General features: G+C 46.9%; 2 protein-coding genes across 2 annotated transcripts; both read right to left on the bottom strand.

The window, feature by feature from the left end:
* Positions 1-76,952: 76,952 nt before the first annotated feature.
* On the bottom strand, positions 76,953-81,052 carry LOC144484379 (protein mono-ADP-ribosyltransferase TIPARP-like). Its single transcript, XM_078202900.1, has 4 exons — positions 80,990-81,052; positions 80,683-80,870; positions 80,070-80,336; positions 76,953-77,427 (listed from the first exon to the last, which is right to left on the bottom strand). Exons 1-4 carry the CDS (start codon positions 81,050-81,052, stop codon positions 76,953-76,955), a joined length of 993 nt encoding a protein of 330 aa, XP_078059026.1.
* Positions 81,053-85,604: 4,552 nt separating this feature from the next.
* LOC144484378 (NACHT, LRR and PYD domains-containing protein 3-like) lies at positions 85,605-140,621 on the bottom strand. The gene is made up of 11 exons (XM_078202899.1): positions 140,448-140,621; positions 135,710-135,872; positions 129,443-129,537; positions 126,734-126,897; positions 121,996-122,167; positions 121,841-121,906; positions 115,047-116,784; positions 109,346-109,432; positions 98,929-99,099; positions 91,162-91,329; positions 85,605-85,836 (listed from the first exon to the last, which is right to left on the bottom strand). Exons 3-11 carry the CDS (start codon positions 129,504-129,506, stop codon positions 85,749-85,751), a joined length of 2,718 nt encoding a protein of 905 aa, XP_078059025.1. The 5' UTR covers positions 129,507-129,537; positions 135,710-135,872; positions 140,448-140,621; the 3' UTR covers positions 85,605-85,748.
* Between the last annotated feature and the right edge of the window lie 548 nt (positions 140,622-141,169).

Below are 141,169 nucleotides of genomic sequence, written 5' to 3'. Positions count from 1 at the left end.
CCAGGGACAAGGTGGAGCAGTGGGACTGGCTCGATTGCTCTAGCAGAGAGTCGACACCAGCTGAATGGGCTGAATGGCCTCCTTCATTCTGTGGCTATTCTTTGGTTGACACACAATAGATAGTCAATATCTTTTCCCAAAGGGGAGTCTAAAACTAGAGGGCATGGGTTTAAGGTGAGAGGGGAGAGATACAAAAGTGTCCAGAGGGGCAATCTTTTCACACAGAGAGTGATGAGTGTCTGGAACAAGCTGCCAGAGGTAGTAGTAGAGAGGGGCACAATTTTACCTTTTAAAAAACATTTAGACAGTTACATGGGTAAGATAGATGTAGAGGGATATGGGCCAAATGTGGGGAATTGGGACTAGCTTAGGGGTTAAAAGAAAAAGGGCAGCATGACAAGTTGGGCCAAAGGGCTTGTTTCCATGCTGTAAACAGCTATGACACTATGACAACTTGTCATTTGGGTCTCAACTTCAAGTTTCTAGGTGTCCAGATCACCAACAACCTGTCCTGGTCCCCCCATGCCGACACTATAATTGAGAAAGCCCACCAACAAGTCTACTTTCTCAGGAGGCTAAGGAAATTGGGCATGTCAGCTACGACTCTCACCAACTTCTACAGATGCACCATAGAAAGCATCCTTTCTGTGTCACGGCTTGGTCTGGTTTCTGCTCTGTCCAAGACTGCAAGAAATTACAAAAGGTCGTGAATGTAGCCCCGTCCATCACGCAGACGAGCCTCCCATTCATTGACTCTGTCTACACTTCCCGCGGCCTTAGAAAAGCAGCCGGCATAATTAAGGACCTCATGCACACATTCTCTCTTCCACCTTCTTCCGTCAGGAAAAAGATACAAAGTCTGAGATCACGTACCGACCGACTCAAGAACTTCCCTGCTGCCCTCAGACTTTTGAATGGACCTGCTACATATTAGATTTATCTTTCTCTACACCCTACCTATGACTGCAACACTACATTCTGCACCCTCTCTTTTACTCCTCCCCGATGTACTCTATGAACGGTATGTTTTGTCTGTACAGCATACAAGAAACAATACTTTTCACTGTATCCCAATACACGCGACAATAATAAATCAAATCAAAATCCTCCCAACTCTTTCCTCCATGATAGATCGCAGCATTTAAAGAACACGCCCAGGGCCCAGTGCTGAGTCTGAGGGTATCTGACTACAGTAAGGTGAGTGATACAGGAGGGTCTCACTGTCTGAGGGAGGTGAGTCTTAGCCGGGGGTGCGTGAGTGACCCAGGTTAATCTGACACTCCAGGGACAGTTGGAATGGAGCTTTCCCCCGGGCTGTCCCCTCCCCGTGTCTGCGTGGGTTTCCTCCGGGTGCTCCGGTTTCCTCCCACAGTCTGAAAGACGTGCTGGTTAGGGTGCATTGGCCGTGCTAAATTCTCCCTCAGTGTAACCCGAACAGGCGCCGGAGTGTGGGCGACTAGGGGATTCTCACAGTAACTTCATTGCAGTGTTAATGTAAGCCTACTTCTGACACTAATAAATAAACTGAAACTGAAGGTCAAGGTGCTGCTGTGACAATGCACTCTTGTTTAAACACTCTGCAATGCTGAGACTGGGAGAAGTGACCAACAGGGGGCAGCATTGCAGCTTCTGTCCCCCTATTGAAACTGGGATTGTTGCTCCATCTGCTGCACAATCCCAACCCCATCCACTGGGGGCAACCTGGACAATGGCTGCAGACAGACCTCACTGCGCAAGCGCCGCAATGACACCCCCACCGCCGGCGGCCATTTTGCGTTGCCAAGGGAGACGGCCACCGGCCATATTCCCTTGCCAAGGGAGGCGGCGGCGGCGGCCATCTTGCGGTTGCCAGGGGAGACGGCATCAATGCGGCGGCGTCCCGCGCGCTGACCTCTGGGAGCATTCCCGCCCCGCACATGCGCACAGGCAGCCCCCGGGAGCGTTACAGCGACGCCTGGTGGCCGGGAAGGGCAATAGCAGCAGCACAGTCTCTGCCCAAAGGCTTCCCCAGTTCAGCTGCTCAGAGACACTGGGAATGTCTTCAAGTGGAAACTTCAGCTTCTCACATTCACCCCCTGTGTTCAGTCATTGTTTCCTAGGCAACCTCTGTAGTCACATCACAAACAACCTGTTCACATTGAAGGCCATGGCAATCTGGACCATTCGGCTTCAAAGCCATTGAGCTTTGAAATTTCAATTGAAATGTTGGAGATGAGAGTTTATCGATGCAAGTCATGTTGCATGTGGAACGCTCATGATGCCACAATTAGAGCGGTGCAGACATCTCACAGGGTTGTGTGACTGGAGGAGATGTCAGAGACGGGCTGGTTAAATATAGAGGGACACGGTCTGAAGCTAAGTTTTGGGTAAAAGATGGCAGTAATGTTGTGACATTAATTTAGCTTCAGGTAGTTGCTGGGGAGGGGGGATAGAGAGGCTGGGGAGTGAGGTTTGTATTGGACCAAATAGTTTGCTTTTATCACGAGACGGCGATTTCATGGTCATTATTCCGGAACCTACGTTGTGTAAGGTGACCATGAAACTGTCGTCTGGTGTCATGAACCTCGGCTAACACTCGGCAAAATACAGACTATTCCGCATTCCCCACCATATCGATGAACATGTGTGTCAAGCTGCAGCGGGAGGGAGTGAACTCCCAGGCGGAGTTGCATGTCTCACATCACAGGTTGAGTAAATCTAACAACTCAAATGAAAGGGATTGAATTGTGAAATTCCATTGGGAATTTAGGTCGGCAATTGTTGAAATATAGACTGATTTAATAAAACTTCACGAGAAAACACACATGAATCTGATTATTAACTGGCTTTAACAGCACTTAATTGTGAATAAATACAGTTATACAGGTTGTAAAATGAGGAATATTCGCACCAATTACTGAGCAGCAGGATTAACCTTTTATTTACAAGACTCAATCGCATATAAAACACGTCACATGTGGAACAGATTTCACTTAAAACTAGCGCAGACCAGACAACAGAATCAAGCTAATTGTAAATGAAAATCACAGATAATACGAATGTAACTCCCCTCCCTCCTGTATTTTGTAGTTTGTGTCCAGCTCCTCTCCCCTCCACCCCCTCCACCACCCCCCGGGGGTCACTGTCCCCCGAGTCTTCAATCTCCAACAGTGCTCTTGCTCTCTTGCCGCCAGTTGTGGACATTTGCCTTCACTTGTCCTTTTCCTGGGGCACAAACACCTTGGTGGAGCGGGACAGCAGCTTCTGGCCACTGCTGCCATCCGGCCGCTGATCTTTCCCATGACTCCTTCAGCAATTGGAGCAAACTCCTCAAGACCAGAGAGATTGCGTCTGCGTTGACAGTGGAGACAAAGAACCAGGAGCTCCTCTTCCAGCGGATCACTTGTTTCTGCAACAACTTCCTTCTCATAAACTCTGTCAGCAAAGAGCCAGCCAAGATCTAGAAGCTCCTCTGGTGGATGGTCAGCGTATGTTTCTGTGTCTTCATTATCTCTGTTCCAGCCCGTCTGAGAAAGGAAGGTGAGAAACCTGCAATCTCCTCCTCTGGTCCAGTGGTTACCGGCTGCTCCAACCTTCTTGTGTAGAGCCAGGTTCAGTTATTTTCTCACTCAACGGGCCGATGAACAGATATTGGAAAGAAAAAGATTGGCACAACATTAAACATGTGTTCAAAAATAAAGCTCAGATATAAACAGAAACATCTTGCTGAGCAATGAACACAATTTTGAAGCAATAAATTGATAATGTTAAAACATGAGTAATAAATAATGATGACCATTCGGGGGAGAGTGTGTGTCTGTCCGTCTCACTCCCAATATCAGCAGGTGTGAGTGTGTGTTGGTGTGTGGCAATGAGGGTGGATGTGAACCCTCAGAGTGAGAGTTATCCAAAACATTATCACTCACTCACAAACACCTCCAACTTCCTCACATGTAAACACACACAAACACACTCTTACATTTCCACATACACAGAGATACACACGCAAACATACTTCTCTCTCTTACACACACACTCCTATTTCTTGCACACACACGGTCTCCCTCACACACTCTCTCACACACACACACACACAGACACACACACTCTTTCACACACATTCTCTCTGACACTCTCTCACACTCTCTCTCTCACGCACACATCTCTCCTATACTCACACTCTCTCTCTCACACTCTCTCTCACGCACACATCTCTCCTACACACACTCTCTCGCACACACGCTCTCTCGCACACACGCTCTCTCGCACACACACACGCTCTCTTGCACACACACACACTCTCTCGCACACACACACTCTCACACTCACATACTCTCACACTCACATACCCTCTCACACACACGATCTCTGGCACACACTCTCTCTCGCATAGTCTTGCACACACCCTCTGTCGCACACACTCTCTCTCACACACACTCTCACTCACACACTCTCGCACACACTCTCTCTCACACAGTCTTGCACACACCCTCTGTCGCACACACTCTCTCTCTCTCACACTCTCACACACACTCTCACTCACACACTCTCTCACACACACCCTCTGTTGCACACACTCTCTCTCTCACACTCTCACACACACTCTCACTCACACACTCTCGCACACACTCTCTCTCGCACACACTCTCTCTCGCACACACACTCACTCTCTCTCGCACACACACTCACTCTCTCTCGCACACACACTCACTCTCTCTCACACACACACTCTCACACACACTCTCTCTCGCACACACTCTCTCTCGCACACACACTCACTCTCTCTCACACACACTCTCTCACACACACTCTCTCTCGCACACTCTCTCTCTCGCACACACTCTCGCACACACAGACACACTGTCAGACATGCACACACTCTGTCACATGCACACACATCACTTTCACACACACATGCTCACCCTCACATACCCTCATCATCACACACGCTCGCCCTCACACACGCTCTCCCTCACACACGCACTCCCTCTCACACGCACTCCCTCTCACATGCACTCCCTCTCACACGCACTCCCTCTCACACGCACTCCCTCTCACACGCACTCCCTCTCACACGCACGCCCTCTCACACGCACGCCCTCTCACACGCACGCCCTCTCACACGCACTCCCTCTCAACGCACTCCCTCTCACACGCACGCCCTCTCACACGCACTCCCTCTCACATGCACTCCCTCTCACACGCACTCCCTCTCACATGCACTCCCTCTCACACGCACTCCCTCTCACACGCACTCCCTCTCACACGCACGCCCTCTCACACGCGCGCCCTCTCACACGCACTCCCTCTCACATGCACTCCCTCTCACACGCACTCCCTCTCACACGCACGCCCTCTCACACGCACTCCCTCTCACACTCACACATGCACGCTCACACGCACTCCCTCTCACACGCACTCCCTCTCACACGCACTCCCTCTCACACATGCACACTCACACACACACAATCAAGCACACTCTCAGGCACACACTCTCTTACGCCCACACTGTCACACACACACACTCTCTCCCACACACTCTTTCAGACAATCTCACACTCACTCTCACATGCACACACACTCTCTCACACGCACACACACTCTCTCAGACACACTCTCGCACACTCTCTCGCGCACACACTCTCTCGCGCACACACTCTCTCGCGCACACTCTCTCTCGCGCACACGCACACACTCTCTGTCATACGCACACACACTCTCTCACACACACATACACTCTCTCACACGCTCTACCTCACACGCACACTCTTTCTCAGACACACTCTCTCTCACACACACACTCTCTCTCACACTGACTCCAGTCCCTCAACTCTCTCTCTCCCAGACGCAAACATACCAGCTCTCTCTCACACACACACCCTCCTCTTTCTCTCTCACACAAATATGCACGCATGCGCAGACACAGACACACACACTTCCCTCCCTATCTTACATTTACACACACATGCCAAAAATTGACACAGTACTCTCTCTCACACACACACACTCCACACTATCTCTCTCTCTCTCACACATACACTCCTCTTTCATTCTTTCACACACACACACACATCTTGTTTCGCTCACACATACAGGCTCACACACAGACTCCTCTCTCACACACACAAACACACCGCTCCATACTGTCTCTCACACACCACACTCTCCTCTTACACACACAAACTGTGAATGTGTGTGTGAGAGAGACAAGAGTTGCAATGTGTGTGAGCGAGAGTGTGAAAGGAGAGTGTGTGTGTGAGAGACAGAGTAGAGCTGATATCTCTGTGTGTGAGAGAGGAGAGAGAGATTGGAATCAGTGTGTGAGCGTACATGTGTGAGAGAAACAAAGTGTGTGGGTGTGATAGAGAGTTGAGTGCTTCCATGTGTGAGTCAGAATGATGGGTGTGAGTGAGAGAGGGGGAGAGATTCTGTGTATAGGGGTGTGTGTGTGATATAAAGAAAGACTCTCCTCCTTGCTCACACACAAACAGACACACACTAACAAGCTGATCCCCAGTGTCCCTACCCAACCCGGCGCGCAGCACGGACTGGCCCCCCCACACTCACTCTGTCATCTCTCTCTCACACAGACACACCTCTTTCTTTATTCCACACACACACACACACAGCCATACACACTGAATCCCTCTCACTCACATCCCTCATTCTGACACATACATGCGCTCACCTCTCTATCACACACACACACACAGTGTTTCTCTCACACATGTCTGCTCACAAACTGATCCCAATCTCACTCCTCTCTCCCACACAGACACACACATAAAGATAGCAGCTCTCCTCTATCTCACACACATTCACACTCTCACTCTCACACACATTGCAACTCTTGTCTCTCTCTCACACACAGACATTCACACTGACTCCACTCTATCTCACAGACACACACACTCTGACAATTTCTCTATTTCACACACACTGACTCCAGTCCCTCACCTCCCTCTCTCACACATGCAAACATACCAGCTCTCTCACACACACACACAGCCTCCTCTTTCTCTCTCACACACACACACACACAGCCTCCTCTTTCTCTCTCACACACACACAGCCTCCTCTTTCTCTCTCACACACACACACAGCCTCCTCTTTCTCTCTCACACACACACACAGCCTCCTCTTTCTCTCTCACACACACACAGCCTCCTCTTTCTCTCTCACACACACACACACAGCCTCCTCTTTCTCTCTCTCACACACACACAGCCTCCTCTTTCTCTCTCACACACACACACAGCCTCCTCTTTCTCTCTCTCTCACACACACACACACAGCCTCCTCTTTCTCTCTCTCACACACACACACACACACACACAGATTGAGCTGGCCGAGCGCTAAAGGACACAGAGTGTCTGTGGCAAGTGAAGGAAACAACAAGAGGGAAAACATACAAGACCCCTTCCTCACCAACCTGCCTGCCACAAATACATCTCTCCATGACAGCAGTGGTAGGAGTGACCATTGCACACTCCTTGTGTAGATAAAGTCCCACCTTCACAGTGAGTGCTGTGTGGCACTATCACCGTGCTGTATTGGATAGATTTGGGGTTTAGGATTGAAGTAAAAGTTCAGAATCTTGTTGTAAACTAATTTCTGATGAGAGTTACAGAATGATGGGGAAAGATCACAGACAGTGCTTCTTAAAGGGACTCTGTACTAGTTGGAGTCATACCTGACACATGGGAAGATGGTTGTGGTTGTGGGTCTCAGTCATCTCAGCTCCAAGACATCACTGCAGGAGTTCCTCAGGGTAGTGTCCCAGGCCCAACTATTATGTTTGCATCTAATTATAAACAATAAAAAGACAACCATTTAGGTCAGTATAATTAAAACAAGGAACAGTTTACTTAACGTCTTCATAGTTGCATAGTCATTCTAATACTGCTTCCCCAGCTTGTTCCCTGGGTCACCTATCCCGGTCTCTTAAAGGGGCATAACACCCCAAACTACATATATTACACTCCTCCCCTTTAATTTCAAAAACTCTCAGTAACAACATATGTACACAATTTTAAACATTATGCAGGCATTGGAGCAAACATATAAACATGGTAAGAACTGCTTACAGGAAAACATGGAAACACATGGAAAACAACCACCCTCCACCTTAAGCATCATATCCAATCATTGGAGGACTTTGACATAACTGAAACAAGGTCTCTCAGCATCATAGGGCAGGGTGGGTGTTACTTGTTTCTTCGATTGTAAAGACCAATTCAAAGTATCTGTTCAATTCGCACGTCATATCCTTATTTCCCATTATTAATTCTACAGGCTCACTTTCTGTGGACAAACACTCACTTTCAGTCATTTCTGTTTAAAAATATCTGTGGAAACTCTCAACATCTGTCTTCAGATTTGTGGCGAGCTTTCTACTGAACTCTAAACTTCCCCTCCTTGTTCATCTTTCAGTCATTCTTTACTATTTTTGATAATCTGCCAAATCTTCTGATCTGTCACTCAAATATGTTTTATCTTTAACTTTGATACTGTCTTTATCTGTTCTAACTAACCACAGAGGGTCATATTAGATTTATCAATTCCTCACCTAGGCTATCTTTTTCCGTCTGATTTTTGTCTTTATCTAGATTAAAATCCGGAATGATAATCCCACAAGAGATTGACAGGCCCCTAAACAGTAACCACACAGGAGGAACAAGGTATAAAGGAGTTTGTCAGAAAGAGATGGCGATTATCATTCCCGGGAATTTATCATTCTTGTTTGAATAGATCGAGTCTGTGGATTGTGAAATATTAAACTTATTTCAGTTTCGAATATTAGACTCAGATCCTCCCTCAAAATGAATGCTAAATTCCATCACATTCTGATGGCTGTTATCTCAGGGTGCCTCCACTATCAGGTCATTAATTAATCCTTATTTGTGTACTTTCCCAGGTCTAGTATAGGCTGCTCTCTCGTAGGTGGCAGAACATGTTGTTCTAATAAACTATCCTGAAAATATTTATCAATTCCTCACCTAGGCTATCTTTTTCCGTCTGATTTTTGTCTTTATCTAGATTAAAATCCGGAATGATAATCGCCATCTCTTTCTGACAAACTCCTTTATACCTTGTTCCTCCTGTGTGGTTACTGTTTAGGGGCCTGTCAATCCCACAAGAGACTTCTTCCCTTTATCGTTTCTCATAAATTTCTTCCTGAACCGTTTCTCCATCCAGGTTTCCTGAGCTCAGTCCATCCCTCTCTATTGTGTTAACACCATCATTAATTAATAGAGCTAATCCTCCTCCACCTTTTCCTCATTCCCTGTCCTTCCCAAACATCTTGTACCCTTCAATATTCCGGTCCCAATCTATGTCATCCTGCAGCACAAAACAGCTCAGATTATATTCATTTATTTCCATTTTTGTATTAAAAACAATTTTTTTAAAAAAAGCTAACTAACCAAAAACTGATGCTACTTCACAGTCTCACATTCACTCACTAACTCACTCTAGAAAGGTTACAGGAGTAAAAAGGGAAATGTTCCCACACCACTTCTCTGCTGTAATCTGATGATCGAAGTTGCAGTCCTGATGAGAGATCTCCTTTAGTGAAGGATCAGTGAAGGGGTTTTGACAGCCGGGGTAGAAGATGTTTGTTGGGATCCTCTTGAAGGGATGAAGTTGGTTTTCTGGTCGTTTCTTCAATCGATGAACAGTCAGTTCCTGTGTGGGTTGAGGTTCAGGGAGAGATTCGTCTGCTCCTTGGTTTGTCACCAGAATGGACGGATTCTTCTTGTGGTGTCCTGAGGCTTCAGAGACTGTGGCCAGAAAAGCAGTTTAATGTTTTTCCTGATGTGTCGTGTCTGGATCTCTTCCCTGGCTGTAGTCAGAATGAGTTTAATTGTTTTTACTCAAACCAATAACTAACCTCAAACCAGCAGTGGTTGTGCTCAGATTTCTCCAGAATCTGCTGCTTCGCTCGGGCTGCTGTCACCGACAGTCACAATCCCTTCTCTTTGTGAGGCAGTGACTCAGTTCCCTGACTGGGTCCTGGGATCCACACAGCAGTGTCACCTGATGGTCAGAGGCAGCTTTGTGAACGCAGTGACCTCCTTTCTAACCTAACATTTTGACAGTCTCTCTGTGCAATGTCCACACTGAATAAGATCCATATTCTAACTGATGTGTGCCATGCCTTACATGGCAGCATCCTCTGTAGCTGGCATCAGACCAGCCCTGAAACCCAACCTCCCAGAGTGACCCCCAAACTGATTGGCCGTAACCAGGGGTGATGACCTGTCTCCAGGTGACATCACAAAGCAGCCAGCAGCCAATCACACGGCGGCCTGCAATGATGTCCCCAAGCGGCTGCAGTGGCCAGTTTGAATGGACGGGGAGTTTGTGACCGCTCCCAGCTCCAGGCACTGGACCCTTCAACAATCTCAACACCATCAACAACTCAATGCAGCAAGAGACCCCTCACCCCTGACATTACTGGGGCTGAGTGATGGTGTGTTTCAGAGGTTGCATCATCTCATTCGCTGTTCCAAAAGGAAGAAAAATAAATTAAAATGGATTGAATTAAATTGAAAATTGAGTACAGCCACACAAAAAGCAGCACTCGTCAGCTTTTGATGGCCTCCCTCACAACGGCGCGTAGAGCTCTTGATAGTTTGCTTTCAGAACAACTCAAAGGCCATTGTGAGGGAGTCCATCAAAAGCTGCTGAGTGCTGCTTTTTGTGTCGCTGTACTCAATTTTCAATATCTAATATCTGTACTATGTTATCGATATAGATAATAATATCTATATTATCCATAGGATAAAAACTGAGATCATAAACCCAGACCAAACTAGTAGAACAGGGCATTACTCTGGGGACAATCTCCACAGGCTCCTTTACATCATGACTCATGCCCAAGGTCGTGGAGTTGAGGCCATGGTCTTATCTTTCGATGCTGGAAAGGCCTTTGACCAGGAATCATGGGTGTTCCTATTTCAGACTTCAGACGGCATGGGGTTTGGGCCCAACTTTGTAAGATGGGTCCAGATCCTTTATTCAATTCCACAGGCCTCTGTCAGAGCGAATGGTCAAATTTCTGAAGTCTTTGGACTCAAGAGGAGGACAAGACAGGATTGTCCTCTGTCCCCCCTTCTGTTCACTATATGCATAGAATCCTGAGCACAAATGGTGAGAGACAGTCAGGACATAAAAGGTGTTCTAGCTGGAGAAGAAGAGCACAAATTGACATATTCTGATGACATCCTGCTATATTTATCAGATCCTACAACATCCATATTCTTTCTGAAAAGAGAATATTATAAAGTTTGGCGATGACTCAGGTTACAAAGTTAATGTTGATAAAACTGAAGAAATGGAAATAACTTCCCTGAAATGAGTTCCTTGCTTTTGGAATCTGTGCCACAATTGATAACTTCCTCTGTAAATTTAGAAACCCGACAGTGCTGAAGGAGGCCATTCGGCCCATTGTGCCGGCACCGACAACAATCCCACCCAGGCCCTATTCCTGTAACCCCACATATTTACCCTGCTAATCCCCCTGACACTAAGGGGCAATTTACCATGGCGAATCAACCTAAACTGCACATCTTTGGACTGTGGGAGGAAACTGGAGCACCCGGAGGAAACCCACCCAGACACGGGGATAATTCTCTCTGGACACTCAGTCCAGGTCTAAATAGTGTTTGATATAGCTCAAGCAGAACCTGCCCTGCTCTGGTAGTCTATACATCAGCCAGTAAAGGAAAGTATTCCGTCTGCCGGTCGAAACCACCTTATCGAGCTGTCCTGTTACCCTCAGGAATCACTGGACACTCACTCTAAGATCCCTCTATTCACACACACAGGGAGATCGTATTAGAGAGAGGGGGGGATTGTTATGGGAGATGTAAAGGCCCAATGTGTCATATGGTCTCAATCTGCTGTCTCTCTGCCTTAGAATTATTAAATACCAGCTCGGAGTGTGAGCATCACCAGAATCAAACACACGCCGCTGTTCGTAACATCCAACTCTGTAGCTCGGCCTGGTGTCCCCTTTGCCACATCAGGGTGTGGTGTGAGTTTGGATCTCTCCATCAAACCCATGTTCCTGGTGCTGTGAGGCAGCAGTGATAACCACTGTGCGACCGTGCCGCCCCCGTCTCGAGTTCAGATCCCAGTACTTTTTAGTTGGAGCATTGAGGAGTCAAAAAAACGGAATAAATGTGTGTGAGCGTCGGTGCGCTTATGTTTCTGTATTTCTGTGTGTCTGTGTGAGAGAGTTTCCAACTGTGTGCATGTGTTTGTGTGTGTGTGAGCGTGTGTGTGTATTTCAATGTGTTTCTGTGTGTGTCTGTATCTGTGTGTGTATTTATGTGTGCACGTGTGTGTGAATGTGTGTCTGCGCGTGAGTGAATGTATATCACTGTGAGTGTGTGTGTGTGTGTTTATTACTGTGGGTGTCTCTGTGAATGAGTGTGTGTGTGTCCGTGAGTGTGCATCTGTGAATGTGTGTCTGTGAGTGTGTGTCTGTGTGTATGTGTGTCTGTGAATGTGTGTCTGAGTGTGTGTGTGTGAGTGTCTGTCTCTGTGTGTTTATGTCTGTGTGTGAGTGGTGGAGCAGGCTCGATGGGTTAAATGGCCTACACATATTTGAGATTTAAATATATTGATACAGATGCATGCTGTCACCCCCCCTCCCTCCCCACCCAGCCACAGAAAGATATCTGCAGTTTTGTCATATTTTCTGAACCATTTAATGTGACAGAATACGAAACATCCTGGCCAATGACACAAACAATGATCCAGCATCGTCAGCAGCATCGCTGGAAACATCAAATTGCAAAGTTATTCATATTTTGTAAATTGACAAAACTGATGGAGAGGTTTGAGTTCAGGGAAATGTAAACCGACACAACTTAGATTGAAAAGGGCTGGAACAATGTACTTTAATAAATGATGAAAAGTGGAAGCTCAAAATGTTCCGATATTTCACAGCTGGATTCACACAATACACAGAGCAATGTCTCTGATACTCTGGAATTGCTGCAAATGTGGTTAATCTCAGTACGGAGGCTGCTTTCATGATACAATGTTAATCTGATCACTCTCATCAAAACAGGGTCAACATTTCTGTACAATGTGAGGGATTCGTAAGTTAATATAGTTCAGTTTCAATGTTTAAAATAACCAGTCACTTTTCTGTGGCTGCTTTGGGAATGTCAGTGGAATGTAGTTCACAGTAAAGTGTGAACAATTGTATTGGGAAATAATTGGATTCAGTTTCCATTGAGAGCTTCCTGCATTCTGGAAATGTGTGTGATCTATTCAGAGATTGGAAATGACGGATGAATAAAGATACAGTTTGTTGTTAGTTTCATGACATTGTCTGCCTTGAAGGTTCACCAGTTCCATGTGCTGAGAGAAAGGAATGATTAAACAATGTCTATAATTCAAATCCTTCAGACAAGTGAAAAAGCAGGAGAACAACTGAATCCACAAACGCTGCCACAGACAGTATTCGAAGCTTCAACTTCATGTTTGAATGTGAAGGGCTGATTGAAATAAACAGGAGGCCACACTGGGATGCTGAGCAATTTGATTCCTGTTTTTCCTAAACTAATAAAAACCTGTGATGAAACATTCCTTGGACAGAGCAGAGGGAATTTTACTCTGTATTTAGGCCATTACAGTATTTGTGTTGGGAACATTTGATGAACAGTGCAGATTAAACATTATTCTTAACCGCTGGAATTTAAATTAGGGCCTGATTTAATCAAACATTTAAAATAATGAGGTAAAGGGAGAGGCTGATAAAGAACAAGTTTTTCTGCTGGCTGGGAACTCCAGGATTTGGGGACATTTGGATGTAGCCTCAGTTTAGGATTTTAGAAATGTGGGAATGAAATCATTGCCAGATGTGGTGTGGAGTTAGTTTGAAACAATCTTCTGCAAATGGCTATTGATGCTCAGTCACTTGTTATTATTTTTAATCTGGGGTTGATAGATTTCCCTTAGTCCAAGGGGTAAAGAGGTAGAGAGTTAGATCACAGATCAGCCATCATCTTATTGAATACTGGAACAGGATTTCAGGAAAATTATTCCAGATTCCAAGCAGCCTCTCGGTGAAGTGATTTTACTCACTTCACTTCTGATCCATTTCCCCATCATTAAGAATCTGTGCCCTCTAGTTCATGACCATCTCTTGAGAGGGAAGATTTTCTCACTCTTTAACCAGTCCATACCTCTGAGGATCTTGAATCTCTCTATCAAGTCTCCTCTCAGCCTTGTTTTCTCTGGGGTGCGGGGAGAAAACATTCATTTCCACATCCTTCCCATTATTAAACTCTGACCAAAGGGGAACAGATTTCAAAATGAAATGAAGGTGCAAATGCCTGGTGACTGTCCCAGTATTAAATTAATTAAACACATCAAAACATTTTTGGTGGGGGGAGTGGGTGGGGGCTTTACTCCAGAGGCTGGGCAGTAAAGAAACAAGGGAGGCTCCCCACTCCCCCATCCCTTCCCTGATCTGTGTCTCTCCCTCTGCGTTTAACCCCCACCTCCAGCTGTGTTTCTGACTCATTTTACAAACCACACCAACACTGAGAATCTCCCTCATTTGATATCAATACATTCAATCTCAGCAATGAAGCTTCTATCACCCCCGCCCCCCTCTCTGTCTCTTTCACTCTCCCCCCAGATCGAGACCTATCCAATACACAATCTCTGCACCCCTCCCTCTCCTGCTCTGGATAATCTGTCCTGATCTCTGCTCTGTTTCTCTATCTCAGCGTGAATCTGGAATGAAGTGCTCTCTCTGATAAGTTGCTGTCTGACCGTTTAAAATAATGATGTACGCCGTGCATCATGTTTTAAAGCTCAGAATGAGAAGAGAACAGTGGGAGGGGGAGCAGGAAAATCCACAATCCCACCCTGAAGTGGCTGCTGCACATTTTATTGAACCATTGAATTCAGCCACTTCAACCCTGTTCGGGAATTAAGGGAATGCAAAGGTGCCCCTGAGAATAGGCCTTGAATTGAGGCCTAGCCACACAGGCCTTGAATTGAGGCCCAGTCACACAGGCCTTGAATTGAGGCCTAGTCACACAGCCCTTGAATTGAGGCCTAGTCACAAAGCCTTGAATTGAGGCCTAGTCACACAGGCCTTGAATTGAGGCCTACTCACACAGGCCATGAATTGAGGCCTAGTCACACAGGCCATGAATTGAGGCCTAGTCACACAGGCCTTGAATTGAGGCCGAGTCACACAGGCCTTGAATTGAGGCCTAGTCACACAGGCCTTGAATTGAGGCCCAGTGAAACAGAACAATCCTTTCCATCCACAAATCCCAGTGCCCTGTCTAAAAACACAAGGAGGACTCTGGGATGGAGAACAAGCCTTTCCTCAGGCTCAGGAATGTGAATTTCAGCTCCCTCTCCCTCCCGAGTGCTTCACAGTGAGAGAGGGAGACTGAGAATGTTACAAAGAGAAACTCAGTAAAAGTAGATTGAAGCGCTGCCCTGGGCTCTCACACAGCACCGTGACATTACTGAGAGTAAAACACAGGCACTGTCCAATTGGCCAATTAAACCGGGTCCCAATCGCAGCCTTTTTCATTCCAAGCCCCTGTGAGAACTCGATCGAAACGCCCTCTCTGCAGCTCTGCCTTACCCTGTTCCTCTCCATATCCCACCCTCCTTTCCCTCAATCTTTTATGTTTCAACTGTGGACACTGATACAGTGTGAGGAATATGGGGCAGGGAGGAGGCACCGAGCATGAGTGCACAGCAAGATCCCACACAGTCTGAACATGGCCAGATACAATGTGATATTTAAGTGAGGATTGAGGTGAAGTCAGTGGGAATGAGGGACCACACCTCTCCCTCTCTCCGCCCCTCTTCCTAACAACGTGACCGTTCCTTTCCTATTTCTAACCTCAGCCCATATTACCTCAGTGTGCAGATCCCCCTCGAAGTGCCTTTCCGCAGCCGTTCAACTATCCTTGATTAACAATGCCACTCCTCCACCTCTTTTACCAGCTTCCCTACACTGAGTGAAACATCTATACCCCGGAACTTCATTCCAGTTCAAAAATAAATCTTCTACCGACACTCTGAAAGTGAATTATTAAATAAGACTAACTCATTGGGACAAACACTGGAAAATTAAATTCCCAATTCAACATTGCAATCACCTGTGGAATCTTTGAAAGTTTGCTATCAAATATTTTTTTTTTCACACTGGTCGCCATAAGCTGCATCCACAAAGTATTTTCAGTTGAGGTACAGAACGGGGGTGAGATAGAAAATAATGCTTATTCAGTACTCTCCCCAGAAAACACACTAAGGACGATATAGCACCGGGCTAGATATAGTTTAAAGCTGTTTCTACACTATGCGAATCAAGCACCCTGACGGCATCTGCAGCAGAGATTAAAAATACAGTAAATCGCTCTCCAAATTGGCCTCCCAAAGATTTGCAGACCAGTGGTTCCTCACAGAACGCTGACATCTCAGAGGCCATTTGGTTCACTGTGTCTACACCGACTGAAAAGACTAACCAACATGCCCAATCCCAATTTCCTCTGCAAGCCTGCTGCCAAGAAGCTCTAAATAAACGTCCGTCAAACTCCTAAACGACTTGTGCGTTTCTGCCTCTGCTGAAATTTCAGACACTGAGTTCCACGCAATACAACCCTCTGGTGAAAAAAACAGAGACATTTGTGTATCTCTTTTAAAATTCCGACCAATCGCATTAAGTGTTTGCCACCAGTCACTGATCACCATCCTAATAAAAATGGCGTTTGCAATTTACGTTATCGAGGTCCCTCACAACGTCATCCCTTGCCATCTAAAGTCCCCTTGCCTTCAATGACCCGACGAGGACAGGACCAGCGAATCCAATTGTTCCTCATAGCTGCAATTTTCCAGACCTGGCAACACCCTTTTATGCATCCTCGACACCCTTTCCAATGAAATGTCAGTCATTGTGGATTCGATTACAGTAACTACAAACAGTGCTGAAAGTTTTGTCTAATTAATAAGAACAAAGAACAGTACAGCACAGGAAACAGGCCCTTCGGCCCTCCAAGCCTGTGCCGCTCCTTGGTCCAACTAGACCAATCGTTTGTATCCCTCCATTCCCAGGCTGCTCATGTGGCTATCCAGGTAAGTCTTAAACGATGTCAGCGTGCCTGCGTCCACCACCCTACTTGGCAGCGCATTCCAGGCCCCCACCACCCTCTGTGTAAAAAACGTCCCTCTGATGTCTGAGTTATACTTCGCCCCTCTCAGCTTGAGCCCGTGACCCCTCGTGATCATCACCTCCGACCTGGGAAAAAGCTTCCCACCGTTCACCCTATCTATACCCTTCATAATGTTGTATACCTCTATTAGATCTCCCCTCATTCTCCGTCTTTCCAGGGAGAACAACCCCAGTTTACCCAATCTCTCCTCATAGCTAAGACCCTCCATACCAAGCAACATCCTGGTAAACCTTCTCTGCACTCTCTCTAACGCCTCCACGTCCTTCTGGTAGTGCGGCAACCAGAACTGGACGCAGTACTCCAAACGTGGCCTAACCAGCGTTCTATACAGCTGCATCATCAGACTCCAGCTTTTATACTCTATACCCCGTCCTATAAAGGCAAGCATACCATATGCCTTCTTCACCACCTTCTCCACCTGTGTTGCCACCTTCAAGGATTTGTGGACTTGCACACCAAGGTCCCTCTGTGTTTCTATACTCCTGATGACTCTGCCATTTATTGTATAACTCCTCCCTACATTATTTCCTCCAAAATGCATCACTTCGCATTTATCCGGATTAAACTCCATCTGCCACCTCTCCGCCCAATTTTCCAGCCTATCTATATCCTGCTGTATTGCCCGACAATGTTTCATGAAGTTTTATTTCATCTCCATTTTCTTATATTCTCTGACTTGGGTAATAAATTAAAGGATTCGGAAATAGTTCTTCATCACCCCTTCAATTTTGATTTTGTTTTGTCCTGTTTTATTAAGAGACCTTCACATCGTTACTTCGAATCTCGCTCGCTGCTCCCACTGCTCTCCTGTTCTTCCAATTATTGTGTATCATGTTGCTTCGTTTCACCTCCCCAACATGCATCTGCTTAGAGTTCTGTGCGTGTGTTTAGTTACATGGGCAATTGTTCTGCTCAGTGAATAAGTCCACTGCTACCTCTGGAAGTCTGGAACAATCTTCCATTCTACCTACCACAGGACTAATTTTTCTGTCGTCTGCAAACTTCTAGACTATTCCTGCTGCATTTCGGAGCACTGCTCCTTCGTCAGGTGAGTGGGAGTTCTGTTCACAAACAGGGCATATAGAGACACAAACTCAATTTACAAAATAATGGTTGGAATGCGAGTCTTTACAGGTAATGAAGTCTCAAAGGTACAGACAATGTGAGTGGAGAGAGCGTTAAGCACAGGTTAAAGAGATGTGTATTGTCTCCAGATAGGACAGTTAGTGAGATTTTGCAAGCCCAGGCAAGTCGTGGGGGTTACAGATAATGTTACATCAACCCAAGATCCCAGCCGTCATATGTGTGCGGAACTTGGCTATCAGTCTCTGCTTAGCAACTCTGCGCTGTCGTGTGTCGTGAAGGCCGCCTTGGAGAACGCTTACCCGAAGATCAGAGGCCGAATGCCCGTGACCGCTGAAGTGCTCCCCGACTGGAAGAGAACACTCTTGCCTGGTGATTGTCGAGCGGTGTTCATTCATCCGTTGTCGTAGCGTCTGCATGGTTTCCCCAATGTAGACAAAACTGGTGGAGGTTTGAGTGCACGGAAATGTAAACTGACACAACTTATATTGAAAAGGGATGGAACAAAGTTCTTTAATAAATGATGAAAAGTGGAAGCTCGAAATGTTCCGATATTTCACAGCTCGATTCACACAATACACAGAGCAATGTCTCTGATATTCTGGAATTGCTGCAAATGTAAGAATCAGCCATCATCTTATTGAATACTGGAACAGGATTTCAGGAAGATTATTCCAGATTTCAAGCAGCCTCTCGGTGAAGTGATTTTACTCACTTCACTTCTGATCCATTTCCCCATCATTAAGAATCTGTGCCCTCTAGTTCCTGACCATCTCTTGAGAGGGAAGAGTTTCTCACTCTTTAACCAGTCCATACCTCTTAGGATCTTGAATCTCTCTATCAAGTCTCCTCTCAGCCTTGTTTTCTCTGGGGTGCGGGGAGAAAACATTCATTTCCACATCCTTCCCATTATTAAACTCTGACCAAAGGGGAACAGATTTCAAAATGAAATGAAGGTGACTGTCCCAGTATTAAATTAATTAAACACATCAAAGCATTTTCAAAGCACATCAAACACATCCAAGGCTGCTCAGGGAGACGAGAGATGAAATCGCTGGGCCTCTGACGCAAATCTTTGTCTCGTCACTGGACACAGGTGAGGTCCCAGAGGACTGGAGGATAGCTAATGTGGTCCCAGTATTTAAGAAGGGTAGGAAGGATAACCCGGGTAATTATAGGCCGGTGAGCTTGACGTCCGTGGTGGGGAAGTCGTTGGAGAAGATTCTCAGAGATAGGATGTATGCGCATTTAGAAAGGAATAAACTCATTAACGATAGTCAGCATGGTTTTGTGAGAGGGAGGTTATGCCTCACTAACCTGGTGGAGCTTTTTGAAGAAGTGACCAGAATGGTTGACGAGGGAAGGGCCGTGGATGTCGTCTATATGGACTTTAGTAAAGCGTTTGACAAAGTCCCTCATGGTAGGCTGGTGAAAAAGGTTGGATCTCATGGGATAAAGGGGGAGGTGGCTAGATGGGTGGAGAACTGGCTTGGTCACAGAAGACAGAGGGTGGTAGTGGAAGGGTCTTTTTCCGGCTGGAGGCCTGTGACTAGTGGTGTTCCGCAAGGCTCTGTATTGGGATCTCTGCTGTTTGTGATTTATATAAACGATCTGGAAGAAGGTGTAACTGGGGTGATCAGTAAGTTTGCGGACGACACAAAATTGGCAGGACTTGCAGATAGTGAGGAGCATTATCAGAAGCTACAGAAGGATATAGATAGGCTGGAAATTTGGGCAAAGAAATGGCAGATGGAGTTCAATCCTGATGAATGCGAAGTGATGCATTTTGGTAGAAATAATGTAGGGAGGAGCTATACGATAAATGGCAGAACCATAAAGGGTGTAGATACGCAGAGGGACCTGGGTGTGCAAGTCCACAGATCCTTGAAGGTGACGTCACAGGTGAAGGTGGTGGTGAAGGCGGCATATGGCATGCTTGCCTTTATAGGACGGGGCATAGAGTATAAAAGTTGGGGTCTGATGTTGCAGATGTATAGAACGTTGGTTCGGCCGCATTTGGAATACTGCGTCCAGTTCTGGTCGCCACACTACCAGAAGGACGTGGAGGCTTTGGAGAGAGTACAGGTTTACCAGGATGTTGCCTGGTATGGAGGGGCTTAGTTATGAGGCGAGATTGGGTAAACTGGGGTTGTTCTCCCTGGAAAGACGGAGGATGAGGGGAGACTTATTAGAGGTGTATAAAATTATGAAAGGCATAGATAGGGTGAACGGTGGGAAGCTTTTCCCCAGGTCGGTGGTGACGTTCACGAGGGGTCATAGGTTCAAGGTGAAGGGGGGAGGTTTAACACAGATATCAGAAGGACATATTTTACACAGAGGGTGGTGGGGGCCTGGAATGCGCTGCCAGGCAAGGTGGTGGAGGCGGACACACTGGGAACGTTTAAGACTTATCTAGACAGCCATATGAACGGAGTGGGAATGGAGGGATACAAAAGAATAGTCTAGTTTGGACCAGGGAGCGGCGCGGGCTTGGAGGGCCGAAGGGCCTGTTCCTGTGCTGTATTGTTCTTTGTTCTTGTTCATTTTTGGTGGGGGGAGTGGGTGGGGGCTTTACTCCAGAGGTTGGGCTGTAAAGCAACAGGGGAGGCTCCCCATTCCCCCATCCCTTCCCTGATCTGTGTCTCTCCCTCTGCGTTTAACCCCCACCTCCAGCTGTCCTTCTGACTCATTTTACAAACCGCACCAACACTGAGAATCTCCCTCATTCGATATCAATACATTCAATCTCAGCAATGAAGCTTCTATCACCCCCGCCCCCCTCTCTGTCTCTTTCACTCTCCCCCCAGATCGAGACCTATCCAATACACAATCTCTGCACCCCTCCCTCTCCTGCTCTGGATAATCTGTCCTGATCTCTGCTCTGTTTCTCTATCTCAGTGTGAATCTGGATGAAGTGCTCTCTCTGATAAGTTGCTGTCTGACCGTTTAAAATAATGATGTGCGCTGTGCATCATGTTTTAAAGCTCAGAATGAGAAGAGAACAGTGGGAGGGGGAGCAGGAAAATCCACAATCCCACCCTGAAGTGGCTGCTGCACATTTTATGTCTGACCATTTTAAATCATGTCACCCTGTGACCTCTGTTCATGTTGATCACTCATTCACATTGAGAAATGAGGCTGGGGGCAGTGGTGGGAGATGGGAGCAATCACAGTCAGTTGTCAGTACACTGAATTTGGGGAACGGAACCACAGTCTCCCAGCAGGATAGGCTGCAGGGAAAATACACACAGCAAGATCCCACAAGAAAACTGCTCTGTTACCCTCCTGTTTCCCCTCTCTCTCACTGTTACCCTCCATTTGCCATTTCTCTGTCTCTCTCTCATAATAACTCACAATCAGAGGAGAACGATGGGAGACAGAGAGAGAGAGAGCAGGAAAACCCACAATCACATCCTGAATTAAATGGATTTTTTTGTTTTTAACCATCGAGTTCTCCCACTTCAGCACTGACACTGTTCGGGAATGAAGCAAATACAAAAGGACATTCTGAGGGCCCTCTGAGATTAGGCCTTGAATTGAGGCCTAGTCCCAGAGGCTGCATTAAACCTCGGGGACAGAGAACAGTTCCCCCTGGAAGGAATGAGGGGGAAAAGGGAACCAGTGATCCCCAGACCCTGCCCCTTCCACCCTCCCCCCACCATTAAAACAACAAATCACGTTGGAATTTCCCTCGACATTATTACAAGATTCAACACAAAAGCAAATGGAGGGAGCAGCGGGGAAGGACTGCAGGAAAGTGAGTGAATAATGAGACCCACACCGTTCTCCCTCGTCCACTCTCCCACACACTCCCCTCTCCTGCACTCTCTCTCCCTCTCTCTTCCCCTCCCTCTCCCTCCTCCTCCACCTCATTCTCTCCCCCGACTCTTGCCCTCTCTCGCTCCCCACATTCTCGAACCTTCGATCTCTCCCCCCCTCACCCTCCATTCCCCTCATTTTTCCACTCTCTCTCCCACTGATTCTCTTCCCCTCACACTCTCTCCTCCTCACTCCCTCCCCCAGTCTCGTCCCCCTCATGCCCTCCCAGTCACGTTCCTCCTCACTTAAGTTCTCCCTTCCCCTCACTCCCTCCCTCAATTTCTTCCCCCTCAGTCTCCTGCCTCACACTCTCCCCTTTACTATCCCTTCCTTAGTCTCTCTCCCCTCACACTTCCCCTCTCGCCCTCCCTTCTCACTCTCTCATCTTCACTCTCTCCCTTCCCCCTCACTGTCTTCCTCATCACACTATCTCACCTCAGTCCCTCCACTCTCTTCCCCCTCAGTCTTTCCCATCACACTATCCCACCTGGAACACTCCCCTTTACTCTCCATCCCATCAGCCTCTCTCCCACTCATGCTCTCCCCTCACTCGCCCTTCACTTACTCTCCCCGTCAGTTCCTCTCCCCTTGCTCTCTCCCTGTCCCTCTCCCTCCTCTCTCTCCCTCATTCTTCACCTGCTCTCCCCCACTCCGTGCCTTTCTCCCCCTCACACACTCTCCCCCTCACTCGCCCTCTCATTCTCCCTCACTCTCTTCACCCTCTCTCCTCCTCACTTTCATCCTCCACTCTCCCCCCTCACTCCAGCCCCTCTATCTCTCCCCTTCACCCTTCCCCTCATTCTCCTCCCCCTGCCTCCCCCACACTCCCCTCTCATTCTCTTATCCCTCATGCGCTATCTTCCCGTCACTCTCCCACCCCTCCTCACAATCTCCCTCCCCCCTCACTCTCCCTCACAATCTCCCTCCCCCATTCTCTCCCTCACTTTTCACCTATTCTCTCCCTCATTCTATCTCCCATGGCGCTCTCCCCTCACACCATCTCCCCTCAACCTCACTCCCTCTCACTCGCTCTTCACCGACCCTCTCCCTCACTCTTTCTGCTCACTCACTCTCTCATTGAGTGTATTTAAGACAGAGATAGATATGTTCTTGATTGGTAAGGGGTTCAAATGTTATGGGGGAAAGGTGGGAGAATGGGGTTGGAAACTTATCAGCCATGATTAAATGGTGGAGGAGACTCGATGAGCAGAATAGCTGAATTCTGCTCCTGTATCTTATGGTCTTTTCAGTTTCACGCTCACTGTTAGCATTTACACTATTTACACTATTATTACACAATTATTTACACCAGTCCCCCGCTCTTTATTAGCTTGTGTACGTATTAGTTTCAGCATTCCAATGATTCACAATTAGCATTTAACTAATTAACCAATAAGCATTTAATTGTAAATAACTACAGTTATACATATTATAAAATTAGGAATATCCATTACAATTACAGAGCAGCAGCACTAACCCTTTCTCTTCCAAGACTCGATAACACAGATCATGTCACAAACTGAGCAGTATTCAGTTAAAACTAGCCCAGACCAGACAACACAAAGTTAGTTTAAATTGAAATAATAGATGATGCGAGGAGATTGTTCTGACGAAATGATACTAATTTGAAAGTGATTAATTCATAGTCTTTGAAAAATTTCCCCGATTCAATGTGATGCTTTTAATGGTGTAGAATATCTACCCACTTTTCAGCGCCGGCATCTGCAACTGTAGATGGATGAAAAACAACAATCCGACAAACACCAGGTAATATCTGTCATGGTAAAATAAACAGTTTGATAAATAATGGCAATATCTGACATCATGCATCTGTCCTGAGATTTTGGGGATAATCCAAAATAAATCATACATTCAGAAATTAAATAAAGCTGAGGTGGGTGTGCAGGAACAGAGTGAAATTGTGAATTCTACCTTTCTATGCTCTCGCTCTGCATCTGCTCAGTGAGATATAAGGAACAAGGAAAGAGGAAACTGCATTTCCGAGGCTCTGATCCTGTGCAATGCTGCTCCAGTGTTCCTGTGTTGCTTTCCTTCTCGGGATGTCGGTTTCAGAGGAAATGCTATCACTTTTGTCCAACTTAAATTTAATTTGGTTATGGGGTGCTGAGAAGTCATTAACCGCTGTCGTGCATGAGTTTATTGCTTGTAGTTTGTGATGTGTGTTTCTGTGGGTGGATGGGTGCGTGTTGTGTGTATTTAAGAGAGATTCTGTGTTTCTCTCTCTGTAAGTCTCTCTGTCTATCAGTACATGGGTAAGAGTGTGCAAGTGTCTGGGTGTGTGTGTTTGTGAGAGTGTGTTTCTCTATGCCTGTATGTGTGTGTGTGTTTGTGAGTATGTGGGTGTCAGTTTGTGCCTGTGTGTCTGGAAATAGGTGCAGTGTGTTATCTTGGAAACAGGAATTACAGAGTGCAGCAGAGTTTACCCACTCCCATTCTGAATGGGATTAGTGTCTGATAACTGCACCAAATGTACACATTACAGTCTGAGATCATCCCCAACTACAATCTCCAGACAATATCTCCCATAGGGAATGAGGGAACAGAGTTCATGTACAGTGTCTGGTGATAAAAGGGTTAATTCACCAGCCGGGGTTCCTGCTGCAAACTCCAATCCCTCTCAATATTGTTCAATATTCACGCTGCAGGAACCGGTTCCCAGATGCAGACATGGGACTTACTGAACTTGTCTGAGGCTCACAGAGAGCAGCGCCTGCAGTAGCTGTGAGCCGCCAGCAGATGGTGGCATTGTGTCACTTTAATCACCAGATAGTGAAAGAGGTTTTGAGGAGAGGCTGGTGGAGCCTTTAATTCATTCACAGAGACAGAGAGGAAACTCTGACAAAATTGACCAATCTGCCCCCTGCTGGGTACTGTCAGAATCACACACACACTGTTCTCTCTCTGGAGAATGATCTCTGCTGCTCCATTTTGAAAGGAGGTTGAAGACTCTGTTGCTGAGAACACTGACAACACATTGCTGCTTAAACAATGGTTTGCAGCAATCTTTCCTTCAATGTGGAGACTAAAACTACAACAGTTTTCCAGCTGGGAAACCAGGTAAGCAGAGAAATCAGTGCCAGGCTGGAGGGGCTGATGGAATAGGGAGGGAGAGGGGCAGGAATGAAGGGTTTGGAAGGAGCTGTCGAAGATCTTCACAATTCAGGATTTCTCTGTAACCGGTGGAGCAGCAATGTTTATAGATTGAAATGTTCACACGGACACTGTCAGTCCCGGTCTGGATCCCTGCAGCGGCTCCAGCTGGCTCTTCCCATTTGGACTGAAATCATTGCACTCCAGCCTGAAACAGATTAAAGATGAAACAGGAAATAAACAGATTGAACAACAGAGTAAATAACAGGAGACTGGAGTTAATGGGACAAATCTTCTGGTCTCTGGATCGCCAGAGACCAGACACACATCCGAAGATGAGCATCGGGACCCTGTGGATGTCCCAAATCTTCTGGTCTCTGGATCGCCAGAGACCAGACACACATCCGAAGATGAGCATCGGGACCCTGTGGATGTCCTGACGCACTGATCTACCTGGGAATTGTCCCAGAGGTATTAACTACTATTGGGGAACTCCCCTGCTGCAGTTAGAGTCAGATACTTGGGACAGATCCACAAAGTTTACCTGGATAGTTACTCAGGTAATGTTAGACAGCTCACCACCTGGGCTAATATCTGAATAGCACACCCGAGTCCCCCAATCACTTCCCACTGATCCCCATACTCCACCTCCCACAATCTGACTAGACCCACTCATAGAGTCTCAGAGGTTTACAGCATGGAAACAGGCCCTTTGGCCCAACTTGTCCATGCCACCCTTTTGTTTTTAAAACCCCTAAGCTAATCCCAATTGCCCGCATTTGGCCCATCCCCCTCTATACCCATGTAACTATCTAAATGCTTTTTAAAAGATAAAATTGTACCCGCCTCTACTACTACCTCTGGCAGCTTGTTCCAGACACTGAAAAAATTGCCCCTCTGGATACTTTTGTATCTCTCCCCTCTCACCTTAAACCTATGCCCTCTAGTTTTAGACTCCCCTACCTTTGGGAAAAGATATTGACTATCTTGCTGATCTAAGCCCCTCATTATTTTATAGACCTCTAGAAGGTCACCCCTCAAACTCCTTCGCTCCAAGGAAAAAAGTCCCAGTCTATTCAGCCTCTCCTTATAACTCAATCCATCAAGTCCCAGTAGCATCCGAGTAAATCTTTTCTGCATTCTTTCTAGTTTAATAATATCCTTTCTATAATAGGGTGACCAGAATTGCACACAGTATTCACTTGATCCCAGCTGCCTATGCACGTCATGTGCCTCTTTATTCCTCTTGACCAGGGCCTATCCCGAGTCATCCAGAGTTCCCGACTTCTGCCAGCCTTGCCCTTCACTCTGAGAGGAATGTGTTTACCCTGAACCCTGGTTAACACACTTTTGAAAGCCTCCCACTTACCAGACGTCCCTCTTCCTTCCCACAGACTCCCCCAATTAACGTTTGAAAGTTCCTGCCTGATACCAGCAAAATTGGCCTTGCCCCAATTTAGAATATTAACTTTTGGGACAGACCTATCATTCTCCATAGCTATCTTAAAACTAATAGAATTATGGTCACTGGTCCCAAAGTGATCCCTCACAAACACTTCTATCACCTGCCCTTCCTTATTTCCCAAGAGGAGGTCAAGTTTTGCCCCCTCTAGTCGGACCATCCACATACTGAATGAGAAATTCCTCCTGAATACACTCAACAAATTTCTCTCCATCCAACCCTCTAATACTATGGCTGTCCCAGTCAATGTTGGGAAAATTAAAATCTCCGACTATTACCGCCCTATTTTTCTTGGAGCGATCTGTAATCTCCTTACATATTTGCTCCTCAATTTCCTGCTGACTATTTGGGGGCCAACAGTACAACCCTATCAAAGTGATTTCCCCCTTCTTCTTTCTCAGTTCTACCCATATACACTCAGTGGCTGAACCCTCGGATATATCCCCTCTCAGTACGGCCGTGATGCTTTCCCTAATCAAAAGTGCAACTCCCCCTCCTCTCTTACCTCCTGTTCTATCTTTCCTGTAGCATCTGTATCCTGGAACATTGAGCTGCCAGTCCTGTCCCTCCCTTAGCCATGTTTCAGTAATTGCTATAATATCCCAGTCCCACATACCCATCAATGCCCTGAGTTCATCTGCCTTACCCGTCAGGCCTCTTGCATTGAAATAAATGCAGTTTAATCTGGAATTCCCTTGCTCTCTGTCTTGCTTCTGTCTGATGTGTCTGGTACTAGGATTACTGACACTGCCTTTACTAATTAATGTGCTCTCTTTAACTTCCGTGCTGTCCTCAAACTTCTCTTTTGTCTCCCTCCTGCTTTGGATCCCACCCCCCTGCCAACCTCGTTTAAACGCTCCCGAGCTGCTCGAGCAAATCTCCCCGCCAGGATGTTAGTCCCCCTCCAGTTCAAATGTAACCCATCCCTCGTGAACAGATTAGCCCTTCCCCGGAAAAGATCCCAATGATCCAAAAATCTAAATCCCTGCTCCCTGCACCAGCTCTCAAGCCAAGCATTCATCTGCCTAATCCTCCTATTCCTACTCTCACTAGCACGTGGTACCGGTAGTAGTCTTGAAATTACTACCTTCGAGGTCCTACACGTTAGCCTTCTGCCTAACTCTCTATATTCACATTTCAGGACCTCATCCCTTTTCCTACCTATGTCGTTGGTACCAATATGTACAACGACCTCTGGCTGCTCACCCTCCCCCTTAAGAATGTCCTGCAATCACTCAGAGACGTCCTTGACCCTGGCACCAGGGAGGCAACACACCATCCTGGAGTCTCGATTGCAGCCACAGAAACGCCTGTCTGTGCCTCTAACTAGCGAGTCCCCTATTACTACTGCTCGCTTGCTCTTTGCCCGACCCTGTCCCACAGCAGAACCAGCTGTGGTGTCACAGGCCTGGCTACTGCTGGTATCTCCCCCTGACAGGCTATCACTCCCGTAAATCATCTCTCCCTCCCCTCCAGCCCGACTACCTCCCACTAGCCCTTGAACAAATCTGACTAAACCTCCCAACTTGGCCTCATCCGTCCCAACCTCTCCTGACCTGACATAGAAACATGGAAGATAGGAGCAGGAGGCGGCCATTTGGCCCTTTAAGCCGACTCCACCATCCATCACAATCATGGCTGATCGTCCAACTCAAAAGCCTAATCCTGCTTTCTCCCCATAACCTTTGATCCTGTTCACCCCAAGTGCTATATCCAGCCGCCTCTTCAATACATTCTTGACTATCTCTCTGACTTAAACTGATTACTCAAGAACCAACCCCAACCCACTACTCTCCAAAGCTATTAACCAATCCCAACCCCCGACCACGCAACCAAATCTAACTAGACACCCAACATTACCAACTCCCAGCCACCATCCAAACTGCTGATTAACCCTCCAACCCAACACAATACAACTCGACCACCCTCCCGACACCCAGAACTAATCCTTGAACCTCTCCTCAGCTCCCTGACTAACCATTCATCCAGTGACACACCAACCCATTCACTCCCACAATCAACTAACACTTATGGAGCTCCCCGGGGTCACTGTGCTGTAAATAAGGTGTGCTCGCTCTACGTGACTCCACTCTGCTCTGATGGAGATCGCCTGGGTCACTGCTGTAAATAGGGTGCGTGCTCTCTCTTCCCCGACTCTACTCCGCTATGATGGAGTTCCCTGGGGTCACTGCTGTAAATAGGGTGTTTGCTCTCTCTTCCCTGACTCTGCTCTGCTGTGATGGAGCTCCCCGGGGTCACTGTGCTGTAAGTAGGGTGTGTGCTCTCTCTCTTCCAGGACTGTGCACTGATGGAGTTCCTTGGAGTCACTGTGCTGTAAATAGGGTGTGTGCTGTCTCTTCCCCGACTCTACTCTGGTGGAGTTCCCCGGGGTCACTGTGCTGTAAATAGGGTGTGTGCTGTTTCTTCCCCGACTCTCGTCTGCTCTGATGGAGCTCCCAGGGTCGCAGTACCGAAGATCCTGGGAGAAATATGCAGCAGTTTCAGTTTGGGGGAATTTTCACACATACCATTGCTGCTACTTGGAAGATTCAGGCCCATTTATACTTTAAATCGATTTATATTTTAATTGTTACACTAAAAATTCACACAAACACTCACTCGATCTCCTCCAGACTGCTGCAGGTCAGTATGAGGCGGCGGAGAGCAGGGACAGATTGATCTGTGAAGGAGTTTGATTCCAGGTACAGAATCCATTGATTAGTGAAAAGGGGGAGAGTGAGTGGATGACAGTAAATGGAGGAAAGGACACGCGGTGGAGCCTGTCTGTTAGTAACAGATGTCAGTACAATAGCGAGAGGTGAACTTAGTTCCAATGATCAAGATGCAGAATCAGTTTGGGTAGAGATAAGAATTTACAAGGTTAAAAGATCACTTGTGGGAATCATTTATAGGCTCCTAACAACAGTCACAATCTCCGACACAGTACACAGGAAAAATAACGGGGCCTTGTAAAAACATGCTGCAATAACCACGGGTGATTTTAATCTCCATATACAAAGAAGAACAAAGAAGCAAACAACACAGTAACAGGCCCTTCAACCCACCAAGCCTGACTCCTAATCCTTATTCAGACCCAGTACTTACTGCCCATTCGCAGTTTCTATTCCTCTGTTCGTCTCCTGTTCATGTGTCTATAAAGATGCATGTTGGACATTGGTAACATGCCTGCTCCAACACCTCCATTGGCAGTGCATTCCAGGCACCCACCACCCTCTGTGTGAAAAACTTACCCCACACGTCTCCCCTAAACTTTGCCCCTCTCACCTTCATCCTGTGCCCTCTTGTAGTTGACCATTCCACCCTGGAGAAAAGTCTCTGACTATCCACCATATTGATGCTTCTCATAATTGTGGACACCTCCATCAGGTCACCCCTCAGCCTCCCCTTTTTGTAGTGAAACAATCTGTGTTTATACAACGTCTCCTCATAACCTAACCCTCCTTGACCAGGCAAGATTCTGGTAAACCTTCCTTGCACCCTCTCCAAAGCATCCACATCATTCTGGTCGTGTCGCGAACGGAACTGCAAGCAATATTCAAATGTGGCCAACTAAAGTTTCATAAAGCTGTCACATAACTTGACAACTTTTATAATCGATGCCCCGGTCGATGAAGACAAGCATGTTGTCTGCCTTCTTGACCACCTCATCCACCTGTGTTGCCACTTTCAGGGATCTGTAGACTTGTACACACAGATCCCTCTGTAGGTCAATGCTCCTGTGGCTTCTTCCATTTACTGTATAAATCGCTCAGATTGTCAAACGTTGAAAAGAAGATTAGTTCACAGAATCTATTCGAGCAATTTCTTGGAGAAGCACGTTCCAGTGCCAATCACACAACAAGCTGTTTTAGACATGGTGATGTGCAAATGTGTGGCGTTTCCAACAAAACTAGATGCCTTTCATTTGGAGAAGAGCAGCAGAAGTGTTCCAGCCGTTGCTAATTCAAGGAGTGTATTAGATTAAGCGAAGATGTGGCACCGGGGTTGGCACTGCTGCCTCACAGCGTCAGGGTCCCGGAGTCATTCCAGCCTTGAGCGACTGTCTGTGGAGTTTTCACGTTCTCCCCGTGTCTGTGTGGGTTTCCTCCGGCTGCTCCTGTTTCCTCCCATAGTCCAAATAAACTGTGCAGGTTAGGTGGATTGGCCGTGCTAAATTGCCCGTTAGTGTCCAAGATGTGTAGGTTAGGGGGATTAGCGGCGTAAATATGTGGGGTTACGGGAACCCGGGCAACTGCAGATCTATTAGTCTGACATTGATGGTATGGAAATCCTATAATAATCTATAATAAAGGAAGTGATAACAGAACACTTTGAAATTAATGGCAGGATTAGACAGGGCCAACATGGATTTATGAAAGGCTGGCACGGTGACACAGTGGTTAACATTGTTGCATCACAGCCAGGGACCCGGGTTCAATTCCAGCCTTGGGTGACTGTGTGGAGTTTCCACATTCTCCCCGTGTCTGTGTGTGTTTCCTCTGGGTGCTCCGGTTTCCTCCCACACTCCAAAGATATGGATGGTCGATGGATTGGCCATGGTAAAATTGCCCTTAGTGTCCCAAGATGTGTAGGTTAGGTGGATTAGCCCGAGTAAATTAGTGAGTTTATGGGGAGCGGACCTTGGTAAGTTACTCTGTCAGTGTGTCTCGATGGGCCGAATGACGATTCCTACACGAGGGATTCTATAGTTGCATGATTCACACACAAGAGGTTATTAAATAAAATTGGAGCACGTGGGATTGGGAGGAATATACCAGCATGGATTGAGAACTGATCAATGGACAGAAACAAGGAGTTGGAATGAATGGGTTACTTTTGGGTTGACAGCCTCTAACTAGTGGAGTACGGCAGGGATCAGTGTTTGGGTCTCAGCTATTCAGAATCTACATGAATGATATGGATGTGGGGATCAAATATAATATTTCCAAATTTGCGAATAATGGAAAACTAGGTGAAAATCTGAATTGTGAGGAGGATGCAAAGATGTTTCAAGGGGATGTGGAGAGGCTCAGGGAGGCTCCACAACTGGAGTAATGTGTACAGTGTTGTGCTCTTTACTTAAAAAAGGATAGAATTGTATTGGAACCAGTTCAGAGAAAGTTCACTCGGCTGATTCCTGGGATGGAGAGGTTTATTTTACGAGGGAAATTTGAGCAGATTGGAGCAATATCTATGGAAGAGTGCAGAAGGTTAAAAGGTGATCGCATTGAGGGGATGAGACAGGGTGGTTGCTGAGAGGCTGTTTCTTCTTGAAAGAGAGACCAGAACAAGGGGACAGATTTTAAAATGTAATTGTCAGTCCCTTAAGACTGAGATGAGGAGAAATTTATATTTTTAGATGGTGGCTGGTCAGTGGAATTCTCTTCCCTGGAGACTAGTGGCGGCAGAGTCATTGAATATATTCAAGGCTGAGTTCAGAATGATTTTGGATTGAGAAGCGAATCAAGGGTTACGGGGAAAAGAGTTGAGACTACAATTAGATCAGCTGTGATGGAGTATGCTCGAGGGGCTGAATGACCTGCTGCTGCTCCGAGGTATTTTGTTCCTATCGCAATACGTCCTTCAGACTGCTCTCTGTGACCAGTGATGGATACACAAGCTCTATGTTTTGTCCTCACCAGACGCTCTCCTGTGCCCATTCATTAGGCCACCCACTCAACCCATCTCACCAGCAGTAATTACCCACTCTGCCCCCAGGCCTTCCTGATCCAGCACTTCATCTTCCATTGGCGTAAGGATGGCAAGACCTGGATGTCTCCACTCTTCTTCACTCATTCCCTGATGATGTTTGCTCTCTTTCCAAACACATAAATTGTTACTCACCCATCAAACACATGCAGTAGCCCAGGGTTGTCCAACGTGTGGACCAAGGGGCGAATGTGACCCTCGAAGCCCCTCAATGCGGCCCCCGGAGCGAGTTTCCAGAATCTCAGTCACACAGTTCAGTTTGAATGGAAGAATCTGCATGGAGCTGCTCCTCCAATCACATCCCGTTTCTTTCCCATGTTTGCTGCTGATAGGTTTTTGAGCCAATCTGCAGCAAATGTGGGAGAGAAACAATTTGTGATTGATGAGGATTAAACTCTAATAATCATCTTTATTTATTACTCATTATTGTGCTCAGCAAGTTGTTTCTTTTCATATCTCAGTTTAGTTTTTAATTGAAATTTCTGCGGTGCCAAACTTTATCATTCTGAAATTTACTCATCGGCCCCTTGAGTGAGAAAAACATTGACGTGTGTTTGCCCAGTGAATATGTTGGTCAGCCCTGCTCGAGCCTATGCTGGTGGCAGCCTAACGGACATGTCTCTGACAGTCAATGCTGCTGCCTTTGCATTGTAAGAGTTTTAACACCAGGTTAAAGTCCAACAGGTTTATTTGGTAGCAAATACCATTAGCTTTCGGAGCGCTGCTCCTTCGTCAGATGGAGTGGAAATCTGCTCTCAAACAGGACACAGAGACACAAAATCAAGTTACAGAATACTGATTAGAATGCGAATCCCTACAGCCAACCAGGTCTTAAAGAGACAGATAATGTGAGAGAAGGGAGCATTAAGCACAGGTTACAGAGATGTGTATTGTCTCCAGACAGGACAGCCAGTGACATTCTGCAAGTCCTTTGCATTGCCAGTGTCTGGGGGGAGATGTTGTTTCCACAATTTCCTCCTCATCCTTATTCACATATCAGGCTGTGCTGCACTCACCGTGGCAGAACACATCAGGACATTGATCCTTTTCCACTCTGTAACCACGTGTCTGAAACCTGCTCACCTCCCAGCAATCTCCATCCAGACTGGCTTGTACCGATGGGATAATCTCCTCCCATCCTGAGGGAACAGGACCTCCCTCCGAGCCTGAGCAGCCGGGAGGAGCCCCTCCGGGGGGGGTGGGGGGGCGGGGGCGCAAGCCTTGCTCTGCTGTCTGACATTTCAGTCCTTCATTCAGTAAGCAGAGCTCCCTCGCTGCTCCCTCCAGAGCTGCTGTGTTTGAAAGTCCTGCTGCCTTTGGAGATGGTGCCAGCATTGCCTGAACCGGGACTGCCCCGTGCCCGGGCTGCCTCAGTGGGCACCTCCCCCTGCCTGCCAGCCGTTAATTGTCCCCCTCTGACAATATCACCTTCATAACTCTGCCTATCCTGCCCACACGGACACACCACCCATTTCCAATCCCCATGCTGGCACTTCAGAGCTTCAGGTAAAATCACAGCCATTATCTTCAACCTCACCACAAACTGCATTCCCAAACCACTGACCATCCCATGTCCCTCCCGAGCCACTCCGAGTAAGGACATGGGGATCCTGTGATTGTGGTCCTGTCCCATCATCACTTTTATCATTTAATCACTCCTGTAATTCCAGTTTGTCCTTTCTTTGTTTCTTCCCCAGCCACCCACCGCTGTCACTTCAAACCTGTCAATTCACTGCCCGTTCCCAGTTCCAATGGAAGCTCAAACTTTACCCCTGTTTCTCTCTTCACATGTATTTAGCGAACCTGCTGAGCATTTCCAGTTTATTTATATTTCATTTTCAGCATTGAGTATTTCCTCATTCTACAGAAATGCAGGTTGTGTGTTTGGAATGTCTGATACAATACATTATTATTGTTATGAACAGTATTATTTAAAACACTGGGGATTGAGCCTGATTCCTGTTATTCCTCTCTCTGGTCTCCAGTCTCAGTGGTACCGCTCTCACAGATTCTTGTGCTGAGGATCTCGCCTCCGCTCTCAGTACAAACCAGACACTGAGGATTCTGAACCTGGAATCAAACTCCTTCACAGATCAATCTGTCCCTGCTCTCCGCCGCCTCATACTGACCTGCAGCAGTCTGGAGGAGATCGAGTGAGTGTTTGTGTGAATTTTTAGTGTAACAATTAAAATATAAATCGATTTAAAGTATAAATGGGCCTGAATCTTCCAAGCAGCAGCAATGGTATGTGTGAAAATTCCCCCAAACTGAAACTGCTGCATATTTCTCCCAGGATCTTCGGTACTGCGACCCTGGGAGCTCCATCAGAGCAGACAAGAGTCGGGGAAGAAACAGCACACACCCTATTTACAGCACAGTGACCCCGGGGAGCTCCATCAGAGTAGAGTCGAGGAAGAGAGAGCACGCACCCTATTTACAGCACAGTGACCCCGGGGAGCTCCATCAGAGTAGAGTCGAGGAAGAGAGAGCACACACCCTATTTACAGCACAGTGACCCCGGGGAGCTCCATCAGAGTAGAGTCGAGGAAGAGAGAGCACACACCCTATTTACAGCACAGTGACCCCGGGGAGCTCCATCAGAGCAGAGTCGGGGAAGAGACAGCACACACCCTATTTACAGCACAGTGACCCCGGGGAGCTCCATCAGAGTAGAGTCGGGGAAGAGAGAGCACGCACCCTATTTACAGCACAGTGACCCCGGGGAGCTCCATCAGAGTAGAGTCGGGGAAGAGACAGCACACACCCTATTTACAGCACAGTGACCCCGGGGAGCTCCATCAGAGCAGAGTCGGGGAAGAGACAGCACACACCCTATTTACAGCACAGTGACCCCGGGGAGCTCCATCAGAGTAGAGTCGGGGAAGAGACAGCACACACCCTATTTGCAGCACAGTGACCCCGGGGAGCTCCACCAGAGTAGAGTCGGGGAAGAGAGAGCACACACCCTATTTACAGCACAGTGACCCCGGGGAACTCCACCAGAGTAGAGTCGGGGAAGAGACAGCACACACCCTATTTACAGCACAGTGATCCCGTGGAACTCCATCAGAGCAGAGTTGGGGAACAGAGAGCACACACCCTATTTACAGCACAGTGACTCCAAGGAACTCCATCAGTGCACAGTCCTGGAAGAGAGAGAGCACACACCCTACTTACAGCACAGTGACCCCGGGGAGCTCCATCAGAGCAGAGTCAGGGAAGAGAGAGCAAACACCCTATTTACAGCACAGTGACCCCGGGGAGCTCCATCATAGCGGAGTAGAGTCGGGGAAGAGAGAGCACGCACCCTATTTACAGCAGTGACCCCGGGGAGCTCTATCAGAGCAGAGTGGAGTCACGTAGAGCGAGCACACCTTATTTACAGCACAGTGACCCCGGGGAGCTCCATAAGTGTTAGTTGATTGTGGGAGTGAATGGGTTGGTGTGTCGCTGGATGAGTGGTTAGTCACGGAGCTGAGGAGAGGTTCAAGGATTAGTTCTGGGTGTCGGGAGGGTGGTCGAGTTGTATTGTGTTGGGTTGGAGGGTTAATCAGCAGTTTGGATGGTGGCTGGGAGTTGGTAATGTTGTTGGGTGTCTAGTTAGATTTGGTTACGTGGTCGGAGGTTGGGATTGGTTTCTAGCTTTGGAGAGTAGTGGGTTGGGGTTGGTTCTTGAGTAATCAGTTTAAGTCAGAGAGATAGTCAAGAATGTATTCAAGAGGCGGCTGCATATAGCACTTGGGGCGAACAGGATCAAAGGTTATGGGGAGAAAGCAGGATTAGGCTTTTGAGTTGGACGATCAGCCATGATTGTGATGGATGGTGGAGTCGGCTTAAAGGGCCAAATGGCCGCCTCCTGCTCCTATCTTCCATGTTTCTGTGTCAGGTCAGGAGAAGTTGGGATGGATGAGGCCAAGTTGGGAGGTTTAGTCAGATTTGTTCAAGGGCTAGTGGGAGGTAGTCGGGCTGGAGGGGAGGTAGTGATGATTTAGGGGAGTGATAGCCTGTCAGGGAGAGATACCAGCAGCAGCCAGGCCTGTGACACCACAGCTGGTTCTGCTGTGGGACAGGGTCGGGCAAAGAGCAAGCGAGCAGTAGTAATCGGGGACTCGCTAGTTAGAGGCACAGACAGGCGTTTCTGTGGCTGCAATCGAGACTCCAGGATGGTATGTTGCCTCCCTGGTGCCAGGGTCAAGGACGTCTCTGAGCGATTGCAGGACATTCTTAAGGGGGAGGGTGAGCAGCCAGAGGTCGTTGTACATATTGGTACCAACGACATAGGTAGGAAAAGGGATGAGGTCCTGAAATGTGAATGCAGAGAGTTAGGCAGAAGGCTAACGTGTAGGACCTCGAAGGTAGTAATTTCAGGACTACTATCGGTACCACGTGCTAGTGAGAGTAGGAATAGGAGGATTAGGCAGATGAATGACTGGCTTGAGAGCTGGTGCAGGGGGCAGGGATTTAGATTTTTGGATCATTGGGATCTTTTCTGGGGAAGGGCTGATCTGTTCAAGAGGGATGGGTTACATTTGAACTGGAGGGGGACTAACATCCTGGCGGGGAGATTTGCTCGAGCAGCTCGGGAGGGTTTAAACTAGTTTGGCAGCGGGGTGGGATCCAAAGCAGGAGGGAGACAAAAGATAAGTTTGAGGACAGCACGGAAGTTAAAGAGAGCACATTAATTAGTAAAGGCAGTGTCAGTAATCCTAGTACCAGACAGATCAGACAGAAGCAAGACAGAGAGCAAGGGAATTCCAGATTAAACTGCATTTATTTCAATGCAAGAGGCCTGACGGGCAAGGCAGATGAACTCAGGGCATTGATGGGTACGTGGGACTGGGATATTATAGCAATTACTGAAACATGGCTAAGGGAGGGACAGGACAGGCAGCTCAATGTTCCAGGGTACAGATGCTATAGGAAAGATAGAACAGGAGGTGAGAGAGGAGGGGGAGTTGCACTTTTGATGAGGGAAAGCATCACGGCCGTACTGAGAGGGGATATATCCGAGGGTTCGGCCACTGAGTCTATATGGGTAGAACTGAGAAAGAAGAAGGGGGAAATCACTTTGATAGGGTTGTACTAAAGGCCCCCAAATAGTCAGCAGGAAATTGAGGAGCAAATATGTAAGGAGATTACAGATAGCTCCAAGAAAAATAGGGCAGTAATAGTCGGAGATTTTAATTTTCCCAACATTGACTGGGACAGCCATAGTATTCGAGGGTTGGATGGAGAGAAATTTGTTGAGTGGATTCAGGAGGAATTTCTCATTCAGTCTGTGGATGGCCCGACGAGAGAGGGGGCAAAACTTGACCTCCTCTTGGGAAATAAGGAAGGGCAGGTGACAGAAGTGTTAGTGAGGGATCACTTTGGGACCAGTGACCATAATTCTATTAGTTTTAAGATAGCTATGGAGAATGATAGGTCTGTCCCAAAAGTTAATATTCTAAATTGGGACAAGGGCAATTTTGATGGTATCAGGCAGGAACTTTCAAACGTTAATTGGGGGAGTCTGTGGGAAGGAAGAGGGACGTCTGGTAAGTGGGAGGCTTTCAAAAGTGTGTTAACCAGGGTTCAGGGTGAACACATTCCTCTGAGAGTGAAGGGCAAGACTGGCAGAAGCCGGGAACCCTGGATGACTCGGGATATTGAGGCCCTGGTCAAGAAGAAGAAAGAGGCACATGACGTGCATAGGCAGCTGGGATCAAGTGAATCTCTTGAAGAGTATAGGGGGTGTAGGAGTAGAGTTCAGAGAGAATTCAGGAGGGCAAAAAGGGGACATGAGATTGTTTTGGCAGATAAGGCAAAGGAGAATCCAAAGAGCTTCTACAAATACATAAAGGGCAAAAGAGTAACAAGGGAGAAAGTAGGGCCTCTTTAGGATCAACAAGGTCATCTATGTGCGGATCCACAAGAGATGGGCGAGATCCGAAATGAATATTTCTCATCAGTATTTACTGTTGAGAAAAGCATGGATGTTACAGGAACTTAAGGAAATAAATATTGATGTCTTGAGGAGTGAACATATTACAGAGAAGGAGGTGCTGGAAGTTTCAAAGTGCATCAAAGTCGATAAATCTGTGGGACCTGATGAGATATATCCCAGGATGTTGTGGGAGGCTCGGGAGGAAATTGCGGGTCCCCTCGCCGAGATATTTAAATCATCGATTGTCACGGGTGAGCTGCCTGAAGATTGGAGGGTGGCAAATGTTGTGCCTTTGTTTAAAAAGGGCTGCAGGGAAAAGCCTGGGAACTACAGGCCAGTGAGCCTCACATCTGTGGTGGGTAAATTGTTGGAAGGCATTTTGAGGGACAGGATCTACAGGCATTTAGAGATGCAAGGACTGATTCGGGACAGTCAGCATGGCTTTGTGAGTGGAAAATCATGTTCACAAATTTGATTGAGTTTTTTGAAGGGGTAACCAAGAAGGTCGATGAGGGCAGTGCAGTTGATGTGTCCATGGACACTGATTAGATGCTCTGACTGTGACTGTTAATGTATGAAATGAGAGGGGAGAGATACAAAATGGTGCACTTGGAATACTGTGTGTGCAATTCTGGTCACCCTATTATAGAAAGGATATTATTAAACTAGAAAGATTGCAGAAAAGATTTACTAGAATGCTATTGGGACTTGATGGGTTGAGTTACAAGGAGAGGCTGAATAGACTGGGACTTTTTTCCTTGGATCATAGGAGGCTGAGGGGTGACCTTTTGAGGTCTATAAAATAATGAGGGGCTTAGATCAGCTAGTTGGTTGATATCTTTTCCCAAAGGTAGGGGAGTCTAAAACTAGAGGGCAAAGGTTTAAGTTGAGAGGGGAGAGATACAAAAGTGTCCAGAGGGGCAATTCTTTCACACACAGGGTGGTGAGTGCCTGGAACAAGCTGCCAGAGGTAGTAGTAGAGGCGGGTACAATTTTATCTTTCAAAAAGCATTTAGCTAGTTACATGGGTGCTATGGGTATAGAGGGATATGGGCCAAATGCGGGTAATTGGGATTAGTTTCAGGGTTTTTTAAAAAAAGGGTGGCATGGACAAGTTGGGCCTGTTTCCATGCTGTAAACCTCTGTGACTCTGAGTGGGTCTAGTCAGATTGTGGGAGGTGGAGTATGGGGATCAGTGGGAAGTGATTGGGGGACTCGGGTGTGCTGTTCAGATATTAGCCCAGGTGGTGAGCTGTCTAACATTACCTGAGTAACTATCCAGGTAAACTTTGTGGATCTGTCCCAAGTATCTGACTCGAACTGCAGCAGGGGAGTTCCCCAATAGTAGTTAATACCTCTGGGACAATTCCCAGGTAGATCAGTGCGTCAGGACATCCACAGGGTCCCGATGCTCATCTTCGGATGTGTGTCTGGCCTCTGGCGATCCAGAGACCAGAAGATTTGTCCCATTAACTCCAGTCTCCTGTTATTTACTCTGTTGTTCAATCTGTTTATTTCCTGTTTCATCTTTAATCTGTTTCAGTCTGTGGCGAAATCAGTTCAGTCCAAATGGGAAGAGACAGCTGGAGCCGCTGCGGGGATCCAGACGGGGACTGAGAGTGACAGTGTGAACATTTCAATCTATAAACATTGCTGCTCCACCGGTTACAGTGAAATCCTGAATTGTGAAGATCTTCGACAGCTCCTTCCAAACCCTTCATTCCTGCCCCTCTCCCTCCCTATTCCATCAGCCCCTCCAGCCTGGCACTGATTTCCCTGCTTACCTGGTTTCCCAGCTGGAAAACTGTTGTAGTTTTAGTCTCCACATTGAAGGAAAGATTGCTGCAAACCATTGTTTCAGCAGCAATGTGTTGTCAGTGTTCTCAGCAACAGAGTCTTCAACCTCCTTTCAAAATGGAGCAGCAGAGATCATTCTCCAGAGAGAGAACAGTGTGTGTGTGATTCTGACAGTACCCAGCAGAGGGCAGATTGGTCAATCTTGTCAGAGTTTCCTCTGTCTCTGTGAATGAATTAAAGGCTCCACCAGCCTCTCCTCAAAACCTCTTTCACTATCTGGTGATTAAAGTGACACAATGCCACCATCTGCTGGTGGCTCACAGCTACTGCAGGCGCTGCTCTCTGTGAGCCTCAGACAAGTTCAGTAAGTCCCATGTCTGCATCTGGCAACCGGTTACTGCAGCGTGAATATTGAACAATATTGACAGGGATTGGAGTTTGCAGCAGGAACCCCGGCTGGTGAATTAACCCTTTTATCACCAGACACTGTACATGAACTCTGTTCCCTCATTCCCTATGGGAGATATTGTCTGGAGATTGTAGTTGGGGATGATCTCAGACTGTAATGTGTACATTTGGTGCAGTTATCAGACACTAATCCCATTCAGAATGGGAGTGGGTAAACTCTGCTGCACTCTGTAATTCCTGTTTCCAAGATAACACACCTGCACCTATTTCCAGACACACAGGCCCAAACTGACACCCACACACTCTCAAACGCAGACAATTGTACACTCTTATCCACGTACTGACACAGAGAGAAACACAGAATCTCTCTTAAATACTCGCAACGTGCAGCCATAAACCCACAGAAACGCACATCACAAACCACTATCAAGCAACAAACCCATGCATTGCAGCGGTTCATGAAATCGCAGCGCCCTGTAACCAAATAACATTTAAGTTGGACAACAAGTGATAACATTTCCTCTGAAACAGACATCCCTCGAACGAAAGCAACACAGGAACACTGGCGCAGCATTGCACAGCATCAGAGCCTCGGAAATGCAGTTTCCTCTTTCCTTGTTCCTTATATCTCACTGAGCAGATGCAGAGCGAGAGCATAGAAAGGTAGAATTCACAATTTCACTCTGTTCCTGCACACTCACCTCAGCTTTATTTAATTTCTGAATGTATGATTTATTTTGGATTATCCCAGAGATCTCAGGACAGATTCATGATGTCAGATATTGCCATTATTTATCAAACTGTTTATTTTACCATGACAGATATTACCTGGTGTTTGTCGGATTGTTCCTTTTCATCCATCTACAGTTGCAGATGCCGGTGCTGAAAAGTGGGTAGATATTCTACACCATTAAAAGCATCACATTGAACCGGGGAAATTCTTCAAAGACTATGAATTAATCACTTTCAAATTAATATCATTTCTTCAGAACAATCTCCTCGCATCACCTATTATTTCAATTTAAATTAACTTTGTGTTGTCTGGTCTGGGCTAGTTTTAACTGAATACTGCTCAGTTTGTGACATGATCTATGTTATTGAGTCTTGGAAGAGAAAGGGTTAATGTTGCTGCTCTGTAATTGTAATGAATATTCCTGATTTTATCATCTGTATAACTGTAGTTATTTACAATTAAATGCTTATTGGTTAATTAGTTAAATGCTAATTGTGAATCATTGGAATGCTGAAACTAATACGTACACAAGCTAATAAAGAGCGGGGGACTGGTGTAAATAATTGTGTAATAATAATAGTGTAAATGCTAACAGTGAGCGTGAAACTGAAAAGACCATAAGATACAGGAGCAGAATTCAGCTATTCTGCTCATCGAGTCTCCTCCACCATTTAATCACGGCTGATAAGTTTCCAACCCCATTCTCCCACCTTTCCCCCATAACATTTGATCCCCTTACCAATCAAGAACATATCTATCTCTGTCTTAAATACACTCAATGAGAGAGTGAGGGAGAGGGTCGGTGAAGAGCGAGTGAGGGGGAGTGAGGTTGAGGGCAGATGGTGTGAGGGGAGAGCGCGATGGGAGGTCGAATGAGGGGGAGAATAGGTGAAAAGTGAGGGAGAGAATGGGGGAGGGAGAGTGACGGGAAGATAGCGCATGAGGGATAAGAGAATGAGAGGGGAGTGCGGGGGATGCAGGGGGAGGAGAAGGGTGAAGCGGAGAGATAGAGGGGATGGAGTGAGGGGGAGAGAGTGGGGGATGAAAGTGAGGAGGAGAGAGAAGAGAATGAGAGGTAGAGTGAAGGGGAGAAAGTGAGCGTAGATGGAGTGAAGGGACGGAGTGAGGGGGAGAAAGGTGAAGAATGAGGGAGAGAGTCAGAGGAGGGAGAGAACGGGGAGAGGAACTGACGGGGAGAGAGGCAGAGGAGAGAGTAAGGGGGAGAGTAAGTGAAGAGCAACTGAGGGGAGAGAGCATAAACGGGAGAGAGGTTGATGGGACGGATAGTGAAGGGGAGTGTCTGAGGCGGGATAGTGTGACGGAAAAGACTGAGGGGGAAGAGAGTGGAAGGTCTGAGGCGGGATAGTGTGATGGAAAAGACTGGGGGAAGAGAGTGGAAGGGAAGGAATTGAGGGAGGGAGTGAGGGGGAGGGAGAAATTAAGTGAGGAGGAAAGTGACTGGGAGGGCATGAGGGGGAGGGAGTGAGGGGAAGAGAGGGTGAGGGGAAGACAATCAGTGGGAGAGGGAGTGGAAAAGAGGGGAAAGTGTGAGGGAGGCAGAGTGTGCAAGGGGGAGAGATCAAAGGTTCTAGAATGTGGGTCGCGAGAGGGAGGGCAAGAGTAGGGGGAGAGAATGAGGTGGAGGAGGGAGGGAGGGGGAGAGAGAGGGCGAGGGCGTTTTTTCACTCACTTTCCTGCAATCCTTCCCCGTTGCTCCACCTATTTGCTTCTGTGTTGCATCTTGTAATAAAGTCGAGGAAAATCCCAACGTGATTTGTTGTTTTAATGCGGGGGGGGGGGGGTGGAAGGGGCAGGGTCTGGAGATCACTGGCTCCACCCTCATCCCCACTCTCCCTTTTCCCTCTCACTCCTTCCTGTCGTGTCTGGGACAGTTCCGGAGAGGATTGTTCTGGTTCACTGTGGGAGGGGGGGAGAAAACTGTTCTCTGTCCCCGAGGTTTAATGCAGCCTCTGTGACGAGGCCTCAATTCAAGGCCTAATCTCAGAGGGCCCTCAGGATGTCCTTTTGTATTTGCTTCATCCCCGAACAGTGTCAGTGCTGAAGTGGGAGAACTCGATGGTTAAAAACAAAATAATGCATTTAATTCAGGATGTGATTGTGGGTTTTCCTGCTCTCTCTCTCTCTCTCTGTCTCCCATCGTTCTCCTTTGATTGCGAGTTATCAGTGAGAGAAATGGGAAATGGAGGGTAACAGTGAGGGGCGGGGGGAACGGGAGGGTAACAGAGCAGTTTGCTTGTGGGATCTTGCTGTGTGTATTTTCCCTGCAGCCTATCCTGCTGGGAGACCGTGGTTCCGCTCCCCAAGTTCAGTGTACTGACAACTGACTGTGATTGCTTCCATCTCCCACCACTGCCCCCAGCCTCATTTCTCAATGTGAATCAGTGATCAACACAAACAGTGGTCACAGGGTGACATGATTTAAAATGGTCAGACAGAAACCTTTCAGAGAGCATTTCAATCCAGATTCATCGTCAGAGAGAGAGAGATTATCCAGAGCAGGCGAGAGAGAGAGAGGAGGGCGATGGGTACATACAGAGATAGGGGGAGATAAACAGGCAGAGAGAGAGAGAGAGAACAGAGATAGATCATCAAGTGCAGGAGAGAGAAGAGGGGGGTGGATAGGGGCAGAGATGGTGGAGGTAAAAGAGAGAGGGAATCAGAGAGGAGTGACTGTGCTAGAAGTGGAAGGTTCCCTGTTCATGTCAAATGTACAAACAGCACCAAACCAGGAGTGATGACCCCTTATTTTAACTGGGGAGGGGTGGAAGGAAGAGGGGCGGAGAGAGGGAGAGGTGTGGTCCCTCATTCCCACTGACTTCACCTCAATCCTCACTTAAATAGAACATAGAACATAGAACATTACAGCGCAGAACAGGCCCTTCGGCCCACGATGTTGCACCGACCAGTTAAAAAAAAAAACTGTGACCCTCCAACCTAAACCAATTTCTTTTCGTCCATGAACCTATCTACGGATCTCTTAAACGCCCCCAAACTCGGCGCATTTACTACTGATGCTGGCAGGGCATTCCAATCCCTCACCACCCTCTGGGTAAAGAACCTACCCCTGACATCGGTTCTATAACTACCCCCCCTCAATTTAAAGCCATGCCCCCTCGTGCTGGATTTCTCCATCAGAGGAAAAAGGCTATCACTATCCACCCTATCTAAACCTCTAATCATCTTATATGTTTCAATAAGATCCCCTCTTAGCCGCCGCCTTTCCAGCGAAAACAATCCCAAATCCCTCAGCCTCTCCTCATAGGATCTCCCCTCCATACCAGGCAACATCCTGGTAAACCTCCTCTGCACCCTCTCCAAAGCCTCCACATCCTTCCTGTAATGTGGGGACCAGAACTGCACACAGTACTCCAAGTGCGGCCGCACCAGAGTTGTGTACAGTTGCAACATAACGCTACGACTCCTAAATTCAATCCCCCTACCAATAAACGCCAAGACACCATATGCCTTCTTAACAACCTTATCTACTTGATTCCCAACTTTCAGGGATCTATGCACACATACACCTAGATCCCTCTGCTCCTCCACACTATTCAAAGTCCTCCCGTTAGCCCTATACTCAACACATCTGTTATTCCTACCAAAGTGAATTACCTCACACTTCTCCGCATTAAACTCCATCCGCCACCTCTCGGCCCAACTTTGCAACCTGTCTAAGTCTTCACATTGTATCTGGCCATGTTCAGACTGTGTGGGATCTTGCTGTGCACTCATGCTCTGTGCCTCCTCCCTGCCCCATATTCCTAACACTATATCACTGTCCACATTTTAAACATAAAAAATTGAGGGAAAGGAGGGTGGGATATGGAGAGGAACAGGGTAAGGCAGAGCTGCAGAGAGGGCGTTTCGATCGAGTTCTCACAGGGGCTTGGAATGAAAAAGGCTGCGATTGGGACCCGGTTTAATTGGCCAATTGGACAGTGCCTGTGTTTTACTCTCAGTAATGTCACGGTGCTGTGTGAGAGCCCAGGGCAGCGCTTCAATCTACTTTTACTGAGTTTCTCTTTGTAACATTCTCCGTCTGCCTCTCTCACTGTGAAGCACTCGGGAGGGAGAGGGGGCTGAAATTCACATTCCTGAGCCTGAGGAAAGGCTTGTTCTCAATCCCAGAGTCCTCCTTGTGTTTTTAAACAGGGCACTGGGATTTGTGGATGGAAAGGATTGTTCTGTTTCACTGGGCCTCAATTCAAGGCCTGTGTGACTCGGCCTCAATTCAAGGCCTGTGTGACTCGGCCTCAATTCAAGGCCTGTGTTACTAGGCCTCAATTCAAGGGCTGTGTGAGTAGGCCTCAATTCAAGGCCTGTGTGACTGAGCCTCAATTCAAGGCCTGTGTGACTAGGCCTCAATTCAAGGGCTGTGTGAGTAGGCCTCAATTCGAGGCCTGTGTGACTGAGCCTCAATTCAAGGCCTGCGTGACTGGGCCTCAATTCAAGGCCTGTGTGACTGGGTCTCAATTCAAGGGCTGTGTGAGTAGGCCTCAATTCGAGGCCTGTGTGACTGGGCCTCAATTCAAGGCCCGTGTGACTGGGCCTCAATTCAAGGCCTGTGTGACTGGGCCTCAATTCAAGGCCTGTGTGACTGGGTCTCAATTCAAGGCCTAATCTCAGGGGCACCTTCGTATTTCCTTAATTCCCGAACAGGGTTGAAGTGGCTGAATTCAATGGTTCAATAAAATGTGCAGCAGCCGCTTCAGGGTGGGATTGTGGATTTTCCTGCTCCCCCTCCCACTGTTCTCTTCTCATTCTGAGCTTTAAAACATGATGCACAGCGTACATCATTATTTTAAATGGTCAGACAGCAACTTATCAGAGAGAGCACTTCATCCAGATTCACACTGAGATAGAGAAACAGAGCAGAGATCAGGACAGATTATCCAGAGCAGGAGAGGGAGGGGTGCAGAGATTGTGTATTGGATAGGTCTCGATCTGGGGGGAGAGTGAAAGAGACAGAGAGGGGGGCGGGGGTGATAGAAGCTTCATTGCTGAGATTGAATGTATTGATATCGAATGAGGGAGATTCTCAGTGTTGGTGCGGTTTGTAAAATGAGTCAGAAACACAGCTGGAGGTGGGGGTTAAACGCAGAGGGAGAGACACAGATCAGGGAAGGGATGGGGGAGTGGGGAGCCTCCCTTGTTTCTTTACTGCCAGTCTCTGGTGTAAACCCACCCCCACCCACTCCCCCCACCAAAATGCTTTGATGTGTTTAATTAATTTAATACTGGGACAGTCACCAGGCATTTGCACCTTCATTTCATTTTGAAATCTGTTCCCCTTTGGTCAGAGTTTAATAATGGGAAGGATGTGGAAATGAATGTTTTCTCCCCGCACCCCAGAGAAAACAAGGCTGAGAGGAGACTTGATAGAGAGATTCAAGATCCTAAGAGGTATGGACTGGATAAAGAGTGAGAAACTCTCAAGAGATGGTCAGGAACAAGAGGGCACAGATTATTAATGATGGGGAAATGGATCAGAAGTGAAGTGAGTAAAATCACTTCACCGAGAGGCTGCTTGGAATCTGGAATAATCTTCCTGAAAGCCTGTTCCAGTATTCAATAAGATGATGGCTGATCTGTGATCTAACTCTCTACCTCTTTACCCCTTGGACTAAGGAAAATCTATCAACCCCAGATTAAAAATAATAACAAGTGACTGAGCATCAATAGCCATTTGCAGAAGATTGTTTCAAACTAACTCCACACCACATCTGGCAATGATTTCATTCCCACATTTCTAAAATCCTAAACTGAGGCTACATCCAAATGTCCCCAAATCCTGGAGTTCCCAGCCAGCAGAAAAACTTGTTCTTTATCAGCCTCTCCCTTTACCTCATTATTTTCAATGTTTGATTAAATCAGGCTCTAATTTAAATTCCAGCGGTTAAGAATAATGTTTAATCTGCACTGTTCATCAAATGTTCCCAACACAAATCCTGTAATGGGCTAAATACAGAGTAAAATTCCCTCTGCTCTGTCCAAGGAATGTTTCATCACAGGTTTTTATTAGTTTAGGAAAAACAGGAATCAAATTGCTCAGCATCCCAGTGTGGCCTCCTGTTTATTTCAATCAGCCCTTCACATTCAAACATGGAGTTGAAGCTTCGAATACTGTCTGTGGCAGCGTTTGTGGATTCAGTTGTTCTCCTGCTTTTTCACTTGTCTGAAGGATTTGAATTATAGACATTGTTTAATCATTCCTTTCTCTCAGCACATGGAACTGGTGAATCTTGGGGAATGGAAACTAGCCGCCCATTGTAACCGCAGCTTCCAGTCAGGCAGCCCCCAGCCCCCTGTTTCCAGCCGGCAGCATTTCAGCTCCAGGTGCGGCTGCTGATGGAGTGAAGCCCCGGGCTTTGTGTCTGAAGCTCCAGTTCAGGCAGCGAATTGCAGACAGGCAGCAGCCTCTGAGTGAAAAGCTTCTTCCTAATGTCCCCTCTAATGCTGCCAGCAATCCCCTTCAATCTGTGGCAGCCCCCCCACTGCCCCCCCCCCCCGGGTAAGTCACCTCTCTCTGCTCGGGGGAAACTGCCCTTTCCTCTCCACCCTGTCTCCCACCCTCACCATTCTGGACACCTCACTTCACTCACCCCTCAGCCTCCTGTGTTCCCAGCAACACAACCCTGGCCAATCCAATCTTTCCCCATCGCCGCCATTCCCCAGCCCCGGGGCAACACTTTTATAAATCCAAACGGTTCTCCAATCCCATTAAACTGTCCATTTAACATTGCCCCATCGCCAACTGTGAGCAACCAACACAGACACAAACCAGAGGCACAGACGCTGCAAATGTCGCAATCTTTATTTACAAAACAATGGAACATTTATTGACATGTTCAGGTCAATCTCAGTGATGGTCGGTGACCAGGTCCACATTAAAACAATGGCTCAGTCCAAGGTTAAACATCACTGGAACAAAGTTGAAGTTTATTCTGAAATTGGACATTGCCGGTGACTCCCAATATGATGGAGAGATTCAAACTCACACCACACCCTGATGTGGCAAAGGGGACACCAGGCCGAGCTACAGAGTTGGATGCAAAGAACAGCGGCGTGTGTTTGATTCTGGTGATGCTCACACTCCGAGCCGGTGTTGAATAATTCTGAGGCAGAGAGACAGCAGATTGAGACCATATGACACATTGGGCCTTTTAATCTCCCATAACAATCCCCCCCTCTCTAATATGATCTCCCTGTGTGTGAGAATAGAGGGATCTTAGAGTGAGTGTCCACTGATTCCTGAGGGTAGCAGGACAGCTCGATAAGGTGGTTTCGACGGCAGACGGAATACTTTCCTTTACTGGCTGATGTATAGAATGATGTGGAGCTGCCGGTGTTGGACTGGGGTGAACACAGTAAGAGTTTTAACAACACCAGGTTAAAGTCCAACAGGTTTATTTGGTCCTTCGTCAGATGGAGTGGAAATGTGCTCCATCTGACGAAGGGGCAGCGCTCCGAAAGCTAATGGTATTTGCTACCAAATAAACCTGTTGGACTTTAACCTGGTGTTGTTAAAACTCTTACTGTGATGAATACTATACCAGAGCACGGCAGGTTCTGCTTGAGCTATGGAGAACACTATTTAGACTACAGTTAGGATCGAGTGTACAGCTGTGCTCAGCACTGGTGAGGGTCCAGAGAGAATTACCCCCGTGTCTGTGTGGGCTTACTCCGGGTGCTCAGGTTTCCCTCCACAGTCCAAAGATGTGCAGTTTAGGTTGACTCGCCATGGTAAATTGCCCCTTAGTGTCAGGGGGATTAGCAGGGTAAATATGTGGGGTTACAGCAATAGGGCCTGGGTGGGATTGTTGTTGGTGCAGGCACAATGGGCCGAATGGCCTCCTTCAGCACTGTCGGGTTTCTAAATTTACAGAGGAAGTTCATAGATCATAGAATGTTCATAGAATCCCTACAGTGCAGAAGGAGGCCATTCGGCCCATCGAGTCTGCACCGACCACAATCCCACCCAGGCCCTTCCCCCACATATTTACCCGCTAATCCCTCTAATCTACGCATCTCAGGATTCGAAGGGGCAATTTTTAAACTGGCCAATCAACCTAACCCGCACATCTTTGGACTGTGGGAGGAAACCGGAGCACCCGGAGGAAACCCACGCAGACACGAGGAGAATGTGCAAACTCCACACAGACAGTGACCCGAGCCAGGAATCGAACCCGGGACCCTGGAGCTGTGAAGCAGCAGTGCTAACCACTGTGCTACCGTGCCGCCCAATCAATTGTGGCACAGATTTCAAAAGCAGGGAAGTTATTTCCAATTCTTCAGTTTTATCAACATTAACTTTGTAACCTGAGTAATCGCCAAACTTTATAATATTCTCTTTTCAGAAAGAATATGGATGTTGTAGGATCTGATAAATATAGCAGGATGTCATCAGAATATGTCAATTTGTGCTCTTCTTCTCCAGCGAGAACACCTTTTATGTCCTGACTGTCTCTCACCATTTGTGCTCAGGATTCTATGCAGATAGTGAACAGAAGGGGGGACAGAGGACACTCCTGTCTTGTCCTCCTCTTGAGTCCAAAGACTTCAGAAATTTGACCATTCGCTCTGACAGAGGCCTGTGGAATTGAATAAAGGATCTGGACCCATCTTACAAAGTTGGGCCCAAACCCCAGGCCGTCTGAAGTCTGAAATAGGAACACCCATGATTCCTGGTCAAAGGCCTTTCCAGCATCGAAAGATAAGACCATGGCCTCAACTCCACGACCTTGGGCATGAATCATGATGTAAAGGAGCCTGTGGAGATTGTCCCCAGAGTAATGCCCTGTTCTACTAGTTTGGTCTGGGTTTATGATCTCAGTTTTTATCCTATGGATAATATAGATATTATCTATATCGATAACATAGTACAGATATTAGATATTGAAAATTGAGTACAGCGACACAAAAAGCAGCACTCAGCAGCTTTTGATGGACTCCCTCACTATGGCCTTTGAGTTGTTCTGAAAGCAAACTATCAAGAGCTCTACGCGCCGTTGTGAGGGAGGCCATCAAAAGCTGACGAGTGCTGCTTTTTGTGTGGCTGTACTCAATTTTCAATTTAATTCAATCCATTTTAATTTATTTTTCTTCCTTTTGGGACAGCGAATGAGATGATGCAACCTCTGAAACACACCATCACTCAGCCCCAGTAATGTCAGGGGTGAGGGACCTCTTGCTGCATTGAGTTGTTGATGGTGTTGAGATTGTTGAAGGGTCCAGTGCCTGGAGCTGGGAGCGGTCACAAACTCCCCGTCCATTCAAACTGGCCACTGCAGCCGCTTGGGGACATCATTGCAGGCCGCCGTGTGATTGGCTGCTGGCTGCTTTGTGATGTCACCTGGAGACAGGTCATCACCCCTGGTTATGGCCAATCAGTTTGGGGGTCACTCTGGGAGGTTGGGTTTCAGGGCTGGTCTGATGCCAGCTACAGAGGATGCTGCCATGTAAGGCATGGCTCACATCAGTTAGAATATGGATCTTATTCAGTGTGGACATTGCACAGAGAAACTGTCAAAATGTTAGGTTAGAAAGGAGGTCACTGCATTCACAATGCTGCCTCTGACCATCAGGTGACACTGCTGTGTGGATCCCAGAACCCAGTCAGGGAACTGAGTCACTGCCTCACAAAGAGAAGGGATTGTGACTGTCGGTGACAGCAGCCCGAGCGAAGCAGCAGATTCTGGAGAAATCTGAGCACAACCACTGCTGGTTTGAGGTTAGTTATTGGTTTGAGTAAAAACAATTAAACTCATTCTGACTACAGCCAGGGAAGAGATCCAGACACGACACATCAGGAAAAACATTAAACTGCTTTTCTGGCCACAGTCTCTGAAGCCTCAGGACACCACAAGAAGAATCCGTCCATTCTGGTGACAAACCAAGGAGCAGACGATTCTCTCCCTGAACCTCAACCCACACAGGAACTGACTGTTCATCGATTGAAGAAACGACCAGAAACCAACTTCATCCCTTCAAGAGGATCCCAACAAACATCTTCTACCCCGGCTGTCAAAACCCCTTCACTGATCCTTCACTAAAGGAGATCTCTCATCAGGACTGCAACTTCGATCATCAGATTACAGCAGAGAAGTGGTGTGGGAACATTTCCTTTTTTACTCCTGTAACCTTTCTAGAGTGAGTTAGTGAGTGAATGTGAGACTGTGAAGTAGCATCAGTTTCTTGGTTATTTAGCTTCTTGTTTTATTTTTAAATTGTTTTTCATACAAAAATGGAAATAAATGAATATAATCTGAGCCATTTTATGCTGCAGGATGACATAGATTGGGACCGGAATATTGAAGGGTACAAGATGTTTGGGAAGGACAGGAAGTGAGGAAAAGGTGGAGGAGGACTAGCTCTATTAATTAATGATGGTGTTAACACAATAGAGAGGGATGGACTAAGCTCAGGAAACCTGGATGGAGAAACGGTTCAGGAAGAAATTTATAAGAAACGATAAAGGGAAGAAGTCTCTTGTGGGATTGACAGGCCCCTAAACAGTAACCACACAGGAGGAACAAGGTATAAAGGAGTTTGTCAGAAAGAGATGGCGATTATCATTCCGGATTTTAATCTAGATAAAAACAAAAATCAGACGAACAAAGGTAGCCTCGGTGAGGAATTGATAACTATTTTCAGGATAGTCTATTCGAACAACATGTTTTGCCACCTACGAGAGAGCAGCCTATACTAGACCTGGGAAAGTACACAATAAGGATTAATTAATGACCTGATAGTGGAGGCACCCTGAGATAACAGCCATCAGAATGTGATGGAATTTAGCATTCATTTTGAGGGAGGATCTGAGTCTAATATTCTAAACTGAAATAAGTTTAATATTTCACAATCCACAGACTCGATCTATTCAAACAAGAATGATAAATTCCCAGGGAGGGGGAGGGCCCACCCTCTGTGGTTAGTTAGAACAGACAAAGACAGTATCAAAGTTAAAGATAAAACATATTTGAGTGACAGATCAGAAGATTTGGCAGATTATCAAAAATAGTAAAGAATGACTGAAAGATGAATAAGGAGGGGAAGTTTCGAGTTCAGTAGTATTGGAGCTGGAATTACACACTTGGAAGGGAAGTGAGGGAAAATGTTTTGGACCATCAGGCTGCAGGCTGAGGCGGGGGTACTGGGGTGAATTAGATAGTCCTGAAGTTGGGTTGGGAGTGGACAGTGATACCGGTCTGGAGGTGGACTGGTGGCGAGTGAGGAGGACACAAGGTGGGATGCCGGAGTTAAGGAGGCAGGAGCAAAAGTATTTCAGATGTTTGGAAGAGATGCGCGAGACACATGGAGACTGAGTCCAGATTAGGTGAAGTGTGAGACACAGAAATGAAAGGTGAAGTGGATGAAGAGGTGATGTGTTGTGTGGCTGGAAATAGGGAATTGGTCCCACAGGTGATTGAGACATTGGTGCAGGGTGTGAGGTTAGAACTGGGAATAGATGCGCTCTTCCAGTGTTTTAGTTGGCCAGTAACATGTGGTGGCGAGTATCACAAAATGATGGAAAATGGAAAGCAGTTCTGAAGGAAATGTTAAAATATGTTGAGGAAAAGTGTGACGTGTTTAACTTGACTGACTGAGATTTGATTAACAATGGAGTTAATGGTTGTTGGAAACAGGCTGGAAAGTGAAGCTAACATTACAATCTGATCAGTCATGATGTGATCGAATGGTTGAGCTGGCTGGAGCGCAGATTGACAGACTCATACTCACATTCCTTGTGACATTGTGACTCGTTACAACAGCACTGCTGCCTCACAGCGCCAGGGACTAGGGTTCAATTCCAGTTTTGAGTGACTGTCTGTGTGGACTTTGCACATTCTCCCCATGTCAGCGTGAGTTTCCTCCAAGTGTTCCAGCTGCCTCCCTCAATCCAAGATGTGCTAGTTAGGTTGATTGGCCATGCAAAATTTCCCCTCCGTGTCAGGGAGATTAGCAAGGTAAAAAAGTGCAATAACGGTGATAGTACCTGGGTGGGGTTGTTGTCGGTGCAGGATTGATGGGCCGAGTGGTCTCCTTCTGCACTGTCAGGATTCTATTCTATGTTTCTATGAACAAGTACATTGTTTGGCGAATTCCGCTCCCTAAGCACAGCAGCTGGTAATACATATCTTGTTTTAATTACCAATTAATTCCCACACATTGCACTGGACCTGGTCATAGAGTCACATATCAATGCCAGACTGGGAAATCTGTACTTCAGCAGCGACACAATGCTACCAATTATTTCTATACTTCACACACATTCATTCCCAGGCAGATGATGGACTCAGTTCATTCAATTATCCAAAATAATTCACAAATCAAGATTGTGGAAAGGAAATGTTACTGAACAGGGTTACCAAAAATGGAAACCCTAAATATGAAAAAATCACAAGCCCAATGATCTCGTCAACTCATGTCGAAATAGCTGATTACATTTTATCATCTTTCCTCTGTACAGATGTTTATTCACAAAATAAACATGAATTTCCAGGCATATTTTTCTCCCTGCATTTTCTCACCATATTTAATGCTTAGCGTTTCTTCACTTGTTCGCTCAAAAATATATCTACATTGTCACGTTTGGTGCAGATTCTCAATACCTCGCTGAAAGTTTCCCTCTTGAAAAGACGTTTGCGAATATATATTTTAACAGATTCACATCAATAAATGAAATATGTGAAATGATTTTGCTGCTGAAAGGTTCTGCACCGACAGCTTCTTCCCTGCAGCCATCAGGCTTTTGAATGCACCTGCAACGCATTAAGTTGATCTTTCTCTACATCCTCGCTATGATTGTAATACTACATTCTGCGCTCTCTCGTTTCCTTCTCTATGAACGGTATGCTCTGTCTGTATAACGTGCAAGAAACAATACTTTTCACTGTATGTAAATAGATGTGACAATAATAAATCAAATCAAATCAAATCAAAGGATGAAGTGGTAGATATATCGCAGCACCAATGACAACTTGAATTTATTTTAGCTACAGTTCTGCACAATCGAGTTAATTTACCCTAGATTTTTCCTGTCTGTCTATGTGGTTAACACGATTGACTACAACATCATATTGCGACACCTCCTATTATCATTCCCCTGGGCAGGACCTGTCCTGTCAGATCTCATCCATCTTTATCATTCATTGTCCTAAAGTCCCCGTCAATGATTTTTAATCCTGTCCGGCACAGTTTAGTTTGGACTTCCCCAGGATCTCTTTTCTGACTCTTTTATTTCATTTTTGTACACATCCTGTCGCTGACAGGAGGGAGAAAAGTGAAATTCGTTATCCTCAATGCATCAGAAGATCTGGGTTCAAGTCGCACCCCAGGATGTGATGGTCAATGCAGCTGCTTGCATAATGGGCGGCACAGTAGCACAGTGGTTAGCACTGCTGCTTCACAGCTCCAGGGACCTGGGTTCGATTCCCGGCTTGGGTCACTGTCTGTGGAGTTTGCACATTCTCCCCGTGTCTGCGTGGGTTTCCTCCGGGTGCTCCGGTTTCCTCCCACAATCCAAAGATGTGCGGATTAGGTTGATTGGCCATAACTAAAAAAAAAAATTGCCCCTTAGTGTCCTGGGATGTGTAGGTTAGACGGATTAGCGCGTAAAATATGTAGGGGTAGGGCCTGGGTGGGATTGTGGTCGGTGCAGACTCGATGGGCCGAATGGCCTCTTTCTGTACTGTAGGGTTTCTATGATTTTATGATAATGCAGGTTAAGTGTCAACTTCGAAAATCTTTCCAACCGGCCAGTGTGCGGAGGAAAGAGTGGGATTGACTCCTGGACAGATAGGCTTGATGTGCAGTGACGTTCCTCAATCTTTAATCCTCAGGAGGCAGACGACTGATCTGTTCCAGTAATAACAACTCTGGAAATAGGTGGAAGTCTGCCTATCGCCGTTCATCATCGCGGAATGGAAGAGAAAGGGCTTGGGATGCTGTAAGTGCCACACAGCAAGCTCTCTTCATCATTTACTGGAAAGATTAATCTCTGTCGAACTCAGTGCTCGGGGGCTGGGCGTATTTTTTCTTTACAACCTCACACATATTCACAATAAATGCGGAGGTTTTACAACTATGGATAATATCAATAAAAATAAACATCTATATATATTAGTTTGTGTCATTTCCAAAGTCTGCGAGCACCAGTTCCAGAGGACCTGTTTGTCTGGATAAGTTTCTGTCTGGAATCAGCAACTCCAAAATCCTAGAAACCAATGATGAGGCATGGGACTGATGTACTCAGGCCGCTTGACAGGCGGTGTCAGAGATTGTTAAAATTAAGCAGGATTTAAGGAGTTCACAGAGAGTGTTCACCTTCTTTTGTCAGAACCGTGAATTGTTGGAGATCTTTCTGGTTTGAGTTAAATCAGTTCAACTGAGCTGTGGTTTGGAAAAGAAGCAAATGCGATTTGTGGACTTTTTCACACAGCCAGGGGTTCAGTCTGGAATGTACTGCCTGGAAATATGTTGGAGGTTGTTTCAATCGAGGCATTCAAAGGAGCACTAGATGTTGATATGAGGAGAAACAACATGCAGGGGTTGCGGGGAAAGGCAGGGGAATGGTACGAAGTTCTGATTCTCATTTCGAGAGTCGGCGCACCGAATGGTCTCCTTCTGCAAGGTAACAATTCTGTGATTCTGCGATTTAGTTATCCATTCTTACCTGAAAGCTGTTACCACTCAAACCAGTTTCCAACAGAACTGTTGTCTAACTAAAGTAAACTTCTGGAGAACCTTCTCAGCACTGATTACATTGGCATGGATGGTGATGATCTGTCACTGGGGCTCTATTGGAACCTGCAGTGATAACTGTGTGCACGGCATGGTCACTTCTGGTCAACCAGGTACTTGTATTTGTCTGAAAAACTCAGAATCTTGGTGCCACTAATCCCACCTCTACAAGCTCACCCCTAAATCCATTTATTGCATCAACAATCTGATACGGACAGAAGCTGCCATCCTCCCACTCTGCCGTGTGCCAATGTGAAACTTTGTTCCTGGAGATTGAAATTCTGTCTAAACATTCCACATCCTCCTCCTGTCAAACCTGGGCTGGGATTCTGCTGTGGCAAACAAAGAATAAAAAGGGGGTAAAGGTGGAACAGAAATGTCACAGTGTGAAGTTATTGATACCAATGTTGAGTTCACAAGGGTGTAACCTACTGAATCGGAAGGTGAGATGCTGTTCCTCCAGTTTGCGTTGAGCTTCACGGGGACATTGCAGCAGCCGAAGGACAGACATGTGGACGTGAGAGCAAAGTGCTGATTTGCAATGACAGCAACGGGAGGGTCACGGTTACGCTTACCGACTGAGCAAACGTCTGCCACAATGTGGGCACCTAATTTATGTTTAGTCTCCCCCATGTGAGACCACTCTGGGAGCAGCGAATATTGTGCCTCAAAGAGATCCATCACGCCACAACCCTACAAACAACCCTCACACCCTCCCCTGCCTCCGCCACAGGACTATCGGTTTAAAGAGTGGTTTACAACAACCTTCTCAAGGACAGGGAGGGTTGAAAATAAGTGTCGGCCTCACGATTGAAGCTCACACACAATAATGAAAATTGGTCCAAAACTCAGGGAATGTTCTACTGGCGCCATGATGCAGGGTGAGTAATCCAAAGTGACCCGACCTCATCATCTCCATACCGGCAGTTACAAGAAGGTCACTCGCTGCTTCAGTGAGGTGAATATCAGTGTTTGCCACTTAAAGTGCAAGTGGAGAGGATAATTAATTGATTAAGGAAATGCTGTTTCAAACAGGATCAGGTAAATTCTTAATCATGCACTCTTATATGTTTACTCAAATGCATGGAAACCATCAGAGTGCGGGGCAGTTTTGAATAAGACATCTCACTCCAGTTGCATTGCAGGATCTGGAGTTTTAACTCTTCTATCTCGGAAAGTTTCAGCCTCCCAATTCGACAAGTTGTCCATATTTGAACAGTTCTTGCCATAAAGCTGTCAATAACATTTGATCAAACTTTCGCCACTCTACAGCGGTACACATATGGTAAGGGACGTGGTGTAGCTCTGATATTTAAGGGTGATATCAGGGCAGCAGTGAGAGATGATATCGGTTCTATGGAAAAAAAACGTTGAATCCATTTGAGTGGAAATTAGAAAGAGTAAGGAGAAAAAGTCACTGATAGGCGTAGTCCATAGGCCACCAAATAATGACATCATGGTGGGGCGAGAAATAAAAAAAGAAATAACTGATGAATGTAAAAATGGTTCAGCAATTATCCTGGGGGATTTTAATCTACACATCAATTGGTCAAACCAGGTCGGTCAAGACAGCCTTGAGGAGGAGTCCATAGAATGTATCTGCGATAGCTTCCTTGAACAGTATGCAATGGAACCAACAAGGGAGCAAGCTATCATGGATGTGGCCCTGTGTAATCAGACGGAAATAATTAATGATCTTGCAGTTAGGGATCCTCTTGGAAGAAGCGATCACAGTATGGTTGAATTTAAAATATAGATGGAGTGTGAGAAGGTAAAATCCAATACCAGTGTCTTGTGCTTACACAAAGGAGACGACAAAGTGATGAGGGAGGAGTTGGCTAAGGTAGAATGGGAGCAAAAACTTTATGGTGGGACAATTGTGGAATAGTGGAGGACTTTCAAAGCGATCTTTCACAGTGTTCAGCGAAAGTATATACCAGTGACAAGGAAGGGCTGTGGAAAAAGAGATAATCAGCCATGGATATCTAAGGAAATAAAGGAGGGTATCAAATTGAAAGAAAATGCATACAAAGTGGTAAAGATTAGTGGGAGCCGAGAGGATTGGGGAATCTTTAAAGGTCAGCAAAAAGCCACGAAAAAAGCTATAAAGAAAAGTAAGATGGATTATGAGAGTAAATTAGCTCAGAATATAAAAGCAGATAGCAAAAGTTTCTACAAATGCATAAAACGAAAAAGAGTGGCGAAAGTAAACATTGGTCCTTTACAGATGAGAAGGGGGGATGTTATAACTGGAAATGAGAAAATGGCTGAGGCATTGAACAGGTATTTTGTGTCGGTCTTCACAGTAGAAGACACAAATAACATGCCAAAAATTGATGACAGGATGGCTATGGCAGGTGAGAGCCGAGAAACTATCGTTATCACGAAAGAGGTAGTGTTGGGCAAGTTAATGGGGGTAAAGGTAGACAAGTCTCCTGGCCCTGATGGACTGCATCCTCGGGTACTAAAAGGGATGACGGGAGAAATAGCAAATGCACTAGTGGTAATGTAGTAAAATTCGCTGGTCTCTGGTATGGTTCCCGCAGATTGGAAAACAGCAAATCTGATGCCACTGTTTAAAAAAGTAGGTAGACAAAAGGCAGGTAACTATACGCCGGTTAGCTTAACTTCTGTAGCAGGGAAAATGCTTGAATCTATCATCAAGGAAGAAATAGCGAGACATCTGGATATAAATTGTCCCATTGGTAAGTCACACCTTGGGTTCATTAAGGGACGGATATGTTTGACTAATTTGGTGGAATTCTTTGATCACATTACATGTACAGTGGACAATGTGGAACCTGTGCATGTGGTGTATCTGTATTTCCAGAAGGCATTTGACAAGGTGCCACACCAAAGACTGCTACATAAGATAAAGGTGCACGGTGTTACGGGCAATGTATTAGCATGGATAGAGGATTGGTTAAGTAACAGAAAGCAAAGAGTGTGGGTAAATTGACGGTTTTCTAGGTGACGATCAGTGACTAGTGGTGTGCCTCAGGGATCATTGTTGGGACCGCAATTGTTTATGATTTACAGAGATGTTTTGGAGTTGGGGACCACGTGTAGTGTGTCAAACTTCGCAGATGACACTAAGATGGGTGGCAGAGCAAAGTGTGCAGAGGACGCTGAAAGTCTGCAAAGGGATAAGTGAGTGGGCGAGGGTCTGGCAGATGGAGTACAATGTTGGTGAATTTAAGGTCATCCATTTTGGTAGGAATAACAGCAAAATGGACTGTTATTGAAATGGTAAAAAATTGCAGCATGCTGCTGTGCAGAGGGACCTGAGTGTCCTTGTGCAGGAAACTCAAGGAGTTGGTTTACAGGTGCAGCAGGTAATTAAAAAGACAAATTGAATTTTGTCCTCATTGTTGGAGAGATGGATTTAAAAAGCAGCGAGGTTATGTTGCAGCTGTATAAGGTGCTGGTGAGGCCACACCTGGAGTTTTGTGTACAGTTTTTGCCTCCTTACTTGAGAAAGGATATACTGGCACTGGAGGGGGTGCAGAGGAGATTCACTAGGTTGATTCCAGAGTTAAGAGGGTTGGCTTATGAAGAGAGAGTGAGTCGACTGGGACTACACTCATTGGAATTCAGAAGAATGAGGGGAAATCTTCTAGAAACATATAAGAGTCTGAAGGGAACAGTTAAGATAGAAGCAGGGAAGTTGTTTCCACTGGCGGGTGAAACTAGAACTAGGGGGCATAGCCTCAAAATCAGGGGAAGCAGATTTAGGACTGAGTTGAGGGGGGGCTTCTTCACACAAAGGGTCGTGAATCTGTGGAACTCCATGCCCACTGAAGCAGTTGAGGCGACCTCATTGAATGTATTTTAGGCAAGGATAGATAAATTGTTGAACATTAAAGGAATTAAGGGTTATGTTGAGCGGGCGGGTAAGTGAAGCTGAGTCCACAAAACGATCAGGCTCGAGGGGCCAGATGGCCTACTCCTGCTCCTAGTTCTGATGTTCTTGTGTTCTTATATAGCGGAGCAGTCACCTCGATTTGCGCTGTGCCCATTCCTCTCTTTCACGTGGTTTCAATCCATCAACGGCGCTCTGCACAAATTAATAACTGGCTTCGCAAACAATTGACACAAATACTGCACCTTTCAGGAATCATCTGGAAAATTCCAGAGTGGCAGGTAGCTGCTGGCGAGACCAAACATAGTAGCTGCTAAAAATGTCCTTTAAAAATGTGGCAGGACGGTCTCCGGTGTGTTGCTGGTTCCAGTGAAACTCGTCTGGGAAGAAAAGCAAAATTCCTAAAGGAAGGACTTGCCTTCATTGAGCAGCTACTGAGAGGATAACTCCAATTGCAACGGGATCTTGATCAACTGGGCCAGTGGGCTGACGAATGTCAGATAGAGTTTAATTTAGATAAATGCAAGGCGATGCATTTTGATAGATTGAACCAGGGCAGGACTTACTCAGTTAATGGTAGGGCGTTGGGGAGAGTTACAGAACAAAGAGATCTTGGGGTACATGTTCATAGCTCCTTGAACGTGAAGTCACAGTTGGACAGAGTGGTGAAGAAGGCATTCGGCATGCTTGGTTTCATTGGTCAGAACATTGAATACAGGAGTTGGAATGTCTTGTTGAAGTTGTACAAGACATTGGTGAGGCCACACTTGGAATACTGTGTGCAACTCTGGTCACCCTGTTATAGAAAGGATATTATTAAACTCGAAAGAGTGCAGAAAATATTTACTTGAATGCTTCTGTGACTTGATGGATTGAGTTATAAGGAGAGGTTGGATAGACTGGGACTTTTTTCTCTGGGGCGTAGGAGGCTGAGGGGTGATCTTGTCGAGGTCTATAAAATAATGAGGGGCACAGATCAGCTAGATAGTCAATATCTTTTCCCAAGGGTAGGGGAATCTAAAACTAGAGGGCATAGGTTGAAGGTGAGAGGGGAGAGATGCAAAAGTGTCCAGAGGGGCATTTTTTTCACACAGAGGGTGGTGAGTGTCTGGAACAAGCTGCCAGAGGTAGTAGTAGAGGCGGGTACAATTTTGTCTTTTAAAAAGCATTTCGACAGTTACATGGGTACGATGGGTATAGAGGGATATGGGCCAAATGCGGACAATTGAGATTTGCTTAGAGGTTTAAATAAAAGGGCGGCATGGACAAGTTGGGCCGAAGGGCCTGTTTCCATGCTGTGACCCTCTATGACTCTATAATGACCGTGGCTGCAAAGTCAAAATTTTCTCCGACAACTTTTGCTCATTCCAAAACATTGGGAGAATGTTGTCACATAATCTGCTTGCAGAGAGGAATCGCAAGGTAAATACAACTGAGTTCAGCCGAGTGTAACCCGAGGCCTGTGAAATGGGGCTCCTCTGTGACTGTTACAGAGGTAAATGCATCAATCACAAAGTGAGTTCCACTGTCATTGTTTTCTTTCTTTCAATAATTTATGACTTGCTCTAACCGGTAAACAGATCTAGGTTGACGGCCATTCAGGAATATATTTCAGTTCACTGCAGTTCCAACTCCCAGAACTATAGCCCCACATTTAAAATTCAACAGGCTCCGGGTAATTCCGCGCTGAAACACCGGCCATGAGTTTGGAAAACTGAGCGCCTGACCTGCAAATGGTGAAAATGCTCCTCAAACTTCAACACATCAAAGCTGGGAAAGAGTGACATTTAAAAATATTTTGACTGAAAGGTCTGAACAGATCTTGCTTTTTAAGCTGAAAAATAATTTCAAATGGAATTGGGGTGAGTATATCATGCAGGTGATGTGAAATGTACCCAAACGACATGACAGTAAAAAATTTCTATTTCTATGACAGTAAATGTTTTTACATGGGATTGCATCAGATTTCCGATGATGAGGAAACTTGGAGTTTGAGATTTGCTTTGTGCAGAATATATTCATCGTTGCGACAAAGAAAAACGCAGCTGTTGCTGAGCAGGTTTATGAAGGTGGAAACATTCAGAACGCTCTGGAGAAAAACAATCCTTACAGCGGGCTGAAAAGCTGAAGCTTTGAAGTTGCAAATCCAGGAGGTCCAAAATTGTGCGATCCGTCAGCAATAAAGTAGAATTATCCACTTAGTGCTGCGCTGAATATGAAAATCTGCTGCTTGTCTTAAGAACTGCAGTCGCGGGTCGCAAGTTACCTCAGTCCCTAACAAACATCCCCAATACTGGTACAGCACGGGGTAAGATAGAGGGTATGGCTCGCTCTACAATGTCCCATTAATCACTCCCAGACAGGTACAGCACGGGGTTATACAGAATAAAACTCTGGATCTTTGATGTGTAAGTCCTTTCTGGATATAGGATAAGAGGTGCCATGGTGAGAAAATCAGCCTGCACAGCATTCCATATGAGTTACATTTGCTTATCAGACGCGGTTGGACTTTCATCTTCAGTGTACCTGAAGAGTCCACCTGGAAATAATCCACCAGAGATCACAGACCCAACCCTAAAAGTATAAATGATGAAAACATTATTGGCCTTGCTTCCAATCTAAATTTACTCATGGTGACACTAATCGATACTTACTACTTCAATATAACCGGCAATTGTTCCAAACAACATTACTGGTTGTTGTAGGGAAATATCCCTTACCAGTGCAGAATAGAAGTTGAGTCGCAAATCAAGGTTCAAAGCGTGTCTTTATTGTACAATTACTGGGATCCCAGGGAGACCCCCGTAGCCAGCTCAGAAACAGTGGCTTGGCCACGTTGATCTCAATTAAATCACATCAGCTCTGGATCTTTATAGGGATCCAAAATTCGCGCGGGAACATTTGATTATGCCTTTTTTTACACAATGTATAAAGTGGTCTGTCAGTTTCAAAAGTCCCTAGGAAGTTTCATGGATTAGCATTTGTATGGTGTGTGTTCGTGTTAATGGGATTACTTGGTCCTGCCCCGGTGTCTAAATGCGTTTCCCATTACCATCTCTATGTGTCCTCTTATTTAAATTGATCCTATTGTTCCGTGTCTGTGTTTCCTGCTTGTGAGATTGAGTGTTAATGTCATCCTGTCCTGTTGGGTGTCTGGGGTATTTCATTCTTAACCTTTTATCCTTATCTCTTAGTTTATCAGATTTTTATGTCTGCCTTGGCCAGTTTAAAATGCAGCTACGCGCTGTTGCTAGGCAGATTAGGGATCTTCCGTAGTTTCTGAAATTCGTGAGTCTCTCAGCTGTGCAGGGGGGGACCCGATCGAATATCCATCCGGGGGTGCCCCTCTGCATTGTTGGCCCGTTATGAGTGGTGCCAATTAGTCCAATATGTAAATATGTTTGATGATGCAAATATGGTTTTCTGGAAAATTTCCTCCTTCACTGGTCATTCCTCCATGTTGACAATACAGGTGGCAAAGTGTTGCTGCCTTGTTCCCAGGGAAATCACAACGGTAATGATCTCGATGATGCACATGAGTTTGGCCTCCGAGACTATGATCTCCCTGATTGAGGTAATATATTGAGGACTGTCAGGGCTACTGAGATGCTGTGAAAATTTATACCTAACCAGGAATCTGTCACCTGTTAAAAAGGAGTCAAGCTTGGGAATGATCACCCCGTCAGGACCTGGCTTTTAAAAACATAAAGCAACAGGTGTCATCGTCGAGTGTCATGCAACACTCCAATCCTAGAAAAGAGTTTGGGCTAACCTGTGAAGCATCTCTGTATGGCATTGGGGTGGTAATAGCACATAGATAGCTCAGTGGAAAGGAACATCCAATTAAAAATGCCTCCAGGACCTTCGCCAGAGCAGAAAGAACGCACGCCCATATTGATAAAGAAGGGTTGGCGGTGATATTTGGAGCAAAATAAAATCCATCAATACATTTATTGGTGGACATTTGTGATTGTCAACAATCACGAGCCGATATTGCGACGATTCAGAGAGAACAAAGCGGTGCTACCGGTAGCATGAGCCCGTGTACAGCGAGGGATATATTATTGTCCAACGACAACTATCAGTTGGAACACCGGCTGGGAGGCCACATAGCAAACGCATAGGCCATGAGTAGCCTGCTTTAGCAGACACACCACTGATGGTGCCACAAATAGAAGATACAGGAATGACCATGAATTCTCTGGATGTCCGTCCTGTGGCTGCACGTAACAGAACTTTGGATGCAAAATCCTGGGTCCTCTCAAAAGTGAAACAGTTAGTGCTGATGGGAGAAATGGAAAGACCAGTACAACACCAATTCCACCCTGATCGGAGCAGAAGCGAGTAGCTCACTGTAGAGGATGGAATACTGCTCTGTGTGGCACGATGGGTTTCTCCGTGTCAGGACCGCTGTTCCATACTGGCTGAACTAAATCACAGGAGTGTCCAGAATGAAGATGCTGGCCAGGAGCTATGCTGAGTGGCTGGGAGTGGACACGGACATTGTGGCGCTTGTGTGTTGTTTCCAACAATGCCAGCTAGGGCAAGTGTTGCCACCAGCAGCTCGCCTACACCCGTGCAAATGGTTTGGCTTTGGACTCTGCTCTGCATGGATCATGCAGCCCATTCAACGGTTCGATGTCTCTATTAATATTGGCGACCGATCCCAAGTGGGTGGACATCCATAGCGTGCACCCGGCGACCACAGCGGTAACTGGAGAGAAACTTCACACCTTTTCCAAGCATAGGATCCCGGAAGTGCTGATCTCTGACAACGGGACATCACTTTTCCAGCCAGGGCTTCACCAGGTTCATGAAGTTGAATGAGATTCAACATATCAGAATGGCACCACACCATCCATTGTCGAACAGCCGAGTGGAGAGAGTGGTCCAGACTTTAAAAGTTGCTGTAAAGAAAGCATCCCGCAGCCTTAATAGACAACAAACTCTCCCAAATGTTACTTGATATCGGAGAAAACCCTCATACCACGAGGGGAATAGTGCCTGCGGAATTGCTCACGGGCAGACGACTCCACCTTTGATCTTCCTGAAACTGGTGGTAGAAGAATGGAAACGCAGCAAGAAGCTCAAAGCGGAGGCCATGGCACCAGCAGCCATGGGGGACAATTGGAGGCAGGTGAAAAAGTACTGGCTGAAAAATTACGCCAAGGTTCCCGCAGGGTACAGTTGTGTCTGAGGGGGTCCGGCATCCAATAAAATATGCGTGGGTGAGGCCATCCAGTAAAAATCGTCTGGACCAGGTGTAGGCTTCCAAAGCCCAGTTCATGCCGAAGCCAGCTATGGCCAGCCGCCCACCACCCCGGACCGGGCTCTCCATCATTCGTATTTAGGATTTTGCAGCCGGAAATGAACAGGACACATGAAGCCACGGATACTCCTTTGCCTCCTGAGGAATGGAGTGAACCAACACTCTGGCAGTCGCTTCATCAGAGAGGAGTGACTGTTCGATGTGCGCCACCCATGTCAGACACTCTGTCGGCGGAACCAGACCGGTGCCGAAACACGACAAGGGAGGCATGCGGGGCGTGAAGCACTGAGGTTCTTTGGACTTAAGGTGGGAGGGTGTAATGACCTTAAGGAGGCACATGAGGTTTGTCTCTTGGTTTATCAGCTCCCTGATTGAGTTGATGATTGTCCGCTCAATCAGGGAGCCTTGCCTGTATATATGTTGAGGAGTGTCAGGGCTACTGACCATCTGGATTCTGACTTTGTACCTGAAGCACTTTTAAGAGTGGAACTAAGATTGTAAATAAAGGGAATCTGGTGAAGGGACAGCGGCCTCTGAGTAATTATTTCAACAATCAGACCTGACCCGTGATCCTGAGCAATGTGAGGTTGTAATTTTGCAAGGTGATACTCGGTGATTCACATGCGCAGGGAGAACGTAAATCTGTTCCAGCAGAGAATCCGCCAAGGCCCTATCCCCTTTAGACTCACGTATTTACCCCGATATCTCTGTAATACACACACCTTGGAACAGACACTAAGGGACAATATAGAATGGCCAGTTCACCGAACCTGCTCATATTTGGACTCTGGGGGAAAGCTGCAGGAAACCCACACTTGCAAATTCCCCACAGCCACCCAACACCATATTCGAAACTGGGACCCTGATGCGGTAAGACCGACAATATTAGGGATGAGGTCTCACCAATCACTGTATAATTAAGGCATAACATCCTTATTCGATGTTAAGTTCCTCTGATAATTAAACATATCTCTCCATCAGCCTTTTAACCCACTTTCTGAGCCTGTGTGCTAACGTCTTGCAACTTATGCACTGGAAGACCCAAATCCCTCTACAACTTGGGATTCAGCAGCTGTTCTTCCTCTAAGTAATATTCCCTTTTTGATTTTTCCTTCCAGAGAGAAGAATTTCACACTTTCCTACCTCACTCTCCACCTCCAGATTGTGCACACACACAACTCTTCTAGATCCATATTCAATCTCCTCATGCCCCCTTCACGATATGTTATCTTCCATACCTTTGTGTTAAGTGCGAATCTCGACCTCCTATCTTCACTGTCCTCAATTCAATCATCCATATAAGATGGAAAAATGTAACGTGCCAGCACAGACCTCGGACAGAATGCTGGAATCAATCATGCGATTGAAAAACTGAATATTTCCATTATAATATAAGGACGAACAAGATACTTACGAACAAAGGTAACAGAGGCAGCATCACTTTGTGATGCGGAAAATAGGATTGAGAAATGTCTTGATGCTCACAGAGGCTGTAAGAATCAACGTGGACTAAAGGAGAATCACTCAACTATTGTACATAGTTCATAAACCCATGCCATTAAAAAACATGCCAGCTGTTTGCTCACAAGACTGGTGGTGATACATTAGCAGCGAGAGAGGATAAAACATCTACCAGGAAACGGGAAATCCGGATAACTGCTCTCCAATTAGGACGATAAAACTATTGTTTTGCCGCTGTGATCAAATAAAGGTTCCCTAAGTATTCAGAAGGTCGATATATGACCAATGTTTTAGATGATGAGGCTGTGTGCATTGCACACAGTTGTGCTCACACTCACAAAGTGAGTAAGGGAAATGTGAGGAGGGCAGATGGGATGTTAAAAGTGTCAGGGAATGTGCAGGAAATGTCATATTGAGTACAAACTGGGACAATTGTAGTTCATACACTCTGTCAGAAGAACAGAAACACGGGCTGTTGTTTAAATGCAGGGGGACTCCAGAAGATTGCAGTGGAGAAGAGCTTGTTTTTTTCATTCATGGATCAGGAAATGTCATCTTACATATACAGCAAAAAATGGAATGTTGACCTTTACTCCAATAGGACTGCAGCTCACATCTCGGGAACTCCTGCTACAACAGGCCAGTGCATTGGTGAGGCCGCATCCAGAGTTGCTGCGGACAATTCCTCATATTTACATCGTAATAAACTTGCATCGCAGGCAGTTCATAGAATTTACTCGGCTGTTTCCAGGAATGACGGAGTTGTTGTCTGAGAATAAACTGAATAATTTGCGCCCATACCAATGGGAGTTTAGAGGAAAGAGAGTGAATCTTACAGACACGTCATATTCTGACCCTTTCAATATCATCGGATATTGTCATTCATGGGACAACCAAGAATTACGGGAAACCGTTGCAAAATAACATGAGAAAACTTCAGATTCTGTGTGGATAAAAGTATAGAGTCCGAATGTCAATTTACCAATGATGACGAATAACAAATGTTAATCGAGGAAAGATCAGTAAGGGAGATAAACACACTCTGATGTGGTGCAGGATGACCAGTGTGTGCTGAATTGGATATGGTGGCTGCGAGAATTCACCCCAAACAACAACAGATGTGCCTCATGTTGCTCATTGGAAAATGACCATCTTTGAGTGAATGCAGCTTCAACTTAGCACTCATGAGAAATGACGTGGAACTTTCTTTCCAACTTAAAAACAGAGCTAAAAATAGGTCAGAACAACAGGGATTTAACACAGGTGCCGTCATCTGTTTGTTCAAAATTTCAAAAAACACTGAATAATTATGTAATTTCTAAACCCTGTGGACATTCCGCAGAGTATAAGTTAAAGACTTTCTGAAAACTACTCAAAGTTTATCTGAGGCAGATTTCCACCAGTATACAGAGAGATAGACCTCGACACGGAATACAATGCATCGTCCAATAGAGTGGGTCAAGAAAATATTCTATACGGTCATTGCTGTCGTTGGTGTTCCTGGTAAATCACAAATGCTTTAAAATTGTGTGAATCTATGTGTGAGTCTGTGCCTGCTTTTAATCTGTTCAATGTGCCATATGCTGTTTAATGCGTTATAAGCTGATCTGATGCTGACCATTGTGCAGATATCTGTGATATTTTCCCAATTGCTTGCATGATTTAATTCTGGTTCCTGCACGGAAAATCAATCTGTGGCCACAATTCCGACCAACTGTAAAGCGATTATTTCTTGAGCCCCACAGTAGGTACTGTTGAATTAGATATCAGACCACGGAAAGTTTCTGAGGGAAAGTTATAATACAGGTATCTGTGATTGTGTGTTAGATTGGCACTAACTCGAGGGGACACTGACCATGCAAAATTTGGACTCTGAGTCACAGGGAAATTGTGCTGATTGTGACTATCAGAGCATGTGAGAATGGAACAGGAGTATTGCATTAGTACCTTCCCCACTATTCAATAAGATCACGAATGACATGACTTTTTCTCAATTCGAATTTCCTCCCGTCTGGCACTAACACTTTAGTCGTTCATTTATCAAATAAATCTACTAAAATCAGCATTGAATATATTGAATGTCACAACAGCGACGGCTTTCTGAGGAACAGAGTCGACAGACAACTCACTTTCTGTGATTGAGAGAAATAATCTCTAAACATCCCAAAACTAAGAGAGGACTCTTCTTTTGACTTGGGACCTCCATTTGTAATCTCACTTCCACGAGGAGACTCCCACTTGGTACCCATCCTTTCAAGAGCCCTCAAGATCTCAAAAACATTAAAGTAAAATACCGCTGGTGCTGAAAAACAGGCATTGAAACAGCAAATGTGGAAACATCTCAACCAGTCTGGCAGCGATGGCACATTATCACATTGTTTGTGGGAGTGGAATGAGATGAGTTTGCTCAGCACAACAGGAGACCTACCGGGGAGAAGAGAAAAGCAGATTCAAGAATGAGGTTTTCCACGACTTGTGGAGAGTGGGGAATGGAGGCGGGAACAAGAGCCACGCGAGGATCTATCAGGGACAATATAGATCCAGACCCTGGTTCAGGGCCACTCGCTGACCAGGAAAGAGCAGGAAGAGGGATCCAGGGAAGTTTTGGGGAGTTTGAAATTAAAACAATTCCTGTCATCGCAGGAAAGTTTGAAGTTAAATGGTTGGTGATGGAGTTTACTTAGAGGTGGGGCCAGAACAGATGGCGAGACTTCCGTGTTATTTAAAGTTTTATTAATCCGACTGAAACTAATTAAAATAGGGAAGTAAATTCTTCATATTTCTAACATTATTAATGCAAGAAGTCAGGCTATTAATTTGGCAATATGTTTCAATGTTGATGAGGTTGATTAATATTTTTAGAATGTATCAATATTTGTAAGTGTTGTGGTTTATTAATGATGGTATGGTTTGTTGAAACTGTTGCTTTTATTGAAGTAGAAAGGAATAATGGCATTGAAAATTGTATATTGAGTCATTATGTTTACTCGCAGCAGTGTTCAAGTGATCAACTGCAATGAACAGTGAACAGCAGAAGCAGCACCTCTGGAATGGGCCATCATCATCTCAGGGATAATTCGGCCACAGTCAACGTTCATTCCCAGCAAAGGGAGAGGCAGAGAGAACAGTTGCAGAGCTCACTGTATCCCGAAAAAGACAGGGATTAAGTTCAATAAGAAAAAGTAAGAAAAAGTAAGGGGCCTGGAATGTGTTGCCGGGCAAGGTGGTGGAGGCGGACACACTGGGAACGTTTAAGACTTATCTAGACAGCTATATGAACGGAGTGGGAATGGAGGGATACAAAAGAGTGGTCTCGTTTGGACCAGGGAGCGGTCCGGGCTAATTGTTCTTTGTTTCTCGTTTCAAGGCTTCATTCTATGATCATCTTGCTGGTGCCAGTACAGAGCGAGACTGCGGATAGTTGGGAACCTGTCTCGGGGGCAGGGAATTCAGATGGTGTTCGAAAAGCAGAAGTGGAAATGAATAGGGTTGGGAAGCATTTTCTGATCAGGGCCAGTGTGATCTCCTGGACTCGTTTCGATCGCCTCAGGGGGTCGGAGAGGAATTTCCCAGATTTTTTTCCCCATATTGGCCCTGGGGTTTTCACTCTGGGTTTTCGCCCCCTGGAGATCACATGGTCTGGAATGGGGGCGTGGGGGTGAGTAAATAGGTTGTGATGAACAAAGCATCGTAGCTGTGAGGGACAGCTCGGTGGAAAGGATATTAGGATGTAGATAGGCTGGAAAATTGGGCGGGGATCCTGGATTCAGGATTCAATCCTGGACCGGGGAGCGGCGCGGGCTTGGAGGGCCGAAGGGCCTGTTCCTGTGCTGTATTGTTCTTTGTTCTAAATATGGAGGATGGGGTGTGGAATGGACTGCCTGCAGTGATAGTGGAGTCAGACACTTTAGGAACATTTAAGCGGTTATTGGATAGGCACATTGAGCACACCAGGATGATAGGGAATGGGATGGCTTGATCTTGGTTTCAGATAAAGCTCGGCACAACATCGTGGGCCGAAGGGCCTGTTCTGTGCTGTACTGTTCTATGTTCTATGTTAACATGACGAAGGACCAGATTCACTGTCGAAAGAGAAGAGAACTTACAAACAAATCAAATAAGAGAAGCAAAGAGAGAGCAGGATAAAATAATGGCTTCTTGCTGTAAGAGAATATCACAGTTTTAGTTTGAATTACAGATAGTACGAGGACGATTGGGACGAATGGTGGGGTGGGGGGGGGGCGGTGGATGATTTATGATTGGCGATATCGGTCATAGTTACCATCAAATGAAGAGTCAACATTCAGTTTTAAGAGGGGAGACTGCAAATCTCAAGTACCCAATACCAACCAAGCAATCCACCTATGGGACTCATGCATCCTCAGTTTGAATTCTTATCTGTAACTCTTCCCCTCCTCCATCACCCACCTCACTGTCAGTTCAAGAAGGCCGATCACCTTCTCAAAGGCAACATGGGCTTTCACACAAAGTGTTGGCCTTATCAGAGGCGTGCCTACGCCATGAAATAATATGTTAATCAGAGTTGCTGTGTCATTTCCATGTTCTGTTCCCTTCTCTGTCTACAGTTAATTTAATGGCGATTCTGGTCCTGCTCCGGGGGAAGTGTGACCTCTCCAGCTGCACCACTCGCTACCTGGTGGCCATGGCAGCCGGGGATCTGATGGTTATTATCTTTGAGATCATACTGCGGCGGTTCACCTTCTATTATTACCCACGGTGTTTCCTGGACTTGACACCCGTGTGCAGTGTTGTCAATGTCCTTCGCCGTGCAGCAATAGACTGTTCTGTCTGGTTCACCGTCATGTTCACCTTTGATCGATTTATCGCCATTGGTTCCCAGAAGCTGAAAGCTAAATATTGCACCGAAAAAACTGCGGCTGTGGTTCTTGCAACAACAACCATTCTACTCTGTCTAAAAAATGTGCCTCATTACTTAAGATATGAACCCAGTAAAGTAATCAACAATGTATCGTGGTACTGTAAAAGTAAGAGAATCTATTCCACTGATCCTAGATGGCGGGGGTTCATTAACTTTTCAACAGCATTAACTCCAATGATCCCATTCGCAGTAATTCTGATCCTTAACGCTCTGATTTTCCGACGCATTTTAATGGCCAGCCGAGCTCGCAAGTCACTGAAGGGTCAGAGCAAGGGAGACAAACAGAGTGACCCAGAGATGGAGAGTAGAAAGAAGTCTATTATTTTACTCTTTGCCATATCCAGCAACTTCATAATTCTGTGGTTATTCTATGTTTTATATATGCTTGGTGTGCCAGAACTCTTTTTAGATGGCAGTGGTTATGGTATCTTTGGGGCAGTCGCCTATATGCTGCAGAGTTTAAGCTGCTGCACAAACACCTTTATTTATGTGGCCGCTCAGCCCAAATTCAGAACAGAGTTAAAGAAAATGCTGGAATATCCGTTTGTATCGATTGCTCAGTACATTGATTGAAACAACCGTTTAAAAAAAATCCAGTGTGTAAGGGACAGGAACATGGTGGCCCTGTGAGCAGAGATATGACAGATATCCAGCTCATGAAGAGCAAGATGAAACTGGGGAGGAGGTGACGTAAAGTGTCTGCAGGAATGAACTGCATTGGAGGGATGTGCGCGGCGCAGGGAGAGAGAGAGCAGAAGAACCAGAGCTCTACTTCTACAAGGAGGTCAGACAGGGTGAGGAGAAGCTGCGAAGGACAAGAGGTGAACTTGACCTAACCCAGAATAAAGAGATCAGAAACAACGTCTCTCCTGAATGTATTGATTTAAACAGTTCCTAAACTTGACAACTGCGGAAAGGGAGGTTGTTAATTTCTCATTTCAGGGTATCTCCTGGACCGAGGGGGGTTTTTAGCTGTCAGCATGTTCCCGTTTCTGCGATTCTGTTCTGTGAAGAGGACAAGTGTGTGGCTTTCGACATGGCAGTAATGTTACAGAAACAGATAAAGGGAGAGAGGGAAAGACAAAGAAAAAGAATCAGGGAGAGAGATAGAAACGGCTGGATGTTGTGTGTTAGAGGCAGAGGGAGCGGTGAAAGCTTCGAGTGAGGTGTGGGGGGCCTAAATGGGGGAACAGGGTCTCCATTTAATTCTGAGGGTCCCGGGATTTCACTGTCCCGGCCTCACTCTGCCTCACTCTGTACCTCTGTATAAAAACTGACCACATTTAAAACGCACTCCACACTGTTGACTGCATCTTGTGGGATCTTGCTCACCACCAGGGGCTCCACTTTAAAAAAGCCATCATGCTTTTCATGAGGGACGTTTACCCTTTGAGGGACTGAAGGGATATATCCAGACTTGAGAAAATGCCCACTGATACAGAGGTGTGTGTGTGTGTGTGTGTGTGTGTGCTTGTCTGTTTGTCGGGCCGTGTGTCTTGGTGTGTTTTAATGTATGTGCGTGTGTCTGCGTGTGACAGTGTTTGTGTGTCTGTTTGTGTGCATGTGTCTATGTTTGTGCGTGCTGCACGTTGCTGTGTGTTTGTCTCAGTGTCAGTGTATGCATCACTGTGCGATTGTACTTGCGTGTGTTGGTGTGTGTGTGTGTGTGTGTGCGCACCTGTGTGTGCGTGTGAGCCCGCCTGTGTATGTGTCCCAGTATCTGTGTGTGTGCCTCAGTGTTGTGTCTCCATGTGTGTCTGTTTGTGTCTCAGTGCGTGTGTCTCAGTGTTTGTGTTTGTCTGTGTGCTTGTCTGTGTGCGTGTGTCTCTGTGAGTGCATCTCTATGCGTGTGACTGTGTGTGAGTGTGTGCGTTTTTCTAGGTGTGTTTTGTGTCTGTGTTCATGTGTTTGTGTGTGTGCATGCGTGTGTGTCTATGTCTCAGTTTATGTTTCTGTGTGTACAGCTTTATGTGTTCCGTGTGTTTGTGTGTATGTGTCTTGTGTGTGCCTATATATATGTGTGTGTATGTGTGCGAGCGTGAGTGTATGTGTGTTAGTTTGTCTCAGTGCGTTTGTGTGTGCATGCATGTGTGCATGTGGGTGTGACGGGAGACAGAGTGAGGGAAGACAGTGAGGGGCGACTTTGAGGCATCGCATAGTGCGGGAATAATGCGAAGGGAAAAAGAGTGAGGGGAGAGAGTGAGATGGAGAGAGCAAGGCGGAATAGCGCAAGGGGAGGATAGAGCGACGGGTAAAGAGTGTAACTGGAAAAGAGTTGGGGAGAATGTGAGGGAAGAGAAAGTGAGGGGGAGAGTGAGTGAGTGGGAGAAGGGTTTTAGGGTGCGAAGGAATAGTGTGATAGGACAGAGTAAGGGGGGAAGGAATAACGGAGTTGAGGGAGTGAGATACTGGGTAAGGGACGAGCAGATGGGGTGGGAGAGAGATTGTTGAGGTGAGAGGGGAGCTAACAGAAAGCAGAATATACTGGCCAGTTTGAATTTAATCTCAATTCATGAATTCTAACTTTCTATCTGAAGGAATTCACATCTGAGGATTCCAGTTAAAAATCCCAGTGACTCTCCCACTGTGATGCTGCTGAAGATGCTGTATTTAGTAAGTGGAAGTATTATATCTCACAATGAGAAAATTAAATTTAATGCAGATTTCTAGAGCAAGCAAATCCTAATTGAGTTAAGAAGAATAAAACTGTACACAATGCTCCAGGTCTGGTCTGGCCAAGGTTCTGTGCAATTGCAGCAAGACATCTTTACTGCTTTACACAAATCCCCTTGCGATGAAGGCCAACGGACCATTAACCTTGCTAAATGATTGCAGTCCCTGTATGCTCGCTTTTAGAGTCCCATGAACAAGGACACCCAGAACTTTCTGGACATCATCTATTTCCAATTTTGCACCATTGCATAATTACCTTGTTTCTCTGTATTTTCTACCAAAATTGGAGAACTCGACACTTATTCCCGTTATATTCCATCTGCCCTGTCCTTGCCCATTTCCACAGCCTGTCCAAATCCCGCTGAAGAACCATCACAAGTGTATGTGTGGGTGTTGTGTGTTTGTGTGGCTTCAAGGTGATTTAAACAAGTTGATTAAGTGGGCAAATACATAGGGAATGCAATGTAACGTAGATAAAAATGGTATAATGTAATTAAATGTGAATTTATCCATTTTGGATGGAGAAACGGAATTGTATAGTATTCTTTAAATGGTGACATAATAAATTTTAGAAAATTCAGAAATCAAATTCACAACAAAGTGTTGGATTGGACATGTTCAATTTTTAACCCAGGATTAAAGTTCAAACATACAATATGTTCACACTCTTCATTAGTGTCCTCACAGTTACTTCCCTGCCTACCTTAATATCATTAGCAAATTTATAATTGATAGATATCGTTCCTTCATCCAACCTACAGATATAGGAACAGCAGCACAGATCATCGTTACGTATACCATTAAAAAGTGGATAGAGAAAATCACAAGGAGCACCAATCAGAGCGAGAACAGGATAATAAAAGTACTGAATAATATAAAGTGCGTATTCGATCCGTGTATCCATCCATCTGGCTGTAGCGGCAAGGTGAAGCCACACTGATAAACCCCTTTCCAATGTTGTAACATTCGCATCTATTGTTCTGAGATCCTGATCCATTGCTTTTTCATCCCAAACTAGTGTTCTCAGATTCTCATCCATTGCTGAACCGTTCCAAATTATTGCTGTCAGAATTAGATCAATTGTTGTCATCTTTCAAACTACAGTTCCAATCCCTCCCATAACTCTCACTTGAGCCACCGTTTCCTGTTGCTGCTGTTACCAGTTCATAACTTATCGAGGTGACCCCCTTATTAATGAAACAATGACGCCCTCCCGTGAGGCATAATTGTCACGAATCCATGGAGAATGAAATTAATTTCTGTCACTGAACAAACAGGTTCCGTTAACCCGTTTTGATTTTTGGATCCCGGGGCTTCCAAAACAACAATGGTCAGTTGACTGTCGGTGACTAGTTTAACATTATTTAATATAGTTATTGATAACAAACAGTTTGGCTGCAGCAAATTATCTGCATTGCCGAGACAAATCGACAGTTGACAGCTGATCACTGATCCGAGAGGAGCACCGAGAGAGTGGTAAGGAATGCACACTTTGTTTTCCCCGCGTTCTCCAGGCACATCATGTGTCACCACTTTGATATTTGACATCAAAACGGTATATTCCCTGAGACAGATTGGACAGCCAACCGCATCCGGGATCAGCATATTTGAATCATCGACTCTACCCACCATCATGTGCCCCCCACCCCCCAACGTCCCCTCCCACTCCCCCCCCACCCCCCTCCCACTCCCCCCCCACCCCCCTCCCACTCCCCCCCCACCCCCCTCCTACTCCCCCCCCTCCCCCCCACCACCCTCCCCCTCCCCCCCCACCACCCTCCCCCCCTCCCCCCCTCCCCTCCCTCCCCCCTCCCCCCCCCCTCCCCTCCCTCCCCCCTCCCCCCTCCCCTCGCTCCTCCCTCCCCCCTCCCCCCCTCCTCCCCCCCTCCCCTCCCCTCCTCCCCCTGTCTCCCTATCCCCTCGGTTAGACCCACACTTGGAGCACCGTGCACAGTTCCAGTCTCCCTATCCCCTCGGTTAGACCACACTCGGAGCACCGTGCACAGTTCCAGTCTCCCTATCCCCTCGGTTAGACCACACTCGGAGCACCGTGCACAGTTCCGGTCTCCCTATCCCCTCGGTTAGACCATCCTTGGAGCACCGTGCACAGTTCCCGTCTCCCTATCCCCTCGGTTAGACCATCCTTGGAGCACCGTGCACAGTTCCAGTGTCCCTATCCCTCGATTAGACCCACACTAGGAGCACCGTGCACAGTTCCAGTGTCCCTATCCCTCGATTAGACCCACACTCGGAGCACCGTGCACAGTTCCAGTGTCCCTATCCCTCGATTAGACCCACACTCGGAGCACCGTGCACAGTTCCCATCTGCACATGAGGAAACAGGGCAGAAAGTTGAGAAAAATAGCCTTTATTATATAAATAGATCAGTCAATTCACATGTCAAAACATTTAAAATATGTTAAATATAAATTTAAATCTCAAATATATTAAATAATCCAACACACATTCTGTAGAAATCAACCGGGGCACCCTTAGGACAAGATGAAAGGTCAGAGTTCACGTAGGCCTCAGGCCTCGCAGGATTGGTCACACAAGAATCACAGAGCCACCCTTGCAAGGGTGGAAGGTAACAGTTCAATTAGGCCGCAGGCCTCTACATTGGCAAAATTCACTGTCCGTGCCAATGAGGTGGCCATTTTGGTTGCCAAGGGGAAGCAGCCATTTTGGTTTGCCTATGGGGAAGCGCGGCCATTTTGGTTTGCTAAGTCACGCCCCCGCCCCACTGCAGCCCCGACTGGCCAAGGTTCACTCGATGACAATGGAGTCGACAGCCTGGTACTGGATGAGCCAATAGGGGTAGCACTGGGCGCTGTCGAAGAGGACGTAGATGGTGGGGCGGTCCAGGGAGTTGACGCAGGAGTCGAAGCGGCCTCCGGCCGGCTGGGCGGGGGCCAGGGACGGGGGCCCGGGGGTGTTACGGCTGCCCAGGGCGCTGCGGCCCGTCAGCACCTTGGCCAGGAACATGTGGAGGAGAGGGGCCCGGCGGGGGGACAGGTGGCGGGGGCGAGCGGGCAGGGCGAATTCGTGGGAGTAGCGCGCCCTGGTGGCAAAGTAGCTCCCGCGACCGTAGAGGCAGCCATTGCGGCCGCTTAGCCCCGGGTCAAAGTTGTGGCGGCCGATGGAGCTCGCCCACTCCGCTGACGTCCCGTGGAAGAGGTGGCGATCCCAGCATCCCGAGGGGCACTCTTCCCACAGCCTCTGGTAGAATTGGGCACGGCATCTTGAGGGGGAGGGGGGAGAGAGAGAGGGAGGGAGAGAAAAATCAGTGACCATTCGACTGCATGCCAACCCCATTCTCCCGTCACGTCCATTACAACCTTTGAACCCCGGCAGGCCACAGCTGAGGGGCAGCTAGGCCCCAAATGAAGCCTGGGCCTCGCCTGGCGATGCTAAGGGGTTTCTATGTTCCTCCCACATTCCAAAGACAGCTCCCCATTCCCCCTCCACCATCCCCCATCTGACTGGAGGCCTGAGACCTTAAATTTCATTAACATTAAATTGCCCCTTAGTGTCCAAAGATGTGCAGGTTAGGTGGATTGGCCATGCTAACTTGTCCCTTAGTGTCCAAAGATGTGTAGGTTAGGTGGATTGGCCATGCTAAATTGTCCCTTAGTGTCCAAAGACGTGTAGGTTAGGTGGATGGGCCATGCTAAATTGTCCCTTAGTGTCCAAAGATGTGCAGGTTAGGTGGATGGGCCATGCTAAATTGTCCCTTAGTGTCCAGAGATGTGCAGGTTAGGTGGATTGGCCATGCTAAATTGCCCCTTAGTGTCAGGGGGACTAGCTAGGGTAAATGCGTGGGCTTGTGGGGATAGGGCCTGGGTGGGATTGTGGTTGGTGCAGACTCGATGGGCCGAATGGCCTTGTTCTGCACTTTAGCGTTCTATGTTCAATGTTCTATGTTATCTGTCAATTATATTAACAATTTGGATGAGAATTTTGGAGGCATGGTCCGTAAGTTTGCAGATGACACCAAGATTGGTGGCAGAGTGGACAGTGAAGAAGGTTATCTCGGATTGCAACGGGATCTTGATCAATTGGGCCAGTGGGCTGACGAATGGCAGATGGAGTTTAATTTAGATAAATGCGAGGTGATGCATTTTGGTCGATTGAATCAGGGGCAGGAGTTACTCAGTTAAATTTAGGCGCCTGTTCGGGTAACACGGAGGGAGAATTTAGCACGGCCAATGCACACTAACCAGCAGGTTTGTCAGACTGTGGGAGGAAACCGGAGCACCCGGAGGAAACCCACGCTGACACGGGGGGGGTGCAGACTCCGCACAGACATGGACAAGTTGGACTAAAGGGTCTGTTCCCATCCTGTACATCCCCGACTAGGCCGCAATCGAGGCCTGCGCCGACTCCCAGCCCCAGCTAGGCCGCAATCAAGGCCTGCACCGACTCCCAGCCCCAGCTAGGCCGCAATCGAGGCCTGCGCCGACTCCCAGCCCCAGCTAGGCCGCAATCGAGGCCTGCGCCGACTCCCAGCCCCAGCTAGGCCGCAATCGAGGCCTGCGCCGACTCCCAGCCCCAGCTAGGCCGCAATCGAGGCCTGCACCGACTCCCAGCCCCAGCTAGGCCGCAATCGAGGCCTGCGCTGACTCCCAGCCCCAGCTAGGCCGCAATCGAGGCCTGCGCCGACTCCCAGCCCCAGCTAGGCCGCAATCGAGGCCTGCGCCAACTCCCAGCCCCAGCTAGGCCGCAATCGAGGCCTGCGCCGACTCCCAGCCCCAGCTAGGCCGCAATCGAGGCCTGCGCCGACTCCCAGCCCCAGCTAGGCCGCAATCGAGGCCTGCGCTGACTCCCAGCTCCAGCTAGGCCGCAATCGAGGCCTGCGCCGATTCCCAGCTCCAGCCAGGCCGCAATCGAGGCCTGCGCTGACTCCCAGCCCCAGCCAGGCCGCAATCGAGGCCTGCGCCGATTCCCAGCCCCAGCTAGGCCGCAATCGAGGCCTGCGCCGATTCCCAGCTCCAGCCAGGCCACAATCGAGGCCTGCGCCGATTCCCAGCCCCAGCTAGGCTGCAATCGAGGCCTGCGCCGATTCCCAGCCCCAGCTAGGCCGCAATCAAGGCCTGCACCGATTCCCAGCCCCAGCTAGGCTGCAATCGAGGCCTGCGCCGATTCCCAGCCCCAGCTAGGCCGCAATCGAGGCCTGCGCCGACTCCCAGCCCCAGCTAGGCCGCAATCGAGGCCTGCGCCGACTCCCAGCTCCAGCTAGGCCGCAATCGAGGCCTGCGCCGATTCCCAGCTCCAGCTAGGCCGCAATCGAGGCCTGCGCCGACTCCCAGCCCCAGCCAGGCCGCAATCGAGGCCTGCGCTGACTCCCAGCCCCAGCCAGGCCGCAATCGAGGCCTGCGCCGATTCCCAGCCCCAGCTAGGCCGCAATTGAGGCCTGCGCCGATTCCCAGCTCCAGCCAGGCCACAATCGAGGCCTGCGCCGATTCCCAGCCCCAGCTAGGCTGCAATCGAGGCCTGCGCCGATTCCCAGCCCCAGCTAGGCCGCAATCAAGGCCTGCACCGATTCCCAGCCCCAGCTAGGCTGCAATCGAGGCCTGCGCCGATTCACAGCCCCAGCTAGGCCGCAATCGAGGCCTGCGCCGACTCACAGCCGCAGCTAGGCCGCAATCGAGGCCTGCGCCGATTCCCAGCCCCAGCCAGGCCACAATCGAGGCCTGCGCCGACTCCCAGCTCCAGCTAGGCCGCAATCGAGGCCTGCACAACAAGAGGTTAAGGGTTGCAGAGCCTAGGGGTGCAGCGGGGGGTGGGAATGGGAGCCAGGGGTTTCGACCGCCCTCCCTACCCCCTCTGATGGCGGGGTCACCGGTCCCTCCCCCTCCCCCCACTCGGGAAAAGCCCGCTCACTTGGCATATTTTTCCCAGAGTGCCGCGTTCTGGATTCGGTAGATGTGGGCGATGATAAACTTGGACTCGCTGATGGTTTGGTGAAACATCCAGTACACCATCTGGTACTCCGAGTCTGCCAGCGCGAGTGGGACCCACCCCACCCCCTGGCTCTGGGGGTAGGCCACCCAGGAGGCGGGCAATTCGACCCCTGGGGCTGCAGCATCCCCCCCGGGGCTGGCCGTGTGGTGGAGCGGTTCTCGAGGGAGGTCGGCAGATGGGAGAGTCCTGGCGAGAGAGAGAGAGAGAGATTCACCATTAGATACATCCGTTAGACCCACACTCGGAGCACCGTGCACAGTTCCGGTCTCCCTATCCCCTCGGTTAGACCACACTCGGAGCACCGTGCACAGTTCCGGTCTCCCTATCCCCTCGGTTAGACCACACTCTGAGCACCGTGCACAGTTCCCGTCTCCCTATCCCCTCGGTTAGACCACACTCGGAGCACCGTGCACAGTTCCGGTCTCCCTCTCCCCTCGGTTAGACCCACACTCGGAGCACCGTGCACAGTTCCGGTCTCCCTATCCCCTCGGTTAGACCACACTCGGAGCACCGTGCTCAGGTAGGGACTCACCTCAGATAGGGGACCATTTCCAGCGGCGAGCAGAACACGGGGCGACGGCAGATTTTGCGATACACCCCATTGGTCAAATCGCTCTCGCTCAGGTCCACCCAGTTGATGACGAACTCCGTGCCGTCCCACGCGAAGCGGAAACGTTTCTGTTCAAGCTTGTAGGATTCTTCAATCTCTGAGGCGAGGGGCTGAGGGAGGAGGAGGGAGGGGGAGGGAGGGAGAGGGAGGGAGAGGGAGGGAGAGGGAGGGAGGGGGAGGAAGGGGGAGGGAAAACAGAGGCACGCACAGATTAACGAAAGGAACCCACTCCCATGCCTCTGCCACCATCGAGCGCACAGGAATGTGCAAATTCGGGGCACGAATCAGCCATTCCGCCCCTCCACCTCTACTATCCCATTTGATAAGATCAGTTTGTTCTCTCCACCCTCCTCCCCGCCATTAACCCTCGACCTCCCCCTCCCCTCCCACCCATCCTCCTCTGCCTCGAATATATTCAGCGCCCCTCCGTCCCCGCTGCTCTCCGTGGGGGCCGAATGAATCCCGCAGACTAATCACTCTCTGAGCGAGTCTTCCTCATCTCCCTCTTCAATGAGATCGGAGAGTCGCTCCTCCGTGCAGCTTTTGACATCCTGAGTAGGATCGGCGTGTCAAACTCCTTGGTAGGCCGAGATTGAAGCCTAGTCCCTGTGTATCACAACTCACACAGGGATGGAGTGGGGCCTAATTCCTTAATAGGCCCAGTTTGAAGCCTCAGCCTTGAGGGACACTGAGGAGGTACTCTTTCTCTCTGGGTTCCCCGGCGCAGTACAGCCGCTCCAGTTGGTGCTGGGCCAGCTCCGGCAGGCTGATCCACTTGGCGGGGCGGTGTCGGAGCAGCTGCCAGTGGTAGGGGAAGCGGGTGTGGTGATGAGGGCAGCTTGGACCCAGCTCGCACTCGCCCAGCAAGTGTGGCTGGCAGATGTCCGAGTGCCAACACTGGTGGACGTGGAGGCGGGGCGGGCCGTCCGAGGACCCCCGCGGGCAGCGCTCGGAGGGGGGCAGGGGGGAGCAGGGGAGGGGACAGGTACGGGGTGGAGTCATCTGGTTCGACCGGGCCGGAGAGAGGGGGGACAGGGAGAGAGTAGAGGGGGGAGAGGGAGAGAGACGGGAGGGGAGGGGGGAAAGAGAGAGGCGGGGGGGGGTGGGGAGAGAGAGAGGCGGGGGGGTGGGGAGAGAGAGAGGCGGGGGGGGGTGGGGGGAAAGAGAGAGGCGGGGGGGGGAGAGAGAGAGGCGGGGGGGGGAGAGAGAGAGGCGGGGGGGGGGGAGAGAGAGAGGCGGGGGGGTGGGGAGAGAGAGAGGCGGGGGGGGGGAGAGAGAGAGGCAGGGGGTAGGGAGAGAGAGAGGCGGGGTGGGGAGAGAGAGAGGCGGGGGGGTGGGGAGAGAGAGAGGCAGGGGGTGGGGAGAGAGAGAGGCAGGGGGTGGGGAGAGAGAGACGCGGGGGGGTGGGGAGAGAGACGCGGGGGGGTGGGGAGAGAGAGAGGCGGGGGGGTGGGGAGAGAGAGAGGCGGGGGGGTGGGGAGAGAAAGAGGCAGGGGGGTGGGGAGAGAGAGAGGCGGGGGGTGGGGAGAGAGAGGCGGGGGGTGGGGAGAGAGAGGCGGGGGGGGGGGGTGGGGAGAGAGAGAGGCGGGGGGGTGGGGAGAGAGAGAGGCGGGGGGGGTGGGGAGAGAGAGAGGCGGGGGGGTGGGGAGAGAGAGAGGCGGGGGGTGGGGAGAGAGAAACGGGGGGGTGGGGGAGAGAGAGGCGGGGGGGTGGGGAGAGAGAGAGGCGGGGGGGTGGGGAGAGAGAGAGGCGGGGGGGTGGGGAGAGAGAGAGGCGGGGGGGTGGGGAGAGAGAGAGGCGGGGGGGTGGGGAGAGAGAGAGGCGGGGGGGTGGGGAGAGAGGCGGGGGGGTGGGGGGAGGGGGGGAGAGAGGCGGGGGGGTGGGGAGAGAGACAGGGGGTGGGGGGAGAGAGACAGGGGGTGGGGGGAGAGAGACGGGGGGTGGGGGGAGGAGACGGGGGGGTGGGGGAGAGAGAGACGGGGGGTGGGGGAGAGAGAGACGGGGGGTGGGGGGAGAGAGACTGGGGGGGGGTGGGGGGAGAGAGACGGGGGGGTGGGGGGAGAGAGACGGGGGGGTGGGGGGAGAGAGACGGGGATTTGGAAACTTATCAGCTGTGATTAAATGGTGGAGGAGACTCGATGAGCAGAATAGCTGAATTCTGCTCCTGTATCTTATGGTCTTTTCAGTTTCACGCTCACTGTTAGCTACAGTATTTACACCAGTCCCCCGCTCTTTATTAGCTTGTGTACGTATTAGTTTCAGCATTCCAATGATTCACAATTAGCATTTAACTGATTAACCAATAAGTATTTAATTGTAAATAACTACAGTTATACAGGTGATAAAATTAGGAATATCCATTACAATTACAGAGCAGCAACATTAACCCTTTCTCTTCCAAGACTCAATAACACAGATCATGTCACATACTGAGCAGTATTCAGTTAAAACTAGCACAGACCAGACAACACAATAAAGTTAGTTTAAATTGCAATAATAGATGATATGAATAGTTTGTTCTGAAGAAATGATATTAATTTGAAAGTGATTAATTCATAGTCTTTGAAGAATTTCCCCGATTCAATGTGAAGCTTTTAATGGTGTAGAATATCTACCCACTTTTCAGCGCCGGCATCTGCAACTGTAGATGGATGAAAAGCAACAATCCGACAAACACCAGGTAATATCTGTCATGGTAAAATAAACAGTTTGATAAATAATGGTAATATCTGACATCATGCATCTGTCCTGAGATCTTTGGGATAATCCAAAATAAATCATACATTCAGAAATTAAATAAAGCTGAGGTGAGTGTGCAGGAACAGAGTGAAATTGTGAATTCTACCTTTCTATGCTCTCGCTCTGCATCTGCTCAGTGAGATATAAGGAACAAGGAAAGAGGAAACTGCATTTCCGAGGCTCTGATCCTGTGCAATGCTGCGCCAGTGTTCCTGTGTTGCTTTCGTTCCAGGGATGTCGGTTTCAGAGGAAATGTTATCACTGTTGTCCAACTTAAATCATTTGGTTGTGGGGTGCTGAGAATTCATTCACCGCTGTAATGCATGGGTTTGTGATGTGTGTTTCTGTGGGTGTATGGCTGCGTGTTATGTGTATTTCAGAGAGATTCTGTGTTTCTCTCTGTAAGTCTCTGTGTCTCAGTACGGGTTAGGTTGATTGGCCAGGTTCAAAATTGCCCGAGAGTCCTGAGATGCAGAGGTTAGCGGGATTAGCGGGTAAATATGTGGGGGTAGGGTCTGGGTGGGATTGTGGTCGGTGCAGACTCGATGGGCCGAATGGCCTCCTTCTGCACTGTAGGGTTTCTATGATTTCTATGATAAGAGTGTGGAAGTGTCTGGGTTTGTATGTGTGTGTTTGTGAGAGTATGTATCTCTGTGCCCGTGAGCATGTGTGAGAGTTTGTCAGTGTGTGAATGAGTGTGTGGGTGCCAGTTTGTGTCTGTGTGTGTGTGTCTGGAGGGATGTGTGTAGGATGCACAGATGTGTGTATGTGTATGATTATGTGTCTGTATGTCTGTGTGTCGGTTTCCATGATTGTGCCTCTCTGTGTGTTGCTCTGTGTGTCTCTCTGTGAGCGTGTGTGTGAGATTGTGATTGTGTGTTTTTGTGTGGGAATGTCAGTGTGTCTGTGTGATTGAGATTATAAATCAGAAACACATTCCACCTTTGGATTGGAATCACTTTAATCAACCTGTGCATTCGGGATTTTAACAGTTCCAGAAATAATTGCAGTATCATTTACCGTGTGTGTCTGTGTGTTGTGGGTTAAGGAATGGAAACCCTACTTCACCAGAGTCAGCACTGAAACTGTCCCAGATAAATATGTGGGAACTGTTGTTGAGGTTGATAATTGGCAGGGTAAACGGGGGGCGAGAGTGGAATGAGAGAATTTGGATTCCAACTGAGCTGCTCTCTGTATCACCGAAACCTGTGGAATTGTAAAGCAAGAGTTGCAAAAGGGGAATAGTTTGTTTGGAAATTATTTTCTGTTCGAGCACGGACAAAATGTGATTGAAGGTTGTAATTGTGTCTCAAAATGTTTGTGTTTCCAATTTTCAAAGAACCAGTCTGTGAGATTGAGACAATTATCTTGGAAACGTTAAAAGAACCGTTTGCAAGATCCCCTGTGTAAGATTAAACACTGAATGTCTGACACAGGAATTACAGAGTGCAGCAGAGTTTACCCACCCCCATTCTGAATGGGATTAGTGTCTGATAACTGCACCAAATGTACACATTACAGTCTGAGATCATCCCCAACTACAACCTCCAGACAATATCTCCCATAGGGAATGAGGGAACAGAGTTCATGTACAGTGTCTGGTGATAAAAGGGTTAATTCACCAGCCGGGGTTCCTGCTGCAAACTCCAATCCCTGTCAATATTGTTCAATATTCACGCTGCAGGAACCGGTTCCCAGATGCAGACATGGGACTTACTGAACTTGTCTGAGGCTCACAGAGAGCAGCACCTGCAGTAGCTGTGAGCCACCAGCAGATGGTGGCATTGTGTCACTTTAATCACCAGATAGTGAAAGAGGTTTTGAGGAGAGGCTGGTGGAGCCTTTAATTCATTCACAGAGACAGAGAGGAAACTCTGACAAGATTGACCAATCTGCCCCCTGCTGGGTACTGTCAGAATCACACACACACTGTTCTCTCTCTGGAGAATGATCTCTGCTGCTCCATTTTGAAAGGAGGTTGAAGACTCTGTTGCTGAGAACACTGACAACACATTGCTGCTTAAACAATGGTTTGCAGCAATCTTTCCTTCAATGTGGAGACTAAAACTACAACAGTTTTCCAGCTGGGAAACCAGGTAAGCAGGGAAATCAGTGCCAGGCTGGAGGGGCTGATGGAATAGGGAGGGAGAGGGGCAGGAATGAAGGGTTTGGAAGGAGCTGTCGAAGATCTTCACAATTCAGGATTTCACTGTAACCGGTGGAGCAGCAATGTTTATAGATTGAAATGTTCACACTGTCACTCTCAGTCCCGGTCTGGATTCCCGCAGAGACTCCAGCTGTCTCTTCCCATTTGGACTGAACTGATTACCAAACAGCCTGAAACAGAGTAAAGATGAAACAGGAAATAAACAGATTGAACAACAGAGTAAATAACAGGAGACTGGAGTTAATGGGACAAATCTTCTGGTCTCTGGATCGCCAGAGGCCAGACGCACATCCGAAGATGAGCATCGGGACCCTGTGGATGTCCTGACGCACTGATCTACCTGGGAATTGTCCCAGAGGTATTAACTACTATTGGGGAACTCCCCTGCTGCAGTTAGAGTCAGATACTTGTGACAGATCCACAAAGTTTACCTGGATAGTTACTCAGGTAATGTTAGACAGCTCACCACCTGGGCTAATACCTGAACAGCACACCCGAGTCCCCCAATCACTTCCCACTGATCCCCATACTCCACCTCCCACAATCTGACTAGACCCACTCATAGAGTCACAGAGGTTTACAGCATGGAAACAGGCCATTTGGCCCAACTTGTCCATGCCACCCTTTTTAAAAAAAAACCCGAAACTACAGTTCCACCCATATACACTCAGTGGCTGAACCCTCGGATATATCCCCTCTCAGTACGGCCGTGATGCTTTCCCTAATCAAAAGTGCAACTCCCCCTACTCTCTTACCTCCTGTTCTATCTTTCCGATAGCATCTATACCCTGGAACATTGAGCTGCCAGTCCTGTCCCTCCCTTAGCCATGTTTCAGTAATTGCTATAATATCCCAGTCCCATGTACCCATCAATGCCCTGAGTTCATCTGCCTTGCCCGTCAGGCCTCTTGCATTGGAATAAATGCAGTTTAATCTGCACTTCCCTTGCTCTGTCTTGCTTCTGTCTGATCTGTCTGGTACTAGGATTACTGACACTGCCTTTACTAATTAATGTGCTCTCTTTAACTTCCGTGCTGTCCTCAAACTTCTCTTCTGTCTCCCGACTCCTTTGGATCCCACCCCCCTGCCAACCTCGTTTAAACGCTCTCGAGCGGCTCGAGCAAATCTCCCCGCCAGGATGTTAGTCCCCCTCCAGTTCAAATGTAACCCATCCCTCTTGAACAGATCAGCCCTTCCCCAGAAAAACTCCCAATGATCCAAAAATCTAAATCCCTGCCCCCTGCACCAGCTCTCAAGCCAGTCATTCATCTGCCTAATCCTCCTATTCCTACTCTCACTAGCACGTGGTACCGATAGTAGTCCTGAAATTACTACCTTCGAGGTCCTACACGTTAGCCTTCTGCCTAACTCTCTGTATTCACATTTCAGGACCTCATCCCTTTTCCTACCTATGTCGTTGGTACCAATATGTACAACGACCTCTGGCTGCTCACCCTCCCCCTTAAGAATGTCCTGCAATCGCTCAGAGACGTCCTTGACCCTGGCACCAGGGAGGCAACACACCATCCTGGAGTCTCGATTGCAGCCACAGAAACGCCTGTCTGTGCCTCTAACTAGCGAGTCCCCTATTACTACTGCTCGCTTGCTCTTTGCCCGACCCTGTCCCACAGCAGAACCAGCTGTGGTGTCACAGGCCTGGTTACTGCTGGTATCTCCCCCAGACAGGCTATCACTCCCCTAAATCATCTCTCCCTCCCCTCCAGCCCGACTACCTCCCACTAGCCCTTGAACAAATCTGACTAAACCTCCCAACTTGGCCTCATCCGTCCCACCCTCTCCTGACCTGACATAGAAACATGGAAGATAGGAGCAGGAGGCGGCCATTTGGCCCTTTAAGCCGACTCCACCATCCATCACAATCATGGCTGATCGTCCGACTCAATAGCCTAATCCTGCTTTCTCCCCATAACCTTTGATCCTGTTCGCCCCAAGTGCTATATGCAGCCGCCTCTTGAATACATTCTTGACTATATCTCTGACTTAAACTGATTACTCAAGAAGCAATCCCAACCCACTACTCTCCAAAGCTAGAAACCAAACCCAACCCCCGACCACGCAACCAAATCTAACTAGACACCCAACATTACCAACTCCCAGCCACCATCCAAACTGCTGATTAACCCTCCAACCCAACACAACACAACTCGACCACCCTCCAGACACCCAGAACTAATCCTTGAACCTCTCTCCAGCTCCCTGACTAACCATTCATCCAACGACACACCAACCCATTCACTCCCACAATCAACTAACACTTATGGAGCTCCCCGGGGTCACTGTGCTGTAAATAAGGTGTGCTCGCTCTACCGCGACTCCACTCTGCTCTGATGGAGATCGCTGGGGTCACTGCTGTAAATAGGGTGTGTGCTGTCTCTTCCCCGACTCTTGTCTGCTCTGATGGAGCTCCCCGGGGTCACTGTGCTGTAAATAGGGTGTGTGCTCTCTCTTCCCCGACTCTACTCTGATGGAGCTCCCCGGGGTCACTGTGCTGTAAATAGGGTGTGTGCTCTCTCTTCCCCGACTCTACTGATGGAGCTCCCCGGGGTCACTGTGCTGTAAATAGGGTGTGTGCTGTCTCTTCCCCGACTCTGCTCTGATGGAGCACCCCGGGGTCACTGTGCTGTAAATAGGGTGTGTGCTCTCTCTTCCCCGACTCTGCTCTGATGGAGCTCCCCGGGATCACTGTGCTGTAAATAGGGTGTGTGCTCTGACTTCCCCGACTCTGCTCTGATGGAGCTCCCCGGCGTCACTGTGCTGTAAATAGGGTGTGTGCTCTCTCTTCCCCGACTCTGCTCTGATGGAGCTCCCGGGGTCACTGTGCTGTAAATAGGGTGTGTGCTCTCTCTTCCCCGACTCTTGTCTGCTCTGATGGAGTTCCCCGGGGTCACTGTGCTGTAAATAGGGTGTGTGCTCTCTCTTCCCCGACTCTGCTCTGATGGAGCTCCCCGGGGTCACTGTGCTGTAAATAGGGTGTGTGCTCTCTCTTCCCCGACTCTTGTCTGCTCTGATGGAGTTCCCCGGGGTCACTGCTGTAAATAGGGTGTGTGCTCTCTCTTCCCCGACTCTGCTCTGGTGGAGCTCCCCGGGATCACTGTGCTGTAAATAGGGTGTGTGCTCTCTCTTCCCCGACTCTAGTCTGCTGTGATGGAGTTCCCCGGGGTCACTGTGCTGTAAATAGGGTGTGTGCTCTCTCTTCCCCGACTCTCGTCTGCTCTGATGGAGCTCCCCGGGGTCACTGTGCTGTAAACAGGGTGTGTGCTCTCTCTTCCCCAACTCTGCTCTGATGGAGCTCCCCGGGGTCACTGTGCTGTAAACAGGGTGCGTGCTCTCTCTTCCCCGACTCTACTCTGATGGAGTTCCCCGGGGTCACTGTGCTGTAAATAGGGTGTGTGCTCTCTCTTCCCCGACTCTAGTCTGCTCTGATGGAGCTCCCCGGGGTCACTGTGCTGTAAACAGGGTGTGTGCTCTCTCTTCCCCAACTCTGCTCTGATGGAGCTCCCCGGGGTCACTGTGCTGTAAATAGGGTGCGTGCTCTCTCTTCCCCGACTCTAGTCTGGTGTGATGGAGTTCCCCGGGGTCACTGTGCTGTAAATAGGGTGTGTGCTCTCTCTTCCCCAACTCTGCTCTGATGGAGCTCCCCGGGGTTACTGTGCTGTAAATAGGGTGTCTGCTCTCTCTTCCCCGACTCTAGTCTGCTCTGATGGAGCTCCCCGGGGTCACTGCTGTAAATAGGGTGTGTGCTCTCTCTTCCCCAACTCTGCTCTGATGGAGCTCCCCGGGGTCACTGTGCTGTAAACAGGGTGTGTGCTCTCTCTTCCCCAACTCTGCTCTGATGGAGCTCCCCGGGGTCACTGTGCTGTAAACAGGGTGCGTGCTCTCTGTTCCCCGACTCTACTCTGATGGAGTTCCCCGGGGTCACTGTGCTGTAAATAGGGTGTGTGCTGTCTCTTCCCCGACTCTACTCTGCTGTGATGGAGCTCCCCGGGGTCACTCTGCTGTAAATAGGGTGTGTGCTGTCTCTTCCCCGACTCTGCTCTGATGGAGCTCCCCGGGGTCACTGTGCTGTAAATTGGGTGTGTGCTGTCTCTTCCCCGACTCTACTCTGCTGTGATGGAGCTCCCCGGGGTCACTCTGCTGTAAATAGGGTGTGTGCTCTCTCTTCCCCGACTCTGCTCTGATGGAGCTCCCCGGGGTCACTGTGCTGTAAATAGGGTGCGTGCTCTCTCTTTCTTCCCCGACTCTGCTGTGATGGAGTTCCCCAGGGTCACTGTGCTGTAAATAGGGTGCGTGCTCTCTCTCTTCCCCGACTCTGCTGTGATGGAGTTCCCCGGGGTCACTGTGCTGTAAATAGGGTGTGTGCTCTCTCTTCCCCGACTCTACTCGGCTCTGATGGAGCTCCCCGGGGTCACTCTGCTGTAAATAGGGTGTGTGCTGTCTCTTCCCCGACTCTGCTCTGATGGAGCTCCCCGGGGTTACTGTGCTGTAAATAGGGTGTGTGCTGTCTCTTCCCCGACTCTGCTCTGATGGAGCTCCCCGGGGTTACTGTGCTGTAAATAGGGTGTGTGCTCTCTCTTCCCCGACTCTAGTCTGCTCTGATGGAGCTCCCCGGGGTCACTGCTGTAAATAGGGTGTGTGCTCTCTCTTCCCCGACTCTGCTCTGATGGAGCTCCCCGGGGTCACTGTGCTGTAAATAGGGTGTGTGCTCTCTCTTCCCCGACTCTGCTCTGATGGAGCTCCCCGGGGTCACTGTGCTGTAAATAGGGTGTGTGCTCTCTCTTCCCCGACTCTAGTCTGCTCTGATGGAGCTCCCTGGGGTCACTGTGCTGTAAATAGGGTGTGTGCTCTCTCTTCTCCGACTCTAGTCTGCTGTGATGGAGTTCCCCGGGGTCACTGTGCTGTAAATAGGGTGTGTGCTCTCTCTTCCCCGACTCTGCTCTGATGGAGCTCCCCGGGGTCACTGTGCTGTAAACAGGGTGTGTGCTCTCTCTTCCTCGACTCTGCTCTGATGGAGTTCCCCGGGGTCACTGTGCTGTAAATAGGGTGTGTGCTCTCTCTTCCCCGACTCTGCTCTGATGGAGCTCCCCGGGGTCACTGTGCTGTAAATAGGGTGCGTGCTCTCTCTTCCCCGACTCTGCTCTGCTGTGATGGAGCTCCCCGGGGTCCCTGTGCTGTAAATAGGGTGTGCTCTCTCTCTTCCCCGACTCTTGTCTGCTCTGCTGGAGCTCCCCGGGGTTACTGTGCTGTAAATAGGGTGTGTGCTGTCTCTTCCCCGACTCTTGTCTGCTCTGATGGAGCTCCCAGGGTCGCAGTACCGAAGTTCCTGGGAGAAATATGCAGCAGTTTCAGGTTGGGAGAATTTTTAAACATACCGACAATTGCTTACCATTGCTGCTGCTTGGAAGATTCAGGCACATTTATATTTTAAATCCATTTAAATTTTAATTGTTACACTAAAAATTAACACAAACACTCACCAGATCCACTCCAGACTCCTGCAGGTCAGTATGAGGCGGCGGAGAGCAGGGACAGATTGATCTGTGAAGGAGTTTGATTCCAGGTTCAGAAACCTCAGTGTCTGTTTTCTACAGAGAGCGGAGGCGAGATCCTCAGCACAAGAATCTGTGAGAGCGGTATTATACAGACTGGAGACCAGAGAGAGGAATAACAGGAATCAGGTTCAATCCCCAGTGTTTTAAATAATACTGTTAATAACAATAATAATGTATTGTATCAGACATTCCAAAAACACAACCTGCATTTCTGTAGAATGAGGAAATACTCAATGCTGAAAATGAAATATAAATAAACTGGAAATGCTCAGCAGGTTAGCTAAATACATGTGAAGAGAGAATAATGTAGGGAGGAGCTACACGATAAATGGAAGAACCATAAAGGGTGTAGAGACGCAGAGGGACCTGGGTGTGCAAGTCCACAGATCTTTGAAGGTGACGTCACAGGTGGAGAAGGTGGTGAAGAAGGCATATGGCATGCTTGCCTTTATAGGACGGGGCATAGAGTATAAGAGTTGGGGTCTGATGTTGCAGATGGAAAGAACGTTGGTTCGGCCGCATTTGGAATACTGCGTCCAGTTCTGGTCGCCACACTACCAGAAGGACGTGGAGGCTTTGGAGAGAGTGCAGAGTAGGTTTACCAGGATGCTGCCTGGTATGGAGGGGCTTGGTTATGTGGAGAGATTGGGGAAACTGGGGTTGTTCTCCTTGGAAAGACGGAGGATGAGGGGAGACTTAATAGAGGTGTATAAAATTATGAAAGGCATAGATAGGGTGAACGGTGGGAAGCTTTTCCCCGGGTCGGTGGTGACGTTCACGAGGGGTCATAGGTTCAAGGTGAAGGGGGGGAGGTTTAACACAGATATCAGAAGGACATATTTTACACAGAGGGTCGTGGGGGCCTGGAATGTGTTGCTGGGCAAGGTGGTGGAGGCGGACACACTGGGAACGTTTAAGACTTATCTAGACAGCTATATGAACGGAGTGGGAATGGAGGGATACAAAAGAGTGGTCTAGTTTGGACCAGGGAGCGGCGCGGGCTAATTGTTCTTTGTTTCTCGTTTCAAGGCTTCATTCTATGATCATCTTGCTGGTGCCAGTACAGAGCGAGACTGCGGATAGTTGGGAACCTGTCTCGGGGGCAGGGAATTCATATGGTGTTCGTGGAAGTGGAAATGACTAGGGTTGGGAAGCATTTTCCGATCAGGGCCAGTCTGATCTCCTGGACTCGTTTCGATCGCCTCAGGGGGTCGGAGAGGAATTTCCCAGATTTTTTTCCCCATATTGGCCCTGGGGTTTTCACTCTGGGTTTTCGCCTCTCCCTGGAGATCACATGGTCTGGAATGGGGGGGTGGGGGATAGTTAATAGGTTGTGATGAACAAAGCATCGTAGCTGTGAGGGACAGCTCGGTGGATAGGATATTGGTATGTAGATAGGCTGGAAAGTGGGCGGGGATCCTGGATTCAGGATTCAATCCTGGATCGGGGAGCGGCGCGGGCTTGGAGGGCCGAAGGGCCTGTTCCTGTGCTGTATTGTTCTTTGTTGTTCTTGAAACAGAGGTAAAGTTTGAGCTTCCATTGGAACTGGGAACGGGCAGTGAATTGACAGGTTTGAAGTGACAGCGGTGGGTGGCTGGGGAAGAAACAAAGAAAGGACAAACTGGAATTACAGGAGTGATTAAATGATAAAAGTGATGATGGGACAGGACCATAATCACAGGATCCCCATGTCCTTACTCAGAGTGGCTCGGGAGGGACATGGGATGGTCAGTGGTTTGGGAATGCAGTTTGTGGTGAGGTTGAAGATAATGGCTGTGATTTTACCAGAAGCTCTGAAGTGCCAGCATGGGGATTGGAAATGGGTGGTGTGTCCGTGTGGGCAGGATAGGCAGAGTTATGACGGTGATATTGTCAGAGGGGGACAATTAACGGCTGGCAGGCAGGGGGAGCTGCCCACTCAGGCAGCCCGGGCACGGGGCAGTCCCGGTTCAGGCAAGGCTGGCACCATCTCCAAAGGCAGCCAGCAGGACTTTCAAACACAGCAGCTCTGGAGGGAGCAGCAAGGGAGCTCTGCTTATTGAATGAGGGGTTGAAATGTCAGAAAGCAGAGCAAGGGTTTCCCCCCAATCACTAATTCCTCCCTGGAGGGGCTCCTCCCGGCTGCTCAGGCTCGGAGGGAGGTCCTGTTCCCTCAGGATGGGAGGAGATTATCCCATCGGTACAAGCCAGTCTGGATGGAGCTTGCTGGGAGATGAGCAGGTTTCAGACACGTGGTTACAGAGTGGAAAATTATCAATGTCCTGATGTGTTCTGCCACGGTGAGTGCAGCACAGCCTGATATGTGAATAAGGATGAGGGGGAAATTGTGGAAAGAACATCTCCACCCAGACACTGGCAATGCAAAGGACTTGCAGAATCTCACTGGCTGTCCTGTCTGGAGACAATACACATCTCTGTAACCTGTGCTTAATGCTGCCTTCTCTCACATTATCTGTCTCTTTAAGACCTGGTTGGCTGTAGGGATTCGCATTCTAATCAGTATTCTGGAACTTGATTTTGTGTCTCTGTGTCCTGTTTGAGAGCAGATTTCCACTCCATCTGACGAAGGAGCAGCGCTCCGAAAGCTAATGGTATTTGCTACCAAATAAACCTGTTGGACTTTAACCTGGTGTTGTTAAAACTCTTACAATGCAAAGGCAGCAGCATTGACTGTCAGAGACATGTCCGTTAGGCTGGAGCAGGGCTGACCAACATATTCACTGGGCAAACACACGTCAATGTTTTTCTCACTCAAGGGGCCCATGAGTAAATTTCAGAATGATAAAGTTTGGCACAGCAGAAATTTCAATTAAAAACTAAACTGAGATATGAAAAGAAACAACTTGCTGAGCACAATAATGAGTAATAAATAAAGATGATTATTAGAGTTTAATCCTCATCAATCACAAATTGTTTCTCTCCCACATTTGCTGCAGATTGGCTCAAAAACCTATCAACAGCAAACATGGGAAAGAAGCGGGATGTGATTGGAGGAGCAGCTCCATGCAGATTCTTCCATTCAAACTGAACTGTGTGACTGAGATTCTGGAAACTCGCTCCGGGGGCCGCATTGAGGGGCTTCGAGAGTCACATTCACCCCTTGGTCCACACGTTGGACAACCCTGGGCTACTGCATGTGTTTGATGAGTGAGTAACAATTTATGTGTTTGGAAGGAGAGCAAACATCATCAGAGTGAAGAAGAGTGGAGACATCCAGGTCTTGCCATCCTTACGCCAATGGAAGATGAAGTGCTGGATCAGGAAGGCCTGGGGGCAGAGTGGGTAATTACTGCTGGTGAGATGGGTTGAGTGGGTGGCCTAATGAATGGGCACAGGAGAGCGTCTGGTGAGGACAAAACATAGAGCTTGTTTCTCCATCACTGGTCATAGAGAGCAGTCTGAAGGACGTATTGGGATAAGAACAAAATACCTAGGAACAGGAGAAGGCCATTCAGCCCCTCGAGCACACTCCATCACAGCTGATCTAATTATAGTCTCAACTCTTTTCCCCGTAACCCTTGATTCGCTTCTCAATCCAAAATCATTCTGAACTCAGCCTTGAATATATTCAATGACTCTGCCGCCACGAGTCTCCAGGGAAGAGAATTCCACTGACCAGCCACCATCTAAAAATATAAATTTCTCCTCATCTCAGTCTTAAGGGACTGACAATTACATTTTAAAATCTGTCCCCTTGTTCTGGTCTCTCTTACAAGAAGAAACAGCCTCTCAGCAACCACCCTGTCTCATCCCCTCAATGCGATCACCTTTTAATCTTCTGAACTTTCATAGATATTGCTCCAATCTGCTCAAATTTCCCTCGTAAAATAAACCTCTCCATCCCAGGAATCAGCCGAGTGAACTTTCTCTGAACTGGTTCCAATACAATTCTATCCTTTTTTAAGTAAAGAGCTCAACACTGTACACATTACTCCAGTTGTGGAGCCTCCCTGAGCCTCTCCACATCCCCTTGAAACATCTTTGCATCCTCCTCACAATTCAGATTTTCACCTCGTTTTCCATTATTCGCAAATTTGGAAATATTATATTTGATCCCCACATCCATATCATTCATGTAGATTCTGAATAGCTGAGACCCAAACACTGATCCCTGCCGTACTCCACTAGTTAGAGGCTGTCAACCCAAAAGAAACCCATTTATTCCAACTCCTTGTTTCTGTCCATTGATTAGTTCTCAATCCATGCTGGTATATTCCTCCCAATCCCACGTGCTCCAATTTTATTTAATAACCTCTTGTGTGTGAATCATGCAACTATAGAATCCCTAGTGTAGGAATCGTCATTCGGCCCATCGAGACACACTGACAGAGTAACTTACCAAGGTCCGCTCCCCATAAACTCACTAATTTACTGGGGCTAATCCACCTAACCTACACATCTTGGGACACGAAGGGCAATTTTACCATGGCCAATCTATCTACCATCCATATCTTTGGAGTGTGGGAGGAAACCGGAGCACCCAGAGGAAACACACGCAGACACGGGGAGAATGTGGGAACTCCACACAGTCACCCAAGGCTGGAATTGAACCCGGGCCCCTGGCTGTGATGCAACAATGTTAACCAGTGTGTCACCGTGCCAGCCTTTCATAAATCCATGTTGGCCCTGTCTAATCCTGCCATTAATTTCAAAGTGTTCTGTTATCACTTCCTTTATTATGGATTATTATAGGATTTCCATACCATCAATGTCAGACTAATAGATCTGCAGTTGCCCGGTTTCCCGTAACCCCACATATTTACGCCGCTAATCCACCTAACCTACACATCTTGGACACTAACGGGCAATTTAGCATGGCCAATCCACCCAACCTACACAGTTTATTTGGACTATGGGAGGAAACAGGAGCAGCCGGAGGAAACCCACACAGCCACGGGGAGAACGTGAAAACTCCACAGACAGTCGCCCAAGGCTGGAATGAATCCGGGAATCTGACGCTGTGAGGCAGCAGTGCCAACCCCGGTGCCACATCTTCACTTAATCTAATACACTCCTTGAATTAGCAACGGCTGGAACACTTCTGCTGCTGTTTTTCAAATGAAAGGAATCTATTTTTGTTGGAAACGCCACACATTTGCACATCACCATGTCTAAAACAGCTTGTTTTGTGTTTGTCACTGGAACGTGCTTCTCCAGGAAATTGCTTGAATAGATTCTGTGAACGAATCTTCTATTCAACTTTTGACAATTTGATTCTTGCAAAAGACCTAATTCAGAAGCGAATTATACAGGAAATGGAAGAACCCATCAGAGCATTGACCTACAGAGGGATGTGTGTGTACAAGTGCACAGATCCCTGAAAGTGCCAACACAGGTGGATGAGGTGGTCAAGAAGGCAGACAGCACGCTCGTCTTCATCGACCGCAGCATCGAGTATAAAAGTTACAAAGAACAAAACAGCACAGGAACAGGCCCTTCGGCCCTCCAAGCCCGCGCCGCTCCCTGGTCCAAACTAGACCATTCTTTTGTATCCCTCCATTCCCACTCCGTTCATATGGCTGTCTAGATAAGTCTTAAACGTTCCCAGTGTGTCCGCCTCCACCACCTTGCCCGGCAGCACATTCCAGGCCCCCACCACCCTCTGTGTAAAATATGTCCTTCTGATATCTGTGTTAAACCTCCCCCCCTTCACCTTGAACCTATGACCCCTCGTGAACGTCACCACCGACCTGGGAAAAAGCTTCCCACCGTTCACCCTATCTATGCCTTTCATAATTTTATACACCTCTATTGGGTCATCCCTCATCCTCCGTCTTTCCAGTGAGAACAACCCCAGTTTACCCAATCTCTCCTCATAACTAAGCCCTTCCATACCAGGCAGCATCCTGGTAAACCTCCTCTGTACTCTCTCTAAAGCCTCCACGTCCTTCTGGTAGTGCGGTGACCAGAACTGGGCGCAATGTTCCAAATGTGGCTGAACCAACGTTCTATACATCTGCAACATCAGACCCCAACTTTTATACTCTATGCCCCGTCCTATAAAGGCAAGCATGCCATATGCCTTCTTCACTACCTTCTCCACCTGAGACGTCACCTTGAAGGATCTGTGGACTTGCACACCCAGGTCCCTCTGCGTATCTACACCCTTTATGGTTCTGCCATTTATCATGTAGCTCCCTCCTACGTTAGTTCTACCAAAATGCATCACTTTGCATTTATCAGGATTGAACTCCACCTGCCATTTCTTTGCCCAAATTTCCAGCCTATCTATATCCTTCTGTAGCCTCTGACAATGTTCCTCACTATCTGCAAGTCCAGCCATTTTCGTGTCGTCCGCAAACTTACTGATCACCCCAGTTACACCTTCTTCCAGATCGTTTATATAAATCACAAACAGCAGAGGTCCCAATACAGAGCCCTGCGGAACACCACTAGTCACAGGCATCCAGCCGGAAAAAGACCCTTCCACTACCACCCTCTGTCTTCTGTGACCAAGCCAGTTCTCCACCCATCTAGCCACCTCCCCCTTTATCCCATGAGATCCAAGTTGGCAAGTGATGTAACGGCCGTATGAAACTTTAATAAGGCCACATTTGTAATATTGCTTGCAGTTCTGTTCGCCACACTATCAGATGGATGTGGATGCTTTGGAGAGAGTGCAAAGAAGGTTTACCAGAATGTTGCCTGATCAAGGAGGGTTAAGGTATGAGGAGAGGTTGGATAATCACAGATTGTTTTCATGACAAAAAGGGAGATTGAGAGGTGACCTGACAGAGGATACACAATTATGAGAGGCATCGACATGGTGGGTAGTCAGAGACTTTTTCCTCGTCTGGAATGGTCAACTACAAGAGGGCACAGGATGAAGGTGAGAGGGGAAAAGTTTGGGGAGATGTGTAGGATAAGTTTTCACACAGAGGGTGGTGGGTGCCTGGAATGCACTGCCAATGGAGGTGGTGGAAGCAGCACGTTCCCAATGTTCAAGGTGTATCTTAATAGACACATGAACAAGAGACGAACAGAGGAACAGAAACCTCGTATGGGCAGTAAGTACTGGGTCTGAATAAGGATTAGGAGTCAGGCTTGGTGGGCCGAAGGGCCTGTTACTGTGTTGTTTGCTTCTTTGTTCTTCTTTGTATCTGAAGGCTAAAATCACCCGTGATTATTGCAGTATGTTTTTACACGACCCCATTACTTTTCCTGTATACTTTGTCAGAGATTCTGAATATTGTTAGGGGCGATTAAATGATTCCCACAAGTGACCTTTTAACTTTGCTAATTCTTTATCTCTACCCAAGCTGATTCCGCATCTTGATCATTGGAACTAAGTTCAGCTCTCGCTGCTGTACTGACATCTGTTACTAACAGTGAGACTCCACCACCATGTCCTGTCCTCCATTTACTGTCATCCACTCACTCTCTCCCTTTCACTAATCAATGGATGCTGTGTCCGGGGAGAGGTGTGCACATCTGAGGAGGAGGGGAGGACCTCAGAGGGTGAATCATAACATTATTCCCCCACTCCCTCAACATAAGGATTTGTGGGACTGACATCCCATTGCTCAGGGATCAGAGAGAGAAGCAACAGGAGTCAGAGGAAAAGCAGTTTTCCTTATTCATAACTGACGCCAATAGTAATGGGCAGTGTTTTTTATACAAATACCAGTGGTGAAATTATATTGTTGAATATTCAGTTATTATAAACACAATCTCACACAGTCTGCTACTTACTGCAGTTTTTGTATTTTACAGTCCGGATTCCTCAGAGCCACAGACAGCAGTTTCACTCCGGAATCTCCCAGGTTATTGGAACCCAGATTCAGATCTATCAGTGAGCGGTTTGTACTGAGAGCAGAGGCCAGGTCATCGGCACAAGAATCGGTGAGATCGTTACCACGGAGACTGGAGATCAGAGAGAGAAAAATAACAGGAATCAGGGTAAATCCACAGTGTTTTTAAGAATAAGATCATTAACAATAATAATGTACAGCGCGGGACATTCAATGAGTATTGTAACTGAGTGCAGTTAGACAGGGACACCAGGAGATGGAGACAGTGAGGGGGGTAACTGAGTGCAGTTAGACAGGGAGACCAGGAGATGGAGACAGTGAGTATTCTAACTGAGTGCAGTTAGACAGAGACACCAGGAGATGGAGACAGTGAGTATTCTAACTGAGTGCAGTTAGACAGAGACACCAGGAGATGGAGACAGTGAGTATTCTAACTGAGTGCAGTTGGACAGAGACACCAGGAGATGGAGACAGTGAGTATTCTAACTGAGTGCAGTTCGAGACACCAGGAGAGGGAGACAGTGAGGGGGGTAACTGAGTGCAGTTAGACAGAGACACCAGGAGATGGAGACAGTGAGTATTCTAACTGAGTGCAGTTGGACAGAGACACCAGGAGATGGAGACAGTGAGTATTGTAACTGAGTGCAGTTAGACAGGGACACCAGGAGATGGAGACAGTGAGTATTGTAACTGAGTGCAGTTAGACAGGGACACCAGGAGATGGAGACAGTGAGTATTGTAACTGAGTGCAGTTAGACAGAGACACCAGGAGATGGAGACAGTGAGGGGGGTAACTGAGTGCAGTTAGACAGAGACACCAGGAGATGGAGACAGTGAGGGGGGTAACTGAGTGCAGTTAGACAGAGACACCAGGAGATGGAGACAGTGAGGGGGGTAACTGAGTGCAGTTAGACAGGGACACCAGGAGATGGAGACAGTGAGTATTCTAACTGAGTACAGTTAGACAGAGACACCAGGAGATGGAGACAGTGAGTATTGTAACTGAGTGCAGTTAGACAGGGACACCAGGAGATGGAGACAGTGAGGGGGGTAACTGAGTGCAGTTAGACAGGGACACCAGGAGATGGAGACAGTGAGTATTGTAACTGAGTGCAGTTAGACAGAGACACCAGGAGATGGAGACAGTGAGGGGGGTAACTGAGTGCAGTTAGACAGGGACACCAGGAGATGGAGACAGTGAGGGGGGTAACTGAGTGCAGTTAGACAGGGACACCAGGAGATGGAGACAGTGAGGGGGTAACTGAGTGCAGTTAGACAGGGACACCAGGAGATGGAGACAGTGAGTATTCTAACTGAGTGCAGTTAGACAGAGACACCAGGAGATGGAGACAGTGAGTATTCTAACTGTGGCTCAGGAATGGAGTGTGTGGTGGGGTTGAAGATGATGCGACAGAAACCTTTCTCACACTGCCAGTGGTTCGGGTCTGGAATTCACAGCCGGGAAGTGTGGTGGAGGTCGGCTGCATCGAATCAGTCAAAAAGTAATTAGGTGATTTTTTGAAGATAGGCAATGAGCTACGAAAATGGATACGACAAAAAGTCTGGAGAATGACACGAATTTCGAATGTCAATTTGGTGAGCTGGTGCAGACACGATGGGCCAAATGGCCTCATTGTGCTCCGTAAGAATTCTGTGGAGACAGTGGTTGAAAATGTTATCGATATTTCAACTGGAATTTGGTGATGTTGCCGTGTGGACAGTGTTAGTAGCCACAGTCCCCAATGAAATCTCTCCAATAGAAAGAGACACAATTTGGTACATGTCCCTTCAGGGATACAACTTAGTAAACGTGGGGATATGGGAAGAGTTGGGACTCCATTAACCCCACAGCCAGTACGGGGACCAAACCCTCAACAACAGCGTCATTCTACATCACGCTGGAGACACCGAACCAACTGAACTAACCAACTCCACACAGAGCCAGAACGGGCACAGTAAATGTCTGATAGGTTCGGGAAATCCATCCACTCAGGCAGCACAGGCAGAATCACAGTATTGTTAGAGAGCAGAAGGAGGCCACTCGGCCCATCGTGTCTGCACTGACTCTCCGAATGAGCAATTCACTAAGTGGCATTCCCCCACCTTCCCCCAAATCCCTGTGCATTCCAGAGCTTAACCACTGGCTGCAGGGGACAGCACAATTCTGGCAATGCTGGCACCAGATTTAAAGGCAGCCAGCAGCACTTTTAAAGGCTCTGAAGGGAGCAGTGAGGGAGCCCTGGTTAATGAACAAAGGGCTGAAATGGCAGAAGGCAGATTAAACCCAATTCGCTGACACTTCCCTGGAAATTCTCAAGGCTATTTCGGTTTGGAGGGAGGTTCTGTTCCCTCAGGACTGGAGAAGGAGACCTGTCACATCAACCCAAGCAAGTCTGGATAGACACTGCCAAGGGTCTGAGCAGTGGCTGCAATGAGGCAAAAGATGAATAATCTGATATGTTCTGACAAGGTGAGCGTTAAGCCTACAGGCTGATATGTGAATAAGGATGAAAGAGAAATTGTGGAAAGACCATCTCCACCCAGACACTGGCAATGTCCAGACAGCAGCATCAATCTTCAGGAACATGTCAGCCTCTCTGTGAAGGGTTACATGGAACATAGGACATAGAACAGTACAGCACAGTACAGACCCTTCGGCCCACGATGTTGTGCCGAGCTTTGTCCAAAACCAAGATCGAGCTATCCCACTCCCTATCATTCTAGTGTGCTCCATCTGCCAATCCAATAACCGCTTGAAAGTTCCTAAAGTGTCCGACTCCACTATGACAGCAGGCAGTCCATTCCACACCCCAACCGCTCTCTGAGTAAAGAGTCAGTCAGAGATGGCTGCTGCACTGCCGACACTGAGTGACCATCCTGGTGGTCCCATGATGGGCAGTCTAAATTAGCGTCAGGTTTGTGTGTGTCTTTGATGGGTGAGTAACAATGGAAATTTATGTTCTTGTAGAAGAGGGCACAGAGCGTCAGAGAAGGAACCAAGAGTGACAGTGTCTGGATTGTGTCATCCTTATGCCAATGGAAGATGCAGTGCTGGAGCTGGGAGACCTGGAGGCTGGGTGGGCAATCGCTGATGGTGAGATGGGTTGTGGATCCAGAGAGGGTGAGTGAGTGAATGGATGGGCACAGGAGAGACTCTGCTGCTGAGTCCAAAACCTGGTGCTTGTGTCTCTTCTATTGGTCACATGGAGCTCTGGGTTAGGAACAGTCTGCAGGACATGTTGGAATGTGCATTACCCTCTAACATTCTTCACTCTCTCACAAATCAACAGCTGCGGTGAGCGGGAGACAGGCGTGTAGCTCTGAAGATGGGGAGGGGTCAGAGGATGGATTGTCACATTATACTCTATAACGTCCGCCAGAGCAGATAATGTCTCTCACGAATAGCAAAGGGGTTACAATCTGGCAGCACAGGAGAGCACACACAAACCCGAGCAGCTGATGGAGGCAGCAATAGCTGAGTTCACTCACACTCTCGAGAGGACAGGTCATTGTCAGCTTCAGGAAGATGAAATGTGACTGGAGTCTTTAACAATGCAGCAGATACTGGAGCTGCAGCGTAGGATACTTTAACATTTGGTGGAGTTTCCAAAGGCTGTGTGTATCCATACACAAAGGATGGAGGAGTCAATCCAGGCCAGCAGTGTTACCATGTCTCAGGTCTGAGCACAAATAGCATCCTCCACAGAGAGATTGGTGACCTTCATGGAGAGTCACATCCAGCCTCTCACCCACAGGAAATACACATGAACCTCCATGTTCTCACCACCTCCATGAGCTCTGTGGAACACGGGCTGTGGGAGGGGTGGGAAAATGTGCCTGGAGTAACTGTCAGGCCCTCCCCAGCTGAGCAGGGAAGGTCCCGTTTGCCCTGAATGGATAGAGGAGCGGCTGCCTGCAGTATTCGGGAGCTCCTCTCAGGATGCCCCTGGTGTGGGCAGTGGGTCCCCTTCTGCTCCGACTGTGACACAAGCACCTCACGAAGCTATGATGACAGAGACAACTCCAGCATCTGTGCAGAGGACCCGCAGTTGGCCGGATCCTTCCAGGACTCAGGAAATCCGAGGACAAAGGCCACGGTCATCGAAATTCCCAGAGGAGAGGAGAGAGGTAAGATGGGTAAATAATGTTGCCAGTGGACCCAAAGAAAGGGAATTCATTGAATGTTTACAGGATGGCTTTTTGGAACAGCTTGTGATGGAGCCCACGAGGGAACAGGCTATTCTGGACTTAGTGTTATGTAATGAGCCAGACGTGATAAAAGATCTTAAAGTAAGGGAACACTTAGGAAGCAGTGATCATAATATGGTAGAATTCAGTCTGCAATTTGAAAGAAGGAAGGCAGAATCAGATGTGAAGGTTCTACAGTTAAATAAAGGTAATTACAGGCGCATGAGGGAGGAACTGACAAAAATCGACTGGAAGCAGAGCCTAATGGGAAAGACAGTAGAACAGCAATGGCAGGAGTTTCTGGGAGTAATTGAGGACACAGTGCAGAGGTTCATCCCAAACAAAAGAAAGGTTATCAGAGGGGGGATTAGGCAGCCATGGCTGACAAAGGAAGTCAGGGAATGCATCAAGGCAAAAGAGAGAGCCTATAATGTGGCAAAGAGTAGTGGGAAGTCAGAAGATTGGGAAGGCTATAAAAACAAACAGAGGATAACAAAGAGAGAAATAAGGAAGGAGAGGATCAAATATGAAGGTAGGCTAGCCAGTAACATTAGGAATGAGAGTAAAAGTTTCTTTAAATACATTAAAAACAAACGGGAGGCAAAAGTAGACATTGGGCCGCTCCAAAATGACGCTGGTAATCTAGTGATGGGAGACAAGGAAATAGCTGAGGAACTTAATAAGTACTTTGCGTCAGTCTTCACAGTAGAAGACATGAGTAATATCCCAACAATTCAGGAAAGTCAGGGGGCAGAGTTGAATATGGTTGCCATCACAAAGGAGAAAGTGCTAGAGAAACTAAAAGGTCTGAAAATTGATAAATCTCCGGGCCCAGATGGGCTACATCCTAGAGTTCTAAAGGAGATAGCTGAAGAAATAGTGGAGGCGTTAGTTATGATCTTTCAAAAGTCACTGGAGTCAGGGAAAGTCCCAGAGGATTGGAAAATCGCTGTTGTAACCCCACTGTTCAAGAAGGGAACAAGAAAAAAGATGGAAAATTATAGGCCAATTAGCCTAACCTCAGTTGTTGGCAAAATTCTAGAATCCATCGTTAAGGATGAGATTTCTAAATTCTTGGAAGTGCAGGGTCGGATTAAGACAAGTCAGCATGGATTTAGTAAGGGGAGGTCGTGCCTGACAAACCTGTTAGAGTTCTTTGAAGAGATAACAAATAGGTTAGACCAAGGAGAGCCAATGGATGTTATCTATCTTGACTTCCAAAAGGCCTTTGACAAGGTGCCTCACGGGAGACTGCTGAGTAAAATAAGGGCCCATGGTATTCGAGGCAAGGTACTAACATGGATTGACGATTGGCTGTCAGACAGAAGGCAGAGAGTTGGGATAAAAGGTTCTTTCTCAGAATGGCAACCGGTGACAAGTGGTGTCCCGCAGGGTTCAGTGTTGGGGCCACAGCTGTTCTCTTTATATATTAACGATCTAGATGACGGGACTGGGAGCATTCTGGCCAAGTTTGCCGATGATACAAAGATAGGTGGAGGGGCAGGTAGTATTGAGGAGGTGGGGAGGCTGCAGAAAGATTTAGACAGTTTAGGAGAGTGGTCCAAGAAGTGGCTGATGAAATTCAACGTGGGCAAGTGCGAGGTCGTACACTTTGGAAAAAAGAATAGAGGCATGGACTATTTTCTAAACGGTGACAAAATTCATCATGCTAAAGTGCAAAGGGACTTGGGAGTCCTAGTCCAGGATTCTCTAAAGGTAAACTTGCAGGTTGAGTCCGTAATTAAGAAAGCAAATGTAATGTTGTCATTTATCTCAAGAGGCTTGGAATACAAAAGCAGGGATGTACTTCTGAGGCTTTATAAAGCACTGGTTAGGCCCCATTTGGAGTACTGTGAGCAATTTTGGGCCCCACACCTCAGGAAGGACATACTGGCACTGGAGCGGGTCCAGCGGAGATTCACACGGATGATCCCAGGAATGGTAGGCCTGACATACGATGAACGTCTGAGGATCGTGGGATTATATTCATTGGAGTTTAGGAGGTTGAGGGGAGATCTGATAGAAACTTACAAGATAATGAACGGCTTAGATAGGATGGACGTAGGGAAGTTGTTTCCATTAACAGGGGAGACTAGGACGCGGGGGCACAGCCTTAGAATAAAAGGGAGTCACTTTAGAACAGAGATGAGGAGAAATTTCTTCAGCCAGAGAGTGGTGGGTCTGTGGAATTCATTGCCACAGAGGGCTGTGGAGGCCGAGACGTTGAGCGTCTTCAAGACAGAAATTGATAAATTCTTGATTTCTCGAGGAATTAAGGGCTATGGGGAGAGAGCGGGTAAATGGAGTTGAAATCAACCATGATTGAATGGTGGAGTGGACTCGATGGGCCGAATGGCCTTACTTCCGCTCCTATGTCTTATGGTCTTATGGTCTTATGCTGCCTGCAGCTCAGCGGAAAGTGCGGGGATGGCGGTGGTTGTCATGGTGGGGTTGCTTCCTTGGGTTTCACAGGATTATACTTTGTTATTACTGGTCACTTTGTCTGTATTTTGAGTAAATTCAGAGATGGAGCACCACTAAAAAACTCCTTCACCATATTACTGGGTCTTTAACAGTTCACTGGGAATGTGAGATGGGAAATACAGCACTGAATCAGGTCAATACAATTCCAATACCTTTGTTTCATGTCGTGACGGCTCCAGGGAAATTATAAAACATTCACAGAAACAGCAACAGTGCTGGAGATGGTGAAGATTTATTACACTGAATGGCTGTGTGAGTTAAGGTTCTTGGAAAACATGTCTGCATTACTGAATCTCCATCCTCCCTGACACATATCCCATGTCCCTGGCCTGTGGTCCATGGGGTTCCTCATCATGAAGCATCTGGTCAACATTGTATTGCATCACACTTTGTTCAAAGCTTCTCCACTCTAGATCCAGGTTGTATGGAACACAGCACAACACCTGGACATTTGAGACCCTCGCTGAGTATATTAAATAGTTCCACCAGATCTATCTTTAGAATTCCTCTGACCTGTGCAATGGTCACACTATTTGTCCTGTCGCAGCTGTTTTTTCTCTCTTCCGTGACTGTGTTTGGGTTACACACAGGCACAATTACCCATCCCTACAGTGGGTAGCGCTTGTCTTTATTAATTCTTTCAAGGGATGATGGTATCACTGGCAATGCCAACACTTGCAGCCCATCCCCAATTACCCTTGAGAAGGAGGTGGTGAGCCATCTTCTTAAATTCTGCAGAGCATCTGGTACAAAACCGCTAGGAAGGGACATCCGGGATTATGATCCCGCATCAGTGATGGAAAAGCAATATATTCCAAGTCAGAATGGTGTGTGGTTTGGAAAGAAATCTGAAGCTGGTTGGTGTCCCATCCTTCTGATATCCTTGGCCATCTCGGTGATGGATAGTGCCTGTTTGGATGATGCTGGCTCAGGAACCTTGGTGAGCTGCTACATTCCACCTTGTATGTGGTAAAATACTGCCACTGTGCGTCAGTGGTCGAGACAGTCAATGTTTAGTTTGGTGAATGGCCAGCTGATCCAGTGGGCTCATTTTCCATGGATGAGCTTCTTCAGTGTTTTTGAAGCTGCAGTCAATCCAGCAAGATGAGCGGATTCCATCACACTGCTGACTTGTGCCTTGGAGATGGTGGGCAAAAATTTGGGAGACAGGAGGCGAGTTCCTCATCTCCGAATTCCCAGACTGTGATCTACCCTTGGAGCCATAGTGTTTACAGTTCAGTGTCTGTTCAATGGTACCAGTGCGCCCCCACCACTCAGGATGTTGATGGTCGAGGATTCAGCGATGGTGCTGCCATTCAATGTCAAGGGAATATGGTTAGATTCCCGTCTGTTGGAGATGGTCCTTGCCTGGCATTTGTGCAGTGAAACATTACTTGCCATTTATCAGGTTAAGCCTGAAAGTTCTTCAGAGCTTAAGACGCTAGCTCTGGCGAAGAGTCATCCAGATTCGAAGGGTTAGCTGTTCTCTCTCCACAGAAGCTGTCAGACATGCTGAGCCTTTCCACCATTTTCTGTTTTGTTCAGGTCTTGCTGTTTATGGACATGGACTACTTCAGTCTCTGAGGAATTGTGAACAGTACTGAGCATTGTGCAATCATTAGTGAGCATCCTCACTTCTGACATTATAATGGAAGGCAGGACATTGATAAAGCAATTGAATGTGGTTGGGATTTGGACATCACCCTCAGGAACTCCTGCAGTGATGTTCATGAGGCACTGGAAGGATGACACTTTTCTGACGTTCAAGAGCAGACTGATGGAGCAGCAATTCATCAGATTGGATTTGCCCTGTTTTTTTCCACATTGTCCGGTAGATCCAGTGTTGTAGCTGTACTGGAACAGCTTGGCTAGGGGAATGGCTAGTTATGGAGCACAATTCTTCAGTACCATTGCTGGGGTACAGCCAGGCTGACAGAGTTTGCAGTATGCAGTGCCTTCAGTCATTTCTTTACCTCACATGCAGTGAATCAAATGGTCATCTGTAATGTTGGGGACCTCAGGAGGAGGCCGAGATTAATCATTCTACTCAGCACTTCTGGCTGAAGATGGCACTGATGCTCTGGGTTCCCTCATCAGTAATGAGGGGATTCTTGTAGCATGTTTATAGAATCATAGAATTCCCACAGTGTAGAAGGAGGCCCTTTGGCCCATCGAGTCTTCACCAATTCTTTGAAAGAATATCATATCCAGGCCCTATCTCTGTAACTCCACATATATGGCCCACTAATCCCCGTAACCTACACACCCGGAGATACCAAGGGACAACTTAGCATCGCCAATCAACCGAACCTGCACATCTTTGGACTGTGGGAGAAAATTGGAGCACCCAGAGGAAACCCACACAGACACTGGGAGAACGTGCAAACTCTACACAAAGTCACCCAAGGCCGGAATTGAACCCTGGTCCCTGGCGCTGTGAGGCAGCAGTGCTGACCACTGTGCCACCTTGTTGCCTAATGTAACCGGCATGTCCAACATTTTGTGGCATGTCTAACACTATTTATGACTGGATATGGCAAGACAGCAGATCTCTGATCTGATCCATTGGTTTTGGTGTGATTGAGCTCGGTCTATCATATGCTGCGTCCGCTCTGTGGTCTGGTGGCCGTGTGCTGGAGCTTCACATCTCATCTTTAGATAAACCCAAGTCTCATTTGGTAGTACATGTAAAGAAAATTAGTCGTAGTAACACAGTACTGGTTGCTGGGGAAAGCCACTGTCAGCTTCCGATAAATGAAAAGGTACAGTTCACCTCTCCTGCCTATTTCCTGTCACTCAGATAACTTCATATCCAGGCTGCCTTTGTCTCTTTTATTTCATGGTCTCCAACTTTGCTCCCAAGCTTATTTTGTGTCTACTAATAGCGGGTAGTGTTTTTAATAACACGAATACTGATAGCAATGGTATATTTAGTATCATTATTTGTGTTCTTAAAAACAATGTCCATTATTAATAGGGACATCATTCAGACTATTCTGCACTGTGATTATTGCCATTGCCAGCTGAGCTGTGCCTTGAACTGCTGGGCTGTGAGCTCTGGAATTCTCTTCATAACCCTCCCCACCTCCATCTCTGCATTCTCTTTTCAGATGCTCCTTAAGCTCCGTTTAACGTAAATTTGAGAGTGGATCCCTCGGGATAAAACTAATCAGAATTCAATGTAGTTTGTAATCTGCCTTACCGATATACAGCAGTTTTCTACATTAAATCAAACTGAGAAGCCGACAGACATAAACATCTATAATCTGAATGACAAATTAAACTAAATTGAACATGCGACCAGCCATATCTGGGAATTCTATAAACATTTAATTGTTTTGCCCATCTTTTTTATTCTCATGAATGGATTTGAGAATAATTATAAATGATTAGTTAATTCTTTCACTCCTGAATCTCGCAGTTTATTGTAACTCAGGTTCAGACACATCACTGACTGGTTTGTACTGAGAGCAGAGGTGAGAATATCTGAGGCTGTTACTCTCCAAACTGGAGATCAGAGAGAGAAAGATTTCAGGAATCAGAGCGAATCCATGGTGTTTAACACGAATACTGACAGGAATGATGTGGAATGGTTATTAATGACACGATTACTGACACTGATAATAATTTACAGTGTCAGACCATCCACTGATTATTAACACAATCTCACACAGTCTGATACTTACTGCAGTTTCTGTATTTTACATTCTGGATTCCTCAGAGCCGCAGACAATAGTTTCGCTCCTGAATCTCCCACTTTATTGTGACCCAGACTAAATGGAGAAAGTGAGAAACACATTAAATTCAGATTAATGTTCAGCAGAAAAAATAGCTGGATCTATTTTTGTGTCAGAAACTTAGCACGAGTGGTGACCTGATTCAAGTTACGATATTATATCTCATCCAAGTTGATCTTTCTCTGCACCCCAGCTGTGACTGTGACACTGCATTCTGGACTTTCCTTTCCTTCCCTATGTGCGGTATGCTTTGGCACTAATAAATGTGACAATATTAAATGAGATAATATCAAACCCTTTCTGTTGAATGGAAAAGGCAATAGTCAGCATTGAAAAATGATGAACAATTAACTCTTTTACACCTCTCAAAATGTATATTTTGTTTAATTGTCCATGGGATATGGGTGTCGCTGGCTAGACCAGCATTTATTTCCCACTGCTAATGGCCCCTAGAGGAGGTGATGCCCACATCCTGTGAACAAGCAAGTAACGTTTAAACATGTCCCACATTCTGGTCTCATTTCCTGATCATCAGAATTACCCTCCTGAATCTCACTGACCCTGCCAAGATTCCAAAAATTCAAATCATTTCTGCTGTAAGTCCAGGATTTTCTGAGAATTGTACATTTCACAGAGGGTTAAATGATAAAGCTGTGAGAGTGGATCGCTCGGGATTCCCTGTGCTTCTTAACTACTGACATTATAACATCTGTATAATATCTCAGGGCAAGTTAAAGTGTGAAACTGTGCTAACTGTTGCTTTAAGGTCCATCCCCTAAATTTTATACAACAAGGAAAGAATATTCTCCCATTAGAAAGTTGAAATATTTCTGTTTGATTAGTTTATAGGGGAGGGGTGTCTCCCGCTACATTCCACAGTAAACAGGCTCTACATTTTCTGCAGGTCTGGCTCGTGTTCTATCTCCGGGAATTACCATGAGTTCTTACTTCCAGTCGATCCTCACATTGAATCATAGAATCATAGAAACCCTACAGTGCAGAAGGAGGCCATTCGGCCCATCGAGTCTGCACCGACCACAATCCCACCCAGGCCCTACCCCCACATATTTACCTGCTAATCCCTCTAATCTACGCATCTCAGGACTCTAAGGGGCAATTTTTAAACTGGCCAATCAACCTAACCCGCACATCTTTGGACCGTGGGAGGAAACCGGAGCACCCGGAGGAAACCCACGCAGACACGAGGAGAATGTGCAAACTCCGCACAGTGACCCGAGCCGGGAATCGAACTCGGGACCCTGGAGCCGTGAAGCAGCAGTGCTAACCACTGTGCTACTGTGCCGCCCAGGGAAAGGGTTATCCGCAAACCCGGTTTCATATCACTGACAGTTTGACTGGAGATTTTCCAGCAGCAGGTTTCCTCATTCAGGAAATTCTGGTTTCCTCGGCTCAGATGTAAGCTCTGCAGTCCTGCCACATTTAGCTGTGAATGGTAGTGGATGATGAAACAACAGAAGGAGGAGGCTCCACAAATATCCCATCCTCATGACGGAGACGACTAATACATCAGTGCAAAAGATATGGCTCAAATATTAGTGACTAACTTCAGTGGCTGAACCGTTCAGAGGTCCCCAGCATCACAGATATTTATCAGCGAATTCGATTCACTCCACATGATGTCAAGAAATAGTTAAAGATAATGGATACTGCAAAGACCACAGATCTTGACAATATTCCAGTAACTGTACTGAAGATTACTGCTCCAGAAGCTGCTCTGTTCCTCGCCAAGCTGTTCCAGTAGAGCTACGACACTGATGTTTACCTAAAATAGTGGGAAATTGCCCAGATATGACCGTAAACAAAAAGGAAAGAACAAATCCAATCTGTCCATTTACCACCCCATCAGTCTCCTCTCAATCGCCAACAGAGGAAGGCGTCATCGAGACTATCAAGCAGCATTTAATTAGCAATGACCTGCTCGCTGACTCTGAGCTTGTGCTTACTCAGGGTCACTCAGTCCCCTACCTCATTACAGCCTTGATGCAAACACGGACAGCAGAGCTGAACTCAGGATGTGAGATGAGAGTGTCTGCCCTTGACATCATGGCAGAATATGACCACATGTAGCAAAAAGGAGCCAGAGAAAAACTGAAGTCAATGGAAATGAGAGAAAAAAAACTATCTGCCGGTTGGAGCAACACCAGCACAAAGGAAGTTAGTTATGGTTGTTGGACCATCTGCATGATGCAGTGCAACAACTCACCATGGCTCGTTACACAGCACTGCCCAGTCTGTGATTTCTATCCCTAAGGACAAGGGCAGCAGATGAATGGAAACATCACCACCTGGAAGTTCCCTTCCAAGATACACACCATCCTGACTTGGAAATATATCACCGTTCCTTCACAGTGACCGGGTCAAAATCCTGGAACTCTCTTTCTCACAGCACTGTGGGTGCACCTACACCACAGGAGTCCCGAAATGCAATTCCAGTGATATAATTGTGAGCATAGTTGCTTTCCAAGCAGTTGATAGGGGTTTAATTCTCAGCTATCTCAGTTTGTCGGAGTGGGTGAAGAGAGGGTCATCTCAACTCCAGGAAATCACAGCAGGAATTTCTCAGGGGAGTGCCCTCGGCCCAACCATCTTCAGCTGCTTCATCAATTACACTTCCTCCATCATCAGGTCAGAAGTGGAGATGTTTGCTGATGTCTGTACAACGTTCAGCACCATTCTCAACTCCGCAAGACAGTGATGCAGGACCTGTCCATATTTAGCAAGGCTTGAACAAGGGAAGGGCTGAGAAGTCCCAGGCGATGACTATTTCCACCAAGAGAGAATACAGTCATTTCCCTTTACATTCAATGGGATTATCATCCCCATGAATCCCCAACTATCAACATCTTGGGAGTTACCATTGATCAGAAACAGATGAGCCAGATCAATACTGTGGCTATAAGAGAAGGTTAAAGGCCAGGATTTCTGCACAGAGTAACTCACCTCCTGACTTCCCAAAACATTTCCACCATCTACAAGACACATGTCAGGAATTTAATTAAATACCATCCACTTGTCTGCATGAGCGCAGCTCAAGATTCAGGAAGCTCGCCACCATCCAGGATAACTCTGCTTGTTGACTGGTTCTCCACCCATCACCTTCAACATTCATTCCATCCACCACAGAGGTACAGAGCGAGCAGTGTGTACCATCTACAAGATGCAGTGCAACAACTCCCAATGGCCCGTTACACAGCACCTTCCAATCTTGTGATTTCTATCCCTAGAAGGACAAGCAGATAAATGGAAACATCTCCACCTGGAAGTTCCCTTAAAGATACACATCATCCTGACTTGGAAAGATATCGTTGTTCCTTCACAGTGACTGGGTCAAAGTCCTGGGATTCTCTTTCTCACAGCACAGTGGGTGCACCTACACCACAGGAGTCCCTAAATGCAATGATGGTGATATAATAATGAGCATAGTTGCTTTCCAAGCAGTTGATACGGGTTTAATTCCCAGCTATCTCAGTTTGTTGGAGTGGATGAAGAGAGGGCCTGGAGGCAGTAACCACAACTGAAAAGAGTGGGTCAATCCAATTTAGTCAAGTCTGCGGCTCCAGCCTGGAGCAGTAGTGTTAAACTTAGCTGAGGGTCCGAGGGTCAGTTGATCATTCAGCTACTCTGAGCCGGCCCACGCTGAGTTCAAAAGGGAAATGGTGAATCTAATAGCGACACAGAGGAAACTAAATTCATTGGTTGGTAAAACAAATGCCGTTTTCGACTGGCTTTATATTGCTGTGAATTGGAGGAAGCAACAGAAAGGGTCAGTGATGGTTCTGCTGTTGATGTGGTGTACATGGATATTCAAAAATCATCTGATGCAGTGACACAACAGACTTGTGGCATAAGCTCATAAAATAAATGGGAAAGTGGCAACGTGGATACAAAATTGGATGAACAAAGAGTAATGGATATTTTTAAGGCTGGAGGATGTCGGTAATGGAGAACCCTAGCGTTTGGTATTGGGATCCTTGTTTTTCCCTGATATATGTGAATGATCTAGGTGTTTGGGCGGCACGGTAGCACAGTGGTTGGCACTGCTGCTTCACAGCTCCAGGGACCTGGGTTCGATTCCCGGCTTGGGTCAGTGTGTGGAGTTTGCACATTCTCCTCGTGTCTGAGTGGGTTTCCTCCGGGTGCTCCGGTTTCCTCCCAGTTTAAAGGTGTGCGGGTTAGGTTGATTGGCCATGCTAAAATTGCTCCTTAGTGTCCTGAGATGTGTAGGTTACAGGGATTAGATGGTAAAACATGTAGGGATATGGGGGTAGGGCCTGGGTGGGATTGTGGTCGGTGCAGACTCGGTGGGCCGAATGGCCTCTTCCTGCACTGTAGGGTTTCTATGGTTTGCAGTCTCGAGGAAAATTTCAAAGTTTGTTGATCACAGAACAGTTTGAGGCATTGTAAACTGTGAGGAGAAGAGCTTGGGATTGAAAAACAGACTATGGAGGAGTGTACAGATAGGTGGCAGATTAAGTTCAATGCAGAGATGGGTGAGGCGATACTTTCAGGAAACATGCAGATGAGGAAGCAATATAAAATAATCGGTAGAATTGTTAACGGATTGCAGGAGCAGAGGGACTGGATGTATATGTACATTGATCATTGCCGTTAGCAGGGCAAGTGTAGGTAGCAGTTAATAAAGAATACAGCATCTTGGGCTTTACTGTTATGTAATAATTTGTGTTTGTGGGCATTAGACAATAATTCATGAGTTTAAGTTTAATTTGTGTTTCTGTGCTTGTGAGCTCAGAAAGGGCCAAAACTTTAATTTCACTTCATGTTAAACAAAGCTGCCCGCCTGCGGGTTTTTGGTTTCACTTTAAACTGTCCCTACATTTTAATTTAAGGTTTACGACGTTGTAAGAGTTATGCAGGTTTAAAGAAATGGTTGCTTCTATTCAGAGGCCCACAATGAATGATAGAAGCTCTGAGTTTCAGTTACAACCAGTTAATCCAAGAAGCAAGATGGAGTTCACAGAGGCTGCCAGTAGAGGCAGCGCAATGCAGGCATTTAGAAAGCAACCCGAACTGATGATGTCACCAGTGATCACGTGACTTATAAAGGGACATTGTCCCAATATAACACACACCGACTGTAATACATAACACAGGGAGAGCGCAGTAAAATAATCCTGATCATAATTAAACACAAACTGTAAGCTGCACCGAACAAGACAAACTAATTTCTGTATCGCATCGTACAGAATCAGATGGTTTCTGTTGGGAGAGGGAATGATCCTTTTTCAGATTTTGGAGGGAGGCCTTTACAGCAATAATTATTTAAAATTCATCCCAATAATGTTTTTATTCATTCAAGGAACGTGGGCATCACTGGTTATGCCAACATTTATTGCCCACGCCTATTCCAGGAGAATCTGCCTTCTTGAAACGATGTAGTTTTATCAGAGAATCTGGATTTATTACAGGTTCAGAAGGAGGCCAATCGGCCCATCATATCTGCATCTGCTCTGAAATGAGCATTATTACTTTGTGCCATTCTCCCACACTTTGTGACCATTGGACATTGTTTCTCTCTTGACGTCCTCGAATGAACATGCCTCTGTTTTATTCAAACAAAGGAAATGGCTTCTCGACAATGAGAATATCCGCTATGAGACCAAACAGTTACCTCAACTCCTGACACTTGTGCAGAACGGGTCCCAGCCGCTGGAGCCCTTCACACTGAATGTAGCATTCCACTAGATGGAGGTGTTTTATTGTATCACAGAGTCCAATGACATGAGACAGGACCGCACAGTCAATCGGGGTCAGTCGCAATCCGCTAAATGAAAGTGTTTCCATAGATCCCACTGTGTTCCGAGCCAGTGTTTTATTCTGAGACTCAAACAGGTAGTGGAATGTGTTCAGGAGCTTCCTCTTCCCAGTTTCAGTCTCTGTGTCTCCAATCTGCCCTTCAACCTTCTCCTTCACCCAGTCAATCACTCGGCAGGTTGTTTGATGAAGAAATGGACCCAGAAACTCCACCAGGGGTCGAGCTGACTGTGGGGAGGACAGACCAGCAACAAAACGGAGAAATATCTCAAATCGCCCATCTTCCTCACTGTGGATTTTACTGAGGAGTTTCCCGATATCCCTGGGATCTGGAGTCAGGAATTGTGTGAGTGCAGCTACAAACTCTTGGATGGTGAGGTGTGGGAATGTGTAAACCACACTCTGGGCAGAAACATCTCTCTCTAAAAGCTCCATCAGGAACCCAGACAGGAACTGGGAAGGTTGTAGATTGTACTCAATCAAATCTTTATTCCTAAACACAATCTTCTTCTTGGAGATTCCTGTGAAGGCCATCTCACCAAGCTTCAGTAACACATCACGGGGTTTTTCAATCTCTCGGCCATGGTTTTTCAGAATGTTGTAAATATAGTAGGAATATAGTTGGGTGATGGTCTTGGGAACTTGCTGCTGTTTCCTGTCTCTTTGTGTAAAGAAGGGACCCAGTGACAGACCGAGGATCCAGCAGTAGGAAGGGTTGTAACACATGGTGTACAGGATCTCGTTCTCCTCCACGTGTTTGAAAACAGCTGCTGCCACCGTCTGATCTTCAAAAGACTTGTTGAAATATTCCTTCCGTTCATCACCAACAAATCCCAGGATTTCAGCCCAGACACTGATGTCAGCCTTTTCCAATAAATGTAATGCAGTGGGGCGGCTGGTCACTAGCACTGAACATCCTGGGAGCAGCTTGTGCTGTATTAAACTGTACACAATGTCAGACACTTCACACCAGCATTCGGGATCTGTGCACATGGACTGAGGTTCTGTATTTCTCCGATTGTCAGCAAAATCAATACTGTCCTTGAATTCATCCAAACCATCGAATATAAACAGCAATCCCTCTGGGTTCTTCCAGAGCTCTCCCAGAATATTCCCAAAGTAGGGATACTGATCCAATATCAGATTCCTCAGGTTTATTCTACAGTTAATAGTGTTCAAATCCCGGAATTTAAAACTGAAAACAAATTGAAAGTGTGGGTATATTTTCCCAGTGGCCCAGTCATAAACAATCTTTTGTACCATTGTTGTTTTTCCAATTCCCGGCACTCCGCTCACTGCTGCTGAATTCCCAGATTTGGATTTTCTCTGGGAAAAGCTGCTCTGAAACAATTGATCAGTTCGGATTTTTTCCAGTTCTTTCCGGAGATGTTTCTCTCTCCACTTTTCATGGTCTCGGCCTCTTGCCAGCAGTTCATGTTCGACAAGTGTCCGATCTCGAACAGTAGAAATAACCGTTAGCTCAGCGTATCGACCAACCAGCTGGAAAATTTTAACCTTCTCCTTTATGAGGATAGTGTTCACTCTCAGTGTTTCAGTTTGTACCCGGAGTGTCTCCTTGTGTTTCTGTTGGAGATCTTCAATAAGAATGGAGAGAAAGTTAGTTCTATTGGCATTTTACAAACATCCCGGTAAAATTGACCAATCCATTAAATATTGCAGGCATTAGTTCAGTTCCAACATAGATTTTTGTACAACTGGCTTTGACAACTAATGGCCCATGGGCCAAATTCAGCCACTGAACTGTTTGTATTCAGCCTAATAAATATAGCTGGACAGCTCAGCTCTGCAGAAGTCAAATCTGATCCAAACACCGGTCTCCCTTTCTGCCTCTGCAGATCTGCAGAGTTTTTCCACAATTTTCCTTTTTTATGTAATTTGTCCTGCAACAGAATTAGACCACAAATAAAGAAAATATGGGGAGAAAGGAGGCTGTGATTGGACAAGCGGCAAAGTGTTGAAAACCCCACTTTTCTATTTCAATTTGAATCTTACAGAGCTCGTATCACGACAGCGAATAGCAGAGTTCAGGTCAGGGCAGAGAAAGGGCGAGAATCCTGAGGAACAATTACCGCACGTGAGTGGGGAGTTTGTGTGTGCATAGATATGTGTGAGTGAGTGCACAGAGAGAGAGAGAGAGATGGAGAAAGACAGAAGCAGAGTGTGTGCGAGAGAGTGTGTGTGAGATTATGTGAGAGTGACAGAGAATGAGAACAACTGACAGAGAGCGTGTGGGAGGGAACATGAGAGTGAAAAATTCCCTGAGACTGTGGGTGTTAAACAGAATGCGATAATAACAGAGGAAAGGTTGAGGGATAAAGGTTGTGAGACTGTGTTCGGGAGAATGACAGAGGAAGCGATGAAGAGGGAGATAGTGTGCGTGAGGAAAGGCGAGAGGATAATATTGTGAGACTGAGTAGGTGAGAGTGAGAATGTCGATATAAGATAAAGAGAGAAAATGTGAGAGCAAAACAGAGTTATCGATGTGTGTTTGAGAAACACACAGCGTGTATGGAAGAGAGTGCGTGTGAGAGGAAGAATGAGGGTGTTGTGGGTGTACATAAGAAAGAGATTGTGAGAGTATGTGAGAAATATGTGAGGGGAAGACCATGCGAGAGATTATTTGACAGAGAATCTGTGTGTGACTGAGTGACGATGAGTCTGAGAATGTGTGTATGAGTGCGTGTGTGTGAGTCTCTGTGAGGGATAGAGTGTGAGAGTGTGTGCGCGAGTGACAGTGAGTATGAGAATGTGTATGTGAGAACATGTGTATAACTGTGTATGTGGGACAGCGTGTATGTGTGTGAGAGAGAGTGTATTGTGACAGAAATTGTGCAAGAGAGTTTGTGCGAGAGGGTCCATTGGAGAGGTTTTTTTAAATCATTTACTGGGATCCAGATGTCACTGGCTAGGGTAGCATATATTGTCCGTCGCCGATTGCCTTTGCGATTGTGGCGATGAGCTGCCTTCTTAAAGTCAAGGAACCGAACAGCACGTCTTTCGGGCTATGGGAGAGAAACGGAGCACCCGGAGGAAAACCATGCAGGCGCAGGGAGAACGTGCAGACTCCACATAGACAGTAACCCAAACCAGGAAAAGAACCCGTGTCCCTCGCCTGTGAGGCAGCATAGAGGGAGCAGCTGGAAAATGCAAGGTTAAAACAGAAGTTTAGTGAAGCAAAACTTGAAACTGACATGTGGCCTTAGAAGTTGAACAATATAATGATATGCAAGTGTCACGGGTGAGTCACTTTCATACACACTGTGAGAAGATAATGAGATAGAGAGCTGTGATAGAGCGGGATGCAGCTAACAAGAATTTGGGAGATAGTGCAGAAATATAGTAAATTCGAGGCAACTGTGAAGTGAAACACAGAACGCAATCAAAAACTGTCTAACGACACAACATGTCAGAAGGAGAGAGAGGCTGACATAGAGAGTGATAAATTGACGTCTCTATTCTCAGCTCAAATGGTATGATGTGCAGTTTTAAGAACCATGGGCTGGATGGAATCAGTGATAAATTGAATTATTGAATTTGCTACTGTCGCCTATGGTGGGTTGTTTTACACAGTTGGGAACATAGAGCTGGATGAAGACAGCGACAGGGACGGAGATATGGTGTGCATTTGGTGAAACCATCAGGTCCACTTGCAACATCTGGGCATTTGGTGAAACCATCAGGTCCACTTGCAACATCTGGGCATCAGTGCGAGCTGATTGGAGGGTTAGCAGCTGGAAAGAACCTTGCACCACATGGCATGTTATTTGCTGATATTATTTTCCAAGTGGCTGAGATTTATTTTTTATATGCACTTTGCTTTATTCAGTGATGTTCAGAAAGTTTTAGCCAGTTCACATAACGGGTGGGGCTATGAACACTTTGATGGGCGGGGTGGAGCAGTCTCAGCTGACCGTATCCATGGACACGGCTGTGCTTGTTTAGACGGGAGAGTTAACTCATGTGGCTTATCACCAATGGAGCTGTCGGCCTCAGAGTCGGAACATCTGCTCTGGAGAATTATAGTTATGAGACTCAAGTAGACATTTGATGGGTTGAATAGCGAGCCACTTTTGTTGGTTTAAGCACATTTGGTTTTCAGCACTTGGAAATGGATCAAATTTGCAGTTAAACTTTTTATGTATATAGTTTTTATCTCACAGTGATCCCAAGGGAACCATGTAAAAGCCATTGTATTGGCAGTACATTTTTCTTTCTTTTTCTCCTTCCCCCTCTCTCAATGCTTTCTTCTCTGATATCAGGCTACTTGCCGAGCTGGATACTCCGGTCAGATCAATTAAATGCAGATTATTATGGATGTGTTCAAGGTAATTAGCTAGAATGTAAACCTGATATAAACCTCTTCAGGGAAAAATGCTCTATCAGCTGAAACATCAAAGCTGCAAAATTGCATTTTTAAAGGAAACACATTTGTCAGATAAAGAACATAGTAGCTGGGCAGATCTTGGGAAAACCAGGTCTTCTTTTCCTCTCACCCAACAGGGGGAATAAGGGGTTTAACAATCTTATTTCACAGACTGGTGAAGTTTTGTGTCCACTCACAACATACGGACAATGAAGGCAAATTCGTATTGCATAACGGAGAAGGCACGGAACTTTCATTCATGTGCCCCAAATGAGAATGATCCCCAATTCATGAAAATATTCTTCAACCTTATCTCAGCTAAAAGTACAGGATTGTCCTTATTGGGTGAGATTCGAATTGTGTTCTGTCCCAAATGGGAGACTGGCTCTCAGCATCATCAAACCCCTGCTCCAATATAAGCAAATCACTGAGAAATCGTGTTACTGAATCTGGGCTGCTGGACATATGGAAGCTTCTGCACCCGAGTAACAGAGACTTTGTATTTTACTCCAAAACTCACTGCTTTCACTCTCGCATTGACTATTTATTTACAATTGAGTCAGAGTCTCATAGAATCATTGACAGTGACATTCTCACTATAACTCTCTCTGATCATAAGTCCATAGACTTGTGACCTGGGTCAAAAATCTACTGCAAAGAGATGGCGTTTGAATGCATCTTTCTTAAATGATGATGAGAAAATAATTACAACGTTGTCTATAACTTAATACTGTCTCTGACCCGATGAAACAGCGTGAAGGAACATTTAAGGGGCCACATCATATCATTTACTTGTTCCAAAAGGAAGAAGAATAAATTAAAGTGATCAAATGCAAAAAGGTAATTCATAATTTAGGACAGCAGCACAATAAGCAGCACTCATTAGCTTTGATGGTCACCCTCACAAAGGCTCGCCGAGCTCTCGATACTTGGCTTTCAGAACAAGTTGAAGGGTGTTTATGAGTTGCAAAACAGAGACATTACGAGCATGCGAACAAGGCGAGCCTTGATAGTGGGGAAGGAAGCCACCAGGTCCATCGAGTCTGTACTGACTCTCCGACAGAACATCCCACCCAAGCACTTTCCCGTAACTCCACATATTTACCCCCGCTAATCCCCCTAAATGGATTAGTTAACAGAGGATTTGAACTATTTAAAGAATAAACTTGAAAAAACAAACTTGGCAGCGGTTCAGTGAAGTTCAGGCATTCGAAGTATTTATGGACTATGGTGGAAAATACACAGAACAAGAAAATGAGGTTCTGGTAATTTAGAGTTGCTTCAGTGAAAAAATATAAAGGACAACAGACGAAAGATGATTGGGAAAAACATGAATGCAATGTGAAGGTTGTGATGCGATCAGCCATGGACTTGTTCATAAGAACATAAGAAATAGGAGTAGGCCATCTAGCCCCTCGAGCCTGCCCCGCCATTCAATAAGATCATGGCTGATCTGAAGTGGATCAGTTCCACTTACCCGCCTGATCCCTATAACCCCTAATTCCCTTACCGATCAGGAATCCATCTATCCGTGATTTAAACATATTTAACGAGGTAGCCTCCACCACTTCAGTGGGCAGAGAATTCCAGAGATTCACCACCCTCTGAGAGAAGAAGTTCCTCCTCAACTCTGTCCTAAACTGACTCCCCTTTATTTTGAGGCTGTGCCCTCTCGTTCTAGTTTCCTTTCTAAGTGGAAAGAATCTCTCGATCTCTACCCTATCCAGCCCCTTCATTATCTTACAGGTCTCTATGAGATCCCCCCTCAGCCTTCTAAATTCCAACGAATACAAACCCAATCTGCTCAGTCTCTCCTCACAATCAACACCCCTCATCTCTGGTATCAACCTGGTGAACCTTCTCTGCACTCCCTCCAAGGCCAATATATCCTTCCGCAAATAAGGGGCCAATACTGCACACAGTATTCCAGCTGCGGCCGCACCAATGCCCTGTACAGATGCAGCAAGACATCTCTGCTTTTATATTCTATTACCCTTGCGATATAGGCCAACATCCCATTTGCCTTCTTGATCAATGGTGGAGCAGTTTAGAGGAACCGAGGGGTCAACATTTGCTCCTAATGTGTATGGTCGTATGAATTGCAAACTTGAACCTGTGCAGAACAGATGAGGATGGACGACAAATTCAAACAATATTTAACCCTGATTCCGAGACTTCGATTTTCTGATTCCCAAATTCTGACAACTAATTATTCAGACTCTTAGAAGTGAAATAATTAGTTTGAATTCTTCACTGTCATCACTTACCTTTTAGGTTACTGGGTACTTCCGATAAACCTTGTGGGATGTTCATGTAAACAAATGCATCAGGACCTGATTAAAGGAATTACAGTCATGAAATCAGCTATGTGCAATATCAGAACAATCTGCAATGGTTAATTCACTGCGCGATTTTACTGTACCAAGTGTCGGTAATTCTTTCAGTATTTTCTCCAACTTTGGTAACCCATGGTGCATTTCCACAAAGGATTCCCACATCACCCTGAGAGCCCGAGGGCCTTTCTCTATCACCAGATTTAGGAGCAGTTTGGAACAGTCCGCGAGGTTCCCACTGTCTGCGATTTCCTTTACTTTCTGTAAAGAATAATAAGGAGCGTATTGGAAAACAGAGTGAAAGGTAAGCACTGGGAATGAGAAGGAAAGGATCTGTTCAGGGATTTCCCAGGTGTTTTGAGGACAGGAGGCAGTCCCTGGACTGGGTCCTGATCCCTTCTCAACACTGAATAAAGATCACATTTTGATTCGGTCTTTAATTTAAACGACATATGAATAAACCAATTTTTAATTTAAAATAATTTTCAAAGAGAGTGAGAAATCCCAGAGAACCAGCAATAATTTCAATGGGATTAATTTCATCTGAACTTCCGTGCCCAACATGACATCAGATTACTGTTAGACTATAGGATCCACTTTTTTATGATGTTGTGGCAGTGTATCATGTAAATGGTAAACACCGCTGCCATGTGTGTCGATAGTGGAGGGTGTGAATGCTGATGTTGGTGAGATGGGGTGTCAATCAGGTGGCTGTTTTGTCCAGGATGCTGTCGAGCGTCTTGAAAGTTGTTGGAACTGCGCACATCCAGGCAACTGGAGACGATTCCATCACACTCTGACTGTGCCTTTTAGACGATGAAGAGGTCTTGGGGAGTGAGGAAGTGAGTCACGCTCCACAGAATCTGACCTGCTCTCGTCACCAGTATTTTGTGCCTGGTACAATTCAGTTTCAGGTCAGCTGCACCCCCCCAGCATCGTGATAGTGGGGGATTCAATGATTGTAATGAAATTCAATCGCCAAGGAGGGAGGGGTGGAATCTCTTTTGATGGCATTTGTAATTGCCTGGCATTTTTGTAGCGCGAACGTTACTTGGCATATCGCAGCCCAGGCCTGACTGGTGTCCAGGTTTTCTTGCATATGTGGTCTAATTGCTTCAGCATCTGTGGAGTTGCAAATTGTGCTGAAAATAGTGCAATCGTCAGCAAACACCCCACATCTGAGATTAAGTTAGAAGTACGATCACTGATACGTCTTTCTCTTGCCAGAATATTGCCATGTTTACAGTTTACATTTACTTTGGTTATTTCATGATATCATTTGGAGTGAACTGAATTAGCTAAGGACTGACATCTGTGATGACAGGGACCTCAATAGACAGTCAAAATAGATCATCTACTGGCTCCTAAAACAGAAAAGGCTCGAAAATCTCAGCAGGTCCGACAGCATCTGTGGGGAAGAGAATAGAGCCAAAGTTTCGTGCCCAGATAATCCTTCGTCAGAGCTCTGATGAAGGGTCATCCAGACTCGAAACGTTGGCTCTATTCTCTCCTCACAGGTGCTGTCAGACCTGCTGAGATTTTCCGGGGTTTTCTGTTTTTGTTTCACATTGCAGCATCCGCACTATTTTGCTTTAATTCTTTCTTTCACCTCCGGCGTCCTTCTGGCTAATAATATTTGCCAATGTTTCAGCTTTGTCTTTTGTACTGGAATGTTCAGACATACTGAAACATATTTAATTTAGGACGTGGCTATTTGGGGCGCCTAATACTCCAGATGGTTAGTTAATAATTCACACCAGCCATGGACGAATCAGGCAGGGATGCAGAGCTTTGGATCCGATTCATTAGATTTCGGGTCACTTCCCTCATGCTTGTTCTGCTGTTTGCTATAAAAGCATTCCCGTGTTGAACCTTCACCAGTTTGACACCTGTTGTTGAGGTACCCCCGGGCGCTATCAATGGCACCCCCTCCTGCACTGTTCATTCACTCGGACTGATACACTGGCAATAGCAGAGCAGATGATATGCTGGGCCGTGAAGGTCGAATACAATTCTGCTGCTCCTACTGATTGATCACACTGTCTAATGGCTGCGCAGTTTTGACTCAACTGACCTGTACAAAACCGATCACATTTAACTCATTGGTAAATCCACACAACACCTGAAGGTAAGTCCGGACTTTGCCTCCTAATGGAAAGTTTGTTGGTCACTCCGACAACTTTGACCATGTGCATCTGGACCAGACAGCCTGATCAGGAGGAGGTCAAATAAGTTAAACCTTTTGTTGATTCACTCACCGCCTGCCGCAGACCCAGTGCAGCAGCTATGCCCTTTAGGACGATGCTCGCTCGTTCAATGGTGGCGCTACTGAGCATGACTTGTTGATGGATATTTCAGTCCACACCCAGAGTATATTTCCTGCCCTTGCCATCCTCAGTGCTTCCTCCAAACACTGTGTCACATGGAGGAGCACTTGTTCATCAGATAGTGGGCATTGTAGGCTGAAACCAGCAGGCAATTTCATTGCCACGCTTCCAACCGGATTATGAGACTTCAGGGAGTTCAGACTCAATGTTGAGGAAATCCAGGGCAATCCGCTCCCCACTGGATGTCTTGTGGGTCTTTCCTGTCAGCGGGACAGGTCATACCCAACAATGATGATGGTTGTATTTGGGACATTGTCTGCAAGTATGATGTTAAGAGGTTCATTGTTTCAGGGAACTGGTTGACTAGTCAGTGGGATAGCTTTCCGAATCTTAGCACTGGCCCCACATGATGAAATTTGTAGGGTCGACAGGGTTGGGAATGTAATTGTAATTTCCGGGTGAATCATTCGGTTTCAATACTTTTAGACTTTGCAGCCATTTAATAAAACTGAGTTGCCTGTTAGACTCTTCAAGACGTAATCACACTGTTTTAGAGCTGGGGTCACACGTAGTCCAGACAAGGACAGCAGATCTCAGTCTACCATCGACATTATTGATTGGGATGGGTTTTTACATCAATGGATAATGTTTTCATGGTCAGCATTACCGAAACGAGATTTCAATTCAAGATGTATTAGTTGATTTTCATTTCCAAAATCTTCCACACTGGTTATTTGAAAGCATGTGCCCACAGTATTAGTTCTGTTAAGGGAGCGTTAGTGATTTGCTGCAGTGCATCTTTTACCAGGTGCACATGCTGACATTGTGACGTGGGAGGAAATATTTTTAAGAACAAATTCCATGCAAATCAAGTGGCAGCTCCATTCTCGATGGTGTCGAGCTGCTTAGATAATGTTGGACACAATAATCCATGATTGTGGAGCGTATTCCGTCACGTTGCCCATTTTTGTCTTGTGGATTATTCGCAGACTTTGGGAATTCAGGAAGTGAGCCTTGCAGCAAATTCCCAGCCTCTGACTCTTCGAGATAAGGTTGTGTTCAATTGTAACCCTCATGGTTGTTGAAGTGGGTTTCCGCAATGGTAATGTGACTTAGTGTCAAACAGGGATGGAGTTGTGTGGCAGGAATATCACTGACCATTTACTAGACTGGATATTGTTCAGTTCCTGATATCTGAGGAGTTACAGATTAAGTTGTACATTTTAACATCAACACTAAAACACCTCCACTTCTGACCAATTGATAGCAGATAGGTCATGAAACAGCTGGATATATTTTCAGAGAACACAGGACGTTGAGGAACTCAAGTATGAGGGCCATGGGTCTGCTAGGATTGACCTCGAACAATCGCAACTATCATTGTGCTAGGTATGACTGCAGCCATTGCAGAGATTTAGCGCAGTTCCCATTCATTTCTATCGCCTGAGCATTTCATGACAGAGTTCAATCAAATAATGTTGTGATGTCAGAGGCAGACACTCGTGTTGGTCCATGAATGGACCAAGGGTTTAATGAGATCAGGAGGCAAGTGATACTGGCAGTACCTAAAAGGAACTTCAATTATCATGTTATTAAACGCTTAAAGTGTATTTATTCATGTTACAAAGAGGCTTGCATTAAGAAAGCAATGTAATGACCGAGGAAATCCCGTCGTTGTCACGCTCCAGCGCCTGTTCAGGTACATTGAGGGAGAATTTCACATGGTCAATGCACCTAACCATCACGTGTTTCAGACTGTGGGAGGAAAGCCGAACACCCGACGGAAATGCACACAAAAACTCGGCAGCACGGTTCCAAAGTAGTTAGCAGTGCTGCCTCATAGCGCCAGGGACCTGGGTTCAATTCCCGACTTGGGTCACTGTGTGGAATCTGCACAGTCTCCCCGTGTCTGCGTGGGTTTCTTCCGGGTGCTCTGGTTAGGTGCATTGGCCATGCTAAATTCACCCTCAGTGTTCCCGAAAAGGCGCTGGAGTATGGCAACTAGGGGATATTCACAGTCACATCTTTGCAATGTTAATGCAAGCCTACTTTTCACAATAATGAATAAACTTTAAAACGTGCAGAACATGCAGACACCACGTAGAAAATGACTCAAACCAGGAATCGAACCCGGTCCCAGCGCGATGAGGCAGTAATGCTAACCACTGTGCCACTTTGCCGTCCCAAACTGCAAAGTATCTGCAACTTTAAGTCACTGGCAATGACTCATTTTATCTCTGCCACTTAGTGGGAGGAGGCTTGTGGGGTGCAAATTTTCCATATGGATTTGTCCTGTTTTGGGCAAATGGGATAGACATTTTTTACACGTTGTTGGGTAGATGCCAGCATTGTAGCTGTACTGGAACAGTTGTCTTTTTAGGAGAGCAGCAAGAGAGACCATGGCTTCTTATTGTTCAGCAAATTATTCTTCCTCTAATTTCATCAGGTCTGCGAAGTGAAAATGGGCAAAATCACTAAACCCACTATATCCTGGACTTACATGACTTTGTTTCACACCAATATGATCGCATGCTGCAAACATCAGACAGAGTCTCGCCACTCCTTCAATCGCCTGTTCTAGTCTGTCCCGGTAGAATTTGGTCAACAGCAACAGTTGGTCATCTTTACAGTTTGTCAAGAACTCAGTCATTTTAGAGTTTGGATCTGTGAACAGAAATTGGAAAAAAATGAAACACAATGAGTTCCTATCTGGACTGTTTTAATTTCCCGTAAACTTAAAACAACCCACTTAAATGTCATGTGAGCCATGTTATCAACTATCTTTCAGAAAACATTCATGATATTTATCTCATTTGTGAATAAAACCCATGTATCCAGCTGACCTCCAAATCACTTCATACCCCTGGTTAGTAAGAAGCAATTCACATCAACTTTCCAATATCAATTACCTTTTTTGCAGGAAATGTTTTTGCGTTTCGAAGCATTTTTCAATTTCATTCCTGAAAGGTTTTGCCTTTATTTTAACTGCAATCGCCACAGCCGGGATTGGTCTATTCAGGAGCTTGTCTCGCTTGTAACATAACTTCTATCCCTACATGCTCTTGTCCTCTGGACATAAAATCCAACATTAAATTGTTTGTTTTACTTTATGCTCCCTTTTCACGATATTTTAACAATCTATATTCAGGAATTCCCAAGGTTCTGTAGAGCTTCCAAGTTTCTAGGTTTTCCACATTTGGAAAGGGCCCTGTTCTATCCCTTATTGAAAGTGAAGGACCTGATATTTGCCTGCATTTTAATCTATTTGCCACAAACGTGCCAATTCACTTAATTTACTGATATTTCATTGCATAAGGCGGGTAACTACAGGTCGGTTAGCTTAACGTCCGTAGTTGGGAAGATGCTCGAGTCCATTATTAAAGAGGAAATAACAGAGCACCTGAATAAGAATGGTTCGATCAAGCAGACGCAGCATGGATTCATGAAGGGAAAGTCGTGTTTGACGAATCTACTGGACTTTTATGAAGATGTCACTAGTGCGGTTGACAGAGGGGAACCGGTGGATGTGGTGTTTTTAGATTTCCAGAAGGCGTTTGATAAGGTGCCTCACAAAAGGTTGCTGCAGAAGATTGGGGTACACGGAGTTAGGGGTAAGGTGTTGGCGTGGATTGGTGATTGGCTATCTAACAGGAAGCAGAGAGTTGGGATAAATGGGTGCTTTTCTGGTTGGCAGTTGGTGACCAGTGGCGTGCCGCAGGGATCGGTGCTGGGGCCTCAATTGTTTACCATTTACATAGATGATGTGGAGGAGGGGACTGAATCTAGGGTATTCAAGTTTGCTGATGACACGAAGGTGAGTGGGAAAGCAAATTGCGTGGAGGACGCGGAAAGTCTGCAGAGAGACTTGGATAGGCTGAGCGAGTGGGCGAGGATCTGGCAGATGGAATATAATGTTAGCAAATGTGAGGTTATCCACTTTGGAAGAAATAATAGTAAATTGGAATATTATCTAAATGGAGAAAAATTACATCGTGCGACTGTGCAGAGGGACCTGGGGGTCCTTGTGCATGAATCGCAAAAACTCAGTCTGCAGGTGCAGCAGGTGATCAAGAAGGCGAATGGAATGTTGGCCTTTATCGCGAGAGGGATGGAGTATAAAAGCAGGGAGGTCTTGCTGCAACTGTACAAGGCACTGGTGAGGCCGCAACTGGAGTACTGTGTGCAGTTTTGGTCCCCTTATTTGCGGAAGGATATATTGGCCTTGGAGGGAGTGCAGAGAAGGTTCACCAGGTTGATACCGGAGATGAGGGGTGTGGCTTATGAGGAGAGATTAAACAGATTGGGTCTGTACTCGTTGGAGTTTAGAAGGATGAGGGGTGATCTTATAGAGACGTATAAGACAATGAAGGGGCTGGATAGGGTAGAGGTGGAGAGATTCTTTCCACTTAGAAGGGAAACCAGAACTAGAGGGCACAGCCTCAAAATAAGGGGGGGCCGGTTCAGAACAGAGTTGAGGGGGAACTTCTTCTCTCAGAGGGTAGTGAATCTCTGGAATTCTCTGCCCATTGAAGTGGTGGAGGCTTCCTCGTTGAATATGTTTAAATCACGGGTAGATAGTTTTCTGATCGATAAGGGAATTAGGGGATATGGGGAGCAGGCGGGTAAGTGGAACTGATTCGCTTCAGATCAGCCATGATCTTGTTGAATGGCGGGGCAGGCTCGAAGGGCCAGATGGCCTACTCCTGCTCCTATTTCTTATGTTCTTATATTGCCAGCTATATTGACGACAATGTTTCAATAACTTTGTGTCATAATCAGTTTTATATATCCATTTTTTTATTCCAACATCTAGGCTGTCAATAAATTTGGTTCGTAATTGTGAGCCGAACACAGATGCTTCTGGAACACAGCAAGTTGCATCCTGACAGTCAGCCTAAATCACCATTTACCTCATCTCTATCCCTTGCTTTTCCACCAATTTCACAATGAGGTCACAAATTTGCCTTCAATTGCATGACAGAAATTTTAAGAAACTCTGTCCAAATTCCTTCTGGATGTCCATGTAAACAATGCCTATCGACATGCACTAGACATTGCTTTCAGCACAACTTCATTATATCAGTTTTACCGGTTTATAATTTGCTGCCGCTATGTTCTTCTCTGCTCCTTGTGTGAACAGCAGGTTCATGAATGAGGTCTGGATTCATTAACAGGACGGTGAAAACTTGGGAGTATTTTCTGAACCTACCATTGTCCAAAGTCAATCTTTTTGAAGATATTGGATATACTCCGCTGTTGAAACCTTCAGCCATTTTTGTGACAGGTGTTTTCGATTCTGGTGCTCTGAAATAGACAAATCCAGAGCAGGGTTAAATGGAAACTGTGAAGTGAAAATGCCTTGTTTGTATCTTTAAGCAGCAATGTGATTTCCAAATTTTATATGGGGACGATCTTTTGGTATTTACAATCTCACAAACACCATGTGGATATATATAACTGGTAGATCTGACGGTGACCCCACAACCTTGGTACTGCCTCTTCAAAAAATCATCTTGATTTCATTTGCCCTTGAAAATCCCTGGCCCATGTCCAGCCTCCCTTTTCTCCAAAACACGTGACGATAACTTTACCTGATAAATGTTGACACAACTTTCTTGGAGCTTGTTTGAATACATCTAACTAGGTATCCACCTATGCCACAATACTGAAACAGCTCTTATCAAAGTCAAACATTACATTCTAGCAGAAATAAAATGGTCAGTGAAGTATCTTCAGCCGACTCTACGTCTCTGAAGCCTTTGGCACAGTTGATCACATGATCAGCTCTTCACTGCCTTCCAGCTGGGTGGAAATTATCCGTCTTTTTGTTTATCCAGTAAATTGCAGAGCACATATCACTGGCATTGGTTTATCTTCCCAATCCCATTCTCTGGAGTCCCACTGGGTGGGCTATCCGTTTCTCATAAATATATTGCTAGTCAGCAAATAAAAAAGTGTTACACATGCAAGATGATCTTACGAACTGCCCTGAAACTTGCTTCTTGTATCCTAACTTGCACCATGTTTCATTAACCCTAGATCCGTGTACACCATCTGGAACCTCAATCGAGCTTTTCAAATATATCCACTGACTCACACGTCCCAGCCAGATATTATAGTCCAGCCTTAGATGTTGGCAATATTTCCGCGCTCCCGAAAGTTTGACCAGCCCTTATGTGGATTCTTCGACACATGGGCCCCTTGCCTTCAGCTGCCAAGAGACTACGCTCTGGAATACTCATCCCAAACATCTTCCAGCCTGTGGAACCCTTTCTTTAATTGAGATACTCATTTAGAGCTATGGATCTGAACAAACTGGTTTAGCATTGGGAGATATAGTGGCAGAGTGGTTAGCACTACTGTCTCACATCTCCAAGGACCTGCCTTCGATTCCCGGCTTGGTCACTGTCTGTCTGGAGTTTGCACATTCTCCCCGTATCATTCTGGGTTTCCTCAGGCTGCTCCGGTTTCCTCCCACAGTCCAAAGATGTGCGGCTTAGGTTGATTATTCATGTAAGATTGTCCCTTCGTGTGGCGGGATGTGTTAGTTAGAGTGATTAATGGGGTAACTGCGTGGGGTTGTGGGGATAAGTCCAACATGCGATTGTTGTCAGTGCAAACTCGATGGGCCGAATGGCCTCTTTCTGCACTGTCGGGTTTCTATTATTTCTGTGAGGTTTCTGGGTGTCCTTCCTTGTACTTCTTTTGCATCTTGGGATACGGCATCAAGTAGGCAGACTACCAGGGGAAAATTGAAACGTCAAAACACAATCTCTGTAAAGAGATTCAATCTCTATCCCAGACCTTGCAAATGCCCTCCAGGTAAGGAATTTCTCGCTCATGCCGGTGGACATGGCATGCTCCCCTTCCAGGGAAACCAGCAGTAAACCTGGCCACAGAAAATGAGTAAATTGTCTGAAGGAGAACTCTATCGAATCTGGTCTTCCTGGAGCCAGTAATAGCCAAATTGTGGAATATCTAGTTCACAAAATCATAGTGCAGCGTTCATCACTTGTGGAGGAAAAAAGCTCCAGACCCCAAGAATATGTCCGAGCTGAGGTCATTTTTGGGTTTGGTTAACTTTTACGGCATGTTTTTGCCAGATCTTTCAGCAGTGTTGGGACCACTGTATATACTGCTTCACAAAGAAACCAAATTAAAGTGGGGGGTCAGCATAAAAGAAAGCTTTCAAGGATGTGAAGGCTCTGCTGCAATTAGCTAATCTGCTCGATCACTTTGAACAAGACAGGAACTCATTCTATCATGCAATGCCTCATCCTACGGTGTTGGGGCAGAACTCCCTCATCTGATGGAGGACAGGTCAGAGCAAGCCATTGGTTTTGCAGCTCATACGCTGACAGAAGCTGAGAAGGGATATTCTCAGTCAGACAAGGAAGGTGTAGCCATCGATTTCGCTGTGAAACATTTTCATCAGTATCTTTGTGGTCTTTCATTCACCATATGCACAGACCATAAGCCATTGATGAGTCTTTGCAGTGAATCCAAGCGCATTCCCCCCAAGGTTGGTAAGTCGCCGGGACCGGATGGGATGTACCCCAGGTTACTGTGGGAGGCGAGGGAGGAGATTGCGGAGCCTTTGGCGATGATCTTTGCATCGTCGATGGAGACGGGAGAGGTTCCGGAGGATTGGAGGATTGCAGATGCGGTCCCTATATTCAAGAAAGGGAACAGGGACAGCCCGGGAAATTACCGACCGGTGAGTCTAACCTCAGTGGTTGGTAAGTTGATGGAGAGGATCCTGAGAGACAGGATTTATGATCATCTAGAGAAGTTTAGTATGATCAAAAGTAGTCAGCACGGCTTTGTCAAGGGCAGGTCGTGCCTTACGAGCCTGGTTGAGTTCTTTGAAAATGTGACCAAACACATTGACGAAGGAAGAGCGGTGGATGTGGTCTATATGGACTTCAGCAAGGCGTTCGATAAGGTCCCCCATGCAAGACTTCTTGAGAAAGTGAGAGGGCATGGGATCCAAGGGGCTGTTGCCTTGTGGATCCAGAACTGGCTTGCCTGCAGAAGGCAGAGAGTGGCTGTGGAGGGGTCTTTCTCTGCATGGAGGTCAGTGACCAGTGGAGTGCCCCAGGGATCTGTTCTGGGACCCTTGCTGTTTGTCATTTTCATAAATGACCTGGATGAGGAAGTGGAGGGATGGGTTGGTAAGTTTGCTGACGACACCAAGGTAGGTGGTGTTGTGGATAGTTTGGAGGGATGTCAGAAGTTGCAGCGAGACATAGATAGAATGCAAGACTGGGCGGAGAAGTGGCAGATGGACTTCAACCCGGATAAGTGTGTAGTGATCCATTTTGGCAGATCCAATGGGATGAAGCAGCAGTATAATATGAAGGGTACCATTCTTAGCAGTGTAGAGGATCAGAAGGACCTTGGGGTCCGGGTCCATAGGACTCTTAAATCGGCCTCGCAGGTGGAGGATGCGGTCAAGAAGGCGTACGGCGTACTAGCCTTCATTAATCGAGGGATTGAGTTTAGGAGTCGGGAGATAATGCTGCAGCTTTATAGGACCCTGGTTAGACCCCACTTGGAGTACTGCGCGCAGTTCTGGTCACCTCATTACAGGAAAGATGTTGAAGCCATTGAAAGGGTGCAGAGGAGATTTACAAGGATGTTGCCTGGATTGGGGGGCATGCCTTATGAGGATAGGTTGAGGGAGCTTGGTCTCTTCTCCCTGGAGAGACGAAGGATGAGAGGTGACCTGATAGAGGTTTACAAGATGTTGAGAGGTCTGGATAGGGTAGACTCTCAGAGGCTATTTCCAAGGGCTGAAATGGTTGCTACGAGAGGACACAGGTTTAAGGTGCTGGGGGGTGGGTACAGAGGAGATGTCAGGGGTAAGTTTTTCACTCAGAGGGTGGTGGGTGAGTGGAATCGGCTGACGTCGGTGGTGGTGGGGGCAAACTCGTTGGGGTCTTTTAAGAGACTTCTGGATGAGTACATGGGATTTAATGGGATTGAGGGCTATAGATAGGCCTAGAGGTAGGGATGTGATCAGCGCAACTTGTGGGCTGAAGGGCCTGTTTGTGCTGTGGCTTTCTATGTTCTATGTTCTAAGGCCTCAGTGAGAATACAGCACTGGGCTCTCACACTGTCACCAAACCAGTATAACATGGTGATCAAGGCTGGCAGGGAAGGACAATGCAAACGCAGATACAGACACATGTCGTCTTCCTTTACCAATGTGCCGACCACAGGAAGAAAATGCTGCTGTGGCAAGGACTGCCAGTGAACTCTGCTTTTGGAGTGGATGACAGACATTCCTGTTTGGATTCTCAACCTACTCCTACACCCATAAATCCACATCAACTTTATATGCTGCTTCCTTTGATCCGACACAATCCTTGCTTTGTTTCCATTAGCCATGATTGGAACACATTCCTTTCTGGGTTTCAGATTGTATTGCTATTGTAAACTATGTATTAATTCTATAAATGTTAGCCATTGTCTGACAGCTGTCATATCTTTAAACATAGTTTTCCAGTCCACCAAATTCAATTTGATCCTCACACCTTCAGAGTTTTTGTTTTAATTTAATGCCCTAGTTTCTAATGCAACTTAATCACTTTCAAACTTAAATGTAAAATTCTATCATGAATTATACTGTGAATGGCAGAACCCTTGGGAACATTAACATATCTCGGGACCTGGGCGTGCAGGTCCACAGTTCCTTAAATGTGGCGACACACGGTGATTAAGAAAACATATGACATGCCTGCCTTCATCAGCCAGGGCACCGAGTACAAGAGCTGGGAAATCATGTTGCAGCTATATAAAACCTTGGTTAGGCCGCATTTGGAGTATTGTGTGCAGTTCTGGTCACCACACTCCCAGCAGGACCTGGAGTTTTGAGAGAGTGCAAAGAAGGTTCACCAGCACGAGGGTGTTGATTATGAGGAGAGATTGAATGAACTAGGATAGTTTACACTGGAAAGATGGAGGCTGAGCAGAGACCAGATAGAGGTCTACAAAATTATGAGGGGCAGAGACAGGATGGATAGACAGAGGCCTTTTGCAAAGGTGGAAGTGTCAATTACAAGAGGGCACAGGTTCAAGGTGAGGGGGGGAAAGTTTAAGTGAGATGTGCAGGCAAACCTTTTCACGCAGAGAGTGGTGGGTGCCTGGAATGCACTGCCTGAGGGAGGTGGTGGAAGCAGGCAGATCGAGTAAGGGCTGGAGGTTTTTTTTTGTTTCGTTAGGGCATCAGGATCGGCACAGGTTTGGAGAGCCGAAGGGCCCTGTCCCGTTCTGTACTTTTCTTTGTTCATTGCTCTGATAACACTTTCCGAAAGACTCCTTTACAAGATCATTCATTAACACATGTAGTCTACTGTTTTTCGATTCCCTAGTTGGTTCTTCAATATACTATTCAAGAACATGGCTCAGGATACTTTCAAACAATTCATCCCCTACAACATTACTAATTATGTTTCACCGAGTCTCGATGTAGATTGATTACTGCATTACCCTTCTTAAACACACCTCAAACTTCCTGACGTGCCTGAGATTCACATTCCATCTGCTGCTGGGTGACCTACAAACACTTCACACCAATGGATTTTGCCCCTGGCTGTTTCTTAGGGTCACCCAACTGATTTTACACTTCGATCTTCAAGAACTAAAGGTCACCTCTGACTACACGGCTAAAGCCCTCTTTAATTAACATAATTGCCCCACCACCCGCTTCCATGTTTAGCCTTGCTGCTTTGTCACTTGCCATCTCAGTTTCAAACTTCCTTGCCTGTCTGCAAGAGTGTCTCTCTCTCTCCACCTCTCTGCTTTTTCCTTTCTCCTTCACTCCTGTCTGTGTCTGTTTGCCCTGGTCTCCCTCTCCTTCTGCCTTGCATAGCTGATTGCTTTTGTCTATCTCCAGAATCCCGCCTCTCACATGGTGATCCCCTCGCCTAGCCCCCACCCATCCGATTTCTCTCCACTAATTGGTGTCCGTACCTCTGCCTCTCGTACTGAGTAAGAAGTCTCACAACACAAGGTTAAAGTCCAACAGTTTTATTTGGTAGCAAATACCATAAGCTTTCGGAGCGATGCCCCTTCGTCAGATCTCGTACTGAGATCAGTCAGATTGTTACCCTGGCAACAGAGGAAATCCATCAGCAAATATAACTGAAAATGGAAATAACAAAACCACCATCACACACCCTCAGTTCAGTTCAGAGGAAGATTAACCCAAAATAGTCAGTTTGTTTTAAGTTAACACTGAAGCTGCGATTCCAATATTGCACAACTGATATAACAAGGCCGAACACTGCGGTTTTATTAAATTAAAGTTTGAGACAAAAACTGATCAGCTTGACAGTAAATAACATTTTATATCCTCGATAACTGGACTCAGTGCTCAGACTCTCCATACCTCTCACTCAGCATTTCTGACCTCACCTTGTAACCTTTCTGCACTGTCTACAGGACCGGAATAAATGCAACTTTCTCTCACCTTCCTCTCCAGAAAATATATGGAAGTTCTTTCAATCTCAAGGTCTCTCTCCGGTTGGCACTCTCACAATCCTGTGCTGGTTCACCTCTTAGTCCCGCAGTCCACACTCCTTGCTTACTTCCAGCTGTGGATTTTCTCAATCAATCCAGCATTCACCGGAGATCTGATTAAAGCAGGAATGAAAAAAAAAGTGACAAATAGTGCCAGGTGAACGAGAACGACAATTTTCTCACTCCCAGGTCAGCCCATAAACCAGAACTGAAAGAAAGATTCAATAAGACGGTTGGAAATGTTTCAATTAGAATGGCAATTTCCTCAATCCTGGGACAGTCCATCCAGTGAAGCGAACAGGGAATTTCAATAGGAGTGTTGGAAATGTTTAAATTACTGTATTTTCATTGGACACATTAATGAAGGTTACAAAATGTCTCATCAGACTATCCTAATTTTCAATCTGGGGTTTCATAAAATCCCGAGGTTGAAGAAGGGGTTTATTTGACCCATCGAGTCTGCCCCGATGACAATCCCACCCAGACCGTATTCCAGTAACCCCACATATTTACTCTGCTCATCCCCTGACATTCAGGTCAATTTAGCATGGCCAATCAACCTGGCAAGGAAGGTGGAGTCCCAGAAGAAGACCCAGAAGAAGAACCAGGATTCTGTGCAAACAGAAAGAGCATTTAAGACCGATGATCCAGTCCATGTGAGGAACTTCAAGGACGGCAACCATTGGACCCCCAAGATTATAACAGAAAAGACAGGGCTCATGTTGTACAAAGTCCAAGTGCAGGTCAAGATTATCAGGAAGCACCTGAACCATCACCAGAATAGAGAACCTGTGTCAGTACAGGCGACAGTACCAGTCACAGGCATGGCCACTGCCAGCGACGAGCCATAAATGGAGATCGAACACACGCTGGCCCCTCCAAGTGATTTGATTTGTTATTGTCATATGTATTCAGATACAGTGAATAGTATTGTTTCTTGCTCGCTATACAGACAAAGCATATTGTTCATAGAGAATGAAAGGAAAGAGTGCAGAATGTACTGTTACAGACATAGCGAGGGTGTAGAGAAAGATCAACTTAATGCGAGGTCGGTCCATTCAAATGTCTGATGGCAGCAGGGAAGAAGCTGTTTTTGAATCGGTTGGTACATGTCCTCAGACTTTTATATACTTTTCCCAACGGAAGAAGGGGGAAGAGGGAATGTCTGGGGTGCGTCGTGTCCTTTATTATGCTGACTGCTTTGCCGACGCAGCGCGAAGTGTAGACAGTGTCAGTGGCTGGTTTGCGTGATGGGATTGGGCTACATTCACGACTCTTTGCAGTTTATTGCAGTCTTGGACAACATAGGAGCCATACCAAGCTGTGATACAACCAGAAAGAATGCTTTCTATGGTGCATCGGTAAAGGTTGGTGAGAGTTGTAGCGGATATGCCAGATTTCCTTAGTCTCCTGCTACGGACTCCGACATGGAAGTGCAGAAGTCCAGTGCCCCTGGTGAAGCGGGGCCTCAAAAGGAACCAGATCGGTGACTTTGCCACACTTTCTCCAGAAGCAAAGGTCCCCCATCCACTTCACACCCACTGATCTGGTCCGACCTCCAGCTGACCCAAGGCCGGTCACTAAGCAGCAGAAAGGATGCTTGCTGGTGGGGGTGCAGGGAATAAATTGAATTGCGGGGGGAGAGAGGGATGTTATGATGGCCATGGGGAATCATCAATAGATCTCTGCTGGACCTCTTTTCCTCTGAGTATCAGCTCCCCTAGGGAAGGAGCAGCTGGTGGGGGAGGGGGGAGGTGAGGGAAGGGGGCGTTAAAATCAGTTGGCTCCACACAGGCCAGCAGTTGTTGACTCAGGGCTTATTTACACTCTACAGCAGTCGAATGGCACTCAACTGCCGCTGTAAATAAATGGGTGTATGGTGATGGAAAACTGGCCTTGGTAAGATTACTACACCTTGATATTATTTATTTTCATGGATATTAAAATAGTTTAAAACTCAATCAGCAGGCTCTGATATCTGCACTGGCTTTTTGTGAGAACAAGGTTCAATTTTTCTCACTCTGACATCTTCTTCCTACAATCATTTATCTCATTCCCTTCAAGGATGTCGGGGTCTGTTCTGAACCAGAAAAGATTCAAACCATCCCCTCCCAGTTTAACGCACTGTTTGATCTAACAATTCAATCCTGATGGTACCACAAGTAACCCGCTGTATTACTGAACGGGTATTTGTTTCCTACCCATCAATCTTTCAGAACATGAACAGTGCTTTCTTTCCTTTAACAGGATTTATCATCATTTTAATGAATGGAATTGACAGGATCTTACAGAGTAAGATAAAAAAATGGGGGCAGAATATTAAATTATACCCAATGCTAATTCATCCTCAGAAATATAACCAGTTGAACTAGTCTATCAGCAGCTCAGTCGCTGCACCTCAGGTATTAACCTAACAATTACAGCTCAGCTCCACCTGGAGCCATTGTGGGCGCTTGGAATGGAATTCAAAGCTGAACACACTGAGCTCCAACTAACCTCATTATAGCGACCTGTAAAAACTTATTCAAACTGAATCCAACATATACTGATTTCTGTATCAAGAATCAGTCTCAGCATGACCATCTGTCATTCATTTCCTACTCCATTCAAATCTGTCGCTTTTAAATCCAAAGAGTATTATCTCACATTGTGCCCCAAGAAGGTCCTCCCACAATCTCTTCACTGTCTGTGGAGACCCTGTGCTCCCTGTCCCTGGTTAATCGCATCACCTCTTATTCAAAATGAGAGGGATGGTGGGGAGTAGAAACAAGTTGAGCTGTGAGGGTCCCAGTGTTGAATAAACTGTTTCTCAGTTACTGCCTGAGCTCACAGTGAGGTAATAGCTACAGCCGCAAAGGATGGATTCACTGCAGGGAGCTCACAGTTAGACAATAGCTACAGCCGCAAAGGATGGATTCACTGCGGGAAGCTCACAGTTAGATAATAGCTACAGCCGCAAAGGATGGATTCACTGCGGGGAGCTCACAGTGAGATAATAGCTATAGCTGCAAAGGATGGATTCACTGCGGGGAGCTCACAGTTAGATAATAGCTACAGCCACAAAGGATGGATTCACTGCGGGGAGCTCACAGTTAAATAATAGCTACAGCCACAAAGGATGGATTCACTGTGGGGAGCTCACAGTTAGATAATAGCTACAGCTGCAAAGGATGGATTCACTGCGGGGAGCTCACAGTTAGATAATAGCTACAGCCTCAAAGGATGGATTCACGGCAGGGAGTGGAGGAGAATAATCTCCCTGGGAGGCGACACATTTAAATGGAAGGAAGAAAGGGATACTTCACAATCAGTTCAGAAACTACATTCCCACTTGACCTCAACCACACCGGCTTTACTGTCACTGTGCAGGTTCTGCCTTTGTCAATTCAATGCAGCCTGGTTATCTCAGTAGAAATCATACTAATCATCTGAGCTGACCCTGTTTATAATCCCCGTGTCTGAGTTTCACCCTCTGGTAAAAGTTATGAGATTATTTCGAGGTTTCTATTTATAGGAGAGAGTAACCAATTGAACCAGTTTGACAAATCTGCACCCAATTCAGCTCGAAACAATGTTTGAGGCTGATTAGAGAGGTTATCATTTCCAATTCAGTCAGTGCAGTGAATTTCTATCTGTAACATTACAAACAGTCACAGTGTACATCTGATATTTTGACTTTTAACCAAAGACTTGAGAGTGCGGTCATTCCCCGAGTATTGGTTGGAGCAGGGAAATGCAGACTGTGCAGCTAAACTCTGTATGTTGAGGGCATGATGTGGAGATGCCGGCGTTGGACTGGGGTAAACACTGTAAGACGTCTCACAACACCAGGTTAATGTCCAACAGGTTTATTTGGTAGCACAAGCCACTAGCTTTCGGAGTGCTGCTCTTTCGCCAGGTAAGTTGGAGTTCTGTTTGCAAACAGGGCATATCAAGACACAAACTCAATTTACAAAATAATGATTGGAATGCGAGTTTTTACAGTTAATCAAGTCTTAAAGGTACAGACAATGTGAGTGGAGACAGGGTTAAGCACATATGAAAGAGGTGTGTATTGTCTCCTGCCAGGACAGTTAGTGAGATTTTGCAAGCCCAGGCGAGTCGTGGGGGTTACAGATAGTGTGACATGAACCCAAGATCCCGGTTGAGGCCATCCTCATGTGTGCGGAACTTGGCTATCAGTTTCTGCTCAGCCACTCTGCGTTGTCGTGTGTCGTGAAGGCTGCCTTGGAGAACGCTTACCTGAAGATCAGAGGTGAATGCCCGTGACCGCTGAAGTGTTCCCCAACAGGAAGAGAACACTCTTGCCTGATAATTGTCGAGCAGTGTTCATTCATCCGTTGTCGTAGCGTTGAGGGCGCCAGAGCTCTAAAATTAATTCCCTGTAATTACAAAAACCCATATCGAGGAAGGTCCAGGGCCCAGCCCGGTCTGAACTGGGATGTGGGAATGCTCTGATTCACCTCATTCCATCCCTCTTAAAAATGAAAATAATGGTGTGGAACAGGAGTGGTCTGATTCTGGGAGCCTCACTGTTAAACAGATCACCTTCATCACTGCTCCAGCTCAGTCACTGTATAAAACCTCATGGAAGGGGAATGGCTACAACAGCCCATGTAAAATAATCTGACTGAGAAAATGGTTTAAAATAAAGAAATACATAAAGTACAGGAGCAGACAAATCTTACCTTGACCTGCAGATTCTCTGCTTCCGTGTGGAGTCTGCTAGTTTTCTCTTTGTAAACTCTTTGCTTCCAAACGCACTGTTGTTCCTGGTTTTCTTTCAGCAAATCACAGTTCAGTAATTGGATCTGATCTCTGTAATTTGAGATTTGTATTACATCTCGATGGGTTGAATGGTTCCTGCTGTGCTGAAACGACTCTGTCTCTGTCCTCCGACTGGAAGTTGCTATTCAGAAAACACATCATTGAGCCAATTTAAAAACTCTTTGAACTGTGAACAAAGTTAGTTACAAACAATTTGTAATTAATTGCTGTCACACAGTGAGTTCAATCGGAGTCATGCCTCCAGAACGAATCACTGGGTTTCAACCTGAAACTGTTTAAAAACTCCATCGATTTTCTTATGTTTAGACTTTCAAACAAAGGGCCTGTGTCAGATGTTTCAATGCAGGACCTGATAACTTTAAAGGTGAACACATTAACTGTTTAACTGCTGAATGGAAGTGGGGCTGCACAGTGAGAAATTTGTTTCCCCATGCTCAGTCATATAATGAAACTGGATCTTATTCACTCCAGGCTGCCTGTCGACCCTGCCCCCTGTGTTCACTGACCGACATTGGGATTCAGTCCAGAAATGCCTTGATTTTAAAGTTCTCATTCCCATCTTCAATTTTCTGAACGATTTCATCCCTTCCGATATCTTTAACATTCTCCAACGCTGGAACCA

Source organism: Mustelus asterias, unplaced genomic scaffold (genome assembly GCF_964213995.1).
Source record: "Mustelus asterias unplaced genomic scaffold, sMusAst1.hap1.1 HAP1_SCAFFOLD_102, whole genome shotgun sequence".
NCBI classification, from domain to species: domain Eukaryota; kingdom Metazoa; phylum Chordata; class Chondrichthyes; order Carcharhiniformes; family Triakidae; genus Mustelus; species Mustelus asterias.
Note: the sequence above shows the minus strand (reverse complement) of the source record. Positions and strands in the feature narration are given on the sequence as shown.

Excerpts from the sequence above, each read along its gene's own strand:
- LOC144484379 (XM_078202900.1), bottom strand. The coding sequence starts at position 81,052 with ATGGCTGATTCGTGCCCCGAATTTGCACATTCCTGTGCGCTCGATGGT. Across the intron at positions 80,871-80,989 it reads ATGGTGGCAGAGGCATGGGA|CCCCTCGCCTCAGAGATTGA; the intron begins GTGGGTTCCTTT and ends CTCCTCCCTCAG. Across the intron at positions 77,428-80,069 it reads CTCTGGGAAAAATATGCCAA|ATGCCGTGCCCAATTCTACC; the intron begins GTGAGCGGGCTT and ends CTCCCCCTCAAG.
- LOC144484378 (XM_078202899.1), bottom strand. The coding sequence starts at position 129,506 with ATGGCTGAAGGTTTCAACAGCGGAGTATATCCAATATCTTCAAAAAGA. Across the intron at positions 121,907-121,995 it reads GAAAGAATTACCGACACTTG|GTCCTGATGCATTTGTTTAC; the intron begins GTACAGTAAAAT and ends TCCTTTAATCAG. Across the intron at positions 116,785-121,840 it reads AGTACCCAGTAACCTAAAAG|ATCTCCAACAGAAACACAAG; the intron begins GTAAGTGATGAC and ends TTCTTATTGAAG.